This window comes from Magallana gigas, chromosome 1 (genome assembly GCF_963853765.1).
Source record: "Magallana gigas chromosome 1, xbMagGiga1.1, whole genome shotgun sequence".
NCBI lineage: Eukaryota > Metazoa > Mollusca > Bivalvia > Ostreida > Ostreidae > Magallana > Magallana gigas.
In genome coordinates, this window is record NC_088853.1 from 32,791,374 (window position 1) to 32,928,791 (window position 137,418).

At 31.4% G+C, this 137,418-nt stretch overlaps 4 protein-coding genes and 3 long non-coding RNA genes across 10 annotated transcripts; 5 read left to right on the plus strand and 2 right to left on the minus strand.

Moving 5' to 3' along the window:
* The first annotated feature begins 2,209 nt into the window (after positions 1 to 2,209).
* Positions 2,210 to 8,428, plus strand: LOC105318121 (receptor-type tyrosine-protein phosphatase C). Its single transcript, XM_066066279.1, has 12 exons — positions 2,210 to 2,709; positions 2,830 to 2,958; positions 3,474 to 3,625; positions 3,847 to 3,982; positions 4,398 to 4,544; positions 4,891 to 4,978; positions 5,294 to 5,367; positions 5,464 to 5,598; positions 5,708 to 5,827; positions 5,923 to 6,068; positions 6,984 to 7,119; positions 7,352 to 8,428. Exons 1-12 carry the CDS (start codon positions 2,647 to 2,649, stop codon positions 7,424 to 7,426), a joined length of 1,401 nt encoding a protein of 466 aa, XP_065922351.1. The 5' UTR covers positions 2,210 to 2,646; the 3' UTR covers positions 7,427 to 8,428.
* Positions 8,429 to 31,569: 23,141 nt separating this feature from the next.
* LOC117686791 (uncharacterized) lies at positions 31,570 to 51,874 on the plus strand. The gene is made up of 32 exons (XM_066085936.1): positions 31,570 to 31,634; positions 32,393 to 32,620; positions 34,090 to 34,341; positions 34,495 to 34,632; positions 35,301 to 35,441; positions 36,075 to 36,236; positions 36,413 to 36,553; positions 36,697 to 36,837; positions 36,986 to 37,126; positions 37,558 to 37,698; positions 38,078 to 38,218; positions 38,837 to 38,977; positions 41,797 to 41,937; positions 42,114 to 42,220; positions 42,641 to 42,747; positions 42,971 to 43,017; positions 43,145 to 43,455; positions 44,105 to 44,192; positions 44,638 to 44,702; positions 44,792 to 44,828; positions 44,958 to 45,055; positions 45,152 to 45,280; positions 45,568 to 45,719; positions 45,997 to 46,132; positions 46,543 to 46,683; positions 47,022 to 47,109; positions 47,549 to 47,622; positions 47,731 to 47,865; positions 47,992 to 48,111; positions 48,207 to 48,352; positions 50,935 to 51,070; positions 51,303 to 51,874. The coding sequence occupies exons 1-32, from the start codon at positions 31,574 to 31,576 to the stop codon at positions 51,381 to 51,383; spliced, it is 4,167 nt and encodes a 1,388-aa protein (XP_065942008.1). The 5' UTR covers positions 31,570 to 31,573; the 3' UTR covers positions 51,384 to 51,874.
* Positions 51,875 to 61,678: 9,804 nt separating this feature from the next.
* Positions 61,679 to 65,922, plus strand: LOC105345581 (uncharacterized). Of its 4 annotated transcripts, none has more exons than XR_004600004.2 (4): positions 61,679 to 61,785; positions 62,254 to 62,542; positions 62,626 to 63,514; positions 63,683 to 65,917. It is a non-coding gene; the product is annotated as an uncharacterized lncRNA (long non-coding RNA). The 4 variants fall into 4 exon arrangements; XR_004600005.2 differs by having other exon boundaries at positions 62,254 to 62,530; XR_010707676.1 differs by having other exon boundaries at positions 62,254 to 63,514; positions 63,683 to 65,918.
* An 8,490-nt stretch (positions 65,923 to 74,412) lies between these two features.
* LOC136270047 (uncharacterized) lies at positions 74,413 to 76,283 on the minus strand. The gene is made up of 3 exons (XR_010707682.1): positions 76,061 to 76,283; positions 75,396 to 75,659; positions 74,413 to 74,572 (listed from the first exon to the last, which is right to left on the minus strand). It is a non-coding gene; the product is annotated as an uncharacterized lncRNA (long non-coding RNA).
* Positions 76,284 to 98,944: 22,661 nt separating this feature from the next.
* On the plus strand, positions 98,945 to 106,062 carry LOC117687228 (uncharacterized). The gene is made up of 6 exons (XM_066085945.1): positions 98,945 to 99,170; positions 99,700 to 99,969; positions 102,101 to 102,268; positions 103,395 to 103,580; positions 104,327 to 104,429; positions 104,805 to 106,062. The coding sequence occupies exons 1-6, from the start codon at positions 98,945 to 98,947 to the stop codon at positions 104,995 to 104,997; spliced, it is 1,146 nt and encodes a 381-aa protein (XP_065942017.1). The 3' UTR covers positions 104,998 to 106,062.
* An 8,805-nt stretch (positions 106,063 to 114,867) lies between these two features.
* On the minus strand, positions 114,868 to 119,224 carry LOC136270049 (uncharacterized). Its single transcript, XR_010707683.1, has 2 exons — positions 118,804 to 119,224; positions 114,868 to 116,047 (listed from the first exon to the last, which is right to left on the minus strand). It is a non-coding gene; the product is annotated as an uncharacterized lncRNA (long non-coding RNA).
* LOC136270048 (uncharacterized) lies at positions 115,625 to 117,292 on the plus strand. Its single transcript, XM_066066295.1, has 2 exons — positions 115,625 to 116,935; positions 117,104 to 117,292. Exons 1-2 carry the CDS (start codon positions 115,625 to 115,627, stop codon positions 117,275 to 117,277), a joined length of 1,485 nt encoding a protein of 494 aa, XP_065922367.1. The 3' UTR covers positions 117,278 to 117,292.
* Positions 119,225 to 137,418: the final 18,194 nt, after the last annotated feature.

Consider the following 137,418-nt stretch of genomic DNA (forward strand, 5'->3'; position numbering starts at 1 on the left):
TTGAACAGAGCTTCCAAAGCATTCAGTTTTAATTACCGAATCTAATATTAAGTATGACTGTAAAAAAAAACACGTTCACTCTAATATTTTTTTACACTTTATACATTGAATTTAGTTTGATAACTTAGCATTAGGGTAAACGTTTTAACCAATGAAATTTAAGGAATGAATAAAGCTTAAATACTACTCAGGTTCCCTCTCACAGGTGTACTGAGAGTGACAGTGGTTGACCAAAAGATTTAGTTATTAATAAATTATTTATTGAAATATTTTATTTACTATTTGATTAATTATTATATTTTTTCAATGTATACACAATGTTGATAAAGTGTTACATACATTATTATTGGTCAATTTTAATTGACACATAGCTTTGTATATTATTAATTAATAAATTAATAGAAATAGATTTACATATTTATAAATGTAATGTACAGTCATGTAATTGTACATTTGAATTATTTAAAATATACCAACTATTATATTTTTAAGGCAACGATTGCGTCATTTCAATGTATCGACTTAATGAAGAAATTATACTCACAGTATTTGAACTGCCTTATTTGTGAGGTAAGATGTAGAACAAAAGATAAAAAGTATATCAAGTTCTGACGGCATCGCGGTATTACACCACAGGCAGTCTTCGGAAACGACATAAATATTGAATATTTGTCAAAACAAAGAAATAACAAGAATAGATTGAAAATATTTCCCGAGATCCATCACTTTGAGCTTTTTTAAAAATATTAGGTACATATGTATGTATACTCGTGCCACCTTGAATGCTGTGTCTGTACAATTACGTCTACCCCCATTCAAAATGTATCTATAAAAATATGATTTTATTACCAACACATTCATATTCGACAAAAGAAGTGAAAAATACGTTTTTACTTTTAAACATAAGCATGACTTAGCTAAGAAATTAGTTTTCTTTATGTTATCGTATAAGACATACTTAAGCAGAACTTATGTAGGTCCTAAGATTCCGCCTAAGTCCTTCTCATGACCCTACTTAGGTCAAAATCTTAGCATGCTTTATGTTACGAGCCCCAGAATTATACCATACTCTATATAGAGAGAATTCTACTTCCCTGTAAAACGCCTAAACTAATTATCTGACGAGCCATGGTAAGCAGTTTCATTCAATTTGTTTTAGTCAAATTGCATAACAAATTGAATTACGTAAAATTCAAGGTGAGATATTAAAAAAACATTCTCGAGAGTACGACCCGTCCTAAACACGTAACGTTTGTTTAGTTTAGCACAGAAAGCCTAGAACCATGTTAAGGGCAAACTTTAAAGATTGTCAATATTGATGTATCAGACATAACTTTAAGGACACTCTTTTTCAGATCCAAGCATTTAATCAAAGAGACTATACAAAACATATTTGTAACCAACAAATTTCAATGAGTTCAAGAACGCATATGAGTGCAGTGCTTTTAAAACGATTCAAGAATGGTTCAAGGTCAGACTATGCATACAATGAGTTTTAACATAACTTAAAATATATATTCATGCTCCAACATGCTCTAATATTTCTAAACGTGTTATTCTTTAACGTTCACCAACTGTATAACGGTAATAGAACTTAAAATTATATTTTTTGGCAAAGTTAGTGCATTCATTACAGGAACAGTGGTGTTTTTTTTAAATTAAAAAAAGAAAACGATAGAAAAAGAATAGTTGCATTTGGTATCTGTCTTAAAAGGAATTCCTTAAAACTAATCTTCTGAATTGTAACGAAGCATTTCCGATGAACGAAAGAATCAACAGATAACCAAATAATCGAAAACATGAAGAATCTAGTTACATGTATAAGGTACATGTTGCTTTTGAATATGAAATACAATTGGTTTTTTTAATAAGAAGTTAAGGTTTGTTTTACCAATAGCAGTACCATATAATAAAAAAAACAATCTTGTCTTTTCATACAAACCTGTATGAAACAAAAGAGGAACAGAGAGAGAGAGAGAGAGCATTTCATGGGTAGTTTTACGTGACCATACATTCACTTGATACAATCTAAGAAATATATATATATATATATATATATATATATATATATATATATATATATATATATATATATATATATAGATATATATATATATATATATATATATATATATATATATATATATGAAGGGCTTTGTAAAGTCTAAGTGCGTGAGAATAGGTGCTAATGTTAACCTATCTTTGAGCTGAAATGCGTTCTACTACTCGTCAGTCCACTAGAGTAGAACACATGCCCAAGTAAGTTTATATTAGGGTTGAGCGATTTAAGCGAAGTCATGGAACTGCTTTCTGCAGTAACTAGAAAAACCGATAAAAAAGTTCACACCTGTGTCTTGTTAACAGGCTTTGCCTAGAAAGTGGCTTAATGTTAAGCAAATGACTTTCTAGAAAGTCTGAGTATATTTTCAAAGAAGATGTTTTTACAACTTTGTCTAGATATTTTCATAACTACATAAAGATGATTTTCTCCTGCTGTTGATGCTCAGTTGAGGAATATGGCCTTTGAGCATGTTGTGTGTCATAAATTATCACAATACCCATGATAAAATGTCAAAATTGCATAGTAGTGTATGATCAAGCATTCTTACAGGACCAAAACAAAACACGGTGGATGACTTTTGGTGGATGATTTGGCAAGAACATGTGGAGCAGGTTGTAATGTTAACAAATATCATGGAAGGCGACAAGGTGAAAACTAGTCTGTTATGTGCATCTTGTTTGATTTGCCAAAAAAAAATGTAATATTTAAAGTCTTTATAAAATAGTTTAGTTAAATGTCATTTATATGTCATTTATGTGATTCCAAAGTGGAAATGCACCCAATATTGGCCTAACTTACAAACATCAATAGAGTGCGGTAGTTTCACGGTTCACTCTCTTGAAGAGAAACAGTATACGTTTTACGTTATCCGGAAACTTAAAGTCACCAATAAGAAGGTTAGAGTCATAAAATATTTTTTGTGGTGTTCTTTGTTTTCTGCTTATATTTTTTTGTTTTCGCAATTTTTTATATATGTCGACTACAGTGTACATTGAAATGCATAACATGAAAAATAAAATAAACCATCTGAATAATAAGCATATCTCTACAATGGCTTAAAACGCAGATATATCTCAGGACGACCTACTGAGAGTCATGTTTCTTGTAATTAGTTATTTGCATTAAAGATGAATTTAATAATAAGTAAGAATCATCAGCAGAAGATGGCTGTAACATTGTTTAAAGATAGTATTGTATTATCACTTAATGAAAACGCACTACTTATCATCTGATTACCTAAATCAAAGTTCATTCTTATGTCACAAAACCAGGATGGGTCGTTGTTTTATTCCTATGCGCTTTCTTCCATTGGACATTTTTATGATAATCATATTATAAAATAAACTAACATTAACAACTATGACCATCATCAAACAAGTTTTGCGTAAATTATTTCTTTATTCGTTTTTAGCGCAAAAGCGCCAGTAGAACAATTACTCAGTATCATTATACCGCCTGGCCGGATCATGGAATACCAGAAGCGCTATGTCTCTTACTATTTCATGATCAAGTGACGAGATCCAAAATTGACAGCCACAATGGACCTGTCCTTGTTCATTGCAGGTATATAGACATGACCTCGCCGTATGAATAACCTATAATACTGAATTTTATTTAAACCATTAATACTATATAGTAGAATAGACAGCATTCATCTGTATTTGACAGGTAAAAACACTTTTGATTATATTTAAAGGGGTCACTCAAGTGTTAACCAACGATATAATAAACATTTTTAACAATCATGATTAGACAGTTCTGAAATTGATGACTTATAACTTTAGTGCTGGAATAGGGAGAACAGGAACCTATATTGCAATAGATGTACTGATTGAATCAGGGAAAACGCATAGCAAAATCAACATTGCAGAGTATGTGAAAAAAATGAGAAGAAACCGGATGAATATGGTCCAGACCTATGTAAGTGTGAGATTTTTTTGATAGAAAAAAATCATTAACATGAAATGCTATGTTATAATCAAAATTAGTTCTTAAAATGAATCAAAATGTCATTTAAAAAACCAGTATTAAATTTATGCAAAAGGAAAAAAAATGGTTTTAAATGTACTCTGCTTTACATCATACCTCAAGAAGTAAATAAGTATAATGGACTAATAAGAAAATCAACTATATTAAATTATCTTCTAATTCTGTATAGATTTGGGGGATTTTATATCAATTTGCATTTATTCATATTGCAACAAACAACAGATAAAGTCTGGGTAAACCATATGTGTTAAAATATGATTTTCAGGCGTTCATATTAAGTTTGGGGGCTAATATATGATACCATGTTGAACTTTTAAACATTGACAAATTGTATATTCGCAACAAGGAACAATACAAGACAATATTCCTTACCCTCCATGAGATGTTTAAAGCACCACCAACTGTTTTGAGTACAACAGAATTTCTTCAGAAACTTCAGAATGAACTCTGTAATAAGCCAGCTAATGTTTCAGCATTCAAAAAGGAGTTTCAGGTTGGTTTGTTTAAAGCATAAATCAAAAACAAAGTGGAAAGTGGGTGATAAGAATAAGAAAAAAGTTTATTATTTATTTCTTTTGTATCTTAACCATGGAATTTTTTTAATTTTCGCTTAATGAATAATTTTAAAAAAACTAACAATTACAAAAAAAAATTTAAATTATTTTGCTTTTTTTAAAATTGTACTCGTATTTGCTGAGGTCCATGAACATGAAATTTGTGACATTAATAATGTTAACAGATTTTACATTTTGCAACATAGTATTTTTGTTCAATATCATGTCTCAAAAGACAGTTAATATAAACGTTTGTTTTTAATACAATATACACGTACCCCACAGAAACTACTGGCAGTTCGACCACAATACACAGCAAAGGACTACAAAGTGTCTTCACAGTTTCATGATTTTTCAGCGTCCATTCACCCTCGTAAGTAGCCTTATTTTACATATTGGAATTGTGTACTTCTTTTCTTAATTTCGCAATGTTTCTAGTTAGGTTTTAAGACCTTAAAAATACCAATACAATACATTTTTGTAAGAGAGGATTAACAGTTACAAAGCTCAAATCATTGTAACATATGGAGAGTAAAATATTTGGAAGCAATGGTAATTTTTTATGTTTTGAAAATGACATATATTTGCAACACAAATATGTTTTTATTTGTCGTCATCGTACATAGAGCGAGTAGTATAAGTTCTTTAAAATATCTAAATGACACTGATAAGTATCCGATTTTTTTAGTTGACAAGCACATCCTTTTCCTTACGTCAAATGTACCAAAACGAGGAAGGTACATAAATGCTATAACTGTTCCCGTAAGTTTCGAAAACCATCGTTTTCGTCAATTTTGGAATCGTCTTTTTTCAACATAAACAAATCATAATTCTACATGTAGTGGGATTTTTTTTTAGTCTTTCACCAATCAAAATGCGTTTATCATCACCAATTACCCGACAAAAGGTGACGCTGTTGACTTCCTTCGACTGATTATTGATTATGACTCTGAAGTTGTTGTCTGTATGGAACCTCTCTGCAGTATAGAATGTGTACGGTTTATTGATTTGTATAAGGCTGATTTTTTTAATCATTTTGGGGTTTTTTTCAATAAAGTTTGTGTTGATTTTGAAAATCTCAGTTTTAAATTTCCTTTTTTAGGCGAGCACATGGCTTCCAACTGCAACCAGATCAAAACAAGTTACTCCTTTCACAACAAAATTACGACACGAACAAACAAGAGACGTCAAGAGCAGCATAATCGAAATAACCAAAGAAGGAGTTAGTATACAATATTTGTAAGGCATCACAAAACTATACAGTCAAAATACCATTTTTCCTAATGATTATAACAAAATTGTCATATCTTTCTTAAGAAAAGCGATGAAACATGGTCTGTTGAGATAGCTGAGCCAATGAACGACATCAAAGAAACTCATTCAAAGACAGTAACTCACCTCCTTAGCTTGGTATCGTTTGCACGAAACATTGAAACAGAATCTCCAATTATTGTCTTAAGCAGGTACATTGTAATTCCTGTTGCAGGTAGATATATAATACAAGTACATGTACACCGTTGCTTTGTTTTCATTTTTTCATTTACTTGGATTGTTTTGTTTGGTTCATTTTGTTCTTTGTATTTGTTTAAGAATTTTTTTTTTCTATTTGGGTGTGGGGGTGAATTTTTTGATTTTTTCTTTTTTTTTTTGGGGGGGGGGGGGGTCTTTTTTTGTTCTTGTTTTTTGTTTTTATTTTTTTCTTAAGGCACAAACAATTTGTCTTTTTTACTGAAAAAAAAACACCCAATGAGCTGTTGATATTATCAGCTAAAAAGATACTAAAATGCTTTAATACAATTAGATTTATCCCTCTAATAACAATGACTACAAACATTTATTAAGTTGGTTTTTTTTTATTTTTATGAGAAATTACATCATTGGCCGTGTATTGAGTATTGACATAATGATATTTTTTAATTTAAAAAGAACAGTAAAGTAAATTTTTATTTTGCATAAAATAAAAACAATGATTGTTTCTTAAATGATACGAAATAAGATAATTTATTGATGTCCAAACCCCCTTTATACCTTGCTGTATTGTTTTTAAAGAATATAAGGATGTTTAATTAAACCAATGGATGTCCCGAAAATATTTTGAACTATATTTTCAAATTTTGTTTATTGTGAAAAAGTCTAAAACCGCTCTAGGTTAAGTTTCCTTGACATTGTCAATAAAAGAAATAAAAATATCCAAAACATTAGACATGACGAGTGTAGAGTCCGAAGATATATACTGACTTTCACAAAATAAAACTATTGTTTTCTAATGATTATTATTTCATTCCAAATGTATAACATCAATCATAAGATCAATGATTGTTAATGTATAACAGCAATCAAAGTTAAAGCAGAAATTACATCTAATTTTATACTTAAAGTGATGGTGCCGCTCTGTGTGGTGTGTTCTGTGCTGTATACAACCTGATACAACAACTGACAATGGACGAGGAGATAGACGTGTTCTCTGTGGTCAGACTCCTACAAACACGACGTCCTGAACTTTGCTCATCATTGGTAAAAAAATCGATGTTTATGGAGTTTTTCTTTAAATTTTTGCCTGTAAAAAATGATGAAATAAAAAGATATATCAGACACTTAGCATTTTTTTATTAAAGATATTTCATTCGCGTTATATTCTTTGCATTTATTTTTACATTTTATGTAAACACAGTTAAATGTAATACGTTAATTCAGTCTAAATATCACAAACTTTTAAACGTTGTATCTATCTTTTATTTCGCTACAGGAAGAGTACCAACTGATTCATGAAGCCTTACAGAGTTACACAAAATCGTGCGAAAATATCTACTATAACCAATAATTTTGCAGTTACATATGACAATATATATTTTGTATGTTAACTTTTTTCACTTTATGATTGTATATAAAGATACATTACTTTTATATTACATTTCATATTTTGTATCGTAACGGTTATGCATACATGTTAGCAATGCATTTCCGTTGTTTTGTATATAGCACAAATTATTTTTTTTTGTTATGAATAGCATTGCCTTACTTTTTTTATAGTGTTCAAATCAGAATTGTTTTTCCAGAATGTTTTGATATACACAAATACGAATACATAACTATTTTTACGGTATATGATATAAATAAAGATATTTGATTAATATTGGTTATATTATCACTTAATATGTATATCATTATTGAATGTCAAATGTAAAGACACATACGATTTAGCAGATGACATTTCATTGGATGTTAGAATCTCTTCATTTTCAACAACTGAAGTCTACATGGTTCTTTTTGACTAAAGTTCAGTTTAGTGAATATAAGATTTGACAATCCAAAAAATATTGAAAGATGAACTACGAGGATATTGCCTTTTAATTATAAAATTGGTAAGTTTATGTGTTGTATCAGTCTGACTATTTGAAAATTTTATTTCATCATTGTATTTGATATGCCGCATATATGTTTTTGTTATTCTTAAAGAATTATTGAGCAAAAAAGTTATGGTTTTTCATAAGTTATAAGTTGTTTTTTTTTAATTTGAGTACATGTCTGTGTCTATATGCTAAGAACATATATAACAAAAATAATTATGAATACGTATATTTTGGAAGGTATTCCGTTGAATTCGTCTTCAAATTCATTCAAATATTGACGATTTATCGCTATTTAGAGGATCAGCTTGTCCACAAATGTTCTCTTAACTGTAAAATATATTGAGCTAAACAAGATAAGGAATGACAAACTAAGGACTGTATTTCTGTATTAAGGAATTCATATCGGTCACAAAAACACAAATAGCCAAAGCTCTGACGTACTCGAAAATTTGAATAAAGATAGTTTCGTCATATCTTGCTTTTGTTTTTGTTTTTTTAATAATTATCTCCGTTCTAGATAATATTCTGTAAACAAAATGACTTTAACTTTACAATAATTTTTATTTAACATTAAGAAAAAAGGGTTGACAATTTAGATATTTATCAACAGGAGTCTAAATTTAAAAAAAAAAGTACTAAGAATCGTTATTCCCTTTCATTATATTCTTTTTTCAATTTTATATGTTTTGTCTCAATTATTTACAGCAGTATATTTTTAATTATTTTAAACCAAATATCGATTCGCAAATAAAAACTTCCTGAACAACCACTCCATGTTAAGGTCAAATCTCACTCAGATTGAAAAATCTTTTTTATTAATATCGGGTCATTGATCTGTAAATGGTTATTGTACTGCATAGTACAATTACATAGAAAAAAATATATGAATATAAAAAAGAATATTTTGAACAACTATTTACTAGACTGAGTACATTTTGATTGCGTACTCTCTTGCCCAGCGTTTCATTTCCATTCTGATGTCATCTTTTAGCTTGGTTGGCGCCATTGCGTTATAGTTTGAACTGCAGATAATCATGCACTCAGATAGAGACTATATATGGTTTGTTCCTAAAATGGCTCCCTTAAATGAAAATTGTCATTTTATTGTAGTTCTTTGTTTTATTTGTACAAATATACAATTGAAGTTTTTTGATAATTTTCATTTTCATTTTAGTGCCCACAATTTAAAAATATAACATCATGAAATTTACTTTTTCCCGCCATTTTTGCATTTTTAGCATAAAACAGCTTGTTTTGAAGCTGTTTTTGAGGGAAACATTGAGCGACTGCTTGAACAAACAAAATATTTTCACCAAAGATGTATCTCTCCAGTACTTATAAGTGACAACAATTTCGTTCTTGTTCAAAGAGTCGCTCTTTATTTCATATTAAAAGAATAAGAAAAATGTCAATTTTTGACTTATTTTGATTAACTGATAAAAATAGCGTCACTTCTGACATCATATACTGCCAGTGAGTGCATATAAATCAAAGAAATGTGTAAAAACATATTTTATGTCAACTTTTTTTTTTATTAAATAACACAACAAATTGTTATACCTTAATCACTTTAAAAATTGCGAACTATGGGGGCCAAATTTGACTAATATCACATAGAGTTCTTTGTCGAACATAGCTTGTTTTGGATATAGAATTGATTTTATATAGTATATTAAACATAAATTTCTTAATGCATCAGCTATATTTGGATTCGGGTCTGATAATCGATGTACAAACAATGAACAGTTTGTAAATATTTTCATGTACAGACCTGAAGCAACATATTTACTTATTATCGATAGTTTTGATGCTTTATATCTATTACATGTAAGACATAGATGAATCAATTTTGTTTTAAGGCTTAGTATATGTCTCAAACATTTACGAACAACACTTAATCGGATGTTGAATGTCATCATCGGCTGGAATAAAATCATTACGCAAAGAAAGATGGTTGAATCTTACTTTTACTAATATTTTTATCAGGAAGTATGCACAATTATATAAAGAATTGTAGATATGTAATGATTTAAAAAATTTTTTTTTTATATACATATATGTTTAACCTTTCGTCTCGCATTGTACGTGGGTCTCATTAACTCCCATGGAGTCTTGTACAAAAACGTAAATACTAAATCTATTAGGATGCTAGCATATTACATAAATTACATAATATTGTATTTAAATATCATATACAATTTAAAAGGAGGAAAAAATGTAAAGGTTATACTTTAAATGAAATATATATAAAACATTTCCGTCAGGCAATATAAATTGATATCCCTTAAAAGTTTAGTTTTCTTAATTGTCAAATATTATTATTTATGAAATTTATGGAATGTCCTAACCAATAGAAATATTTCTTTTGCTTCCTGGTTTTAAGTTTTTTGCATCGTCATTTGTTTTTAGACCTTGATTTCTTAATCTCCTTTTTTCTTGTTTGATATTAGTGCGGAAGATAAAATGTTTTTTCTGTCTATCTTAAATTCTGACAAGTAAACACCCTTGCTATAGATAATCTAGAACGAAATGTCTGTGTTCTTAGCCCTTAGCCTATAGTAAATAGTATTTAAAACATTTCACTGACAGCTTTCAATTTTCCTCGTGTTTAATCTTAAACTTTCCTGGTGTTATCCGAGTCTACGTTCAATTGAAAGCATGATGACTCAGACTTTCTGACCTTCAACTAACTCTTCATCGCTGACAAAAAAAAATATTAGGTATAATCAAATACATGCATTTTAATATTTATATTTTTGGACAATATCAAGTTTATTGACCCTATTGACGGAAACTTTTTCCTTAGCTGTTGTCTTCTGAACCATAAACATTGTATTGTCCCAATTACCAGTGAGTACATGTAAGTGCATGCTTTTTTACTAAGAGATACATATTTGTTTTTCTATCTATTGCATTGATATAAAATACGAAACAGTGATTCTATTTGATACTAAAAAAATAAGATGTAGATACATGCATTTTTTAAAGAAAACGATGCATTCGAATTGAAATGAAGAAATAGGTACATACTCTTTTTTTCGTATGAATTAATAAAATGGATGTACAATACGGAAGTTATTCGGATATGTTCATTTAACCCTTACTTATCAAAAAAATGGTTGGTTTTTTTCTCCTTTCGTTTCATAGTTAACATCATATACCTGTACTTATAACTTCCACTATCTACAGAGGTATTGTGTCTAAAATTGTGATTATCATTTTCACCAGTCAGGTGTACGCAGCTGTGTGTGCTTTAGGTAAGTATGATTAGCTCTTGAAAAAATAACCATAAAAATGCACCACTCTTCTAAAAAAATTAAAAACAAAATTAAGGACTATGTATTTTAACTTTTATTTCATTTGATAAATATAATGTATATAATCTGTGATTGCTTAGGTATATCTGTAATGCTTACCATGATGAAGAAGACTAATGTAGTCTAATGAAAAGCGTGACATAAGTAGTAGTATATATTTATTTGGTTAACACAAAAATGCATTAACATTGTTGAAATATAAAATACATGTTTTATTGTTTATTTTTTTTTATATCTCGAGGGAAGTGCACGTCTACATTCGAGTGCACGTCTACATTTAAATTATGCACATAGAACTAATTATACAAACAACTATACATAATATACATATGTGTGTATTGAATACATTTTATGATAACACTTTGATGTTTTACATCCGCAAAGAAAACCTCGCATTGAATAAGCCTACGTGGCAAAAGCATCCGTGGCAAGATTCAACCAGAGATTTTGGAAGTGAGAATGCAGTGGACGGTTTATATAGTAATCGTGGAATTTGAGGCCAGTGCACTTTCAATGATGACGGTTATTATACAGCTGAATGGAGAGTGGACCTTGGGAGGGTCGTCAGTATTAGTTACATCAATATTTACTACAGGACGGAAAACCGAAGTATGGTTTACACATATTTTGTGAATAAAATGAGCAAGCTATACGAACGTATTATATTTTTGCTTTTATGTGTTATTATCATAAAAGTGAAACAATTATTTCAATAGTTCTTGATTGATTTTTTTTTGCAATAAACTTCAAATATATGAAATTAAGAATAACACGTACCTTGCGGTGTAGAGAGAGAGAGAGAGAGAGAGAGAGAGAGAGAGAGAGAGAGAGAGAGAGAGAGAGAGAGAGAGAGAGAGAGAGAGCACTGAATAGAATGAACAACACTAGGCATCTTTAAAGTGTCGGATTAAATATATAGATACTAAGCCAGTAAGGTGAATATATAAAGCACTTTCTATTTTTATCAATAATAATAGCCTGATGGTTCCGTGTTTTATATGTTAATAACGGCGTCATTACATATATGCTATTACATTTCATAAAAAAGAGATATACTTCTATGAATATAAATATAAGGGTAGAAGAAATGTATTATACAATATGTTTAGACTAGAAGGCAAAGGACAAAAACAAAGAAACTAACCTCTTTAGAATGAACTTCATATCTTTCTCATAATAATTCATTTCAGATCCAGGTCCATTTGTCAATAGAATGGCTGGGTTTTCAATTTACGTTTCAAATACAACATCCAAAGATCAAGGACATCTTTGTTACAAAGACCAGTCAATTGGTGAACCATCAGTTGACCAGCAAATCAACTGTTCTATATGCGGACGTTATGTCATTTACTACAATGAACGTAGTCCTTATAACAACCTTAGTTATCTGTCTCGGTATGCATACAATGAACTGTGTGAAGTAGAAGTATACGTTGAGTATGTGCACACATTAGTGTTTTTTTTAATTTTTTTTTTATGTTGTAGTGTGTAGGGAAAATGTAATTTGTAATAAAAGTTTGCACTTCGAGTTTTTTATTTTCAATTTTTTTAAATATGGCACCAAATCAATGCACTTTGAAGAAAAATCAAAGTGCGTTAAATTTGGGAGCAAGTTAATGAACTTTTTACTTGAAAGTGCGTTACAAATGTATATTAACCTTTTTTTGTTATCAAGGAACATAACGCACTTTATAAAAATACCTATAAAAACATATTTTGGAATTGCATGTATAATTTGTAAATAGTATAATGATGTGTTAACACTTGCAAGTTGACCGTCTTTCAGAATGAGGGGGGGGGGGGGGGGTTAATTGATGCAGGTCATTTATCATTACATCATTTAATTGATTACAGGAAGAAGGTCTATATACCCTCATCATTCCATCGAAAATATGATTTTTAGAAAGTTTAAACCATTGACAACTTCATGCATGGGATTTTCATAAACTGAAAAATAAGCATTATGGCGCATTTCTCTCACATTGATGTTCTTAAATCATATTGTTTTTTCCGGACATATCCTGTTTTTTTTACAACATGTTTGTTTATAAACACAAGCAATTGAAGCCAATTAGAATGTGTTGATTTCGAAAATCAAGATATATAAACCATTTTCCTTTCTGTCATAGCCCAATCTACAAGATAACAAGTTAACTTGCTACATAGATAAATAAAAAAGGAATAGATTGTTGCAAAGAGATGCAGTTTATGATATATTTGTTCTTTATTTGTTAAGGGGGCTTGGTCAAGATTTTTTTTATGTTTACAATGCTTCAGTAATGCATTTTTAAAAGGCAACCAAAATTTGTTGAGTTTTAGGCGAGTTAGAGAGCTTGCAATTCTCTGCTATGTAAACAAAGTTTTTGTTTATATTTTGAATGCTGAAGTTAAAATTCCAATTTTTTTTTTTACCTAAAATGAATATGTTTAACGTTAGAAACTGTTTATTTATGCTAAAAATGAATAAAAAGACAATTCAGCTGCAAAAATATTTTTACTGCTATATTGAACCTATTTAAACAAAAGCAGGACACGAGCCTTGTTTACATGACAAAGAATTATGAGCTCTCTATATTGTTTATTACTGAATAACTAGCTCTCAAATAGCATTTGATCATTAGAAATGCATTTCTAAGGCATTGCAAATAATAAAAACAGAAAAACAGATTTTATCCACAATCGTGACCATGCCCGTTTAATTGTCAAACAACGTAAGCTTATAAAAAAATAAAATAAAATAATTTTTTAATCAAGGAAATGTCTATCAATTTGACAGAGAATACATTGGGTTCGTTTTTAAAAATATTTCATTGAGCTAAACAGGGTAAAACAATCAAGTATGATATATGTTATTTTTGTGTAGTACATGTACCAACCAAGAAGACCCCTGATGTTCCAAGATTTTGCAGCCGCTTAAAATGCAGTTCTGTAAAAATCCATTTACACCCAATAAAAAACAATAGTCTTGAAAGTATATTACCACTTAGTGTTATAGCGTATCTCACATGACAGATGAGATATCATCTTTTAAATATTAATACCCGATAGGAAAATAATAATCTCCTTAGGAGAAAAAAACTTCCTACAGGATATATAGGATAATCCAACGAAAGTTATATATTTAATTCAAAGAGGTAGTTTGACTAGAGCATTCTACAATTTCTTATTTGATTATAAAATCATTTAGAGGTTTTGTTCAAATCCTATCGGAATTTTATCTCTATTTTATTCCGGTAAGAAATCTTTTATATCTTAAAAGACAATTTCTTTTTCCTTATGGTATTTTTTTCCTGTAAGAATGTATACTTTTAAGGTAAATTTCACACCTGATAGGTGAGATACATAAGTAACAAAGATGTTTATAAGTTCTCTAAGTAAATGTCTATCATATTGCATTTTTGAATTATTTGATACGTGCAGATTAGACGGATACATGTACAATCAATGTACTGAAGTACTGACGGGAGTAGATTTTAATGGTTATTATTTGTTTTAAAATCAACGATATACTATTTTGCTTGGCAAGTAGTTAATAATATGTATTTGAATTACGCACATTTTTATAGTATGAATTCTCTGACTTTTCCGAGAAGAATTTCGAGAAAACCCTGTGTGAATCGTATTGTTTAACATTTAAAGATAGAATTGATTCCATCAAACTATGTATCAATCATCGAAATATTCCAAATATTTTATGGATCCGAGCAATAATAAAATTAGTCTCGTTCAACCAGATGCTTGGCTTTTTCCGTTAATCTCCGACATGCAAGATATACTCTCTGCCAATGTGTTCACCAGGTCGCGTGATAGCTTGATGACGCGACCTCTGAATATAGAATGACTCAATCAACTCCCAAAAATGTCACCTTGCTACTAGCATAATTTTCCGACACAGTGTTCAAGTTCATATTGTGGTGAAGTCTTTAACATTGCTGTTTATATCTTATATATACGTTTGAAAAAGGCAATCCGTTTAGAATCATTGAAATAACCATGTTTTTATGTTAACAATAATGTAATCATCAAATGATAAGCGCATGAGATTATCACTGTGACACCATGAAGAAATTCATATAGAATTGAGCATTTTCGCTAATCTATACGTTCATATAAAGAAACACATTTGCAAATGTAAATATCATTCACTGAGTCATTATCGCTACAGGAAGCCGAGTAAACAAACTTGTGTTATCGCAGTTTTGAAAACTGTAGTACTGAGTACGGTATGTGAGATTAAAGATGTGTCCAAAATACTAATAAATAGAAGAGTAAAACAATACAAATAACATATAATTTCTTTTTTAGATTTACGTCTGTAAATACGAAGTTTTAATTCTAGGAAACATTATACACTTAAAACATAGCGATTCTGTTTTTGTCCATTTGATATTTCATGCCATCTTTTTTTTTGGTTTCATTTACTTGATTTTAAAAAAAGTCACCCATTTGGAAATATATCGATTAAATGACTTGCATCCTTGTTAATCAGCTGGCAAGTAAAGCAGCCCTGTTAAGGCTTACTATGAAAATATCAGCGGATTGAAACGTTCATAAAACGATGCATCTTTTATTTCAAAATATTTATGTTAAGTAATTTTATTATGATATAAATGTGATATTAAATGAAATAGTATAGTAAATGCTACTTTGTATGACATTAGTGTGGTCCCCTGAATTGATAGTCACGTGACATTTGTTGATAATTCTCCCGAACGGAGGTCATAAACAAATTTCAATATTACAAGTGCATACCCTTATTTGAATTAAAAAAAAAAAAAAGATAATTAAATTCGAATTTTCTGGTAGATTCTGAAATGTACTGCTGCTTTTTAGCCTTATATAGAGTTCATTTTTTATTAAATAATAAATATCAAAGAAATGAACCCCGGTTGGAACTAACATGACCTTCGCTAAATATTTTACGCATTTATTAATTCATTATATTGATTTTATCGAAGAAGCAGCACTTTTAATAAATTAAACAATCCCTAAATTTATATCCAAAATATAGCAATGATCTGTTTAGCATATGCCCTTGTAAAAAGCAGATTAAGATAAGCTTCCCGGTGTCAAACAGCTAGAACCTGAACATTAAACACTCTAGAAAAGAAATAATATGCGCTCTACAAAATAATCAAATGTCGAATCAAAACAACCATTATAAATAGGATTTAATGGCATAATCTATACTACTATATTAAAATAATAGACTCGAATTTTTGGTCTTTAATACCGATAAATTGGAAGAGTACTGTCTTTTGTTTTATATATTTTTAACATCATTGGTTCTTCAAGATTACCAATTTGCTGTTTTTTCTCAATTAAGCAACGCTAATAAATAATAAACGAAAATTCCTCAAAAGATCCCGACATTCATCTGGATTTTTTGGATTTTACAATCTTGCGTGTGCGCAATACATGGACGCTATCGAGATCTTTAGTTAATGTTTCCATAATACCATATTTCCATGAATAAACTCTGAAACAATACACGTACTTGTACATTTTCATTGGCAATTTGCTTTATATTCTGTTCTTATATATTTATAATTTCTTATGAGAAAAATTATAAAATAACAATTATACATATCAACTTAGAACTAACTTTTGTCTTCGTGATGGCAAAACAATATTTGCTTACATGCAAAAAAAAATCCCATTGTATTTCTTAGGAGAGAGAAGATATAATAAATGTCCTACGGACCTGGTTTTACGATAGAATGCGTTCCGTGTATTGTGTCTGTAGCATAAAAATACGTGTACGTTAAAGTAAAGGTGTTGAATTCTTCGATTATATGGATTAAAATTTTACATGAAAGGTATTTACAGTCTCAAAAAGGTTTAGTATGATAAATTTGACTGTTATCTTAATGCAACTTCAATATTCTGTTAAATTACGAGTATATGGAAGGCATTTTTTTAACAAAGGAAAGTGTAGTGAAATTAATAGCATTATTGTGGGTTTATAGCTTTGTTATGTAGATGTCAACAATACGGTGTGTCAATGTTTCTATTTCGTAAATGTCCGCGATATGCAATGTCAACCAGTGCGCGCACAGGTCAAAGTCTAGCAATTGTTTTTAAGATAATGCCCTGTTTATTTATAAAATGCATTTTCCCACACTAACCTCTGATAATTTTGTTTTATCTAAGATAAAACTACGTGTTAGTACGAAAGTAAAGACTAGTAAGTGTTTCGCAATGGTGTTCTTATTTCGATAACTACATGTAAGTACATCGTACAGTAATCATGAAAGTTTATTACAGAACAATGTCCTTCGAAATTTGCCATATACTTGTAATTACTTCATTTAAAAAAATGATTTTTTTTTTCATTTTTTCAGGTAACAGGTCAAACAATATTGCCGCAGCTTTCATGATTATTTAAGCAATTGGTCAACTAAATCATTATCACAATCTTCTTGTGCGTTAATAATTGCAAAAATCAGAAAATTATGTAAAGTGTTTTACTCATAGTTGCAAACACTGTCATAATATATATTTTGTTGGTAATCTGATGACACTCTCAAATTTACGTCTACGTGAAAGTGTTTTCATATATGTTTTCTAATCAATATGAATATTCCCCTGAATGCACTATTTATATCATATAAAATTATTTCCAGGTAAGTATTGTATGCAATGATGCAATCATTAATTTGTTTAGTTATCACTTTATAAACTAACATACCAGATATAAAATCGAAAAACTCGTCTAAATATCGTGTATCAATTCAACAATTTCGTACTCATTTGTGAGAGTATCGTATAAAAATCGTCTTCCATTTTACCTGCTCGTAGGATGATCTAAAAATGTTCGTTACTTAATCTTCGAAATTAGACACAACTCATCCTTTCATCACACAAACACCGCACATTGTCGAGCAGACATCGTAGTCGAGTTGTGCCAGATTCCAAAAAGGGTACCTTCTGTAGAATAATCGCCAGACTGACCAGGCAAACTATGACGAATTTTATCTTTTAGTAATTTTTTTAAACAAGCTTAAAAGATGATTAAATTAAATTGTCCATTAAGCACAATGCATATAAAAACATAAATAGAAATCTGTTTGCTTTTTTTTTGTTCAATAGATAAAGGTTAAGGATAATATAAATGCCACAGGTTCCTGTAAAAATATAACATTGATTTTTCTGCAAGTTTTTAATAGTATGAAAATAAACTATCATTAAAGTAGTATTTTATGGTGCAACGAATAAATAGAATGTGTCTAACACAATATATTATTGTTTCAACGATTGCGCATGAATTAGATAGACCAAACTATTAAAATAAACTGTGTCTCACAGTTTGTGCATGCATCTAACATTTGTTTTTGGATTTGCTTAACCTATTTATAAAGTTTTTGAATTTTTCTTGTTCTTGGACAAGGATGAATAAAAGTTATCTAAAAATTGCTCTTACTATTAGTAATGGGCAACATTCTTATTGAAACATATACTATCATTACTGAATTTAACATCTATGAATTTTATTTACAAAATGTGTATTAATTCACCTTAGGTTGCCCATCTGGGTACTATGGAAAAAACTGCAGTTACCACCAATGCAGCAAAAACTGTAAAGTAGTCAAGGATTGTGACAGGTTTACAGGACAATGTGACGGAGGATGTAAACCAGGATGGACAGGAATTACGTGTGGTCACAGTACATTTGTTTTATTGTTTAAATAAGTTGTCTTTTACTTTCAAAAAATAGATATTATTACATTTCAATAAAAAGATCACCGATAATTTCAAAAACTATAAATTTGTAGCGTGTCAATCAGGTTACTTTGGTTACAACTGCAGTTACCAATGCAGTCAAAATTGTAACGTAACCAACAACTGTGACAGGTTTACAGGACAATGTGACGGAGGATGTAAACCAGGATGGACAGGAATCACGTGTGATCGGAGTAAGTATGTCTAAGTAGGTTATAATTAACATAGAATAAACAGCATTACCACCTTTTATCCTTTTGCAACAATGTTTATACCTCAATTTGTAAATGATCTGTTCTAGCTTGTGAGTTGGGCTTCTATGGTAAGAGCTGTAGTAACCAATGCAGTCTGAATTGTATCGTAACCAACTCTTGTGACAGATTTACAGGAGAATGTAACGGAGGATGTAAACCTGGATGGACAGGGATGACTTGTGAACAGAGTAAGTATGACAAAATTAAATATTTGGAACAAAATAAGAACTTTTCTAAGAGTATTTGAAAGAGGTTAAAGAAATGTGAACTTTTTTGTGAATACTTTATATGTAATTTAACTGAAGAGGTTCATCAAATGATTATCTGTTTCTTGCAATGAAACAGAATTATATGTTTTTGCATATGTATCAATAATGAAAAATAAAACCCAGTATTGAATATGTCCTACATAGGCTTCAAATCGAGTTGTAGTGTAGCATAGATGATATTATTATAGAAAATTTCAGACAAGAGTTATCGTAGACTACAATCCTCGAATAAACTAAACATATTACATGTAACAAAGATATGTCTTGAGAGGTATAGGATTAGAGAATAACAAATTTATATTTTATTGGTAACATAAGATGAATATATTTAACAATACACATACTATTTGCCTAGTTATTTGATTCAATGCAGTAGATACTTCGATAATCAAGTTTAAAATGAATACCGAATAGTTGTAAAATAAGTCAATAATATTACAAGAAAACCTTTAAATATATGCATTTTGTTTGTAGTTTAGAAATTGATAATTGCAGAATGCATGATAGGATTCTACGGTCAAAATTGTTGGGAACAGGTAGCACAACCTGTAACGTTAATTCTAGCTGTGACAGGATCTCAGGACATTGTGATGGCGGTTGCAAACAAGGATGGAAAGGCAACATTTGTGATAAGGAGATATGTATATACACTTCCTTTTATTTATTGCATCATAACTTTATGAACAGGAAACACCATTTTTCTATATAAGGTATGAAAAACTTTGCCAGTGGCTGTATACATTTTTGCATGAAGAATATTATCAAAATAAGCACAATACAAAAAATATCTTAACGTCATCAGTGCATTGCATGGTACTTAGTTCATTTGATAATTTTTGGTAGAAAATTTAAAACAAATGCAGTGTCCAAAAACTTGACATTAATAGATATTTATTTTTAAGTATAGAAAATAACATAACAAAGAAAGAAAAATTACGATATTCAAATAAGGTTTCAATTAAGATCATTCAATCATAATATATCACAAACAAATGTTATCCATTATTTAACTTTCCCATGTGGATACTTGCGACGTTTTTGAGAAAAACACGTGTTTCACTAGATATTCATATTTATTTTACTGATGATTTTTAAGTGTGCGATAATGGATACTTTGGAGACGAATGCAACAGAAAATGTGGGCACTGTTTAAAAACCAACCACTGCAATCATGTTAACGGAAGTTGCTTGAACGAATGTTTACACGAATACAGAGGGGACTATTGCAACGAAAGTTTGTACTATTTTTATAGAATAACTGATATCAATTTAAATAATTTTTTAATTAGAAAATTAGAAAACTGAAATTCGTACAATTAATTTGTTTCAATTTTAAACTCATATAAGCATTATATTAAATATATGAATCACGAAAGTAAAAGTCATTACCCGTATGTGATGATTTCCACAGCATGTCCACCTGGATTCTTTGGAATAGACTGCATCAACCGGTGTGACATCTACTGTTCTGAAAACGGATCTTGTGATCCAGTTATGGGTATATGCATTAAAGGCTGTAAACCAGGATGGACTGGCTTGATGTGTGGTTTAGGTATATTGACAAAAACCTCCTTTTAATAATCTTAATCGATTTATGCAATAATGAATGCAAACGTTAAGATCTTAAATATAGATATTCATTTAGTCATGTGTACCTGCGTATATTTAAAAACTTAATAATGATGATAATAATTATAATAAAGTTAATATGTACTTTTTGATTCAGACAAGTTAAATCCGCAGTGGTATGGTGACAAAAAGCTTATTGTCATTGGTCGTCGTTGTTTCTTGTGTGATTTTTCTTGCTGGAAGTATAATACATTTAATTTTGTGGAGAAGGAAAACAGGTACAGCACTTATAATTCTTTCAGTTAAAGTTTCATTTTTAAAAGACCAACTCCAATGAGTTCGTGTTTCAAAAGGTTAGATCTAAATTACTAATTTTACATTATATCCAACACGTAATTTCCCCATCCTTCTTAACACATAAATTTAGTTAAATGAGACAATATTTTAAACACTTCTTCTTGACGAACTGTCTACATATTTATACAAAATGTGCTTCGATATGCCGATACGTTTGCCATACCAGCTATATGTAAACTATATTTGTCATTTTAAGTCCTTTCAAATACATGTCTATAAAAAATATGTTGTTAAACTATATTAACAATCATTTTATCGAAGACATATCTTTGATTAGGATCAATATGATAAATTGTGAAATATTTTTTTTTTCTAACTATATAAATATTATTCATTTTTACGAGATAAAATTTCAATAAACTTATTCATCTTATAAACGCAAAAAAACACATAAAAAAACAACCGAAAATAAATATCCAATAAACAAAATAAAAAATAATAAATAAAAACTAATTAAAAACCACTGAATGTTTTTAAATCGCTCTAATTTTTTTTTTTTACTATTTAACTGCTTATTATAATCATTTAAACAGAAATTAAATTTAATTGTATGCAAATATCTTTTTTTCTGTCTACAACACATTCCATACACAACGATTACTGCAAATATACTGTAAACAAAAATAAGATTAGTAAGTCAGAATTCTGGAATTTATATTTTGCCTCATTATTGAGATTGCCAACATATAAATATTAACTAATAACGAATGATTTGTAAATATGAAATGATATTTGTTGAATTTTAACCAAAAAAAAAAGAAGAAAAAAACCCAAAACAAAACATGATAGATGGTGAATGAAGTTTAAAAAAAATGAAAAAAGAAATATCAAGAAACATTCTCCTGTTTACAGATGGACCAAGTGAAACATCGCAACAATACACAGAACTTGGTATCATTAACAAATCCAGCAACTACGATGAAATCCACAGCTGTTCAAATCATTCAAACCTATGAACATATGTATCATTTTTTTCTTACATATAAGGATGAAAGTACAGTAGATGGGACACAATGTTTTTGAATGATAATTACCGTTTATCAGTTTGTTCTAACAATATACCAGTAATGCATATAATGCAATCAATAGTTACATGTAGATGAAATACTGTAGAATCATAAGATTTCGTGGTGGCTCAATTTTCGTGGAATTCGTGGGTACCTCTCATCCACGAATTAAAATCACCCACGAATTAATACATTTGTGTAATAAAGACATATTTCCTTTGTAGATTTAAGAGAATACACGAAATTACTTCCCCACGAACCTGTAAAACTTAAGCAATCCACGAAAATTGGCACCCTCGAAAATTAATGATTCCACAGTAGATGTATTGTCACAAGTGCATTTTTGGCTTTGTGTTTTTTAAACAAAGTTATTTTCTTTTTTAAGGATTGTTTTTATTTGTTCGAAATGCATTTTTTGTCTTGCTAATATTATTAATACTGTTATTATTGATTCTATTAATGATCAAATCCATGCATATACTTTTATTGTGAACAATGAAAAGCTGAAAACTTCATTTGCATTGATAAGGGTGTTAACAACAGATATTATTGATGGCTCTGCAAGTGTCAGATTTATAAAAGGACTGTGTTTTTTTCTCTGCTTCGGTACTTTGTCTCAGGTCATCAATATTTAATGATTTTTAAGGCGTCGAGCTAATGCTCGGCAGCCTTCTAGCGATCGTCTGGATTGGCAATCGTCCAAAAATTCATGCACTGCACCGCCTTTTAAATGCGCACAAAGTAATAAGTTCCTTAAAGAATTAAACGTATTACAAGATTTTTATTCCATTTATTCAACTACATTGTGTACAAAAAATCCAACCTTGCCTCCCTGGTTATTGATAACTCTTTGCATAAGTATATATTTTCCTATTCAAGAATGGCGGATGAATACAAAAGGTGTAAACATTACTAAATATTATTTTAGTTTATCGATTACATTTTAACTGGAGACCGTGCCCGATAGAAATAAAATTTGATATGTAAATTTATTTGTTATCGGGCACGGCCTCCAAAATGAATGTAAGCGATAAACGTATCTAGTGATTTTGTTGCAATAAATAAACACGATAATGCAGTCGGTTTGGTCGAGCAAAAAATAGCACGTGTTGTGGATTTGTTTGTAAACAACCATACCATAGGTAATCTAGTTTCAAACGGGAATTGAAATAAATAAAAGTATGTTTTATTATTATAATTAGAGACACACTGTAATCAATGTATTCACCTTGAAAATTGTTGTTTAAAGCAGAAAGAAAATACATGTATAATTATTTTTAACTTTGAAATTTCTTTGATTTTTGTAACTATGATGAGTTATTGTATTATAAACGCATCACAACATATTATATGTGGAAATATAGTGATTTTTGTTTTTAAAGTACGCAAAACATAATTCATTTACTTTTTTTATTCTAATATTATTTGATATACGACTATGAGTACAAATATTCAAATTATTGATATCATATTTTATCAATCTATATAAAAGAAAATGTCAGCTCGATGCCTTTGTGGCCGTTCCGGCCTTTGATTTTTCTTCTGTTTTTAATTGTCTATCCTTCCTGCTAATACAGCCTCTCAGTATGGTCACCAGTATTTGTCTATTGTACACAAGGTTATCTGCAACTCGTAAAGAGGAAGCCCTATTTTTGTTCATTCTTAAATCGCTACTTGTATTGTAAAATTTATGTGTTGTGATTTATAGATGTAGAGTTTAGGTTATTGATGGAATATTATGACAGTTTGGGTTTGATTTTTTTCTGGCCCATGTCATTGCAAAAATAAATGAAATTGAAGAGTTTAACTTTCTCTTATAGGTACATATAACTGTTCACTTTACGTTGAATATTTTGATTGTTGGCCTTTGTCATACCTGTGTACTATATATAATATGGTTCACGAATTTAGTTTGAATAACTCACATTTGGTATCCCTAGTATAACTTTCAGATTTGCTTTTGCAGTGAGCCTATTCAGGTACTTGTATTTCGATCTTGTTCTGAAATATTCAAAAATGAATCTGTATTTTTATCACTTTGTGTTGTTTACAAATTCGAAAATTTGTTTTGACAAATTACTTGGTTAACTTAGGACTCACGAAAAGCAAAATATTGGCTAAATGTTTCAATTTTTGTACACATTAAGCGCATAGAGACTTGATATTTTTAAGGAAGAAAAGCACTTAGTGACAAAAGTATTTCGAGTTTAAAAATTTAAGATATGAAATCATTGCATTTAGACATATCTATATAGTATCACTAAAGAAATCCATTGATTAAAGTACATAAAACAAAGCTTTATAAAGAGCTGTGTGCAAAGTTTAAAAAATATATTAAGATAGTTTTGCTCAACATAAAATATGATATATCTAAACATATTAAAACGGGAAAAAGTTGGTTATTGTGCTGCATGAAGATGTCTTTCAGCGACAAGGCCACATGTTAGTAATGTGGATACGATCAAAATATTGTTTTCAATTGGACAATTTAATTGAATGCTAGTAAATCCTCACAGGGCGAAAAAATCATCTTGAAGCAAGTCATTTAAGGTTTGTTAAAGGATGTATGATCTTTAAGCCAGTTTTAAGTCACCTTCAAGCCAGGGTTAATAGGACCTCTATGTCAACACTTCTATAAGCCACCTTTAAGTCATTTTTAAAGCGACCTTTGAGCATCTTTAAGTGGCATTTACGCACCCTATAAGTTGTCTTTAAGTTCCATTTAAGTCAATATTGATCAAGTTGAACGGATTCATCTTAAATACAAAAAATTAAGGGTAGGATGGAGCAACAATGGGGGTTTGAATTTTTACATAGGAATATAAGCTTAAACTTGCGGGGAAAATGTTGATACAAATAAGTGTAATAAATGGCATTGTGTTAATCTCATTTCATTTAAATATAACAAATTACTTTGTATGAAGCAAAGACTGCTCTACCTGTAAAAAAGAATCCTGTGTGAACGGCAAAGACTAACCATCAGCAAACAGAAGAGTCTTTAACAAATCTTGCTTTTTCGCGTGTTTTGCAAATTCATTTAACAAAAATAAATGATTGTGGCAATTACAGTAAAAATAGGGATTCTATAAAATACTATTACCTCATAACAGGAAATAAGCTTTAAAAAATGATTTAACAAGGAAATCAGAGATGATGTATTACATCAACTAGGAAATTAGTTTTTTAAACCTTCCTAAATAAGAAAAGCCCAGTCATTGGATTATATTGACAGGGTAGTAAAATAAAGAAGAATGGTGATACATTGAAGAATTTGTAAGAACAAGCAGACTCTAACACGGTAAGAATATATGTTATCTAACCTAACTAAAATAAGATTTTCATTTAGAAAAGTAACTGTCAAAAAATACAAATCAACATATCAAAAACTCGAGTCCGAATTATCATTTATATATACATGTATGATCTGTTATTTGCTAGCAACTTTGGACAATTGAGGTTTTTTTGTTCTACATCGGATAAAAAATATAATTGGTAAAGGTATTATGGAAACGCTGGATTTTCCAATAGGGTTAAAAGGGCCTCGCACATTAGGAATATTGCATAACGTTATAGACACGTACTGTTTGCATTCCGCATATTAAGTTCATCGAAAGTAGAAAAAAAAAAACTTATGTCCCTTCTACCAATAAAAATGGAAGCATTGGCTATTTGTATATATATACAGTCAAAAATGCCGAAGCGGCACTCATATTAAGCAGTCACCTTTTGTATGCGGTCATTTCATTTCCTCCCGATGAAAAATCCTCTATAATTAATAACGAGCGGTCAGCAGTCATCGTATTATGATCCGATAATGTACAGTCGACATGCAAAAAGCGGCCATTTTGTACTGTCACACGATTTACAACCAGGGATTTTAAACACGGCTTCTGAATTACCGACTGTTCTGGTTAGACATGATTAAAACACCTTACTGCACGTATATTTGATATTTGTACGCTGTGTACTTGTCAAGTGCAATCACTTAAAAAAACATCTAATTTAAAGGAAGGATGTAATTAATAGAAATTGGTTAACTCACACTTGTAGTGTGAAAATATAAGTGCCAATTAAAAAATGATCAGCCAGGCACAATGTGTATAATAATTCAAAAAATCACCTTTATCCCAATTTTCCTCTATCGAAGCAGTATTGAGTCCATTACATGTACTTCTATATATAGTTGTTTTAATGGATATAAAGTATTTAACTTGTTTAATGATAAATTGAGTGTTGTTTGTCCAAATTGAAGTGTTATCATTTTGTCCTGCCATTATTGACAGAGGGACAACGTATGTGCATTATGGGATACTAACTACTTTTTTAACATTAGTAATCAATGGTTAGACACCTATCCGCTTTGCCCACTTGTTTTTAAAGCAGTGGATACTGATTTGACCAATAGTTGAATTTAACAGTGATTAGAGTTGTTAACTTGAGTTTTGAGCAACCCAGTTTTGGATGCTAACTTAAAGGTTTTGAAAGGGGGTGTAATGCAAGGCTCGGCCATATGTTCACCTTCTAGTAACCCTTCAGTCATACCAGAGTTGACTGATTAGAGAATATTTATCTTTTGGTTATGTGGCTGTAGATTCCGAGAGAGTTTCAGAGGTAAATCAATTTTCTGCAAAGCTCACACCAATTACATTACGATTTTTTGTTACTCTTTTAAGGTATCTCACTACTCAATGTTGTTGTATAAAGATTTTCTTGAGAAGTATATCATTGAAATCTGTAGACAAAACATACTTAAAAATTACAAAGATAATGGGGGGTCAGTATCCATCCCTCTGAGTTATGGCCTATTTAGTTTGACCTTTTTGCACCTAAAATGATATTTCATCCTGATTAGGATTTGCTGTCAGTATTTTTGATTAAGCGAACTTATTTCTTCAAATATTCATTTTAATTATGCACAATGGTCACACTGAATAGAGGGATTACGAAAAAAAATTGTACGAAGCTGCATAAATTTTTGTGTGACCTTTTTGCACTTAAAATAGACAATTTCTATAATAGTTACAATTTGATTTGAAATAAAAACTTTTTGAATATCAAGAATTTTATAAGATTAATCCAGTTTGCCTAGATATGTATTCAGTATCATTTTGACATAATGTAACATGGGGGTCAGTGATGTCAAATTTTAGATATAGGGCTTCAAAGGTAAACTTCTCGCAAAATTTGGCTTAAAAAATTCAGACATGTTCTATATATTTGCATGATTTTATGCTAAACGGCTATCACATTTTCAAGATTTGATTTTGTACATGTCACACAGAACCTATAAAATATGTTACAAACCTATCAAATGTTAAAAATGTGAATAATGAATAAAGTATAATAAAAAGAAAAGTATATTGAAAATTCATAAAATTGCTTGTTTCTGTCATTTTCGTCTAAAAAACCTTCCGCACGAAAAAATAGTTCCCCAAAAAACTTGTTTGTTTCTTCAATTCAAATGGATTTTCTTTATGAATGTTGTGTAATTATGAAATAATAATCTATCTGTGATGATTAAATAAATAAAATCATATTCATTTTAAATATAATGATCATCTGCGCAATGAAATCAAAACATGAGGAGTGAGTTACCTTAATAAAAAAGAATACATTTTTCAAAAAGAGCAACCCCCCCCCCCCCCAAAAGAAAGAAATAAAACAACATAACGAGTACATGTAATATCATTAAATTTAAATAGGATGTTCATTATATCAACATGTTTGCTTTTATTTAATAAGAGCAAACTAACTAATAGAAAGTTCAATATTTCATTCTAGTGAATTAAACATATTTCAAATCTTGTCCAGATATATTTACTTCCTTAACAAACAAACTATTTGAAAAAGAAAGCGTACAGTTTCAAAGCATGATTTTGACCTTAATTAATTCCATACATAAAATCATGAGAAAGGGGGCAATAATCGATGAATATACCCATAATATGTTATTCATAACTTAAAAGTTCATAATGATTATACTTATAAACAATATATCAATAAATTATGAAAAAAAACCATCAAAAGTGTCTAATTTGATTAGTTTGGACAAGATTCCTTAATCAAAACCAAAAGAAGGGAAAATAAATTCTAGAAAACAAAAGCTAGATAACAGTCTTGATAAACTTTTAATTAGTATGACGTTGAAAAATGTACAATCAATAGTGAAATTCAAAATGGCTATGTATAATAAAGTCTTCACAAAATCGAACTGAATGTAAAGGTTTGTCTCTGTTTATACACAAGATTGACAGAGAAGCTACAAATAATTTCGAGTTCCTGATCCCTCGATCTGTTTTTACCACACACAAAAAATGTGTAACTGTCAATTACACAATTGAGTTACACAATTGAGTTTCATATCTTTTCACTAGCTAGTCCCCATGAGTAGCTTGTATGAACACCCTGACTTCCGGAATCACTTTTAAAAGTTACCGACATTGCTAGTTTAGCAGAATTAGCTACACCTCATAACACATGGCTAGAATATCTTTACACTTCGCACCTGTCAAGTGAAATAACTTTTTAAAACAATCTTTTATTTAAAAGAAAAAAAGTCTTCCATAAACTTGAAAAGTGTTTTATAGATTTATGGTATATATATATATATTCTATTTGAAATAAAAGTATTTTAAACAAAGTGTCTCAGGAAGACCTTGTTAAGTAAGTGAAAATCAGATACATAGTAAGAAAACAATAAGGACCGTATTTCAACCGATCGAAAGTGCATTGATGAAAAATTGACTTGTCTATGTTTAATTTGCTAGGCACATTTATTTCACACTTGAACACAATCAATTTAGCTCCATTTTAATTATAGTATGGATATTTTTGGGGACTGAATAACAATATAAAGCATAATTCCTTGATCACAAACAGTTGTATTTCAAAGGAGAACTCTAATATATTGCTATTTTAATGAAAGGCAAAGAAAAGTGTATTAACATCCATTACAAACATATAACATATCATTTATGATAACACTAGACTTATTTCAGATATCTAGACGACTTACGTAGCCGGACGATTGGACTTGGGAACGAAAGAGTCTGGGTAGCAGAGGCTACAATGTACATGTAATGCACGTTTTTATGCATTCTTATTAATAAATGGAAAGTATTATACTTTTAAAAAAATCCATAAAAATCCACGATGATGCATCACATCAATAAGGAAGTTAGTTTTTTAAAGAATTTTTAAGTTAGGAAACCCATTCTATTGGATTACATGGACACGGAAATTATATTAAAAAGAACGTCCGCTGTCTCGTTAGGTTAATTATTCGTGCACTAAACTATTTATACATACATGCATACTTTGAGAAGGTAATGATATACATGTATGTTTTAAACATCTTTTATATAGTAATGGGCCTTTAAAGAAATCTATAAAAATAAAATAAAAATTGTTGACGTTTGGACGATTTGTATTTTATATTTTAAAACAGCCTGGCATATTAGAGTTTCATCATAAAAATTGTAAATGTACTTTTGAAGCATTCATTGTAAATTCATTTAAAACAGAATAAACCTATGTTGCCTGTATCATTAAACATGAACATGTCGGCGGTATTCGTATTCTTAAGGTGTAACGTATTTAGGTACGGCGGATATAAAGTACATTTGAATTCAACAAGTAATAGTTGAGGACTTATGCCTGTCAAAAATATCTCAATGCCAATGTAGTAAATTCAATTATATAAAGCCAATTGATAGTGACAACTCTTAGTATGCCTACAAATGTGCAATGCATACATGTAATAAGTGAACAACCAGGAAGCAACAAGTTTGAATTAAAAAAATACGGATTCGTAAAATGGAAGAAAATCATTCATAATGTCGTTTGTTTTTTTTAGATTTATTTATATATTTATTTGTTTGTTTGTTTGTTTGTTTGTTTGTTTGTTTGTTCCATCTATCTAAATATGAAGAAAAACAAATTACAGAATGGACATAACTTGATTGATATACCTTGGTACAACTTTCAAATCTCCAAAAGCGCATAATGTTAAGGAAATAAACAAAATATAGCAAAACAATCAAAACAAACACAGTTACCTTCTGATTCTCATTATATTTGACAAGATTCAAATAAAAAAAAGATAAAGGAAAACAAACAACTCAAGGAAACAAAAGCTATTGATAACAGGTTTTATTAATGTTTATTGAATTCGTGGGTATGACCTTGGAAGATATGCAGTTAATAGTGAAATACGAAGTATATATGTGTAGTCAATATTCTATTTCTATTTTTTTTTTATTATTTTATATTTTATTTCTATTTTAACCAGTGCTACGATTTCCCACTAGATTCAGGTATTTTATATTCTAGTTGCGTATTTAATCATTTCATCTCTTTGTTCAGTCTTACACAGTGACAGTTCAGTTCTGAAAGTCATAAACAACTGGAATGTTAGTTTTGTGTCTATATGGTTAACCTAATGACATTACTGCCACTTCATAAAGAAAAAAAAAATAATGTTTTTCTTTCGTAGCTGTAACTAAACTCTCTCCATCCAATGTTTATTTGATCAGTGTCATTAGTGATAAATTATACATTTTGAAGGATTACTTTGCATTTCAAATGAATCATTTTTTTAATATAACATTTTCCTTGAATTAGTTAAAAGTTACAGAGCGAATGCCCTTGTTTCAGACGATATACATTTATCATTACATATATAAAAAAAATCCTTGAAAACGTTATGGAACAATATATTTCTTGTAGACGTACTTGTCCAAATAATATATTTGTGTATGCTTATTACAAATGTATAAACCGTTAGAAACACCTTCTAAACAGACGTTTCATATTTGGAAAATTACTACATTTTATAAACCATTAATGTTTGTTTACCCTGTAAGGCATCATGTTTTTTTTCTTTGAGATATTATTTCCATAAATATATAAAGTCTTACAAATTTACCTCCATATCATTAGATGATAAAATAAGAAAAATGCATGTTGATTTCTTTTAATTGATAAAAGGTTTAAAATGTCACGAAAGATAACAAGACGTATATGTATTAAAGTAAGTGCATTGAAATTTACATGTAGTACAGTGTAGTTGAAAGGTAATTATAAAGTAAATACGCATTTTGTATTTGTTTCAGATATACTGATATGCTAGTCATGCTGTACTTGCTCATCTTACTCTTCCTGAAAAGTGATGTCTTTGCTTTTGGTAGGTTCACATTGCAAGCAAAATATGTTTTGTTTTATTTAGTAGAGCTTTATGTATAAGCATAAAAGTATAATATTGTTTAAATTCCCAAATATAATCCTACATGTATAACTAAACATATAGTTTAGCTATAAGTTTGTTTTGTTTTTTATAAAATTTATATAAGTATTTTTTTTATGTGAGAGAAGTTAGGTACTCATTTTTAAAAACCATATCAATATCCTTTTGGATACAATGATTTGTAAAAATAAATGATATGAGTTAAATTTGGCCCCCCAAATTCGCCATTTTTTCAAGTGTTTCGGGTACAATAAAATGCAATGTTATTTTTTTTATAAGAATTGATGCAAAATATAGTTTTCACCTATTTATTTGATATCTTTGCACTCACGAAACAAAACTGCTTGAAAAGAAGCTGTTTTATGCTAAAGATGGCGGTATAATGTTGTCTTTAAGATGTCATAGTTCTAGTTTGTGGGCAGTTGAATCAAGATGAACATTATGTAAAAACATCACATATGTATCTATACAAAGAAAACAAGGAAGAACAATAAAATGATGATCTTTATCCTAGGGGGCCATTTTTGGCCCATATCATATATAGTCCATTTAAGAAGAGAATGGAATACATGTATCACTAAGTATTTTTAAATTTAATTAAGCAAGGGTTTAGATTAAAAACAAAACCCGAAAAATTAATTTTTGTTGTTGCGGGTACCTGTTACTAATATTTCTTATCAGATATATTACTTTTAAAGAAAACATGGCACTTCATAAGAATGTTTATGAAACTAATCCTTGGGGAGGCACAGAGAACTGGAGAGGTAAGAATGCAGTAGACGGATGGTTCACCGACCGCAGTGCTGCTGGTGGCCAGTGTGTAATATCAGAAAACAACAAGGAAACAGCTGAGTGGAGAGTCGACCTGGGGAGTGTGGTCAGCATTAGTCATATCGATATCTACTACAGGACGGATAATCTACCAAGTATTAGACATTTTATGATATATCGTTTTAGTGATCATTTTTTGAATCACATGTTAAAAAAATAGTATTAATACATAATATAGTTGTGAAATATATGAAACATGTCGTACACATGTAATATAGTGAATGTATTTCATTAATCATATATAATAGAAAACAACACAACCTTTTTTAATCGTTTTGTACATGTATAAAAAATATACTTTTGAAAAAGAAAACCCAAGAACAAAAAACCTCGTCATTCTCATAAAAAACGTGTTTTATTTATTGTGATATCTATTTTGTCCACTGTTAAAGATTATGCTAGAATTAACGATTCTAAGATCAATTGAATGTAATGATCGTTATCCGCCTTGTCACTAATGTTCTTCATATTTCATATCCGCCTTGTCACTAATGTTCTTCATATTTCATAATCAATATACTTTGTTAAAAAATGCAAGAGGAAAAAAATCAATTGGTCATTTTAAGCTATTAAGAAGACTAATTGTTATTGATTGCGGCAGTTTCAGATTTGCAAACAAATCGTATAAGGAAAAATTATTTCCGTAAATTAATAGTAAAACTATTTTGTTACAGTAACTGAACAGTGCATGTACTTCTGAAAATATTTTTTTTCAGAAAATAATTTGTTTATTGAAAAAAGTATATATTGATAAAAATGTATTTACAATATATATCAAATTTGAAACTTGTTCCTACATTTAAAAAGCTAAAGATAGCGAAAATCTGTATATTTTGAGATATTTCTGAAACTTAATTATTCATATATGTCAATTAATTGATTGGAATGACTAAAAAACGTCCCCAACTTTCATATGGAAGCTGCATACTGAAAGGCCGTTGTGATGACGTTTGAAAAAAATATGAATTTCTGAATTATTCTTTTTAAATATACATATTTCCTTGATAACGACAGTTATATGTTTCTAAATAAAAGCAAAGGATGCCAACTCTTCCAAGGCACCTGTTCCTAAGTCTATTTTTTAGAGGTCCGTGTTGCTCTGCTTTGGATTTTTATTATGTTTAGTGATTTTTAAGATGGTTGACAGTGTGTTATTGTTTTGACAAACAAATCCGTCAGAAATCTGTCTGTTGAAAAAAACGCTTAAGAGTGTTCATTGGTGTCCTCGGTAACAATTTTAGGATTTGATTTGTCCATCAATGCGTTTCTTCAACATCGCTACTTTTTTAAAGTAATCTATGCAATTAAAAACAACTTTGAATACTATGCCTGTCGGAGCCCTTTATGCAATTTTGATTGTTACATAGAAATTGGTCCTAATATTTGAGCTACGTGTATTCGGAAATGGTTTATATTCAAAAATATTATACAAACTTGGTCAGTGAATGACAAAAATAAAATGATTGTTGTAGCGTGCGATTCAGTGACAAAAATATGATAAGCACGTTTTATGGGGAAGAATACAGATTTATTTTTACAGCATCGATTATGGATTCTTTTGCAGAACCAACGGAGTATACAGCCCGTATGGCAGGATTCTCTCTGTACGTGTCTAATACAACTATAAAAGAACAAGGATATATCTGTTTCCACGAATTACAGAACGCTGGCTGGACACCATTACTGGACCAACGGATCTATTGCCCCATTCACGGACGTTATGTCATATACTATAACGAACGTAAAATGGGTTTTGATTATCCTAGTTATTACTCCAAATCCGCTTACTACGAATTATGTGAGTTGGAAGTTTATGGTGAGTTTACAATGATCAAGATTAGTAACAAAAAGTTATTTTAACTACTGAAATAAATGTAGAACGAGTTCAGAGTTGGAAATAATGTTGTTATTTTCCCCAAAAATGATTTTTTTTTTTCAAATTATTGGTAAATTTTGTGATTACCTGTAGGTTGTAGCAGGGAAGGTGTCTATGGTGTACATTGTGACCAACAGTGTCCCATCAACTGTCAGGATAAGCGTTGTGACATCAACACAGGTCACTGTTTTGGGTGTCTCCCAGGATACAAGGGATCAATCTGTGATCAAGGTGAACTATTATAGTACAATTAACAAAGATTAAAAACTCTGTAGTCTGGTTTTAGATGGAAATGTTGTAGTCTTACTTATAAAAAAATATTTATATTTGTATTTATGTACAATTGCTTACATGTCTAGTATAGATTTTCTTATCAGGCATTTGTTGATCGTAATTGAGTTATCACATTTGTTTGTAATGATTAGTTTTCCAAAAAAAAAACCACCAAAACTATAGTATAATTAGAGTGGTGCCCCCCAAAAAATATAATAATGATATGAAATATCAATTTATTTGATATTTTGTCATAGTTTTTTTTATCAGCTTTTGGTTAACATAAGTAGATGTACTCGTTTTTTCTACTTTTTTACAATTCATTTTCTCTAAAAATTACAAAAATGACTCTGATTGACTTATTTTTGATACGCAGATATTGCTTTGTTTCATCAATTAAAAGTCGGTTTTATTCAATAATAACCATGTCACTGTACTTTAGTATTCCTTACACAAATGTTATCCATAATTTTTTCAATGTGTATCTGTATGATTTACATCGCCTTCCAATTATGGTTGTGTTTTCTTTTATAAATCTTAAACTGAACAATCATGAAACATCATGCAAAACCAGTTTTTTTTGTTTTTGTTTTAAATCACCCATTACAATTAATGGAATATTGTAGTATGCCAGCAAGGCTTCTATGGTATTGGTTGTGCAGACAGTTGCAATATTAACTGTTACTTGGCAAGCTGTAACAAAGAAACAGGTCATTGTGACAGAGGGTGTTACTCAGGATGGACAGGACACATGTGTAATCAACGTGGTAATTCTTTTAGATTTTATTTTTGTTAAATATATGAAGATAAAAATTATAAATAATTGTAAATGCTTTGTTCTCAACATGCGCCTTTTTTTTCAAATACGAGTGACGTACATGTGCAGGGACATCAATTATAAAATTCATACAATTCAACATTATCAAAACAATTCAGAGCTGAAAATGTGAGTTATAATGTTGGTCTTGGAGACTAATTTAAGACTTTACATGTAGGCGATAAGATGAGACCAATTTATTTTGCGGTCGGATGTTACCAACGATCATTTGGTACCAAAAAAGGTTGTTGGGATACTGTCAATAAAATTGTATTAAAATGAATTCAGATCAATTCAATACTGACAGGAAAGTTCATACATATAATAATAAATGCCATTTTGACATATATCTGTGCAGCAATGCCTCTTTTAGGACCTTGTGATCGTGGGCCACGCCGATTTTGCCGAGGGAAATGTACTAACAAAATCAAGACAAATTAAATGAAAATGTTTTAACAAAATCATGACAAATCCTAGTCTGATAATTATTTGTTGATAGTTACTTAATGTTTATTATCTTGATATTTCCTATCATTTGCTAAACATTGCAAAAAAATGCAAGTGAAAAATATACTTTAATTTGATTTTAATATTTCAGCATGTCAAGAGGGTTTTTACGGTAGATATTGTAGAGGGGTATGCAGCAAAAACTGTTTCTACAGCAGTAGATGTGACAGGTTCACAGGTCATTGTAACGAAGGATGTAAACAAGGATGGACAGGAAGCAAATGTGATCAACGTAAAAGTATGGTTTTTATATTTGTTTGCTCAAATATCTGTGAGACTCTTAAAGAATAATGCAATGAAACATGTATGATTTGAACTGATTCCTGTTATAAGAAGCTTTTCATGAAACGTGCATTAATCACTTTAGAAAAGAAAAAAAAAACAATACTCGAATATATTATGATGCTATTTTAGAATGTCCGCCGGGCTTTTATGGCATATATTGTAGAAGCCAATGTAGCGTAAACTGTTACGTTACCAGACAATGTGACCCGTCAACGGGACATTGCAACAACGGGTGTACACAGGGGTGGACAGGGAACAAATGTGAACAAAGTAATTTTTATATTTCTTTTATCAAAATTTGTACTATTATATAAAAAAAGTGAAGAAAAGTGAAAAGAACATTATTTCATAGCTTTCTTTTTTCAAATATTTAAGAATTAACTTTTTTTTACTATATTATGGTGTTGTTTAAGAATGCCAGCCAGGGTTTTATGGGATAGCTTGTTTTCACCAATGTAGCGTAAACTGTTATGTTACCAGACAATGTGACCCTTCAACGGGGCATTGTAACAACGGGTGTACATCGGGATGGACAGGGAACCAATGTGAACAAAGTAATTTTATATTTCTTTTTTCAAAATTTGTACTATCATATAAAAAAAAGGTGAAGAAAGGTGAAAGAAACATCATTTCTTAGCTTGCTTTTTTATAAATATTTAAGAATTTACTTATGTTTTTGACTATATTATGGTGTTGTTTAAGAATGCCAGCCAGGGTTTTATGGGATAGGTTGTAGTCACCAATGTAGTGTAAACTGTTACGTTACCAGACAATGTGACCCTTCAACAGGACATTGTAACAACGGGTGTACACAGGGATGGACAGGGAACACATGTGATCTACGTAACTTTTTTCACTTCTTATATTAATTATATTTAGTATTTCAGTTGATTGATGAAAAGGCCAAGAACAGCATTTTTATTGGTCTTCGTTATATCAAGTTCTTACTGTTTTAGTTTATATTTTGCACATGTTTCAAATGTTAAGATTTATTTTATAAAAAAAGTATTGTTATATATCAAAACGGTTTTGAAATCAAGTAAACTTTCAATTTGTGTTTTATCATTTATGGATGTATAACTTTCAGTTTAGAATTTGATTAAAAAAATAATGAAATAATGAAATTGCTTTCAAATTATTACTACAACGGTGAAAAAGAAATATTTTTATTTTTTCAATGAAAATTTCAAACAAAAATATTAAAAGTTTAAATAGTGTGACCCTCGATCTGTTGGATCAAAACAAAAACATTTTAAACAAAAAACAACTTGTAGAATGTCAGCAAGGTCATTACGGTAGAGACTGTAGTCAGACATGCAGCAACAACTGTCACATAGAGAATCAGTGTAACAGATTTAATGGACAGTGTGACGAAGGGTGTAAACCAGGCTGGACAGGAATCACATGTGATCAAAGTAAAACGTTTATTTCACATCAGAAGTTATTGTGTATATTGCGATGAAGTAATTTACAATAACTAATCTTAGTTAATGTTTTATCAAATCATAAGGCAAATTAAGGTGAACTTTCACGCCAAGAAATTTTTAATATTTTTTTATATATTGCAGTATTTCGATTTTGATAATAGAAGTTATTGGCGATTTGCTTGTCTAATAAGAAAATAAGATGATTATTGCATGCACACTGTCAATGAACATAAAAAACAACATTGACCCATTTTATGCTATTAATTTAGTTATGTTACATATTTTTTTAACGATCGTATTTTACCTCACTGTGGACCACGCCTATTTATATTATTAATGAATTATACATAAATGGATATTATTGCAGATTGCGATCCCGGTCGTTTTGGTAAAAACTGTATGCAAATATGTAGTGTAAACTGCAACGTCACCAGTATATGCGACAGGTTCACAGGGAGATGCGATGAAGGCTGTAAATTAGGATGGAAAGGAGACACGTGTGATCAAAGTAAACGTTACAGATATTTAAGCATTTAAATTCTGCTATAATTAGATGACTGAATATGCGTTATTACAATAAATATCAGCTGTGTATAAGACGTAAAAGAAAAAAAAAATATTTCAATCATTTTTTAATATTCATCTCAGGTCGTATCTTGAATTAAAAAATGTTGATTGAAATAAGATGAATATCATATATGAATTTAATTGATACATGTGTCATCAATTATTGTTACTAAGGAATGATAAGCATACATGTATATACATTGAAGGTAACATTTCATTGTTGTATTTTCTTTTTAATCTGTAATGCTACTCTGCCAATACAAAAAAACATGTAAACGTAGAACGTAGTTTTAATGTAGTTGCATCAAACCATAACTAATTTGCATGTGCATGTTGTTAAAATGTGGCAAGTCATTAATGATATTCATATACATACCAAGCAAAAATCAAAGGGTGGGTTTTTGATTTTAATTGCTTTCAAATTATAACTACAACGATGAAAAAGAAACATTTTTATTGTTTTCAATGAAAATTAGAAAACAATATTAAAAGTTTAAATAGTGTGACCCTCGATCTGTTGGATCAAAACAAAAACATTTTAAACAAAAACAACTTGTAGAATGTCAGCAAGGTCATTACGGTAGAGACTGTAGTCAGACATGCAGCAACAACTGTCACATAGAGAATCAGTGTAACAGATTTAATGGACAGTGTGACGAAGGGTGTAAACCAGGCTGGACAGGAATCACATGTGATCAAAGTAAAACGTTTATTTCACATCAGAAGTTATTGTGTATATTGCGATGAAGTAATTTACAATAACTAATCTTAGTTAATGTTTTATCAAATCATAAGGCAAATTAAGGTAAACTTTCACGCCAAGAAATTTTTAATTTTTTCTCATAAACTGCAGTATTTCGATTTTGCTATTAGAACAGTTATTGGCAATATGCTTGTCTAATAAGAAAAAAAGATGATTATTGCATGTACACTGTGAATGGACATAAAAAAAACAACGTTGACACATTTTATGCTATTAATTTATTTATGTTACATATTTTTGGAATGACCGTATTCTACCTCACTGAGGACCACGCCTATTTATATTATTAATGAATTATACATAAATGGATATTATTGCACATTGTGATCCTGGCCGCTTTGGTAAAAACTGTATGCAAAGTTGTAGTGTAAACTGTAACGTCACCAGTATATGTGACATGTTTACAGGGAGATGCGATGGAGGCTGTAAATTAGGATGGAAAGGAGACACGTGTGATCAAAGTAAACGTCACAGCTATGTATCATACAAATTCTGCTTTAACTAGATGACTGAATATGCGTAATAATTAAATGCGATATATTCAAATTAAATACCAGGTGTGTAAGACATAAAAGAAAAAAAAAATCGTTAAATCGTAACTAATTTGAATATTGTTAAAATGTGACCAGTCGTCAATGATATTCATACACATACCAAACAAAAATAGTAACCTATTAACTTGTGAGTTTTAAAAACGACCGAAAAAAATATGCATATAAAAATGTATATATCATTAAAACTATGCAAAACACTCAGTTGGGTTGTTGAGAAAACCGCTTTTCTAGGGAAACTGAAGTTTCTTTTCTTTTCAATTTTTAGAACCCTTGCAGGCTTGTTTTATAATTCCGTATCAAAATATTTTGAGAAATAAAAATAATTATTGTGCTTGTACACCATACAAATACACAGACAATGCATACTTGCATTTTTAAAGAAAACTTTGCGATTATCAGAAAGCTCGTTTACTTCAAACATTATTAAAACACCGGCTTAGGTTAATTTTGTGAATTTTGTATCACTGATACATATCTTTATAAGTTTTGATGTTGTGTCTTTACGTATATACATGTAGCATATCAAAGAAAAAACAGCTTAAAAAACATTAACATAATGGAAACAAAAATGTTCTCCGAAAGTCAATGGACTTCATCATAATAATTAAAGCATATCGTCAATAAAACATACAACTTGTTTAATGAAATATTTGCTGACCTCAATTTCGAAATATATTTATGCACTGAATGTTTAATAATGACACTGCACTCTTAAAAGCCGTTCTAAATATTGTTTATGTTAAAATGTGTTGAAAGCCTGACACGGCAAAATGACGTCACTTTCTCTTGCAATTTTATATATCATAAAGGCGTTTTCAGTAAGCCCGATTTTTGTCAGTGAGCAGTCCAATAATTATATATATATATTTCAAAATACTATATCACCCCTGTGAATTCTAAGTATGTAATAATCCAGAAGTGCTTGAATGAAAGTTCAAATCCCTTGAAATTTCTAGCGAAAGTATAAGTGTTCGGATAACAATTTCAAAATACGTAAGTTCTGGTCGTTTTTTTTTTATACCATACCCTACTTTGATATATTTTAAAACACGAAAATCTGTTAAGATATATTTCTTATTTTATCATCTAGTGGTTATTAAAATTAAACGATGATTTTCAGAACAGAGTTATCGTTCGTCAATCTACACATGGTTGAAAATATCAACATTGGGTTGCTTTATTAAATTATAGCCATGTTTATTGCGTTCGGTGTGCAGTACCATGCTTTTTCAAAAAAAAAAAAAATTAAACGATGATTTTCAGAACAGAGTTATCGTTCGTCAATCTACACATGGTTGAAAATATAAACATTGGGTTGCTTTATTAAATTATAGCCATGTTTATTGCGTTTGATGTGCAATACCATGCTTTTTGAAAAAAAAAATTAAACGATGATTTTCAGAACAGAGTTATCGTTCGTCAATCTACGCATGGTTGAAAATATAAACATTGGGTTGCTTAATTAAATTATAGTCATGTTTATTGCGTTCGGTGTGCAATACCATGCTTTTTGAAAAAACAAAAATTAAACGATGATTTTCAGAACAGAGTTATCGTTCGTCAATCTACACATGGTTGAAAATATAAACATTGGGTTGCTTTATTAAATTATAGCCATGTTTATTGCGTTTGGTGTGCAATACCATGCTTTTTGAAAAAAATGAATGGGTGTCTGTTTTGTATGCAAACTTAGTATATCGAGCCATTTTCAAGAAAAATTCTGCATAAAATAGTAAAGTCAGTTTCAATATTGATGCTATTACTAGGTCAGGCGCGGATCGAAGATTAATCCTTAGGGGGTCACTACTAAATCTATTAACACTTTCAACAGCAGAAAAAAATCTATATTTTCTTTAATCACACTCATTTCTAGAACTCATTTTAAACACAAATTAGTGAGGTGAGTTTCAAAACCAATAAACGTTTAGATTTTATATTTGACTACAAATACATAGATTTTAGGAATAATACTAAAACACGATGCACAATTTTTACTGCAAAACTGAGAGGGTGGAGTAAAACCACGTGTTCTAAATTTAAATGACAATGACATTCGCAGGATTGATATGAATAAAACATTAAGATCAAAATTACCTTTAATCCATGCATTAACCTTAGTAAAGGTTTATTATTACATGTAATGTGTAATAAAAGACAAAAAAGACAACAATGAAAAAACAATCAAGCCAAAAATCATTGTAGAATGCACTGCCGGGTACTTTGGATCTAACTGTGTGAACCAATGCAGTGAAAACTGTAACCTGACTCGTGCATGTGACAGGTTAACAGGGCAGTGTGATGGAGGATGTATACCAGGATGGAATGGAGCCACGTGTAATGAGAGTAAGCATAACTGTCGTTAAACTGACTATATTAACCCATATAAAATAAAACGTCGAAATAACTACTCTGCTTTGTTGGAATAATTTTGTCTGAGTGTTTAGACATACATTTAATATATCACTCAAGTTGGCGATCGCAAACAAATTACATACATCAATTTGATTGTTCTTTTCAAGTTTGCGATGACACGTTCTATGGCATAAACTGCACACAGAGTTGTGGAGCAAATTGTGTCAACTATTCATGTAACCACCTGACGGGGATTTGTAACGTTTATTCTCAGGTTTGTTGATAAGACTTGATATTTATTATTACATCAACATGGTTTTTTTTATTCAATTTAATTGTGAATCTCTTAATGTTGCATATATTTCACAGTGTGTCAAAAATGGAATTATAATCTTAAGTACTGTGAAAGTGATCAGAGGCAATCTACATGTAAACAGTTCTGAATTTATATTATTAATGGATTTGAGTCTTTTATTTTTTATTAACCTACCTTTATATACTATCATTGTGTTAGCCAACTTCTGTAATAAGTAAACGTGCATTTTTTTTTTAGGTTTATTTAACTTTTTTAATTTAAAATTAATCTTTTAAATGATTTTGTTTTATTCTGAAATTACTAGAAAGTGTTTATTTCCAAATACTTTTGATGTTTTTTATTTCAAAGAAACTTTACGTTCTATTTCAAATGTTTAAGCCTCTCAGGGATACTGATACAAACAATTTACAAGGAGTCATTGGCGGTACTACTGCAGCCATCATCATAATTATCCTTTTTGTTGTATTTTTAGTTCTTTATAAACGGTAAGAAATGTTGACGTATTATTTGTAACATGTGTTTAATCTGTTTATTGATGAATGAGAAAAGATTGACATGTTAGTCAAACTCATCTAATGCTAAATGTTTATAATAATTAAAACAAAAGGAGTTAATTACTTTAATAATCGATGATTTAATATAGGTTCTTCATGATTTACTCAGTATTCCATGTTCATAAATGTTACATGTAACGTACATTTGTTGTAGGGCACGTAGTTCTTCAGTTCAAAAACGGACTGAACAGCACACAAACGGTTAGTTTATAACAGTTGTTTTTCTTGTTCTATAGAGGGCGTTTAAAGTTGATTATCAAAACATTTTTCTAAAAGAAATTCAAGAGACGTTTCCTATTTAATTAAAATATGACTTTCAATTCAACAGCTGCCCCAAACACGATGGCCTTTTCAAACTTGTATCAGACAAATGATATCCACGTAGAAGAAATCGAAGATGTAATAAATACTGAGATGGAACAAAAGTTAGGAGAAACAAAGAAATCGATAAAAATAAGAAAAAATAGAGACTCAAAGGATGAAGATCTTGATATTGATGAAATAATACATGAGGAAAATCCATACGGAGACTTTTATGTGAACGAAGAGCCCCTCCTTGATGTTGCCATATCATACTTAGGAAAAACTATTGAAGAAAAATCAAAGAATGATGATGACGGTTTCAAGAAGGAATATGCAGTGGGTAGTTTTGTTTTATTTATTTAATTATTTTTTAATATATTTTCGTTTTCAGTATAATATTTTCAAAATATCATCAAATGTTATGTACTTCATTTTACATTTCTCTAGTTAATTTCGTAACCTTGGAGAAGTAAACTTTGGAGAAGTAGCCTTTATTTCATTTTGGGGCAGTTTACTGTGACATGTTATCCGAAAACAGATTGATTATCTCCCGTTCAGAGATTGAGTTATATATCATGCATGCACCTCTGCCATTCAGGAACCTTTCAAGCCTTTTCCATTAACATTCAGTTGAGAGAATGGCACATATTTATATTCTGCGTCCTATCGTTTCTTGATTCAAATATATTATAGTCTAACAGAGTCTAGTAAACCGCATTGTTCAATATCTTTTAATAGCAGAATTTATCTAAAGTTACTCGTACTTTACTAACAGTTTCATAAGAAATTAGGCCTTGCCGATTTATGTTGGAAAAAATATATTAAAAAACAGTGAATTTTATTGACGAGAGCCAGTAAGTCCACTGCTTCATTATTCTAGGAATCACTTCTTGAGCAAGTTTCTCTTTGGAAGAACAACATTGTTTATTCTTCATAGCCTGAACTTGGTACTTCATTTAATATGTTGATAAACTTAACATTTCAGACATTGTTATACGGAGAGAAATATCCATGTGATGTGGCAAAACTTCCTGTAAACATCCCAAAGAACAGATTCAAAACAACATTTCCATGTGTGTATACAACTTTATTTCAAATATCACAAACAATGCATTCAAAGATATGATAATTTGTCCCTTATATAATACATTAAAACCTTTTTGACTATAACTTTTCCTGTCTTAATTTATTGCAAACAAATGTTTTCAGCAAATAAGTACTGCAGATTTAATCAAAGCAATATCAAAAGAAGTCCGCTGTATTCATACAGTAATTGACATGATAAAATCACGATCAATTAAATAAACTCGTGTATCAAATCACGCCTAAATCGTGGTAGACCAAGATATATGATCCGCAGCTGTTGTAAAACAATTTCCTGTGTTATCCTTGCTACATTCACAATCGCAGACACATTCATACCCAGAGGAAATACCTAAGGTAGATTTTTTTTCTCAACTTAAAATCTTATTTGTATGTTGTACTATAACTAATTAGCAATTCTGAAATCATTTACAGATGATCATTCAAGAGTTGTACTGGCCGACAAGCGTGCAGACTACATCAACGCCAATTATATCGATGTAAGTAGATGAAATCATGGTATGAAAATGTTCAGCCTAGTTCAGCAATGAGTTCATACATTTATACATTTATCTATTTGATTTTTCAGGGTATTACCGAAGAAAAGATGTACATTGCAGCACAAGGTACATAACTGTTTTTAGTTTGAATTTCACATTAATGCCGTTTTAAAAGGGAAATGTCACATTGGTATTAATTCTTAAATGCTATTTTCATTTCATTATGCATATTTATATTTTTGAAAACTTTTACAGGACCAAAACAAAACACAGTGGCGGACTTTTGGTCAATGATATGGCAAAAGAAAGTGGAGCAGGTTGTAATGTTAACAAATCTCATGGAAGGTAACAAGGTGAGTATACATTTCTTTTTTATTAAAAAATCCGTTTTGATATGATTTGAATTATTTTATAAAACAATTGTTAAATTATATATGTATATTTTACAGTGGAAATGCGTCCAATATTGGCCAAATTTACAAACAAGTATGGATTGTGGTAGTTTTTCTATTCACTCATTGGAAGAAAAGCGATATGCATTTTACATTGTCCGGAAGTTTACAGTCACCAATAAAAAGGTTTTATTTTGAGAAAAAAAAAAACACTGTTTTTTTTTCAATTTTAAACATGATTTCATCAAGTTTTGCTCTTTTCCTTAAGTTTTTATAAAATAAATCAGTGAATCTGTCGTCGATTAACTGTAAAGGACGTTGAGATATGTTAAACAATCGAGTTGAACACATTTTATTGTATTGATATATTCAAATGATTTAGAACAACTTATGATTTCCTTGTCATTAAAATCAATCATTGTGAACGCACCTAAATACATAATGTTTAAAATTCGTATTAAAAATCATTTTAGTGCAAAGATGACAGAAGAACAATCACTCAGTATCATTACACTGCCTGGCCGGACCATGGAATACCGGAACCGCTTTGTCTCTTACTTTTTCATGACCACGTGACAAGGACACAGAACGGCGGCCATACGGGTCCTGTTTTGGTTCACTGCAGGTAATTGTATAAAGTGTATATGGGCATGATGCTGTGTAAAGTCTTCTATCCCCAAACATACATGTAAATGAGCAAAATGATTTAAGTGCATGATTAATGTAAAATACTGGTATATACTGAAAGGTACATAAATATAGTTACATGTATGTCGTAAAAATAGTGTAACCATGCGTATTTAAAAGGTACATATAACTTTAATCTTTGCAAAATATTTTTCATTCACATGAATGTAACGTAACGCTACAATAGCTATTGGAGCATTGATTTCTGTTTTCAGTGCTGGAATAGGGAGAACAGGGACCTATATTGCAATAGATGCTTTGTCTGAAGCGAGAAAAACACAGAACAAAATCAACATTGCGGAGTATATTAAGAAAATGAGAAGAAACCGGATGAATATGGTTCAAACATATGTAAATATGAAATATATTCGAGAAATGTAAAACATAAGTATCGTTCAATTTCCTTTGATATTAAATCAGCATAACCATTATTAAAATCAGTAACCGTTATCAAGTTCAGTATTGGAGTGTTTAGTTTTGCGAATGGTTAAGAGGTTTTTGTATTATATCTCAAGTCGAAAAGAAGAAGTTATTAATTAATAAGCGCAAAATAAAAGGAAAGAGAGGAACATTTATTAATTACGTATTTCAGTTTATATATTAATAATTTTCAGTCCAATTTGTATTCAACAAACGTAAAATTATTTAAATCCATATAAGTGTAAAAAAAAAAAAGAATTGTTATTTAAAACGTTTAGTAAAAACATGTTTGGAAAGATGTTGAACTGTTTATCAATGACCAAGCATATATTTGGTAATAGGAACAATACAAGACCATATTCCTTACCCTCCTTGAGTTGTTTAGAGCACCACCAGGTGTTCTAAGTGCGACAGAATTTCTACAGAAAAATCAAACTGAAATCAAACCAGCAAATTCTTCAGCATTTAAAAAGGAACTTCAGGTTTGATATGTATTGTATATAAAACCAAAACAAAGTTAAGGTGGGTGATAAGAAGAGAGATAAGTTTATCAAGTATGAAATAATATTCAAACTAATCTCACAGTTGGTCGTTAAATAACATGCACTGAGCTTTTTTGAAAGACATTTAAAAACTGTTGCTTTAATTTTGAGAGTACATTGCACATTTTAAGTCTATGTTGGTGCAAGATGTGACCAATTATTAGTTGACAGCTTCTTGCCTTTTAAACAATATGTTTGTATTCGATATAAAGCCTCAACAGACATACCACATAAACGTTTGTTTATAATACATGTATCACATTCAACGTATCATTTAGAGACTACTAGCAGTTCGACCACAATACACAGAGAAAGACTACAAAGTGACTTCACAGTTTCATGACCCCTCAGCGTCCATTCATCCTCGTAGGTGCCTTTTATCTCATTTAACTGTTGTTTTGTTTTTTTCATTTTGACTTTTTCATAGTGTAAATAAAACAACTGTATTACACAATACCCCAGTTAAAAAAAATATTTTCAGTTTGTGATATCCTGCTTTTCTTAAACTTGAAAATAGATCTTTCAAAATATAATATATATTCTTCCTAAATATAAGCAAAACAACGTTAATACATTTGACTCTGTATACAACATGTTTATATATGTGTGTGTTTGTGGTGGGGGGTGGTGGTTGCTGGCTACATTTGCAACAATTTTAACATTTAACATTTTTAAACGTTTGTTTTTTTCCCCAAAATGTCTTAGCTGTGCAAAACATTATCGTTCTTATCTCTCCATTATACACATATCTTAGTTTTATATATACATCATTGGAATCAAGCTAATGAGTATTTAATTCGTTTAGTTGACAAGTACGTCCTTTTTCTGACGTCAAATGTTCCAAATCGAGGGAGTTACATCAATGCCATTAGTGTTCCCGTAAGTTTTGAGAACTTTCGTCTTTGTTTATTTATGAATTATCTATTTTTATAATCGAAGAGAATAATGGTTGTACATATAATATCATCGTATATGTGATATTTTTAGTCTTTCACCAATCAAAATGCGTTTATCATTACCAACTACCCGACACAAGGTGACGCTGTAGACTTCTTACGATTGATTACGGATTATGACTCGGAAGTTGTAATTTGTATGGAACCTCTCTGCAATGTAGAATATGTACGGATTACAAGTCAAAAAACTATGTTTAATTTGTAATATAGATCATTTTAAACTCATATTTTGTTCTGAAGTATATAGTGTGCAATGACTTTGAAAATACCAGTTTAAATATTCTTTTTACAGGCGAGTAAATGGCTTCCAACAACAGCCACAACAAAACAAGTCACCCCTTTCACAGTAAAATTACAACACGAACAAACCATGGAAATCAAGAGCAGCAAAATTGAAATTACTAAAAAGGGTGTAAGTATATACTATCTGAAAAGTCGATTTTTTAATCATATGAATGAAACCGAACTTCCCAGGAGGTTTAAAGAACATTTTATTTTTTTTTAAAGTTTAACGACAAAGCTTGGTCTGTTGAAATAAGTGAGCCATTGAACAGCCTCCAAGAAAACAATTCAGAGACAGTGACTCACATTCTTGGTTTGGTATCGTTTGCACGGAGCACTGAAACAGAAGGACCAATTGTCGTCATGAGCCGGTACATTTAAATAACACTGTCTCTTATCTGTACTCTTGTTTTATTTCTTATTTATTTAATTGAATATTTTCTGCAAGGGGGGGGGGTATGATTTTTTCTTTCTTTCAAGGCATGTATGTGTATTACGTTGCCTTTTGTTCAGCTTATACTCTCTTTTAGGCTAGAAACAGGAAGGTTTTATACATTTATAAAAATATCAGTCACTTTATTTTCGAAGTAAAGACTACAGCTGTCAGAATATACGGGAATACTTAAAGGCAATTAGAAATATAACAAAAACTACAATCATTTATGACGTTTTACTTTAATAATGAATAAATTTACGACTGAATTTTATCTAAATAAAAAAAAAAACTGTTGAGAATAAAATTTAAATAAATAAGAATAATTTAAATTGTTTCTATCTTAAATTATTTGTAATTCATTTTGACCTTAAATATATTTGTGTTGTTATTGTTTTCTTGTTCAAAGGTTCTCAAACAACACGAACATTTTGACCAATATACGTGATGTTTATTTCATTAAAAAAATGAAAACATCAAAACTAAGCAGTATACATCCTCGAAATTTCTTTCTACAAAAAGATATGTATAAGGCGAATTACCCTACCTTTAGTGAAACAAGGGCGGAGGGTGTGTCAATGAACACGTTATATATAAGTTACACATAATTCAGCGAAATAACACATCGTAGTTTTATGTGCCTATGAAATATGTTAGAAATCCGACCAAGGCCAAATTAAATATTAGGTTGTATTACAAAATTTAGACATTGATAGAGTCAAGACTGAATGAATTGATCGTAAAGCATGGTCAACAGAATCACAATTTAGGAAATCAAAGAAATCTAATAAAGTATTAATGTGTGATTTATAAGAATTGAACAAGAGAATGTTACAACTTACCAAATATTCGATAAAAGGTATTATACTTGTTTTATTCCTCGGTCAGGCTTTTATATGCCGTCGTTTACAGTTAGTTCGAACATATCTTTTACAACATACACTAAAACATAGCATATCATTAAAATCTCATAGCATAGCATTGGAATCTCATATCATAGCATTGGAATCTCATACAATAGTATACAATCTCATTCGACATATCATACTATAGCATACCATATCATAGCATACAACATGATTTTTAATCAGTTTTAAATGTTTTATTTAAAGGAATATATGTTTACATTGCAGATTATTGGTAAACTTTGACTTATTATCATTTTTCTTCAAAATGTGAGGAACTCTTCTGTGTGTGGAGGCATTTTTTGTTTAAATCTCATATCATACCATAACATAGTATATCATTAAGCCATTCATTTCATTTTCTCATAGCATTGCATACACATCCCACAACATTGCATTGAAATCTCAGGACATCATTGATATCGCATACTATAGCATAGGATAAAATTGTAAAAGATATACGTGAAATGACTGTAATCCGACTAGAACAGCGCTACCAAGTATAATCTAAATTTTGTTTTTAACACCTATCAATAGTTTAATGTTTGCTTTACTTGAAACGTGCTTCTAAAAACTTGTGTCACGTTCATCTTTGATGTAACATAACGTTGTATATGCAAAATGCATAAAAGTTGAGAGAGATTATTAAGAACTAGACAAAGTAACACATATAATGAAGTAGTTATTGATAAAACCGATATGTTTTGCCTTAATATGTTTGTTTTGGAAACCCAGGGGTATTGTTGTTTTAATTCATGTTTTTATTAAGCAATATTCGTTCATGCATTGTTATTACGTACTAATGCTGCTGTAATATACTACTTTTATATATTGCACTGATATATATTGAAACTGAAAAAGAGGAAATATTGAATATTTTGTCTGAACAATAATATAATTAAAGGGTTTTTAATGTTAAAGTCTCAGTAAGACGATACACTCCGTTGATGTTTCTTTTACAAAAACGCGACCTGAGCAGCTTCTTAGTTTCCTTAAATATCTGGTCCGATATAAAGTGAGAAAAAACTTATCTTTAACGACAAACACTATAGCATTGAATCATGACTTTTTGAAGTATACACTCTCATAACTGCAGCGGTGTGTGCATACAAATTGAGTAACGCGCGTTAGCGCGTTATGGAAATTTGTATGCACACACCGCTGCAGTTATGAGAGTGTATACTTCAAAAAATCATGATTTAATGCTTATATTTACATTTTGTAACTTCTTGCCTTGTCTGCAAATGTAAAAAATACCTTAAAATTCCTATCTTATCCTATGGGTAAGTTAATATTAATGGAAGAGCCACAGTAACAGCCACAAGCGTGAACTTTGATTTTCGCTTGTGACGTTGCAGTTTACAGTGTTCAACGTTTGTGACGTCATAATAAAACTCGTTAATTTGACCTTTGACTACTTGTTGCATTTAGAGGCATTTGAAGACCACAGAATTTAATGGAAAAACACAGTAGAATGTAAATATATGCCATTATCTCATGTATTGCGTTTTCGTATCTTTGTAGGGTGTTTTTTGTCCGAAAAATGTATAACAGCAATCCAATTTAAAACAAAAATCACTACTTAGCATGATATTAAATTCACTTTCATTTAAAGTGACGGAGCTGCTCTGTGTGGCGTGTTCTGTGCTGTATACAACCTGATACAACAACTGACAATGGACGAGGAGATAGACGTGTTCTCTGCGGTCAGACTCCTACAGACACGACGTCCTGAACTGTGCTCAACCGAGGTAAACCTGATATGTCTGTTAACACAAACATATGTTTAAGAGATTAATTTGTTTCTTTGAGATCTTTCTTATAAAATGTGATAGCGCGATAAGTTTTATCAGGTAGTTTCCGTAGCATTTCAATTTGCCTGAGTTTTAATTAGCTATGGTAAACACATTGGACAAAATTATTACGTTAGTTCAGTGCAATGCAACGAAGAAATTGTAAATCTATCATTTTGTTTCGTTACAGAGAGAGTATCAACTACTTAATGAAACCTTGCAGAGTTTTATAAAGTCACACATGGGAGAAAATATATACTATAACCAATAAGATTAAAACAGTGACATTAATTAACCGATGTTTATTTTGTAGGTTTAATGTTTTTTTCACTTAGTATTATGGTTTTATATTGAGACAAATTATTTTTGAATTTCATATTTTGTATCTTTGTGCATGCATGGAACAATGCTTTTTTCGTTATTTTTTTTAATTTATTAATGATATTGGTATACCTTTTCTAAACAACAACAGCAATTGCGTTTTACATAGAATGTTAGGGTATAAAAATACAAACGTCAAATATTTTTTACTGTATGATATACACATATATATTTGATATATTGGTTATTTATTATTTATTATCTTAAGTATTGGTTATTTATTCACTTAAGTATTTTAAATATTGATTAATGAGTATTAAACAAAATATAATATTTTATAAGATGTTAGTATCGGATGAATCTCAACAACATACAGCTGCATGTTTGTATTAAAAAAAATTCAGTATAGACAATATAACAATATTGAAAAAAAAAAGAAAATGAATTTCAAAAGATATTATTGTCTTAGAATTAGCTAATGGTAAGTTCATGTCATTTTTAAAACTTGTATAACTATTTGTATATGTAATATACACTGTATAAAACAATATACTACAGATAAGTGGGTTTTTTTAATCTTTAATTTGAAAGTGAATAATCAAGCTGAAAAGTATTTGTTGTTCCTAGAAATACAACAACACACTAACTTTTTTATCATGTTTAGCTCACCTGAACTGAGAGCTCAAGTGAGTTTTTCTGATCATATTTTGTTTGTCGTCCGCCTGTCTGTCCGTCTGTCGGTCTGTAAACTTTTAACATTTTCAACATCTTCTCAAGAACCACTAGGCTAAACAGACTTGGCACAAAGCATCCTTAGGCTAAGGGGATGAAAGGTTATGAAAAACAAGGACCACGCTGTTTTGCAAAGGAAGGTAATTAGGAATTATTAAATATTTTCGAGATTTTTTTGTTTAAATCTTCTTCTTAATAACCAAAAGGCCAGTTTGTGGAAGCATTCTCAGATAGAATACATTCAAAGTTGTGAAAATCATGACCCTCGGGGGTAAGGTTGGGTCACATTGGGGGTAGACTTTTTACATAGGAATTTATAGAGTTAATCTTAAAAAATCTTCTTCTCAGAAAGCAATTAGCCAGAAAAGCAGAAACTTGTATGAAAACATCCTCGGGTAGTGCTTATTCAAAGTTGTGAAAATGATGATCCTCAGGGGTAGGGTGGGGCCACAATGGGTGGTCAAATTTTTACATTATATATAAAGTAAATCTTTAAACATGTTCTTCTCAGAAACCATTTGGTAAGAAAACTGAAAATTATATGGAAGTGTCCTCAATTAGTGTAGATTCAAGGTTGTGAATATCATGACCCCCGGAGTAGGGTGGAGCCACAATGGGAAGTCGAAATTTTACAAAGGAATATATAGAGTAAATCTGTTAAAATCCTCTTTTCAGAACCATTAGGCCAGGAAAGCTGACACTTCTGTAGAAGCATTCTTAGAAAGTGTTGATTTAAAGTTGTGAAAATCATGACACTTGGGAGTAGGGTTGGGTCACAATGGGAAGGGGAACACATTTTCACACAGGAATATATAGAAAAATATCTTGAAATCGTTTTCCAAAAACATTTGCCTAGAAAAGCTGTAACTTAAGTGAAAGCAACTTTAGATAGTGTAAATTGAAATCTGTTTAAATCAAAATATTAAGGAATAGTGTGAAGCCACATTGGGGATTCAGTTGTACAAAGGAAAACATTTTAATTATTCACAAAAACTAAAATGTTATAATATATTCTTTTCCTGATATACAAGCATTTTTATATTTATTTCTGATTCTTTAAACTTGTTTAAACTTTGACCCCTGGACAATTATTGGGCCTCACAAAGGTTCAGAGTTTGATATATGTTCATATCCTGTTTATAGATAATTGTTAAGGGTCTTTTTGAGAACTGCACTGTTGAATTTGAAATCACTATAAAAAAAAATTGATTATAAATTTAAGAATATGGGTAGGGGACAATTTTTTGTTTAGGATCTACATGTACTATACCACATTTTCCAGATATTATGTATTATGACTCCATGGAAGTGATTGCATCATGCTAAGTGTTGCTCAGGTGAGCGATGTGGCCCATGAATCTCTTGTTATAATGCACTAAAGTCTAGAATGGTTTTAATTAGTCGCTATAAGTTCTGTGTACTATATGACTTAGCTTTATTTCTCAATTTGAATATTTTATCACAATACTACGTACGAGCATTATTCAAACAATAAATTGGTCATCACCATGATATGCAGGTCCACTTATCAGTTTATTAGTCTATTTTTCACTGAATTTCCTGTCATGGCTCTTCTTAAAACATTGCTTATAGAAACGTCTTGACACATTTAATTTTGCTCTTATGATTTTAACTAAAACCTCCGCTTTGTCTTAAACCGTACACAGGACAGTTAAGGCAACATTTTGCTTTTAAACAGCAGTAAAAGGAGGTCGGTTTGCGTTTGTTTATTCTTTTTTGCATAATGAATAGTTCTACACTATTTTGGATGGTTTTGTAAAGATATGGGTCACCTTAACTTGATCATGTCTAAATTTTTCGGTCACGTGACTTTTTAGAGTCACGTGGGCGTCTTTTAGACAAAAAACGTCAATGCTAAGTTGAGACAAAAAGTTCAAGGGCAAGGAAAAGAAAGTTTAGAGTAAGTAATATGGCAACATATTCAAAATTGTCCATATATCATAGAAATCAATGCTCATTCAGTTGTAAAGTTTACTATTTATGTAAATTTCTTAAGAAACTGGCTACTTGTTCCAAAAATAGTGCATTTTTGTATATTTTGATTAAAATAACAAAGTAAACCTTCATCTCTCAATAAATTTTTCATCAGTTTTCATACAGAACTCATAAAGGGAAAGGAAATCATACCAAATTTAAAAATATCTATAGCCGTCTTGCACTTGAACTTTTGCATTTAATTTCTCAATCTGGAAGGTCTCTCGAATCAATACACATTTCAAACGCACAAGTGATCCCAAAAGGGAAGGTAACTCTTTGAGCGATAACTCTTCTGATATAGGCGCGATGTCATGTAATCACCTAATTCAAATTAATTTTAAGATATGTTTCAACAGTACATTATGCAAATGGTTATTTAAACATAGTGTTTATGTTTTTTTTATTCTTAAAGAGACAAGAGGGTTACGACGAATCGCCCGCACTTCCTCTGTTGCATCATGGATATAAACAAAAAAAAAACCGCTGTGTATTAGTTTTCTTGGTTAGCCGCTTTCGCTGAGTTAGTGAGTCCTTCATATTTTTAGGAATTTAAGAAAAATATATCAGAGCTAATTGTACACAATTATTTGATGGGTTGGATGTCAATTAAGCCCCTGCAAATAATTATTATATATTAAAATATAAGATATGGAGTATTTTTTCACTATGATTTAATGCCAGATGAATCCATGTGCTGCCTTTGCCCAATTACTGCATAATGCATATTCTATAGCACTGCTTGGGTCTGTAGATTTAATATTATTCTGGGAAGGGGGGGGGGGTTAAAAAGAGATAACTTAATTCTGTTTGCCAGGGGCCAGGTACCATGGTGTTTTACTATGTAAATTGTGAATTAAATTAGAAATTTCCACAGGGACTATACATGTAGATCTGCCCATGTGTGAGGCATTTTACCATCCCTCATAAGCAATCGATCAAACCTTTGTATTACACATACTGTTACACTTTTAATATATAATTAACATGATCCTGCGATCAAGTCTCTAAGTTTTTTTCTAAAGTATTTTTTTAATATCTACACACAAATCTAAACCAAAATTCAAAACAAAATTTTGGGGTCTATATGCTCCTTTCGCTGCTACAGTGTATTTAATAGGACCTTTCTGCACTGAAAGTGCAAATTGCACATAAATCGCTTTTCCCTCTATAATTTTTTTTATCGAAATGAACCGTGGTATCAAATACAAATTTACATTGTTTAGAATTAAGAAAATGAAAATTATCATAATGAAAAAGTTTGCAATTTCTTCACCTTATTGATATTTTGACCTTTTTGCACTGAAAAAATACTATTTTATTCATAAAGGATTCAACATGCAATTAAATAATTTAAAAGTCTCAAACTTTTTCTAAAATTATGACAGACTTGTCAAAAGAAACTTAAATATTCAGAAAATAAAACCAAAAGTATGGGTCTATAATGTAAATTTTGAGATAAGGCATAAAATAAGCTAATTTTAGGTGAAAATTGGAGTTGATTTTGTCTTTACTTTTATGAAATATCACTTATTGTTGAAACATAGTGCATAAACTATCTGAAAATTTGGTCTGCACAGAAAATAAGAAAGCTAAAATAACGGTACTCTAAAACAACTGAGTTATGAAAAATGTTCATTTTCTTCTTAAAAACCTTCCGCCACTAAATTTAGTCCCTTACTACACTCTCTAAATATGGATTTTTTTTCTTCACTATTTTATTCAATAGAGTTTATTTGGCATTGTAAAAAAGAAATTTACAAGTACAATTCATATATGACACATAATTTCCAGACTAGAGATGACACAAAATGGCTACCAAAAATCAGAGGATCGAACCTCTTTAAAAAGTACTTTTATTTTAATTCAACACATGCATAATGATTAAGATTAAGGAGAGGGGGAGGGTTAGCATATCTATTCACTCACAAAATAAATTCTAATTGCTCATTTCTCATTACCGAGAAAGAACAGAGGGTGTGTAATTCCTGCGACAAGGCCCTCAAAAGTCATTTTTGGTTCATATCAATATATAGAATTTAGTTAAGTCTGAATTCTCCTATGTGAGAGACTCTCTCCCACCCATTTACATCCTTCATACATGTACATGCAGCATATAGCAATTTAATATATTAACTTAAGTAATGCATGTCCTTCCCCTTCCATTTCTCAAACAAAATTATGAATTTAAAAACAATTATACTTGGTTCATTTGTTTTATTAATTCAAGAAGATAAAAAGCCTTTCTGAAGAAAAAAAAAATTCTTTGACATCATTTAAATCTGACATATGCATGCACACTCATAATTGTAATTTCTTTATATGATGTCAATGTGTTTATTGTATGACTTCTTAGTTCTGCTCCTTTTCTCTCTTCAAAAACACCGTCTTCCTGTTCTTAAAGTTCAGGTTCTTCTTTTCATCATTCTATCTTTTATATGACTCCAGGATAAGGTTCGGGGGTAAATTGTCACCAATAAGAACATCATTTATGTAAATCCGAAAAACAAAGCAGGTACCAGCTAAAATGAAAATTATATATATTTCAGTAAGTTTAACTTGTAATCAAAATGGCTAAAAGACTAAAATGGAGTATTTTCTACAATTTGATAGACAATGGAATTTATTTATCTTAATAACCATTTTTATTATGTTTAGGTGTGCATTTATATTATGCACAAATTCAAATACAGCTTTGAAAAAGCTTTTCAGTTTGATTGATTTGATATTATGAGCATCCTTACCCCTGATGTTTATTTGGCATTGTAAAAAAGAAATTTACAAGTACAATTCATATATGACACATAATTTCCAGACTAGAGATGACACAAAATGGCTACCAAAAATCAGAGGATCGAACCTCTTTAAAAAGTACTTTTATTTTAATTCAACACATGCATAATGATTAAGATTAAGGAGAGGGGGAGGGTTAGCATATCTATTCACTCACAAAATAAATTCTAATTGCTCATTTCTCATTACCGAAAAAGAACAGAGGGTGTGTAATTCCTGCGACAAGGCCCTCAAAAGTCATTTTTGGTTCATATCAATATATAGAATTTAAATAAGTCTGAATTCTCCTATGTGAGAGACTCTCTCCCACCCATTTACATCCTTCATACATGTACATGCAGCATATAGCAATTTAATATATTAACTTAAGTAATGCATGTCCTTCCCCTTCCATTTCTCAAACAAAATTATGAATTTAAAAACAATTATACTTGGTTCATTTGTTTTATTAATTCAAGAAGATAAAAAGCCTTTCTGAAGAAAAAAAAATTCTTTGACATTATTTAAATCTGACATATGCATGCAAACTCATAATTGTAATTTCTTTATATGATGTCAATGTGTTTATTGTATGAATTCTTAGTTCTGCTCCTTTTCTCTCTTCAAAAACACCGTCTTCCTGTTCTTAAAGTTCAGGTTCTTCTTTTCATCATTTCATCTTTTATATGACTCCAGGATAAGGTTCGGGGGTAAATTGTCACCAATAAAAACATCATTTATGTAAATCCGAAAAACAAAGCAGGTACCAGCTAAAATGAAAATTATATATATTTCAGTAAGTTTAACTTGTAATCAAAATGGCTAAAAGACTAAAATGGAGTATTTTCTACAATTTGATAGACAATGGAATTTATTTATCTTAATAACCACTTTTATTATGTTAAGGTGTGCATTTATATTTTGCACAAATTCAAATACAGCTTTGAAAAAGCTTTTCAGTTTGATCGATTTGATATTATGAGCATCCTTACCCCTGATATGTGCATGAGAGTTTATTTATTTTACCCAGCCTGACCTTAAAAGTGCACCTCTACCCTCTCTCTCTCTCTCTCTCTCTCTCTCTCTCTCTCTCTCTCTCTCTCTCTCTCTCTCTGATAACTGATTTTATACAAGATTTGTATTATTATAAATTTATAATGCTGTTGCAGTCAGTGTGAAAACATTCCAATGTATTGTTGATATGTTGATGAGCAATTTGTAAACATGAACTATTCAAAATTGTACATTTATAAATAACATAGGTTTCCATCAATCATTTTAAAACATGAAACCATTTGAACATTAAATGCTTCTTCTAATTGAATTTTCTCATAAAATTGTCAGATTTGTCATTATTTCTATGATAAATTATTGCATGTATACATGTATGTCATTTACTTACAACTTCTTCAAGCCTTTTATTCATATACCGATAATTGTGACTCTTTTCAAGTAACTCTGAAAATAAGAAAAAATAATTATGGGAAGTCATACAATTTAATTTACATGCATAGGACATGTCAACAGTAATTTGAACATTTTTTGAAAGGTCAACTGTAACATATATTTTGCATGGATAGGTAAAATGACAAACACTTTAAATATTATTTGGAAGTTACACATACACATTTTACACAAACACTATCACATATGGCCATACATGTAGATTCCTCATTTAGAGAAAATCAAATGGAGACATGCATGCAGTCATTTATTTATTATTATTTGTTTGGTTTTTTTATTACCAATAGTACAGAATCATAAGTATGAACCCAGGTGAGAAGATTTCAAACAGTGTTATGATAGTAATATATACTAGGTTATAAAAAAAACTAGTAATAAGAATAAATGTGCATGAACATCTTATATCAACTGGATGAATGTGTAAAAAATATAAATAAACCGTCATGGAAGAATTTTGAGCAGAAAGGTCCTGATCAACTGTTCATCAATTTCCAGAAAATGAAATCAGCTGTTTATAATAATCTTTTAGCCTGTACTGTACTGGTTTTCAGAAAATCAAATCAGCTGTTTTCACACTGCCTTGTATTGTTTACTTACAAATTGAAATTAAAAAAACAACAGCAGTTGTGTAAAGCTAAGTATTGTCAGTACAAGTACTATGAACTGACTCATGTCGATTGGTTCAGATGAAAATGATCAACAATTTAACAGACTACATGTACTGTACATTGTATAGGCCTAAATGTAAACAATGCAGTCTCTCCTCATGTTTTGAACGAAACAACACAGTAAGTCGGAGAAAAATTTAATTCATCAACTCTGTTAAATTACAATAAAATAGTTATTTGGTACATTACAAATACTCGGTATATCTATTCTACATACCTGATAAATCATCAAAAAATCGATATCATCGGGAATACCAGCTACACGTGTTTACATCGTCTGACGAGCGCTTTTAGGACGCAAATTCACACCCATACGACAGATGCGTTATGGAGATTTTTCGTATATTCTGATTGTTGTAAACTTTTGAAAATACACATGAGTGATTCGTAGTTATATTTTTCGTATGAAATATTAAATCAGCCGTATTTTTTGCTTAAACTGCTGTTTTCGGTATATTTTCCATAATGGAAATAGAGAGGCGGTGCGTATATTTTGACGTCATATCTCATTATCCCTTCATTAGCATATCAAAACGATGTGTAGCCTTATCTATCCTGCGTATCCAAATTTGATTTGGAGTTAAAGTTTGTAACTGTAAAACTATAGATTTTTTTTTTTAAATGCAGAAGGGAAGAAAATTTAGTTTTTTTTTTTAACTTTGTGTGAAATATTTAAAAGATAAACAGTCATCGCATATTACCATTAGTATTTTATAAAATGCATTAGCGGTAAAAATAACTGCATGAGCTCTATCGAAAAACATCATGCCTTATTGATTCATGTTAAACAGACATGCATTTAATAATATGTAAGACAATACAACCACAACAATGCACTGCAAATGTTCACCCATCGTGTTTAGCTACAGTCTAGTTATTTCTCTCTAACATGGGAGAGGATCATATTCACATATAATGTGGTATCATATAACACAACAATTTAATTCTGGTTGTAACGCGCTTTCTGATTGGCTAAAAAAATATTTTCTATCGTATAAAGAATGTTGCCTACGTCATAGTAAGACTAACGTCAAAAACGTATCAATACGCCCGACGTTACGTATGAATTTTGTAATATGTTACGTCATTTTAAAGGTCAAATGACCGTTTTTATCTACAATAAAGAGTAAAAAAAAATTATAAGCAATGAATTCAATATTTATTAGTTTAATACGATAACAAATGGTTTGAAACAGTTTACGCTTTTTTATAAACCGCTTTGCAGCTTATAAAGCGTAAACCATGCCCCAAACCATTTTATATCGTATAAAACAAATACATATTTAATTCATTCCTTAAATATTTTATATCCTCCCCCCCCCCCCCCCCCCCACACACTTATTTCCCTGTTATATCCGTACCATAACTCGTTCCTCTTTTTCTCTTTATTCTTTTCCATTAAACCCTCATAACCAACCGACCTTCACTTTTTTCTCTATTATACGCCACTTGGTCACATAGATATGTATATACATGTAAGTAAGAATTAATCATTTTTTTCTCCAACATTCAATATAAATTAAGTTTTTAAATTTAAATATCTGAATATGTCTATTTGCAAAGAACATATATAAAAACAATAATTATTATATAACGTGTATATAGTGAAATGTATCTGTATTCTGTTGATGTCGTTATGTCTGTTTTCGAGATATTGAAATTTTATTGATTTTCTAAGGGTCCACTTGTCCATATACTTGTACAATTTTCCCATATATTTAGTATTATTCTGTTCTGTTAGTTGGGGCATAATAATACAAAATAAGGGTCACCGTCACATCATTGCTGCAATGGAATTAGTTGTTATTTTTTTATTTTTTCACAAGGCAAATAGTTGGAGGAGAAAATGATATTTCTGTGTAATTTAAACCAAACGCACTGATGTTGGTCATTGAAAATTTGTTTAAGAAGTTGACAATAACGAAATACGTCATTTTTTCCCAATAGGTTTAAAGGTGTTAAACCTATCCACAGTTTAACTGCGTTCAGATTAAAAACAAAGTCCTCTTAGTGTTTCTGTGTCTGTTTTATTTAGCTGATGATTGATTTTTGATTCACAAATTGAGATCTTTCTCTGCCTCATTTAAAAAATATTCATTTGTGACTGGGTTAGAAAAGTTTTAAATGAAAATGTCTTCTTTTAGAAAAGTACATATTTTCATAAGGGTTTTTCAAGCTATATTCATCATTTTGCTTTATACATACAAAAACTTTTTTTTTTTCAAGTTCCTTTGTATTCTTTACATTGATTCAATTAATTATGACAAATACAGAACAAGAATATAAAAATGTCATTTATCGGCATAAAAACAGGACACAGACATATACGTACTTTATATTGAAACAATGTTTTGTTTGGATTAAATTTCGTAAAATTATCTAGAAAATGTTTTGTTTCTAGAAGATTTGTTCTTCTTTCTCCCTCTACATGGATTTAATGTAAGCAGTTTCAGAAGTTTGCCACATTTCATTTTTTATCTGGTATTTTATATTCAGCATTTAGATTAAAAAAAACATGTCAATAGTATAATGCCGAACTTTTTTTTTTAAACCTGATAAATAAAGCTGCTAAGGTCGGTAAATCCTTGCTCTATTTTTAGCTTTTGAATAGGTTCGGCAATAAACTGCCGAGTTCGGCAACAAGAGTAAGGATTTAAATATTGCAGGAGAGCTAGCGTAATGCATAGGATTACATGTAGCCATACGAACTCAGGAGATAAAGTAAGTTATTTAGACATTGACTGTTTAGGTCATGTTCAAAGTAACAGGAACACCTTGTTTTGTTGAATGTTTGCAATTGTACTTTTACCTACCTTGGGATAAATTCTGACATTCTTTTTAATATTATCCCTACTACCTAATAAGCTACATTTCTTTGTGAGTGAGTGAATATGATAAACATAGAACGCCCTTATCTAATCAATGTTGTTACACTTCAGATTTGATTAAGCTATTTGTTTTAGTATTATTGAAGGGAAATGTCCAAATGTTAACAAAACAGACGTTAACAAAAACAATAGAAAATGAAAATAAGAAATGAAACGCATCTTTTCGTAAAATAATGCAATGTCATTAATGTATTATATGTACTGGTTTCATGGTAACTGCTTTGCATTTATAGCTTATATAATCAATATTTTTTGTTTAAATCTATTTTCTTCCAGTGTTTAAACATGTAATGATTTTTAGAAATATGGAAACTGGTGAGGAATGGTCATTGCATGTCACATCAGCTGACTTCAAAAGATTGTTTGAGTCATTAGGAATAATTGTTCCCGAGGACAAGAGACAACCCTCATTCGCTAAATGTCTGCTTACTGGTATACAATGTAGTGCAATCGTAGATGAAATTAATCCACTTTCAAAGAGAGAAGTTGTTTTACCTACAAATTTATCCAGTCAAGGAGGTCAGAAAAAGTCGGAACCAATTCATGTACAAGTAATTTGTAGACAAGGCACGCTCAAGGTAAATGGAAATGTATGTAGAACAAAGGTGGCAATAACACACATGTTACATTACATGTTAAATTTGCACATATTACGACTTTTGTTTTGTTATAGGATGCTGCAAACAAGGAGTCATTCTTTCATTCAACTTCTGGAAACTTGGTTAAAGTCATATGTATTTGCAGCAAATCAGTTCATGTAGTTGACTCAAAATTGTCCGTTTTCATGAATTATGAATATTACTTAAAAGAACAAACAAGTTATATACATCATGCACTCGAAAATGCTGAATATGTTATAAACGTTTTGGAATATCAGCAAGTCAATTCGTTAGGTGGAGGTATCGAGCCAATCCCAGAAAAATTTTCGATCATAAGTATTGAAACGATTATACAAGATGCCACCGACAAAATTCTATCAAGGGAATCTATAAGACAGATGTGCTATGATATTTTTCTATGGGATAAAAATATCGCTATAGGAACAACTGAAGATGCCAGCTACAGTTGTCGCTCAATATTTACCGTGAGACGACTAAAGGAACATTTAGAGGAGCGAACATTACATGAAATTGCCGAAACTTTAAGATCAGAGATTTGTAGGGGAATTTTGAAACATTTTGAATGCAGTTTTCCAACAAATTTAGAGCAAAATTTTTCGGATCTAAAGATTAAAATTTCTGATGAACTATTTGAAAAAATATCTTCTGTTGTCGTATTTATTGTTGTTGTTGCTTTTAATAATCCACTTCTTGGTATAATTGTCGCCGTTACTACCTTAGTTGGTACTTTTATAAGGTCCATTAATGTCAACTCTACAAATTGGCGAGCACAAATTGCTGATGGAATTTATGACATTATAGTAAAAAACAAAACCAATATTTTAAGCAACATTGAAGGTCAAGTTAAAAATATGTGTTGGCCAGCCCTGCAGGAGTTAAATGAAATATCAGATTCAGTTACTGGTTTCAAGCGTCGCTTAGGACAGACTGGTCAAAAACCATGTAAGTACAACTGTTTTACGATATATTAATTAGATGTATTGTTTAATTACAAATCATATAAAACAAATACAAAGAAATAAAAGAATTGAAACAGATAAATAATATTAATGATATAATTAAGTAATACTTAATTTAAAAACTATACTAAATAGTAATCTTTTTTAATAGTAGTTCATGAATGGCAACAGAGAGAAGTATTCAACAATAAATTTCAAAAGTATCCGTCCTTACTGCCATATCTCGATGACACAAGAAAATACGTCCATGTGGTTTAAGTCCGTTTAACCAGCAATGACAAAAAATGGGCTATCAAGAGACATGCAGAATTTCTCTATGCGATAAACCCTGGCGTCATTGGAATTCAGATAAGCATTGTGAGGTCGGAAAACAACAAAATGCTAAATGAATTGTGTATTGTTTTCCTTTGTTTAGACCAGTTTATTTTGCCATACATGTATGAGGAGTCTCCTCAACCTAAAACTTAGAAGGTTACTGATGTGACATTCAAAAAGAGTTTGTAATGTTTGGACATTTTGCTGGTTGTCAAACTTTGAACATTGGTAGTATCTGAAGAACTAGCTGCTGGTTTATTTGGTTTTTTTGTTAAATTAAATGACTATAGTTAGGTTTTTCTAAAAGTGGTTTCCTCCCAGTTGCACACATAGGAATTGAATATTATGATGAGCTGTATGAACAGTTATCCACTTTCTGGGTATCCTCTTGCAAACATGTTTCATCAAATAGTCTATCCACCATTTCCAAATCTTAATGCGATTTGGTGAAACAAATTATCCACAATTATGACGTGTAACAATGTTTGTACTACATGATTTATGTGTATACAAGAAAAAAGTACGGTTTGAAGTTTATCTTTAAAATAAAAGGTGTTATATTTCTTCAATAATATTGCACAATACGCATATTTTTTAAATTCTATTTTTAAGGGAATTCATCGATCAGATATCAAAAGTCTTGTTTTTAATGATAGGATGTTGGTTAGGAAAAGAGGGAGGACAACTGGAAACACTACTGGAAACATTAGTCGATGATTGCTAGTTTGTCGTATATTATACACAGGTACATGAAAAATATTTTGAATTTAAAAACTGGTTTGCTGTCAAACAAAACGACATGAAACAGAATTTTTGATTAAAAAAAAATTCCATATTTGATTGATTTTTTTAAAAAACCGGCTATCGTTATTTGTAAGCAACTAATGCACTGTTGATACATATTGAATTTATATTTTTTCTAAAATAAAAACAATACCATCATTTCACGAACTCTTATTTGTGTTTGTCCGAATAGGACAATGAATTGCATGTATCGATTTTATCATCGTTTTGTAACCTAAACAACTACAACTGCCGATACATGTATGCTGGAATGTATATTCTTATATAAAATGAAAGTAACAATACTGCACTTGAGTCATTTTTTTCAATATTTCATGTGTCTTATTCCTTTATTATTCACTGGATATTTTGTTCGAAAGTAATAGTGCTAAGATGTGTATGTACATATTTCAACACATATTTCTATTTTCACAACGTTTTCAAACTGGGAATTCTAAAACAGTACAATGCCTAATGCTTTTTTCGAATATGTTAATGCCTTTTCTGCAGCTTGTTCTTGTTGCATGAATTCCAGAAAAAAAACATTGATGACCCAAAGAGTGTTTGTAAAATTTATTGACCAAATAAATGACAAAATTATATCTAAAGCACATTAAATATAGAATTACAATTATCATATTAGCTAATGTTATGACTGGGATAAGGTCGCTTTGCACCTCCTGGTAAAAACTAGTAAGAGCGGCAAGGGTTATAGCTTCTGAAAATTCGATCCCGATAGAATTAAGAAGGTACGATAAATCAGAACTCAAACGATATACAAATTTAAATAGCTAATACAACGAAGAAAGTTTTTTATATAAAACAATTTATGGAACATAAAATTTATTTGGTGGATGGGGTATGGGTGGCCAAACACTTATTTGTATTTCAGTTTTTCGATCAAATCTTTCCAAAACATATAGTTGTATTCGATGTATTTTACTGGTATGAAATTATCTAGCATAGTAAAATCACAGTATGTTGTCCCTGCAGTTATTTTTGCTTTCATCGCCAGTATGAAAAAACCCACATCATTCGGTTTAATATATATGCAGTTGCAATCATTAAATCAGAAAGTCATCAAAAAGGTTAACTAACGTTAATCAGAAATAAAAGCTGACTCTCTCTGCACGTGAAAGTTATCAGTGTAGATAAGGTGACTTTGTTACATTTAGGCCTAGTCCGTTTGTGCAAGATCTTGGAATTTGTGCTCCTCGGAAGCTTTTAATTAAGATCATGATATTATCCATTCAAAGTCGACACAAAGAGAACAAATAAAGACACGGTCAAACATTGTAAAAAGAATATTTATTTTAACTACTTCAAGAAATTTAATATCATGCATTTGAGAGAAGTTTTAAAAACATAGAGCAATGATTGGATTCGTATTGGTAAAATATTTTGTTAATTTCTACTAGTTTACCTTTTTACAATCAAATTGGAAATGATATAAAGGGGGAAAAACCTGTATATCTTAAAAATAGGAAACACTGATATTGACTATTGGAATGCCGTCTAATGTTTAAATGACGTCGATGGTACTTTAACGGCAAAATGTAAGTGATCTGATGAGTGTTTATAATATAGCAGTACATTTTGAATCACCTTTTGAGATATGTCATGCACATGTCACATCATTTATAAAAGCGCATTCTGTGATAAAGTATTTTCACGAAACGTAGCGATTGCTGTATAATATATTCCCCTACACACAGGTATATTTTACTTCCAAGTATTTCGGGGTACCCTCACTAGGATCCTTAAATACAATGTTTGAAGCATTGATACTGCAGTTTGTTTTCTCATCACATTTGCTTTTTACTATTTCCTCAGATTTCTTCTCTCGACAATCAGTTTTACTAATTGTTGTTTTGGAACATACGTTGCCGTCTGTTCTTCCGCAGTTGGCATACTCAATATTAATTTTTCCAGTTGGACATGTCAAATTCATCGTTGAGCCTTCACAAACTGTACGAAAAAAAAATTAAATAAAAAATATAACTGATATTACATATTAATGATAAAAAAAATAACATCACCCCATCCCTCCCCAAAAACCTCCAAAAAGAGAACACTATGTCGTGTTTAATTAGAGTTTTGTCGGTAAATTCGTTATTTAAAAATTAGGTTCTATCTGAAGACAATGCATACTATCATAAACAATACATCACACAGTTAGAATGTGTTTATGTGAAGATCTGTTGAATGGTAACTGCCTCTTCGAGATAATATTTACATATTGATGTCATTATTTTATATATATCGTAAATTATTATACTTACTTGTTTTTCTGAGACTATGGATAAAAACAGGTTGTTTTTACTTGACGTACTTTAAAAAAAATAATAATCAAGAACTTTTGTCTACTCGGCACCTGTTAAACTCGGCAACTAGTACCGTAACAGTAGATTTGGCGTTTGGATAATTCAGCACTTGTTGACAATTTGATTGATGAAACATAGATTACCGATATTGTTGTTTTTTATCAATATGTTTCACTTATTTTTGTTCAGCAGTTTTGTAATTGTAAGTTACATTTGAGCGCAGTGGGCCACATTTTTTTCCCCTTAACATTTAGGAAGATAGATAGATTTTCACACAGTTTATAGACCTGCCGAAAGAACAAATTGTATTTAAATGTACTCGTGTATTTTAAAGGCTTGCAAATAGTAGCGAAGCTTCAAGTCTACGGGGATTCAATGTAAACGTTTTGAAAATGGTGCTCGGGTGTACATATGTTTTATGAACAACGATCATATGAAATTTAAAAAGTTATATTTAAAGAGCATATCCTTTGCATTTCATTAACATAAACCCTTTCAATATCCACCCCCCCATAACACTGATGTTCGCGTATTTGCTGCTGATTGTATTTTTATTGGCTAAACATTACATGTAGCTGTTTTTCTTGTTCTTTTTTTTTTATCATTTTGGTGGGAATTGGGAGAACAACCTCAGTAAAATTCAATAGTCTTGCCACATTTGGATGATTTAACACGATCGGTATCTTGGGAAAAGTCGTGATCGAATACCCGATTGTGTAACATGCTTTATTCAGCTGGTCCAGAACAGTGTACTGAAAAGCTACGATATGGATTTTTTTAAGACCGGCGGTTTGAAAATATTCGTGAAAGCACACCAAGTAGTTTGTTTCCTTATCATTAGTTGAGAGTTTGTTATTGTCATTTTGTCATTATGACGGACGCCAAAACGTTAATTTGTTCAAACGTAAAATACATATTAAAGTGAATTTAATTGAAAGTGAAGAAGAAGAAAGAAGTAAGCTTATGAATAATTGGCTTTTTCATTACTAAACTCAGACTTATAATTTGTCCCACAATATATTTTAGCAAATATTTGATATTTATATTTACCTCTCGGTTCAAACAATGTTCACTCAAAAGTATGACAAAAATCACAAGATTTCTCTTTTTTTAAACGCCCCCTAAACACAGGTATAAACTTAAAAACAAATAGCAGACGGTAAATTATAATGCAATACATGAAAGCGTTTAAAAATGTGAGATATATTCGAGTCATTTCCGAATTGCTAAAGATGCAGGATTTTACCAAAAAAATATTCTGTTGCGTTCCTGATTACCTATTCGAATGTATAATTATCATATTTATAAAAAAAACAAACCTTAGATGGTGATTTCTTCTTTCGTAGATTTTTATTGTACTTCTTTCATGAGTATGTAGTTTTGGGGTTTTTTAATCGTCCAAATGTGACAAAAAACTAACTTGTGACAAAAAATGATGACGGCACATTTTATTTAATGTATACATTTGCTTGATATCAACGACGTTGGGAGTAACGTATTTAAGGCAAGCCCTAAAAAGCAGCGACATATCACTCAAGTATATTCTGTTTAAAAAAATCGAACCATCGGTCTTTGAGTGTTTTGTACTTTTGTGCATATTTTGAAGAAGGGCCAACTAACAGTACACGCTGCAAATATTATTGCAGTTAATCACCGGCCATTGGCCTAAAAATATTTTTAGCGCGACCAAAATTATTTAAATTTCAAAAATGTAAATAATGAGCATTGTTATCAATATCTAAGGTCTCTCCGGATGCAACTGACAAATAAGGTCATAATGCCGTTTTAATGCTTACTATTGATGCTGTGTGTATATGTGACAAATTCAAAAGACATTTAAACTATTCAAATTACAATGTAAATATTGCCGCTTACCATACATAAAACATGAGAAGTTAAACTACCTTGTTATTGTTATTTTATTGGGTCTACTTCTATTGACATTTAGCTAACTTTTCAATACATGATAAATACGTCTATAAAGTTTTGAAAATCTAAAACTTTCCGTTTTTTTATTTATTTATTTTTTGGTATAATCGTTATATGAAGAATTAGCAATGATATTTATTATGCATCAACATAACTTATATTGCTACCCAATTTCATTGCATGTAAATTTAAATTTCAAAAAAAAAATTCACTTATAGCCCTTGGTAATATCAATCACTTTAATTATGTGGTATGTGTAGGAGTAAATTACTCGTCCATGCAGTGAAAGATATGTAGGATAGATAGTTTAGCTGAAAGTAATATATCGATATAGTTCACTAGAGTTCATTAAAAATTTCAATTTGAAATTAGATTGTTGATGCATTTATTCGATTTCTGTGTATATATTTGCGTATTGTTTTTGTATTTATAATCTTTAGAAAAGTATTACAAAAAAAAAAAAAAAAAAAAAATCCAAAAAAACTGAAAAAAATCTAAAGCACAAAGAAATCAACAACAGAGAAATAAAAAAAAACCCCTAAACAACAGTAATATAAGCACACAGAGTAAACCATTTTATTTAACTTTTTTTGCGCAAAGAATTTATTATTTTATCAATACATGTATGTCAGATTTGTTTATGTACTAGTTCCGAAGTCAGGTCAAAGCAGTTAAACATTTAATAGATGTTTGCTGAATTTAAAGAATCAATCTGATAATATATGCATATAAAATAAAATTATCTTACCATAATTTTTATGACAGCTCAAATCCGTCCTCCACGTTCCGTTAGATCGACAGACAAATAGCTCAGAGCCTAACTGATTATATTTAGCGGCGCAAGTGATATGCATTCCTCTTGTTATTCCAATAGCGTCCCATTCACGTACATGTTCCATTGAAAATCCTTTACCCCTAGGTTCACCGCAATCTATATTGAAATATATTTTTGGTTTGATTAAAAAAACCATTGTGCTGTTTTAAACTTATTTTCAATCGAAAAGCGAAAAGTAATGTCATTAAAACTTATTTCATAAGACTTTGTTGGCTGTAAATTTGAAAATAATAATACCATCAATTCTCTTCATCGTATGCTGGTGTTTTCTACATAATATAGATATATCAAAATGCATAATTGAAAGGAAAAAAACTAATAATAAAAACTCTGAGATTTATGTCAATATTCTCCATAAAACTAGTTGTTTTATAATTGCTTTTTAGAAATTTCGTTTTATTGTTCTTATATTTCTCATTTCTTCCTATGTGTAAATGGCATCTACTTAACTACCTCTTGCATTAATAAATGCTACAATTTTTATCCTATAATTAATGGACTCAAACTTTAAAGTGAATGAACGAATTTTGACGACCAAACCTATTATTTCGCTGAACATGACTGAAATCATATTGCACCAAATGTTGACAATACATCTAAGTTTTTTTTTATTATTTTTTTCGGGGCATAGATTCAGCAAAACATGACCATGGCATGATATTTTTCACAAAAAAATCAAGTGAATATGTGCTAAAGTACGAGTTTCGAGTTATCCAAAACTATTTAGAACGTTGTTCGATCAGTTCATTTTATGATGAAATGTTATACTCTTTAGTTTAGAACAAGTAATAATTTGTGACAACTACTGAAACTTAAATACATAAAAGTGAATTGCTATCTATATGTGTGTTTACGATCGACGGTCACCAGAAATTAAATCTTCTGAAGGATTTATTTGTGATAATACTCTGTTGATTTTTTAATATTAAACTTTGATTATATATAAACTATTTTCTTCGGTTTAATTTTCTTATTAACATGATGTATAAAAAAGTTTATTCTAAGTCCAATTTTTTTTTTTTTACGAAAATCTTTAGTTTTTATCTCTTGATTCTAACATAAATTTTAATTTTTAGGTAAAAAAAAAGTTTAATATGTATATACACCAAACCTGAAATGACGCAGGTAAACTGGTCAAAAGGTTGTGGAATGCACTTTTCATTAATGCAACAACTTGACCGCGAACAGGCTCCTGCAATTTCCTGGATTTATGAAGAAAAAATATAAAATTAAACAACTTAAAAAGTAAATGATCCTACCTACTCAATATATCTTTTTTCTGATATGTTCGGTAAGCTTTTAGATAGTAATAACTATTTCTAATATTAAATAACATTTATTAAATAAAATATACCTCTTGTGTAACCATCAATTAAAACCCTCCCATCAATTGTCCATATACTTTGATTTGTTTTGCCTTTGAGTGTCTAGTGCAACAAATATGTTTTACTGCAGGTAGTATTTTACTGCCATTTTCATTTCTTTCTTGCAACAGTTTAGGGCACAATTTATAATCAATATAAACATGTAAGCAATATTCTTGCTTTAATACATTCGGTCATTCTTAATTTGAAAGAAAACATATTTGTGAAGAAAAAATATGTACCGACTGTAGTTGATGACGCTAATGGATTTACACAATCAAAGTATATTGCCTACAAAAATATTACTAAAACAAGAGGCCCATGGGCCACATCGCTCACCTGAGGAACAATAGGTATGATAAAGTCAGCTACATGGAGTCATAAAACAAACAATCTGGACAATGTACAATAATACATGTAGATCCTGTATAAATAAAATCCATTTTTCCCCCTTGGAACTCAGATAGCCCTGATTGCTGCCAATATTTACAAGAGCAGACTTTAATCACCGCTCCTGCACATATATAGGGACTCAAAGTTACGCAGGCAGGGATGACCGCACACCTACTCAACTCAACAGGTACCAACGTTTACGCAAGCAGGGATGACCGCACACTTGCACCAACAGCTCAACCTAACACCAGCATGGATGACCATACATTAGTGCTCCGCCGCTACCACCAACAATACAAGCAGATATGACTGCACACTAGTATTAATGCGATACAGGGCAGGAATGACCGCACACTTTGTATCGAAGGTTAGAAAACACGTAGATTAGATAGAGCAAGAATGTTCACACACTCAATCTATCCATACCTGTTCAAGTTTAACCCCAAACAGTCGCTCATCTAAATGTCCCTATATATGTGCCAACCTAAAATAATTCATAGTATCTAAAAATTGGAAATCAAAAATAAACAAAATAATCCGGCCTTACCCAAAACTTCTTATGCAGAACAACTTATATAAATTGAATATCTATTATTGTATAAAAATAATCATCACAATAATTGGTTAACAGTGGATGCATTAATAAAAATAATCAAGAATCAATAAATCAAGGGCAATAACTCAATGCAGTAATACAACAAGATTCTAATGAAAAAATAGCTGCCTGTTTCAATTTTATAGTCATATCACATGTTGAGTATTGCAGTTCTCAAAAAGATCCTTTACAATTGTTTATATATGGGATATTTAGCTACATCAAACTCTAAACCTTCTTGTGAGGCCGAAGAATTGTCCTGGAGCCAAAGTTTTAACAATGATATAGAATCATCTTGCTGATTAGTTTCTGAGAAGAAGATTTTTAAAGATTTACTTTATATATTCCTATGTAAAACTTTAACACCCCCCCCCCCATGTGGCCTCACACTACCCCCAGGGATCATGATTTTCACAACTTTGAATCTACACTACCTGAGGATACTTCCACACAAGTTTCAACTTTCCTGGCTGATTAGTTTCTGAGAAGAAGATTTTTAAAGATTTACTCTATATATTCCTATGTAAAACTTCGACCCCCCATTGTGCCCCACCCTACCCCCAGGGATCATGATTTTCACAACTTTGAATCTACACTACCTGAGGATACTTCCACACAAGTTTCAACTTTCCTGGCTTATTAGTTTCTGAGAAGAAGATTTTTAAAGATTTACTCTATATATTCCTATGTAAAACTTCGACCCCCCATTGTGCCCCACCCTACCCCCAGGGATCATGATTTTCACAACTTTGAATCTACACTACCTGAGGATGCTTCCACACAAGTTTCAGCTTTCCTGGCTGTTTAGTTTCTGAGCAGATGATTTTTAAAGATTTACTCTATATATTCCTATGTAAAACTTCGACCCCCCCATTGTGGCCCCACCCTACCCCGGGGGTCATGAATTTCACAACTTTGAATCTACACTACCTGAGGATGCTTCCATACAATTTTCAGCTTTCCTGGCTGTTTAGTTTCTGAGAAGAAGATTTTTGAAGATTTACTCTATATATTCCTATGTAAAACTTCGACCCCAATTGTGGCCTCATCCTACCCCCGGGGGTCATGAATTTCACAACTTTGAATCTACACTACCTGAGGATGCTTCCACACAAGTTTCAGCTTTCCTGGCTGTTTAGTTTCTGAGAAGAAGATTTTTAAAGATTTACTCTATATATTCCTATGTAAAACTTCGACCCCCCCCCCCATTGTGGCCCCACCCTACCCCGGGGGTCATGAATTTCACAACTTTGAATCTACACTACCTGAGGATGCTTCCACACAAGTTTCAGCTTTCCTTGCTGTTTAGTTTCTGAGAAGAAGATTTTTAAAGATTTACTCTATATATTTCTGGGACATTTAATACATCCAATGTTAACATAATCCCTTATAAAGATAAGTTTCGATACATCAATGGGTCACATCGATATCTGCGCGTAAAAGGCATCATTTATCCTTTTGTGATACGTTTGCAGGTTAGATGTCTGAAACTCTAGATTTTACCTATGATAAGTTTTCTCTCCAGAATATGCCAGATAACAGTTAAGAAAAAATAACCATGACACGGCAAACTATCTTATTAAAAAACGAAGTAATTATACTTTAATTTTAAATAATATACAAATTATCGACCTATTATATTTTTTTTAAGAAGTGTCTTGAAACAAATTAGTCAATGAAGCGTCATACAAAAAAAATAATTTGTACATGTAAAAACTTACCGGTCGTTGTTTAAAAATATGTTTATTGATCCCTGATTTGTTTTGCTAGTCTTCTTTTAAACAGCATCATTTTCAACAGCAACAATGCGTCCGCATTCCTGATCATGTTTTTCGGCCGTTTCAGAGTTTTACATCCTAATCCCTAAAAAATACAATACAGTGTTAGAGCACTTACAATGATAACACAAGAGGCGTTTATACAATTGCTGATTATTCATTATTATTTTTATCAGAATGCATTTTTTTCTCTAACTCAAAAACTGTTTAATTAATACTCAACTACAACGATTTTTTAAAATCATTTTTGTGAAACTACAAGTTATTACTAAAAGAAAACGTTTCGATTTATATTTTAACGTGAAAGCATTAGCATTTCTTCACCTGAAAAAAAAGAAAAGAAAGTTAACATATTTGTTCCTATATCAAATTCATTTAGCCAAACTCCACAAAAGTTTAATTGATTTACAGAAAGACATATACATTTAATATATACACATAAAGCGTCTACATTCATACACATCCATACAAAACATATTTTCCTCATGTAAATGCTTAAAGAATCAGATGTTCGAATGACTAATTCATTGATATCTGTAAATAAAACTGTTGCAGATTTCCAAAAATTCATTTTTAAAAATGTAAAATAAATTGATGCCTTTTTAATAATTATTTACCCTTTTGATTCAATGACTTACATGCATCACACACACCGCTGGATATATCACAATATTGACACCCAATGCATGGCATGCAGTCGACCCCATATGTATCAACTTCGCATCCTAAAAATGTTAAATGTTAATTCAATAAATAAGCTAACTAACTTTTATACTAATAATACAAACAATTTCATTTTGTTTTTAAATTTCTATATATAAAGGCCATTTTTTATATCTCGGTGCATAATAGCATTTTAACTTAAACATTCTAAAGATGATAATCTGAATAATGAATTATTTTATTTACAAATGCTTATTTTTTGGAAGAAACATCATATAGAACATCATCTATTTTTTTGTATCAGTAAACGCACGTATATATATTTTGCGAGAATGCAGAAAAGAATTACACACGCATGCTTGTTTTCTATTGAAAATTTGTAAGATGTATTGTAAATTTTATACATTCAACCAAATGCCTTTGTTTTTGTTTAGCCGACAAACTAAGCCATGTTCTAATACCAAACACAATTATTAAGAATATGACACAGCATCTTTTGTTTTGCGCCATTAAAAGGTAAAGTACATTCATTTACACGATGAAACATCATTAACATGTCAGCTGTCAGCTTTTTAAGTAGCATTTATGTCAACTGGATTTGACTTTTCCACATTTTTACACTCAAAAGCATCAATAAAATTCAAATATACTCTTCTGAGAGGTAGCATTTTGTTATGTCTTTTGTATGATATATTCATACCAAAAAGAAAAACCTTCCACTTCACAGATTTCAATGATTGATCCTTCAGGAAGACCATTTATAGATGCAAAGTGATCTCTATAATGACGTATCTAAATCTGCGTTTACGTGCTCAGGGGGAGATATCAATTGATATCGCATGAAGAAGATACCGATACCTTAGTACTAATTTTTTATTTGATTACCATAAACTTCTATTTCACAGATTTCTAGGATCGCTCCACCAGTAATTTCATCTTCAGGTGCGTCATACGTGGTTTCCACAATGACGTATCTAGCTGTCTGTTTACAAGGTATGTCTGTTATGTTTGGTGGTAAGTCTGGGGCAGTCGTGTTATCGGTGTAACAACGGGTTCTCTGTGACGTTGTCGTCTGTGTTGCTGATGATTTTGAGGCATCTAAGTAGAACTGTCTGAATCGATATTGCTTCCATGCTGAAGGTCCATCCCCTAAAAAAATATTATGAATGTTGGCTTAACTGTGATTAATAATTCGATTACCGAAGAAACCTATTTCATATATTTCAAGAATAGCCCCTGTAGTTAAATTGTCATCATGAGTGTCATACGTAGTCCCCATAATGACGTATTTACTCGTGTGTTTACATGGTATATTTATTACCTAAATTAGTGAAGCAATGTGCAAATGAAAAATTACATAAAATATGATTAACCTTCATCTATAAAAAAAAAATGAATGCCAGACTCAAATTCCCATTGAAGACGATTTGGCTGTGTCTTTAGGTAACATACTGATGTACATTAATAAAAAATAAGTGAATTTTACTTACTTATACAATGACCAAATATATATAAAATAAACAACCAAACGGGAGTGATGCAATGCATACCTTCTCTCCTGGGATATATTTTGACATTGTTTATTCTGTAGGGTTGTCCGAAGTCGACCTGTAGCCATGCCTTTGGAGGATTTAGCGCAGTGATGGCACACTTGGGTTCGGTAGTCTGAACATCGCCATCATTAGCAAATGATGCTATGTTGAAGCGGTAGGTCGAACTTTGGGTGAGTACTGTTGTGGGTCTTCTACTTAGATTTTCTTGTTAAAAAATATCATGTAGACCAAAGTCATAAAATATCATGTAGACTATAAGTCATATAAAACAATATGTTTATTTATGTTTTAATTGAATTTTACAATTTGTTTCAATAGACCATTGATTCAAAATTTAATCATATCGTCGTTATAGAATTATTTCAATAGTAATTATATAATTGTAACAATTTAAAGCATCTAAAATTCTCAATTTAATTTGTAATCCAATTTACAAGGATACACTCATCATTTTTTTTAATTTGTTAGAATTTGCATTGAAACATTGCATATTGTAAATAGACTAACGTATACCATTTGAAAAAAAAACGAGCCTTGCTTTTAACCTCAGTAATATAATTCAAGAATCTAATTATCAACATGCAATGGATAAATTACAAATATTAATAGTAAAAAATAGTGTATGTGCAGGATAGCAGATGAAATATAAAGGTTACATAAGAAAACCGTTTGCAAATTCAAGAGTGATGGAGCTAGGTTAAATTGATTTTGATTAAAAACATCGGAGTACGCAATTGCGATGGAGAACAGAAGAAAGGGCGAAGAGTATTCCGAGGAAGTCGTACATCGGTTGAATTCGACAGTGAGACAAGATCGCGAACACAAACTATCCACACCATTAAATGCATTACAGTTTTAAGTTGTTTAGAGGAACGGCTCTAGTGCATTAGTTGAATCAGGTGCACAGTACAAAATATATGCTACACATTTAAAGAATTTCATTGAGATCGTGTTTCTCAAATGCATAAAAAAAAATATGATAAAAGACAATGATATTGTCAATGAAATTTGCGATGCAAATCAAAATGTAGGTTGTAACTCACAAAGTGAGTGTCGTGTTGAGGCAATCAGTATTTATTATTGTAACATGTCTGCCTAAACACGCTAATATTTATTACGGGTCCCCTCAGATACCTTGCTGAGGTGTTTCATTTTGTCATAGAGACTTCGGACCACTTGGGATGGAAGCGTATCCTTGGCCGATTAAAATGACGTAAAGGTCAAAGGTCATTTGAAAATATGTGTATTTATGAGTTTTCGTATCTCTTTTGTTTAGGGTGATACAGAGAAATTTGATCAAGGATGTAATAGGACGTCTTAAGACATTTCAAAATGTAGCCCTTCAGCTCCAACCTTGTAATAGTTAGTGAGTTATTGACCATTTTGTCCGAAATGCTTGTTATCACTACTCCTCTGAAACCATAACAGGTAGACACTTGAAACTTTTACCAATGTCTTCAGTACACTTAGAAGTTTCTTCAAGCTATGATCCAAAGAGAGTCCAACGTCCCCTTCTGGCAGTAATTCCCCTTTGAATTTCATTGATTTCACAAACACTTACGAAAAAACACCCCCCCCCCTTTTTTTTAAGGTTTGACCTTTGACCTTGACATTTGGTGTGTTATAAGTATCTGCATCATATATATTTATCAAATTCATTTATATGTACAATTAGCTCTGTCAAACACAAACACCCCTCTTCTATTTTAAGGTTTGACCTTGACCTTTGACTTGACCTTGAAGAACTGTTGTGTTACAGGTATATTTAACATATACATATCAGATTCATTTATATGTACAATTAGCTTTTTCAAACACACACAACCCCCCCCCCCCCCCCCCTCCTTTTTCAGGTTTGACCTTTAACGTTTGACTTTGACCTTGACCTCTTAGAACTAATGAAAAACTAGTGTATCCAAGATATATATCAGATTTAATTATATGCACAATTAAGCCCCCCCCCTCTTCTTTTATACAAGGATTGAATTCTTATATGAACTTGACCCTCGATATTTGAACTTGAAATTTAATATTCCTTTTTAAAATAAAACCAAAAAAAGTGTTACAACCGTTTGTCAGAATTTTTGAAAAGGTGAAACACTGCCTGCCATTTGACTCCAGAGCGCGCTTTGGACTACGCCTCCGAATAAAAATTCCAGCTCCAGTAAAACTCTCTAGAACTTGGCGAAAATTCGTGGGACTGTTCCTCACACGTAAATCTAATTGCCTGCCAAATTTCAAACGAAATGAACCATATTGAAGAAAGTTATCCACTTCAGCGGCATCGAACCATCATCCCGACAAACGTAATTTCAACGCTTCGATATTTGTATCTAAAAAATTCATGCTCAAATTTCAATGAAAATCTGTGTTTACATTTCTATCGGCAGCCTTTAACGACTTGTGTTGAAGCTCTACTTTTAATCCACGAATGCATGGCACTTAATAGATTTCTAAGCACGTGCATTTTAAATCACGGAGAATTCGCATCAGCTGAGCCGACCTGACGTTCCCACACCTTCAAATACCCGCTGGCGACCAGAGTTTGACCTGGACTATTGATTTTTTAGTCAACGCTATCCGGCCACATTGTTTACAAGCAGCACTGATTTTTATAAATAAACTGATGAACAAATACTGCCCTCTCAACCAATCGCTAAGCCCCCATATATTCTAAAGGTTTCTCATTGTTGGGTATCAACTGCAGATGGACAGAAGAACGTTCATTCTCTTCTTTCTATCATCATCCAAATGACTACACAACTCAACTCAACAAAATTTACCTTCTTTAAAATAACAAGCAAAATAGCAAAGTGGCAACGCTCTTACATACAAAGCCTGGGGTTCTCGGATCGATACCGGTGGGCGGAACTGATTTTTTTTTTCGTAAATTGTTTTTTCACTAATTACTCAATAATTATCAACATTTTCGGGATTTATTTTTTAAACATTATGAAAGGTGGAGAGGTCTCTAATTGTTCCGTGAACAATTAGTCTACTAGTTTATTTGACGCTGTTTTCCATTTTACAAAAAGGCTTCAATGACGAGCGTGTTATTTATGGCTGCACCAAATTTGGTTAAGTACTTATGTTTAGCATTTAAGGATTACGTTTACTCAGGGTTTGAGATTTCAAAAAAATATTTTTACAAAGTTCAATATCTGAAGTCCAAAGTTGTTTTAAAAACACAAAATTACAACGTTATTAACAAATATCGATATTGATACCCATGATTTGTTTATTTGAGGAAGATATGCTCCGACAAAGGTAGATTAATATTAAAACATACGAAATTAGGACTATTTTTTTCATTTTTCTGTTATTCTCTTAAAAACTTTCTGTTGCAATGTAATTACAAAAGTAAAGTTTCTATATGTTTTTTCATATCATTTTACATATTTCATGGATGTATTTACTCCTCTATAAATTTAAATCACTGGCTGGCACGCAATTGGAAAAATCTTTAAAATACATAAAATTGATTCAAGATAAAATATCTTGAAATTATGATCATTGACCTTAAATAATGTTAATGTCAACATAATACAGAAAACAAAAACAGTTTAAGGCAATCAATGGTTTGAAGCTCCTATTAGCCAGTTTTTTTGTAAAAGTCGGTCAAAAATGGGTACAATTTTAGAAATTGATAGAGGAAATTCGGACTAAATTAAACTTAAAATATGAGCTTAAAACGATTCAGTCAAATATAAAATTAGTAAAGCTACTCGTATTTTATCATTTCCCAACCTACAAATTGTTTTGTTATTTCTTATAATTACAAAATAAAAAAAACCTTGAAAATGGTGGACAATTTTGACAAATTTTTCAAAAAATCATTCAGAGGTCACTAGCAGAAAAAGTAGGTCATTGGCCTAGTTATTTGAAAGTGAAAAATAGCATCACAATAGTGGGGCTACAATGAAGAATAAGTAGTTTTTCGTTCCTATTTGTGGATCTTTTTTTGGCCCCTGAGTAAACGTAATCCTTAAGGACGATATGACATCCTGTTTAACTATCAGTTCCTTTCAAATACAAACGATGATTGTTTTGCAAAGGACTACATGCGATATTGTGCATATATCGCCCCCAAAATTTAAGTGGCGTCTCAATGATGTCATAACGTATAAATGATGTCATGACGATTTTTTCTTTTGGATAAAATAATGTTTTGAAACAAATATAAATGTTTTTCCACGGTTTTGTGACCGAGAAACATTGAACACATGCTGGCTTTAGCACCATTTTTATCTATGATGTGTATTATTCTGTGAACAAAAACATATGTAAAAATCCTACTTGAGCATAGCTACTCTACATACTTCCAAAGGCAAAATATGAATAAAACTGTCAATATGTTCGTTTAGTATGAAAAGTTGTGGGAATTAGACCATTATAGTGACGTTTCAAATGAACTGTTATCGAGCAATGATAAGTGGTATTAAGATTAATGCAATAAATATCCTCTGGTTTACGCAAATTTGATTGCATACGGTGCAATTTATAAATTGGTTAAAATGGGGAAAGATATATTTGACAATATCAAATGTAAACCTTTGTTGAACGTTAGAGTTTATTACGTTTTTATGCTTTTAAATGTTTACAGGGCCTACTAAAAGCATTAGTAAAGGTTGTTAACAGGTCTTGTCTTTTATAATGTAATTTATCAGCTTTCTCATAACTGTACAACACATATCATTTTAGAAACAAATCTATAAAGTTATTGAAACTGAAGGATTAATGAATCGTGCATCAGATAAAATTGTATACACGCAGGGTAAACAAATTTTAAAAATAACTTTATTTTTTTAAACGTAATAGATGTACCTAAATATGCTTGAATGTCTCTGTGGGTGAAAACAATTTTTTAAGGGTGTGGGGATGGTTGGATGATGTTTTATAGATGAAGGCAGAATTAAGAAGTACATGTACCTGCAATGTTCAGACAGTATTGTATCAATCATTTCGTAGATTACCTAGAATTTTGTTACTAATTGTTTCTGCTATCATTCACATTTTTCAGTTGACTTTGTCGATGTTTAATTATTTTAAAATCAATTATATGTTATTGTGCATGACAAATTCATGTAATTTCTCATTTGTATTTGAATAACGCACATTTTTATAATATTAATTTTTCGACTTTTTCGACAGGAATGTCGAGATACCCACATATGAATCATGTTAAATAATATATAGAGATATAATTAATTCAATCAAACTATGTATCAGTAATAGCAATATTTCTCGAAAATTGTATGGATCCAAGCAATATTGAACAAAAGTCTCGTTCAAACAAACGCTCGGCTGACACCGTAAATCTCCGACAAGCAAGAGCGACTTTCTGCTTGTCGGAGATTTACGGAGACAGCCAATCGTCGAGACTATATTGAACTCTGGCGTACGAATACATACGACTACAAAAAATATCTAAATTGTTTGTACCATTTAAAATCTGATTATTCGCAAGGTATTCATAAATAAGTTTCCTTTAAAACGATGCTTCAGCATACATTACATCGAATTTTTCAATTATTTTCAAGACCTTAGTCTTTTCAGCAGCGATGATTTTTGCTGAGGTCCAAACAGTTTCCCTTCCACTTTGTCTGAGTAACTACATAGGAGAGTTGATTAAAATCAACTACCAATTATGGCATAATGTATGCAAACAGGAAATGTTTCGCAACACTATGCCATAAAAAAAATTTTGCCTTATTTTTTTTAAAGTCTTAACATTTTGTTTGCCGCCTTTAAATTTTGAAAAAAATCGGGGGCTTTTTTGCCCACGTTATAAATTGTGGTATAATGTCCGCCATCATAAATGTATGTTTAAATCGTAAGTCGTTATGTCCGACATTAAAATGTGTAATCATATGTTTAAAGTTACACGGCAAATGCATGTTTAAATTGTTAGTCGTAACCTTATGTCCGACATTATAAAGTGTTCACCTATTTTATAAATGTTGTTACATTATGTCCGCCGACTTAAATTTTGGAGAAAACCTATCATGTCCACGCTAAAATCTGTGAAACAATTATGGCATAATGTCTGCGAACAGGAAATGTGTCGCACCATTATGTCCGCCATTAAAAAAATGCTCCCTTTTTGTTTTAAAGTCGTAACATTTTGGTTGCTGCCTTTAAATTTTGAGAAAAAAAAAATCGTTTGATGCCCACGTTATAAATTATGGTATAATGTCCGCCATCATGAATGTATGTTTAGCCTGATAAGGCATACGTTACCGCCGAAACACTCTACAACTACCATTATAACTACATGTATCTTTTCAATATGATTATGATGCAACAACATAAGGTGCAGTTCAGGGAATCGGATCCTATCATTTCAATATGACGTCTGGTTGATTGATGTTATTTATTTTGAACACTGTAAATAAAAAGAGGTATATGCAAAAATATATTTAAACATAGATCAGATAGAGATTCGGCAGCAGCTTAATAATTACACCCTTTTGGTTGATCATATTTTATCTTAGAATGGTATGTATTGTATGGTATAAACGGTTATAAATATAATTGTAGATTTTGCTCAATATTATATTAAGAAAAAACTTCGTAGTCCAAACAAAATTTTAGAAACCACGAGTTTTTGGAGTGTCTTTGGGGCCAGTTATAAGCTGTGGTCTTTTAAAGACACCTTTGTTTCCCCATCTGTTTTAAAAATGTGTAAAATTGCTTGAAATTTGCCGTGTAGCTTCTGATCAACTGACTATTGAGTATAAAATGAATGATTAAAACATTTTGATGTGAATGATTTTAAAAGAGCAAAATGTTTTGTGTTCTTTTGTATTGATTTGTGAAGGAAAATTGTGATGCGATAGTAATGGTCAAAGGAAAAATTATTATTGAAATCGATGTTTAGACGAATAGCATAAAAAATAAAAAATATTAATGAAAATTTCCTTCCCCTCGTTTATTAATTTGAGTATTTTTAAAATATTCAACAATATCGTAAAAATAAATGCCAAATGTATCTAAATGTCCAGAATCCGTGCAATCGAATGGATATGCATGTTACATGTAATAAATGTGTCATAAATATGTAGTTCTTACATTTAAAAGCTTAAGGGCTAATTCTTTGATGATTTTTGTGGCAATCTCTGATCTTTAAAATAATTTCTGCACCAATTTTGTTTTATCATACTTTCATGTTAAATACTGATACATTGTATCTCATTGGTTAAGACACAGTCGATAATCCGTTCTTTTTTCTTCAGCGTTAACAACACACTCGGCAACGGGTAACAATATATAAATAGTGCCTGTTTGGGAGGGTAAAAGTTGAAATTGACACCCCGAGAAAACCATTGTTAACCGACGCGAAGCGTCCATATAGGAATAACGCTAATTCTACAGCGATACGTACGCGCATAATTTTCGCACATGTAACCATTTGTAATGTTACCCGTTGCTAAGTGCGTTGCTAACGCTGAGGGTAATAGAACGGATTATGAACTGCGTCTTAACCAATCAGATTTTAGTATTTAACATGAAAGTATAACAAAACGAATAGTGAATTATGTGCCAACGGTTCGCTGTAAAGTTCACGTTATTTGTATATAAAAGCAGTAAACCTTTCTCTAAAATGAAGACATTCGGTATAATAAAATAAATCGTGCCTATTTGGGAAGGTACATGTAACAGTTGACATTGACAACCGGAGAAAAACTATTGGCTGCCGACGCGAATCCCCCAGACAGGCATCATTTATATAGTGTTATATATTTGTACGAAATAGAAATTCATTTTGCATGGTTGTTCATGCTTGTCACCATGACCGAGCCTCTGTCCAGTAACAACAACAATACTATATGCAATACAATATTTATATACACAAATTACAAATAAACAAAAAGGTATCGGCAATACACGAGGCGAGACGGTCCTTAGGCTTTAATCCCCCTGTCTCAGCCCATCACCATGCTACCCTGAATCATCGTCCATTGTGTCCACCGTGTCCACCAGTTCAGCACTTCACCTGCTCCAGGTAATCAACTTCCGGTCGTCCACCATAGGCCGTCAGTCACCATCACCTCTCAGGCCAATACACAGAGTCTCGTCTATGCACAGAATGTGACTAACCCCCAGGACCCCTCCTGGAGATTTAGTTACCAGGCAATTACACAACTAAATACACGTTGTCAGATCCGTGTGTGGAAATCGTGCGCTCTGTTTAGAGCTGCAGAATTCAAACCTTATAAAGCCCTAACAATGCGGGTAGAATGACCCAGGTTGAGTCTGTTATGCTGACCATTGCCAAACTGAAAAACATGAGGCTCCATACGGGATAAAAAAGTTTATCAAAACACTGGGGTTCAGTACGGTGATTGTGACAATGCTTATATTTATTTTAAAAATATTGGTCCTAAAAGATGGTTACAATATCAACCATGTCTAGGCTCAATTTGAAATCTTAAACACACACTTAAACATAAGGGGATTGCAAAACACAAAGAGTAAGATAAGGAAGATTGAGAAATTGAACTAGTGTTAAAGTACCATTTGCAAAATGATTATTTTTAATTCTTTTTTCTTCAGACGACACGGTAAAAGACTATCAAATTGTTCCATGAGATTTCTAAAAAAAATATGTAAGTAGGCTAATACATGCATCATAAAACAAGGGATCACTGCTGGCGTATTATTTGATTTATGATTTATGATCTGCAATTGATTTATGCAGCCAAATGTCGACCAACGAGTTTCATTTTATTCACAAGGCAGATTTAAATACTCGTACACAAATATTATCGCCGACATAACTTTCTGACTTCTTGTCTGAACTTGTTATCAAAGAAGTAATAAACGAACGGATTAAACATTCCATTTAAGGAGGCAATATCAAGAAAATAGTTATTGAAGATATCTTGATCCTTTGAGATTTCGTTTTCAGGACGCAAATACCTTGATATTGCTGATATGATGACGTTTATTAACATGGCTTGGACGCTTATTACTAGCAATGCTGTAATGATGCAGAAAGCCACGGTTATTTTAATGGCCTTTATTTCATCGTTAGTCTTTTTTGTCTTCGAGAGATTCGGTTTAGCCATCGGTGTCATTTCTTTTGATACAACAGCTATTTTGATTGCTGATAATTTTTCTTCGTATTCAATGGGGGTAGCACCATCTTCGCCCGAAAGTGGGGTTTCTGCGATCTTAAGCTGGTTTTTCCTGGATGCCGGCAAATTCATTCTCTTCTTTATTGATAACTGCTCTGATTTTCAACTGTATGACTGTAATGCAAAAGACAACAGCAAGAGTCGCTGTGTTCAAGGATCCAAAATACAGAATCGAGAATTCGGTTTCATCGAACTTCTTTAACACATCACATCTGGTTGCGTTTATACCCTCTATAATGAAATCTCTTTTTCCGAAAATGAAAATTGCTGGTAAGTTCATGATTGCACTTACAATCATTGCTATAGTGCAGAATCTGCCACACTGTGCAATGGTGAACTGAGTTTGAAATGGAGTGCATATTTTCTTGTAACGTTCAACAGCTATAAATAGTACCATTAATACCGTTCCCATGCCGACAGAACTTCCGAAGTAGCGTAAAATTGGACAAGCGACTGGCCTCCCGCCATTGTACACATTTTGTATACGGAGTTGCTCTTTCATCACAAAACAAATTGCAAACCCCATGTCCAATGAGGACAAGAGTAACACAAAGAAGCGGTAGTTTGATTTCTTGTGTTTGGTGCGGAAAATGTGAAGCACAATTGTATTTCCTATAATGCACACAATGCTAAAGAAAAAGGAAAATGCATACAGTGGCGCCCTTTCTATTCGTCCTGTGGTTTTTTGATTCATGTTGAAGTCAATGAAGCATGGCGTATTTATGTAAATCTGCAAATATATGAAATCCATTTTTTTATTTTAAATAAATACAATAATTATAATTCTTGATTCCCTTTATAACAAAAATCTTAACCTATATAGATAGCATATACATCGTTTGTTTACGCCCGATAAAATGCTTAAACAAACGATTAGCTAAAACATTTTTAGAAAAAAATTAAGTTCGGAAGAAAACTAACATTTATTTTTGGACTTCCAGAAGATTAAATCATGCCATTCATTTAACTGAAATATGACCAATATATTATTTGAAGCTGACATAAATACGCATTATTTTCTTTTTATCTCCGACTACCGCCATATTGATTGCCGATTTCTATTGTTCTGCCCATCGCTACACACCCCCCTTTAGGCCGAAAGTACTATTCATGCTTCACCGCATTCTAGAATGTCATACACCCGAACACGTTAACTTGGACGAAAAGACGCGTAGAAAAGCGTTTTGAAGAAAAATAATATGGCAACCACTGCACTGGTAAGGAGTATCTAATAAACGACGAAACAAGACAGAATTTAATCCACGCACATGTATTTCAGAAATCCTCAATAATTGTAGAACGTTTTCCTCTGTTGTCATAACATCGCACATGCGCAAATCAAATACTGTGGCAGATCGAGCAATGTCAATGACTGCATGAATTTTGGATCCGATGTTACGTTGTAATTTTTTGGATTTACTATCATTTATCTATTCTGTTGGATGTAGTGCCGCTCGGGTTTTCAAAAAGATGCAGACGTTATGCACTCCATATGAACGATACACGTGTATAAGAATGAATATATTTTGTATTTTATTGGTTTTATTTATTTATTATTGGCTTTATTCTTTATTACGACCATTTTACTACAATGTGTAGTTCATGCATTTTGAAGTCCGTGTATTCTGAATGCCTCGATCGGAAAGCAACCAACCGTAACTTTCTCAATCGGTATATATACCCCAGTGGCAGCAGACGAGCGATCGAAACTTATATGACGACCAAGTGCTTTTATGAATTCATGTCGGCTTAAAGTTGGGTTTCGCTATCCTTAAGGCTTCCAGTTAGATATTAGTTCACTAATTATAAGAGGTTCATCTTAAGTATTTGTATCGTTTTGTGACTTCCTATTCTATAAAAAACCAAAAAAAAAGTAGGGAGAAACAGCACATGCAATAGCACTGCTACTACCTCAACTTCACCCCATTTGCTGTCTAATGATTAAGATGAACGTCGCAGAAGTATTGGAACTATATAAACAATATCATCTAGTCCGCATGAGATCAAATGAATAATAGAAATATTAACAGGATCTTTTGCCATGTACAAAATATACATCAAAATGATATTGAAGTATAATTGCCATTGGCACAAGAGGATAATTCAAGTCTTAAAGCTAACAAGACTAGTATTTAATTTGATTTTTTTTTAATAATAACTAGATTTTTTCTACTCTAATATTTGCATTTACTTGAGTTTACAGATCAAAAGACATTTGCGTTTTTTGGTAATGCCATTTATGACTCCTCATTCCCCTACCGACACATCAAACAAACTCACAAATGTGTTGAAAAGTTAAGTGATCAGAATTTAATTATATCCTGATCAAAACATATGAACATCGGTGTACATAGTATCTAGTACATACCAATACTGTAAAAAGCGTATGTTAAAACCAACTGCAACATATAATATGTAGAGCAGAATATTATATAAAGTAAACTATGCATTCAAACACATATATTTACATTCTACTGTGTTTTTCCATTAAATTCCGTGATGGTTAAATCCCTCTAAATGCAACACCTATTCACTGCGTATGAATTTACGAGTAATTTACATAAGTAGTTCTCAAACAGTGATTTCTATTTTATCGGCTAAAAAATGTATTTCATGAATGTTGTCAAAACACCATGTTTTATAATTATTCGACAAAAAAGTTGACTTTATTGTAAAAAGCAACATTTCAAGAGTTATTTATCATGGATTATATTTTCATGCTCGTCGATCTCATCTCAACAGTCTATGTGAAAACCAGTTTAAACCAGTTTTACAAAACAGCTGTTCTTGCTGTTACTTATTCACTCCCTCCGTGATTTGCACTTAATGTCGATTTATTAAAGTAAACAATTGATTTCTTTAGTAAAGGAATGTAAATATAAGCATATTAATATATAACGCGCGTTATTCAATTTGTCTGCTCACCTGACGGCAGTTATTGACACGACGACGTCAAAAATAAATCATTTAATGCTATATTATAAGTATATTATTTATAATACAAACTGATATCAGAAGGCCGAGGAGATAGTCCTACGGCAGGTCATATGATACACGGAAATTATAGAAATTGACTAGCTCCTAACATTGACTAGACCATATTATACAACAATCCAAAAGAAACATATTGTAACAAAGGGGTTATTATGCAAACATCTGAAATCAACATATTGTGAAAAAGCGAGGTGGGAGGGAACTTTGACAAGACACAGACTGTGCATTTTGTAGACTGATAAAAGAAAGTGACGCTATCTTTCAGCCAATCAGATTGCTTCAAATTCAGCATTACAACAGCTAGAGGGCCCTCTATGGGAAAAGCTGCGCATGTTGAAATAATGTTTTATACATCTACAGATTAAGAGTACATTCGTCTGCATATAACCATTTCTAATTTTAACGTAGCTCGCGGGTTTGCTGACGTCACAATAAGAATCGACGTAAAGAGTTGACCGTCCTAATTAGCTTAAAAGGAAATATTTCAAAAAGCTTAAATGCAGATTATTACAATAACTGTTCATACAAACATTTAAAATTATCAAGTGCTGAAAATTTAAGGAGGTCATACATTGTCACATTTTGTTTTATAAAGTATGAATGTGCGATGGAACTCTTCCATTTAAAATCATGTTTTAAAATAGACAAGTAAATAAAATGAACAGTATGCATTAACTTCGATTTTTTTTTACAATTGTAACTACCTACCGATCAAATATTTTAAATTCTTTTGGCCTGAGCTGATTATTTTTTACGATTACAAACTTATTATGCCAGTAGTTGCCTGGCATTTTTTTTTTGCATTGATTGACCCAGGGTTGCATAAGAACAAAAATAGCAGGTTTTTTTTAAATATTTTCAGCCTTACATTAATTGCTTTTGTGCATTTGAAAACATTCACAATATTGTCTTATAAGTATTTACATGTTCTAAAATGTGTTAATCAGCTAGTCTTGTCAATAAATGCATTCCAATTGTTGGGTTCTCAGACGTAAGGAAATGATGACGTCGGGTTAACGTCGTAATGAAAATATAAGGTTTTTAGAAATCTTTTTAAAAATCTTTAAAGTTGTTTTGCCATAAATTGGCCGAGAACACATACTGATTTTTTTTTTAAAAATTGATTCATAATTATCTCCTCTGTTATTGTGTTGAGTATAATCAATGTCTGAATCGTTTAAAAGTTTGGAGCATAGTTTTGTAATGCGTTTCTCCAAGTCGTCTAAGATGTGCATTTTACTATATATTTCATTGAAATGGCGTTGCTTGATTTTATCAATGACACTGTATTTGAAACACGATAACATTTTTACCGCGCAAACGAATCTCAAAATAATTTTAGAAATAAAACACTGAAACCTATGGATCACGTGGATAAATTTTCAAGGTAGGTTTTCTCACAAGCAGGTAAACCCGCGAGCTACCTTAAAACGCATGTATTGACGTTTGACGGATTTATGACGCCTGTATCTGTGTACATTATCTTAGGCATGCTTAACTATTATTTGTCTTTAGACGTTCGCTATTTTTGGTGGGTTTTTGTTGTTGTTGTTTTTTTTTTTTTTTTTTTTTTTTTTTGGGGGGGGGGTTAACGTGCCAAGATTAATGCTTACCTACGTTTTAAAACTCAGTCGATTATGTCTATATACCGGGTTCCCATATACCACGTTATCTTTTTCTCATGTAATTAATTGCTGTTCAGAAAGCATGTATTAGACTGGCTTTTCTGAGAAACATCAATTTCACAACTTACTTTGTTTATTATCTTAAAATTACAAGTCTTATTGACCTTCAAAATTAGAGTTCCATTGTATCGCGGCATTGAAAATGTGGAAGCCTGGTTCAGATATAACAGACATATTTTTTTTTAATTGAAATTTAATAATTATTGAAAGCGATGTCACTAAAATGAAGCATACTTTAATTTATATTTTTGTATTATATACGCTATGGAAAAAAAGGAAAACGTTTACTACTGAGAATTTTTTTTATTTGCCGATATATTTGACAACCTTCTATTGGTTGTGATGGTCAAATGAGAAATTATTATTGCAATCATTATTGCAATCGATGTTTAAGCAAACTATTGTAAAAGTTATTATTAACAATGTACTTACAATGTACTCCTCGTTTCTTAATCTGCGTATTATAAACTATACCATTTTTCTTAAAACATATGCTAAACCATTCTGCTATCCATTTAGATCGAACAAAATATATTGATACATGGTAATGGTTTATGTAAGCTATTTGAAAATGAAGAATACTTGTGAATTTGTTATATACAATACTGCTTATAAATGTAGAACATTGCTTGAATACAGTCCAGCATAAAAGTGTGTACTCCATAGGGGAAACACGTCCTGGCCTTCATTTAAGGGGCTACAAGGTACATTATTGACAATATTTCTTTCAGAAAGTTTGTCTCGCCTATTTAATCACGGATATGTACTTTATACATGTAATTGGATTTTCCACACAAAAAACCGGTAAAAACCCCGCCACAACTCATTGTGGTCGAACCAATATCAGTTTTGATTTAGCGAAAGAGTACAAAATTGTCAATTTATAATGTGTAAAAAAATTAGCAAGTTCAATTTGTAAGGAAAAATTCAGAGATATAATATATTTCGGCTCTTAATATACACATTACTTGGCTTATCTCAGATAGTAATGAACGAGTGCATACAGAGGCAACGTTAAATATAGTAATACAATAAAATAAAGACAACCAATAGCATATCACAAGTATTCAGTCACTGTTTATCAAACTAGCGTTCATTTCAAGCTGAGCCCTACCTTTTGGGTTAATTCCTAATCAATGACAAAATATCGAGATACAACTACATAGAATTATCTCAAAACACGGTGGAATAAACTGCAGATATATATTTCCTGTTAATATGCAAACCAAGACAAGGACGTTTAGGTAAATAATTTAATGCGTGTCTTAGCACATTCATTACAGACGGATATCTTAAGAAGAAAAGAAATCCACTGAAAGACTATTGACCAATCTTACTTATTCCAAAACATTAAATATATAAGAAGTTTAATAGAAATTTACTCTGCAAACATTACATATCTAGGAAGGTAAACCACAACTAATATTCATTTTAAATTTCCCTTCGAATTGATTACTATGTGTTGTATTCTATAAATTTGTAGTAGCAAAAACAATAATAAAAAAGTACTTACCAGAATTGTTGAAAGCAAATAACATTTTTTTTTTTAAATATTTGAGGCATAAGTTGATAAAAAGAATTTGGATGTTTTTAGTCATACTTCTTGAAAAACACATTGCCTTTTAAGCAATCTAATTAGACATTATCAAACAGAATGATCATGATCAAATAGAATTGACAGAGTACAGCAGAACTGATGCCTTTGAAAGGAACTCAACAAATCTGCATTCGAAGGAATTCAAAGACTTGCGTGCAATACAATCATAGCGAGCGCAGCTCGACAGCGGGTAGCGCCGGCGCGAAGCGAGCTCTACCGGCAAGGCGTGTGTGAATAGAAAATTCGGACTATTTGCACATTCATTCAACGGATTTTTTTGGCGTCAGTAAATCGGACCAGTAATGCCTTGTTTTAATCGTCCCAGTAGTTCCCTGTAATTATAGTTTCCCATTTCACACTCTCACGAGAACAAGATAAAAGACTATGTACACGCATTGTAAATAACACAACGCCAATTTCCATTACTTTTAAGACTAACAGAGTCATCGTCCTTTCGAGTGACGTCACAATGGATTTCTTGCACATTGATCCGACAGAATTTTTCGGAGTCAGTAAATTTCGACCCACAATGCAATTCCTCAATGTCGGCCGATCTCACTAGACTGGATACCATCTCGCGAGAATCAAAGTAAAACTTTTGAGAAACAGATAAATTGTGTAATTTCCAGAACATCATGCTTTTTAAGTAAACAATCAATATTTTTCGCGTAGTTTTTTCTAGTGTGTTTTTTCAAAGAGACAGACTACACTTGACCGACGTGAACTTTGACGTCACAATAAGGGGAAACAACTCTAAGTAGTTATTGTGAATCTGCTGAAAAATAAATACCAAAACCTTCTCAAAATCTTGCAGAGCTAACGAATCGAGACATTTCTTCAGAGATAGGAAACAGCTGTAACTTGCTCTCATTTGGATGAATGCTCACATTTATTTTATTCACTGTATTTACGGTAATTTCCAGGAACGTTTTTTTAAATGGGGCGTGGCAACATCATTCAAAAAATCTTCACAAGCAAAAAGAAAAATAAACTTCTCAAAATCAGGAAAATTCTAATCGGGGTGAGGAATGGGGAGTGCGTGGTATGCCTTTAGCTCTTTAGCTGCTCAAAAGTGTCTTTATTTTCACTACTATTTACGGTATTACATGCTACCGGGGGATCCATTTTCCTTATGTGATCAACACATTTTTTAATGCGTAAATTTGATTTCTTTTTAAACGGGGGAGGGGGGATTCTGTGATAAGTCAATTTTTATTTGTTTAAGAAAAGTGTCTGCTGCAAGAAAAGAGGAAATATTATGCTAAAACATTATGTTAAAATCTTTATTATTCAACATTTTATCTGAGATAAATTCTATACTGGCGTGCGACCAGTATATATAAACAATCTGATCAAAATCAGATTTTTGATCCGCTCCGACAAATTCTGATGTCGCTACACTTTGTTCAGCGACTATCAGAATTTCGGAGCGTTATTAAAATCTGATTCTAATCAGATTGGTATATAAATAAATAAAAAATCTTATGAATTATGAATAATATAAATTTACTGGAAAATTGGTATATTTATTTTATTTTGCATTCTTCATTTACGTGTACTTTACGTCGCTTCTTTTATTTTTATTGATTTATCATAATTCATTTTTGATCACCTGCTGCGCTCGCCCCAACGGTCGCACCGTAAAACATATTATTAACCACATAGTATAGGATATCCACAGCCGAATTGATTTTCGATTGAAGATAACGGGATTTCATGCGCAGACTGATGTTTTTCACGTTGAAGCGGTTTATGAAGGAAGTAAAACCGTAACCTGAACCCTAAAGTGATTGGTACTGTAGATTCCTAATTAAACGCGATGAATTATTATCAGGGTAAATCACGAGAAGTATTCTAATGGTAGATTTTAAAATCTGCCATTTTTTTTCCTGAGAGGTGAAAACTACATATGTATAAAATTAGAAGAACAGTTTTACGTTCGCGATTTTATATTCTCGCGATTTGAAACAAACCAGCAGGATCGCGAAATTCAGTAATCGCGTATTATAAAGTATACACAGTATTGATTACTAGAAAACATGCTAGGTCCTGTTTATAAATTGTTTTTTTTTTAAATATTAAGTTAGTCGTGAAAGGCCATCTTGTAGTTCTTTCTTCTGATTCTCTTGCTTTCTCTAAACTCTCGGTTACGCACAATATCAAATTGTCGTCCAATACCATGAATGTTGTATCAAGAATTTATTGCAAATCTTACGCTTTTGAATGTACTCTTACATTTATGATTTTCTGACGCCTGTTGTTTGGCCATGCGGTTAGATCGCTTTAAAATAATAATCATTTGCAGAATTCAAGAAAACGTGTGTTGGTTGACCAAAAGCATCAAATGAAAGTATTTATTTTGAATACATTAAGTCACTTATTTATGTAAAACATGGCCAGATAGCTTAATGCCTGAGAAATCATGCAGTTTGTTTGGGTAGTTTAGTCCCTATCTGGATATAAGCGATTGTGGGTTGACATTTCTTCCAAAACAACACTTTAATATTTGATGAAAACATCCACCTTGAAACACATTTACTCCACACTCGGTATTATTTTTTAACCGGGTTGAGTTTACTGGTTAAGATTGTGCCAAAAGGGTGCCTCATTGTACGGATCACTCCTCCTACAGTTTTGAAGATGTGCATATAGCTAGAATTTTTATTTCTAATTTTTTTTTTTTAAAATACACTTTTTGAACTTAGTCATTTGTTGACAAAATATTGCGAATAGGGTATCCTCATTGTACTGATAACTACTCCTACAGTTTTCAAGTTTTCATATCAATTAAACATATATATTAGAGGTGTGCAGATTGCTAGGATTTTGATTTCTGACAATTTATGAAAAAAAAATACCAGCTTTTGAATTTAGTCATTTTTGGCAAAATATTGCATAAGGGTACCCTCATTGTACGGATTTATACTCCTATAGATTTCAAGATAGGAAGTTTTTCTTTTGCAGATCAACTGTACATAACTTAGAGGTGTGCATATTGCTACGATTTTTATTTCGGATAATTAAGTCTTTTTTGGGGGCAAAATTTTGCATATATGGTACTCTGTTTCACTGGATACGGTAGGCAATTTTTATCAATTCAAGGTTAACATGGATTGAGGATACGGTTCACATAAAAGAAAGCCTGGTTTGCTGTCACATTGACAGCTTTTCACTTTTTTTTTATTTAAATGCTCTCCCTTTTTAAAAATCCTGAATAACAGCAACAATAAGTAACCATAACAAAATCATTTGCTGGAGGATCTTGCAACATTTTTCTCCCTTGCAGGTGTCTTAAATTACTGTCAAATCAAGTTTCTCATCTTCTTTATTTCTGAATGTGGTACATTTAACATTTCCAACATGTAGAGGTTAAAGGACACCTTCATTATCATTATAAATACTTTTTTATCATTTTTTTCTCTGGTTTTAGTAATCTTTCAAAACATGCAAACTAAACTAAAACGTACCTTAGAGACTGTAGAGACTTCGCTATATCAGGTTGTAGATTATGGATGCAAGAAAAACGAGAATATTACAAAAAGAAAAAACATTGAATCTTATTTTTTTTTCTCCATTAGATAAACAGACCTCAAATATCAATTTTATCCAAGTTGCACCGATTTTTTTTTTAATTTACATAGTTAATGGAAAAGGTGACATGTGATACTGGTTAAGGTAGAGGACAATTGTTTATGTTCCAGAATTCAACACCAAAACTTTCTTCCTATAGAACAGATATCACTTTAATGAGTTATCTTAAAACCGCTCTAATATACAACTCAGGTCAAGGTCCTTAAAAAAACTTCAAAGAATCGGACAAGATCTTTATTTCCCAATAAAGGCCTCATTACAGTGGTCATTAAAAACTCGTGCAACTTCACGTCTATTACATTAACAATTTACAACATATTAACCACCACACAATATTTTGCATGATTTATTTTTCTTTCTGGAATAAATGAGTTTTGTTTAAAAGCATGCGTTTTCCATTGCATTTTTTAAAACTTACCTGATAAACTAACAAGATATTAGATAGCAACAATAGAGCCAATTTGTCACGGCATGTTGGGGAGATGTGATTTCTCTTAGCTTTTTGATTTAAACTGAATATAGAACTAATTTAAATTCCGAAAAAGAATCATGTACATGTAGTTTATAATAGTAAAAAAATAAATATATAGAATCTCAAAGCAGTGTGTGAATAATCGACCCGCCTTGAAAAATATTCTCTAATTAAAACGCAACCTGTACGGGTTGGTTGCCAATGAGCAAGTAATGGGTACAGTTTAGACATTTTAAAAAAACCCACTTAAATATGAAAAGTATAATATCCGTATAATGAAACTGATACTGCTATTTAGTCCTGTGAACATAGATATATTGGTATATGCCACTCGACCCATCTCGGCTTTACAACAGAACTGCAACGTGAAATAAAAGAACCTACCGTTTAGTTAGTGTGAAATAGAATATCGGGAAAAAATACGATGTTCTGGAGATCTTCGCTGGCCAAGGTTTTCTGATCTGCACCGCGTCTCACAAACCCTTCCCATATCGTTCTATCAAAAGTCGGAATTTTTTCGCTGGATTTTGATTGGTGTTTACTGAAACCGTTCGACCAATCAAAAAATGAAAAGCATACTGTTTATTCACGAGTGTCTATAACACAATTACCTCAAAACCCTTATTTTTCTCGCTTTCCGTTTAAGCCTTCATAATGCATGTATTATTATGGTGCGATAACAAGTACACCAGTTGTTTATCAACAAAGGAATGCGCTCTTAGATTGAGGATTTATCAACTGTTTACCGCTGCCAGTCTTTCACCTTTCGAATGAATAAGATCTACATGATTTTTATGTAAAATTTCACATTATTCCTATTCTTTCAACTTGTCAGTATCATTGTCTACAGAGGCTGCCATTTCTGCAATTGATACGTATATCGTACGGCATCTTTCATCATTTGGCTGATTTAAAAATCGGAAAAGAGATAGGAGATCACGTGACGAAAAAAAAATACCGACTTTTGATAGCACGATATGCCAAGGGTTTGTGAGAAGCGGTGCGTATTAGAAAACCTTGGCTAGCGAAGATGTGGAGATGGTGATAACAATTATCTTTTATTTTGGTAATTTCATATTGTGCTCATTCTTATTCTTCATTTTTTTATACTTTTTCTGGAATACAAAAGTAACACATTTACTGGCATTTAGAATATTTTGTTCAATATTATAATTATGGAAAATATGCCCGAAAGAATTATGCAACTTCTAGTTAATACAATTTTTGATTGAAGGGAGTTATGGATTCTCTAAGCACATGCCATCACAGATTCAAATGTTTGCCTTCTATTTAACGAATTAATAAAAAAAAACTCGTACAATACATAATTTTCCAACAAGAGGTTTCTGAAACAATAGGCTTCATCTCTCATTTTGTATCATATAATTTTTGGTGTGTTTGATGGGGTCAACTCATTCCTCTTTTAAATGTTTTGTATGTTTTTAATGAACTTAAACTATGAACTTAAACCCATAATATAACAGACAATGGCTATTTAATAACTGAATAATTACATTCAGAGTATATTTCCCCATATGTTACTTATCATTTGCTATTTGGGACGTTTAGTTTTCATTTAACACACGGTGTATGAGCAGTTGTGAATGTCATCCGACACAGTTTCTGGCACTATATTTTTAGCCGCGGATGCGCATTAAATAAGATGATTTATGGCTGTTCTATTTACTATTTATATGCCTGACAAAGAGCGTTTATAATGGCTTTAAAGCGACGATACATTAATATTTCATACAAATACACATAACAAATGTACGAAATGAGTGGTTTTTGGGTGCATGGTCTAAAGTTTTATAGGACCGACGATATCCAATATATTCAACGCGTAATTAAATCAGATGTACATTTATTGAGTCAAGATCTACGCATGGTGGCAAGAGACTAGTTGGTCAAAAGCTTGTTTGGATAATAAGTGACAAGCTATAATTTGATGAAGGTGGAGTCTGCTCATTACTAACTCTCCAGTCATTGGCTACATTCAAGAATATATAGAACTCAAAAACACTTGCCCGACTGTATCCATGGCTTTTTTTATTTGAAACAGCGTCAATTTCACATAGAGCAGTTCTCTGGTACAATTTAATATACTAGAAATGACAATCATACTTGTACCAGTAAATATATGCTCCAACGTTATATTTCTTTACATAATTTCAATACTTACCGGTATCCGTTACCATATAACTTTCACTAATTGTTCATAATTATGTAATCGCCAGGAAAAATGTTTTTAAAATCGGAAAATATGTATCTGTACATTTATATTCTTATGTCATGCTTTTAAAATTATACAAGTGCGACATCTTTAAACAATGAAAACAATTTCCTGTCATTGATCGTTAACATAGAAGTGGTGATGAAAATTCGCCTACAAGAATGAATGCTTTTAGAATGATTGCTTTATCCTGGACTTTATTTGTTAGCTTCCATGGTTATGTTTTCTGCTATCATGGTAAAGTGATTTTTGCTCACAATGTCATCATATGTATGATGAAGTGTTGCTTTTGTTTTGGTTTTAGATGTACATTTTACTTTACTTTGACTCAGTTTATCTAGGGTTTGTATCCACTTGTAGTAGACTGTCTAGCTTTACTGTGATAATTAGTAAGCTTTAATGATATCAAACGCCTGTTGGATTTGAGAAGAACCATCATGTTAAGATGCTATTAAAAAGACCCAATTACTCATATTATGTCTATTTGTATTGTTAATAATATTTTCCATGAATTATCTTACATTAAAAAGTAAATAATATCCTTTGTCATGCGCGAATCAAGAAGGAGAAGGGGGTTAGGGGGTCCGGACTCCCCCCCCCCCCCCCCCCCCCATGTAAAATTCAATTTTTTTAAAAATTACAGTATAAAATTACCATAAATATGCCTCGGACCCCCCCCCCCCCCCTCCTCCCCCGGCAAACTCAAATAACCGTCTGACCCCCTTGATAAATTTTCTGGATCCGCGCATGTTTGTACATACGTGCTAAGGATATAAACAATATATATTATGCAATCAAAGATTTACATTGCAATAATTTGATACCATGTCGGAAGATGAAGCTTTGATTCGGTGATTAATACCATAGCTTATTAACGATATACAATGATTGGATTTGAATCAATGAATTTGTGCGAATTTTCTAATTCATATAAAACTGCGATTGCATTGCGTACTGCTGAATTGAGGATTTGAAATACTACAGGAAGAGTAATGTTGCGATGTTATTATAAGTACATTAGTATGTTCCTGGGAAATGATGGCAATAGAGGGAGTAATAGTACATTGTTCATAGGAATTGGAAAAAAAAATGAATTTCAAACAATATTGTTGATATTATTGTAATATTACAATATACTATTATATCGTTGTATATGATTCATATCCTACATGGTATTTTTTAAACAAGAAAATCTCAGTAGAAGACCCACAACAGTACTCACCCAAAGTTCGACCTACAATGCACAGACAGCATCAATTGCTAACGATGGCGATGTTCAGACTGATGAACTTCATTGTTCTCATACTGCGCATAATCACACAAAGGCATGGCTACAGGTGGACTTTGGACAGCCTTATATGATAAACAATGTTATAATTCATTATAGAAGAGAAGGTACCTACATGTATAGCATGATTTTAAACATACACTCTTAACATTTTTAAAAAATCCCTATTGTGTAGTAATTTTGGTTTTAAAGTAATTTTCAAACCACGTGCTTGCAGTTGTTAGTGTATGCCTATTTAAGGATCTTATTTGTAAACAAAATTTGGGTAATTTCAATATATGAAACTGTTAGACAAAATATAAACAGCCACGCTACGTTTTCGTGTAGTTTTACATAAAAAGCAAATGTATTAAAATTAACTTATTTTATATAAGGTGTTTTCTTGTTTTATTTAAAACAAATTTTTCATTTATCTATTGTCTTCATGACATTTCACCAAAGCATATCGATTTGCCATGCTACTAAACAGTACCACATATATCGTGAAGGGGAATCAGGTTTCTTCCTATATATAAAAAAAAACAAAAACATTTTACTTAACAGCTGCAATTTGGGGGTTTTTTTTGCCTTATTACGGATAATGAATATATTGATTTTAGTTGTATCACTCAGGTGGTCTTTATTTCTTTTGAATAGGCGATGAATCATCGTCTTGGAAGCAGTATCGGTTCAGGCAATTCTATCTAGATGCATCAAACAATTCAGCTATACAGACAACGACGTCACAAAGAACCCGTTGTTACACCGATAACACGACTGCCCCAGACTTACCCCCAAACATAATCGACATACCTTGTAAACAGACAGCTAGATACGTCATTGTGGAGACCACTTATGACGCACCTGAAGATGATTACCTTGATGAACACGGAGCGATCCTTGAAATATGTGAAATAAAAGTATACGGTAAAGTTAAAATTCAAGTCAAAATTTAAGGAACTAATAACGACCACTTGTAATATGAATGAATATATTACACTGTACCATTTTTGACGAGTTCAAAGATATACTATTGCTGTCATTATTTTTCATTATGCTACGAAAGTCATCATGGAAATTATCAGATCAGAGTGTTATAAATAATAGTTCAAATTCAAAATGTTCATAAGTATTAAAAGGTAATAGTAATAAAAACTGTGGCCATCACATTTTGTTATTGAAGTTTAATATAATTCTATATTATATTTCACAATATTTTGATCGACTCTTGCAAATCTGTTCAAAATGCGTGGATATCGATCTTTCATCACTTCTCTGTTTAACGTATTCAATGTAAGATGAGGATTTATTGAATCATTTTAAATTACTTTAATTTGTATTGTTATATAAGAGTTAAAGGGAATGAACTACAGTAACATGACTGACAAAATATAAAAAAAACCTGCAATTTTTACCTTAAACTTTTTTGAAAAGTTATACTCCCTTCAATTTGATTTTTATTTTGTCAAAATATCTGCAATAAATGATTAATTTTGTTTCATGTTTTAAGAAGAGGGTAAGTTTATGCATATATTCGTCAGGAGATTGGTATGGATTTCACGTTTCTCTTCACAATACTTAATAGTATATGCGATGCCTATAGACTTCTAAGTGATATTCAAGGTGCAATCATTTGGACGATAAAATAAATTTTAACGGAAGACAACTACGTTAGTTGGAAGAAAAAAAATTTGTTATTTTTATGCAGATTGCAAATGTATAAAGTCATAAACATAATACAACCTTATCACTTCATAATGTTTATAGCATACCATATTTTAGTGAAAATATTTAGCAGCATTCTAGCTTTATTTTGTCCAAGTGACAACACTAAAAAAAACCTTTTGGTTTACATTCTGATATCACAACAATATATATTTACATCATTATTTGTACGTAATCATAAATTTGCGTTTTCCTGTTTGTATATCAGTGTATAATTGATAGCATGGAAGTTATGTTATGTAACTTTGACTCGAAGTCTAATATAATACGGACACATCCCTTCTACCATGCATATTACAATAAGTACTTAAATAATAACTTATTAGCACTCTACTGTAACGATCGGGGGAATATAGTTTTTATTGCAGTTTTTTTTTCAGCATTTGTGCTCAAACGTCGTTTTCCATACTTTTTTTTTGTTATTGTTTTGTTAATTAATTTCATATTTTTGTCCTGCTTTATAACGAAGCCCTAAAAATATTCATGATTTTTTTTTCCTTTTTAATAAACATGAATATGTACGTGTATTTATGTAGTAGATTTTTAAATGTAACTCTTCTTCACAATTTGCGTTTCAAAAAATCACGATGCGAGAAGAGAAGACAGGACTTTTTCGTGCAAATCCTGCTGCATCATTCCTTTTTTTTTTAAATCGTATATATATATTATCTTATAAGTACCATGTCGTTGCATCTATTTACTTGATTAGACCCAAAGTTGGAGAAGAAAATAGTTTTAACAAATGGATTTTCATTGCTCATTGGAGATATCCTTTAATAAATATATTTAACTGAATTTACTCCACACCTATTTAAAATCAGAAATTGGAGGGTTCCGGTAGGGGACATTTATATTTTGCAACACTCTCAGAATGTTTTGTCTCACTGGAATGTATCGTTAAATAAGGTAACAGTTAATATCATTGAACTTACATAGTGTAAACATATTATATTTGACGTGTATAATATTTGGCGGAAATTAGTTTTTGAACAAGTTGGCGTGGATTTGAATCAGCGTATTCCTCTATGTGACTATTCTTATACATGTATGCATTGCATTTGGCGATGCACTTGATTTAGCAGAAACCGCATTCCGCCAAACAGACTTAACAGAATACACACCCAAATATAGAACGTTTACAGTACAACACACAGTGTGCTTGAAAAAAAATTTATATGTAAGGGTGTCATGCAACTTGCAAACATAAGGTTAACTATGCGATGACTCTGAATGTGGCAATTTTTGGCGTCGAAAAGGAGCGTTGAATAAAATATCGCAATATATATGTCTATAAAATATGTACATTATGCTTGCATTATTGTATCAATTTGAGGATGTGGGAAAACCAATGGGATTTGTATAAAGGGATGCACACCGGGACAGCATGGGGACACGTGTGATGAAACATGTAGTCACGGGTGTGCAGGAGGAACGTGTGACCAACAGAAAGGAACCTGCAGTGCTGGTTGTAAACAAAACTGGACAGGGCGTCTATGTGATGGTAAGTACTCTGATGAAAATCGAAAATACATTATATGATATCCAGTTCAAGATTAAATTAATCGAAACTGAGAAAAATCAGCACAGGGCAATATTTTGTTCTATAAATTCATGTATAATTTAACAGTATCACATCCTGTACTTAAATTCTTTAAAACTCTGTTATGACACGTTATATTAAAGCAAACATATGAAATAGAATGTACTTATCTAAGTATGACACATACTCATTTTGTTATATTCATATGTTTATGAAACTGTTATTTTCTGAAGGATAGAGGAAAACACTAAAAAACAGGAAAGTCTTAACGAATTTTTTTAATGTTTTATCAAAATGCAATTAAGCTATAACATCAATCTAAAATGATTGTTTTTAAGTCCTAGCACATTATATTGGTTAGAAGCAGTATAGCTATGTTTCCAAAATATAAATTATATTTATTTAACAAAATGTAAAATTTGTAAAATATTTGATGAGTTTTATTTAGTTTTAAATCGAAAAAAAAGTCGTTTTATTCATTACTCTGTGTGGTGCTACATGGTGTAATTTGTAATTGATTGTTCAAAGTAATTTCACACATTGAAGATCAGAAGTGTTTTTAATTTATTTGATCAGTTGAGTTGTGAATTACCTAGGTCACTAATTAAACGTTGTCACTGCTGCATGAAAGTTTTATCCCAGCAGACTACATTATATGAACACTATCTAAAAGATCATTTAAAAAAAGATCATTAATATTTAGTTTGACCCACTGAAAGTGATATCAATGAAACTTTTATTATCAATAGTTCCCCTTACGATATTCCTCCCAAAAAAAAAGAGGATAAAATATCATTTAAAGTACAAGTTTAACAACAAAAAATGTTTACCCTTCCGCATCGTGCATGCAGGCGTCCATGATAAACACTGAATTGTGAGAACATTCTGTGTATTTTGATTTTATGATCTGTACAATCACATTCTAAAAACAAACGATAGACATAACTGGCATAAACTCTTCTAACACATATCACCATAAAAATACACTTTTGAGAAACATTTAAGAGATTACATATGATATACATGTATACTAGTTGTTTTTGTTGTTAATAAATACGATTTTTGTGTTCTTAAATTTGTTCAACAGTTTGCGACGCGAAACATTACGGACCTGCCTGCTCTATGGAATGCAATATAAATTGTTTAAACAATACCTGCAATGATGTAACTGGTTCTTGTAAAGATGGCTGCGCGTTTGGAAAATTTGGAGATTTCTGTAACAAAACTTGTGATGAACATTGTGTCTCTTATTGGCACGAGGATACCGAGAAATGTAAGCATAAAATCGTTAAAATGAAAGAAAAAAATGGATTTTTCTTAAATCTGATTGGTTTTTTCATTATGGATAGATATGTATATCTTATATTTAATTGTACATGTTTCTTATTGGCACGAGGATACCGAGAAATGTAAGCATAAAATCGTTAAAATGAAAGAAAAAAAAATGGATTTTTCTTAAATCTGATTGGTTTTTTCATTATGGATAGATATGTATATCTTATATTTAATCGTACAACCTCTGAAAATAATATAAATACAAGTAATAATGATTCATTTATTATTTGAATAATATCGGATGACCAATTATGGTCAGGCGTAATCAAATCTATTATTAAGCACTTCGGGCTTCATAGGAGTTGATCACCCCTGTCCGTATTTAATTACCCCATATTATTCAAAGAATGGGTCTTTTTCTATAAATAAAACAGGAAAAAACTTATCAAATTTACTTGTACAGAGTAAAATGCTTTTAAATATGGCGTATCATCTTTTCCGGCAAACCATACCATGTTTATGCATACACGAATCAAGATTACGCCCAGGGTGTGGATGAGGAGGAAGGGTCCCAAGGATAATTGTGTTTTCTTTAATATATATAATACAAGTGTTCGTTAAAAAAATCCGTAATAAAGATGTGATATATTCCATAGTTACAAAAAATATAAGATCAGTACAATCTGTATTTGTTAAACTTGAAACATGTAAAAGTACTACATGTATTTTGTCCTGTCTTTACAGATAAGAAATTGAAGGAATCGCATTTGGAAACCCTGTTCATTTTGTATGGGATGATTGCAGCTCTTTGTGTTAGTCTCATTGTCAACGGCTGCATGATAAAATGGTATGTTAACCAGACACTTACATTCCATATACAATTTCCAATATATATTTGGGAGTGCCATAGGCGAGATTTGGGTTGAAATCAAAATGTTTTGGTAATAGTACACACCTACTCCTATATGTGGTTTATTTACCTTGTACACTACACAACCAACTCTGCTTCACTAAAAATCAATCTTAAGAAAAAAATGTTTATCAATCAATCTGTCCGTAGGTCCTGAAAATATACTTTAATTTTCCTGAATTAATTAATTAATGAATGAAACATACTTAAAAAAATCGATACAAATACACTTGAGACACGATGCATAACAACAAACGTTATTAAGATATACTTTTTATATCATAGTAAATATATTTGAATTGATTGTTGCAGGAATTTAAGACGTGACCAATACAAAGGGCAAGACGTGAATCAAAAGACGATGAATAAAAATTTTCCTCTTCAGGATTCCATCTCACCCCAAGATATATATGATACAGTGGGAGACGACAAAAAATACGAAGATTTGGGTCATCTCAGTGGGTCGTCTCACTATGATCAACTTGAATTGATAAAACCTAGTTAATTGATATTCATTTGTAATCAGAGAAATAATGAGTATGTTTGTTATAAAATTAAAGCAAACTAATTTATATCATGAAAATCAAGAATCAATTTCAATGAGAAGATTTGCATGTGTAATAATTATTGATTTTGATTGGAGTGTTCATATACACGGACTTTATGGGTTTCTTTTTTGCTGCACAATAGAGAACGCTTAGTGTTAGTATTTTTAAAAATATGTATTTATTTGAGGGTTTTTACTTTTGCAAATAGCATATTTATTGATTGTTAATTACATTGAAGATGATTTTGTACCATTTTATGGCCGTAATTAGGCTATAAACTAGTGCAATAAATACTTTGAACAGTTGGTGAAAATGAAAACATTTAATATACATGCATATGCTTTCAAAAGATAATATTCAATATTATTGTTAATCCCTGTTTTGGGTATTTTTAATGTTGGTTTATTATAATAGATGATAATAGTGAATAGTCACATATTAAGATGCATACATTGTACATTTAATTTTCAAACATGTATTATAAATTTTGCTGTTTCTGTATATAATTGCCAACTGTATATACGTTTCCAGGATCATAATGTAAATTAGCCTAGTTATGAGCTAGTAATGAGCTAAAAGATTACTTTTTATTTTATAAAAATGCTTGCTTTGTATAAAGGCCTTTATTAATAGCTCAAAATAATTTATGTCCATCTTGGTACATGTACTCGTTTGTATATTTTTCTTTCAAGTTTTGTGTATACCCGTATCGTTTAGCACCATGCATGCAGATGTATAGACGCACAGTCTTTTTCTATTTACGGTACATTAATTATTGTATTCATACGGAAAGGTTTTGCGAAATTCAAGTTCATTTTCAATTTAAAAAAAACAACAACAGAAAAACATGTGGCCCCAAAACAAATGCTTCGTTATACATAAATGTGACTCTAAGAAACATCCTTTAAAGGAAATGATAAATTGACGAGAATGATGCAAATGTTCTTTTACTTCCTTATCCTAATTAAATTGAGCATTTTATATACTTATCGTTATTAATAAAGTGTGGAAAAGAAGTGATACGATGGGTCAAATCAGTGTTAACGGTTATCTTTAATAAGCAAAAGGTCTAAAATTTAATAATAATTTTTTAAATGATATTTGACGGGGTTTTTTTAAACTGAAACTGACATTCGCTTCAATCTTGATAAAGTCATGGCATCTTTACACCCATCCATGTGTGGTGTTTCTCTTATTAAATAACATGCAGTGACGCTGGTATTTTTGACAATCGAAGGAGAAAATCTCATCCGAGTTTCATATCCGGCACTGGCAACATAGCGAAATTACGTGTTTATTTGTTTAAGTCTGACGATAACCTCGTCAAATTTTGATCTTCGCCCGTACAAGATCAAAGACATTTTTTGCTTATGTGTTGCTTAGAAATAAGGCAACTTTTATTTGCGATATTGTAAAGCATGTGGTTATTTTATTAACTGTTTGGTTAATACATATATTGTCACAATTTTAAGTTCTAGTTCCTTGAACATATAAACAAACGATATATTCAAATCAAATTTCTTTAATGGACATGCACATATACAGTCAATACACAACAATAAGATTTAGCTAACGATTTCAAAACAAATAAATATTTGCAAGGACAGTTTATGCTTGTATTATCAAAGACGAGAAAGCAATTGTGTAAACGACAATTTATCAAATATATATCAAAATGTATGACAAACTCTCAAAGTTCTTTGCTTTCATGAAATCAACTTCAAATGATTAACAAAGCCTTTCTCTTGCAGTCTGCGCAGTAATTATTCATGAACAATAACGTCACATGGCACTTTGTCATTTCGCCCCGGTTAAAACAAGTTCGATGGCATGGACATTTTTAAATTAATATTAATTCAAAATCATCATATAAATATCATATTTCAATTGTATGGATAAAATTATTTGTTTCTCGTACAAGAAGACCTTTCCCCATTATGTTCAATTGACGAGAAAAGTTATACACACTGATTCTGTAATGATTCCTACTAAAATCTATTTCGATTTTGGTGTAATTTTTATTATTGATTTTTATTTATTTTTAGTATCTGTAACTCATATTAAATTTTCATAGCAATCACTATTGTGGTTAAAAATGTAAATGATTTCTTTAGCAAAATGTACACGATATTTGTTTTAGTGAAGTAGATAATACAATCCAACCAAAACGGAACCGAACGTGTGGTTGAACGAGATGACATTAAGCAGATAGCGTGGATAGGATAACTCGGGTAAGAATATACGAATAAATAGGGTCTTAATTAACTTCCGTGTTTAGATTACATGGATTTTCTCATGTAGACAACTAAAAGACTGGTAGAAAACGGGTTGCTTTATCAATGAATGAGCCTGTTGCTGTTAAATCAATTTTGGAGAAAAAAAAATGGAAAAAAAAATAGAGAGAAATCGAAAAAAAAAAAATAAAATATACAAATACCATTTTAAAATTTGTAGCGTAAAAAAGTGTATGAATACAGCACATGTTTACAAGGTGATATTTAATTTCTCTGTGAAGTTTGATACTAAAGATATACTACACTACTGTTCATTTAAAAAATAAACAGCAAATTAAAACGGTCTTCGGGATATGATCGTTTGATGCGTGATCTTATTCTCTGAAAGGTTTCACAGGACTTAATTACGTGACAAACCAAGTTCAAAGCCCGGTCAACTTTTAACATTGCTTATTTATTGTTTATTTTGAGTAGGGCAACCTTGAACCTTTATGCCAAGTGGTAATTAGTTTGACCTCATTAAACGTCTTACACATATTAAAACGTTTTTGCTTCTCTAGAGGTTTATAGAAGAAAACATATTTGGAAATATAAATACATGTATTACATCTATAATGTACATTAACGTTATCGCTATTTAAAAAATACATGAAACAACTGAAACCAAATCATGCCTTTTTTGTTGCCTGCTTTGAAAATTTAAATGTTAACTTAAAGATCTTTTTCACAAATAATGTTGCTAATTAGATTACAATCAACATCATTCCACACACCTCTGTCACATATTCTGACACAGTCCTCGGCACTGGTCTGGCTGCTGGGTTCTCCTGACGGCGAATTTACGTACGTCACATTTTCTTTGTTCGTCCATTGGAACTCGCCCTCTATATCCTGGTCATTGGCACCAATCCATGTCTTGCAGCAGCGCCAAAAGTCGGTGTCACAGATGTCTAAATGTTAAGAAATGAGAGCAATCACTTTTTAAATATCGAACGCAAGGTTATCACATCAATATTTTATGTTTAAGCATTACCGGAACCAAACAATTATCGAATACAGCGTTATTGGCCATATTGATTAATATAAAAAAACAACAATCAAACAGTAATACACTAGAGCAACTATTTCAATTTTGAAGTAATCCGTTGATAATTAACGTTAGGGTTACTGTAAAAAAAATATTCTATTTGCGTGCGATAAATCGCGAACGGGGGCCGTCGTGATTATAAATTACCGCTACGAAACAGTCCTCAAATGCCTCTGGTGTATCATCCGCAGACAATCTTAATCTTGATTGCTCGTGAAATATTTTCCTCAATTATCAACCTTGGGTTTACGAGGATATGGAAAATTCTGGGACGAGGAGGGTTATTGCTTACCTTGGTGCATTGTCGGTAACTGTCAACGCTTACCTTGATCGATTGTCGGTAACAGTGTCATCGCTTACCTTGGTCCATTGTCGGTAACAGTGTCATCGCTTACCTTGGTCCATTGTAGGTAACAGTGTCATCGATTACCTTGATCCATTGTAGGTTACGGTGTCATCGCTTACCTTGGTCCATTGTCGGTAACAGTGTCATCGCTTACCTTGGTCCATTGTCGGTAACAGTGTCATCGATTACCTTGGTCCATTGTCGGTAACAGTGTCATCGCTTACCTTGGTTCATTGTAGGTAACAGTGTCATCGCTTACCTTGGTCCATTGTCGGTAACAGTGTCATCGATTACCTTGGTCCATTGTCGGTAACAGTGTCATCGCTTACCTTGGTACATTGTCGGTAACAGTGTCATCGCTTACCTTGGTCCATTGTCGGTAACAGTGTCATCGATTACCTTGGTCCATTGTCGGTAACAGTGTCATAGCTTACCTTGGTTCATTGTAGGTAACAGTGTCATCGCTTACCTTGGTACATTGTCGGTAACAGTGTCATCGATTACCTTGGTCCATTGTCGGTAACAGTGTCATCGCTTACCTTGGTACATTGTCGGTAACAGTGTCATCGCTTACCTTGGTTCATTGTAGGTAACAGTGTCATCGCTTACCTTGGTACATTGTCGGTAACAGTGTCATCGATTACCTTGGTCCATTGTCGGTAACAGTGTCATCGCTTACCTTGGTTCATTGTAGGTAACAGTGTCATCGCTTACCTTGGTACATTGTCGGTAACAGTGTCATCGATTACCTTGGTCCATTGTCGGTAACAGTGTCATCGCTTACCTTGGTTCATTGTAGATAACATTGTCATCGCTTACCTTGGTACATTGTCGGTAACAGTGTCATCGCTTACCTTGGTACATTGTCGGTAACAGTGTCATCGATTACCTTGGTCCATTGTCGGTAACAGTGTCATCGCTTACCTTGGTTCATTGTAGGTAACAGTGTCATCGCTTACCTTGGTAAATTGTCGGTAACAGTGTCATCGCTTACCTTGGTAAATTGTCGGTAACAGTGTCATCGCTTACCTTGGTACATTGTCGGTAACAGTGTCATCGATTACCTTGATCCATTGTCGGTTACGGTGTCATCGCTTACCTTGGTCCATTGTCGGTAACAGTGTGTTTGACACCCAGTCGCTCTCCTCTTTACTTTCTATTCTACTTAGATAAGCCCCGACACTGTCACAATGATCCTATGAGAATTGAACATATGAACCCTTTTAATTTGAAGCTGCAATTTCGAAACAATTTAACCACATTGAACTTGTTAAAAAAAATTGTGTTGTATTGCACAACTCAGGTCATATTGGTTTGTGTGACAGAAAACGTGATCCAATTGTCTATTGAATTAAAAAAAAAAATCACATAAATACGCCTCAATAGCATTTCAAAGATGCTACAAAATCAACAACATAATCGCACACATTAAAACGAAATGTAAGCACATTTAATCTTCAAGCAGATGAGTATTATAAAGATTATTTGTCTAATTCAGATAATATATATATAGTGTACAAAAGAATTTTGATGTCAAACAAATCTTTTTTTTTTTTAAATACATAATGTTAGTGTTTTTAAGTCTGTATTTTAATTGCATATAAACATTACTACCTTGCCCTGCACCCATGTGGCATTCACCTCAATGTATATATAACAGTGGGCATTGTAGAGATGCCGTCCCAATTCGCACACTGTAAATGTTTTAAAAAAAATGTTTAAATTTTAATTTTCGTTATAAAGTTTGCACATGTAAATCAAGCACAAAAATGCACATGTTTGTATTTTTTTGGTTTAGATTTGCAAATGGTTGATCGTATCATTGCAGTTTTAAAATAAAAAAAAAAACCAACAAAAACAAATATTGCATTTTTATAAATAGATACCATTATTATTTATGAAAAGTCCCCATCCGATATCTGTACGATTCCTGTCAAAAGAAGTTTCATAGAGACGCGATTTTAGAAGATGACATGTTCCTGTGTTCTGGTTGTACAACAATCCTGCACAAAACACGCACACTGCAGCACACTGTATTATGCTATCGCATTGTTTTGTTTCCATGTAGTTTACAGAGCCAGTTGTAGGAAGCAAGTTGTCGAAAGCAACATCTTTTGTTAAGATAACATCCATTGTTAATGTCATGGTATCCGACACGAGATATGTACCAATACATTGAATCCAAGATACGAACATAATCTGTTTTTGGCAGGTAAAAATAATCATCTTTATAACAATTAAAATTTTTAATTAAATCTTCTCTCATATCCAGAAACAGTTAATATCGCATGCCGCAGATGTTTTTCTTAATCTTACCATGAACCAAGAGCAAGACAGACGTGAATATTGCCTGAGTCAGAACTATTCTAGCATCATGCATGACATATCATGTTCGTATAGGATGTGCTTTTAACAGGTATTAATACAAATATTCATGTTTCATATACTTTGATATATCACCCATATCTACTGCGCCCTTTTAATTATCAGTTGCCAGTGAAATGTGAGATTTACATAACCTTTAATGATAATCATTTATTCAACCAAATTAAAGTTGTATCTACGACTTTATAAACCGATGATTTGTGTCGCAATGTCAGAAACACTGTTGACAAGTCTGTTTGATCTTCCATACGATACAGCACCCTGCCGACCAGATATATCCATACCTTTATTATTTCCCTATAATCTAATTTCACGTTTTAACAAAGACAATCCTACCGTAAGTTATGTACATTTTTTTAAAACAATCCTTTCAACTTTAACAATTAAAGTAAAAACAATCTATTTTACGACCGCATTTGCATGATAAAATTTCCTATCATAACCCTTACTCTTGAATCAAAGACAAATGTTATGAATTGCTTCGCGAATCGCAAACTCTAAACCGACAGATGTGATGCATTTCTATCATTTATTGATAAGTCTATCTTTCTTAAGTTTTAATTTTATTTCCAGGTACATGTACTGCTAAGATATAATGGTTACAGATTATAAATTTAAAGGTACATGGCCACGATTTTGGACAAAGTCTATTTTTTCTAGAACTACAATTTACAATGCTTTAAGAACGGATTTCTAATGATGAAATGAAATTTGAGAGTCAGTTGTAGAGTTATAAGCAAGATACAGGGCTCACGACTCTTTTTCATGTAAACAAGGCTCGTGCCTTGTTTTTTGTTTTTTTTACATAGGTTAATAAATACCAGTAAAACATCTTTCCCGTATTCATTTTAAACATAAATAAACATTTCCTAACGTTTAACACAATCTCTTCTAATCACAACTAGAATTTTAACTTCATTATTCAAAATGTGAACGAAAGTTTTGTTTACATAGCAAATAATTGGAAAGCCCTGTAACTCGCTTATTCCTCAACTAATGACACTCAAATTTCGGTTTGCATATTAAAAATGCCTTATTTGGGCATTGTAAACAATTAAAATTAGAAAAATATTTTTGAACAAAACCGTGGCTATGCCCCTTTAAAAAACCCAGCAAAATACCTCTTAATTTGAGAAGATAATTTGCTTTTATTTTTCCTAAATATTCACAAGACGAAAAATATTATATTCTTCATTATAATGAGTCAATAAAAGTTAGTAATTTATGTTATAAGCAGTCCTAAGCTTACCGCATAACTAGAGTGAATTTCCCCCACGCGTAAAAAAACTTTTACTGTATAAACAGAACACTGGAAATATAATCGGATGTTTGCTTTCACCCTTCTTTGAGCAATGAGTAAATCTTTCTGTTTCTAAAACGACATTTCACTTAATATGCCTGTGTTCATAAATTGCGTTTTAAACACTATAGGACCAGTATACGTACAGATATCAACAATTTATCTGATCTTTTATTTGAAAATGAAATAGGAAATTAAAATTATTAAATAATACTTTTAGCCCCTTTCTATTAATTCATTGATACGTTTTAAACCAAAGTCAATTGATAATTTTATTAACCATTTTGATTAGTAATTAAATGTTAATTGCCATTTTTTATTTTTAAAGACGTTTGTTTCTCTGATTTCTGGTAGCCATATTAGCTCACCCCTAGTCTGAAACTTTTAAATTCTATATTTATTTATTTTATTGTTGTTCTATATTTAAATGTACAATGTCAAATAAACTATATTGAATAAAACAGTGAAGAGAAAATAATTCATTTTCAAAGATTACTAAGGAGCACATTTTTGTTGTGGAATTATAATACATGTAAGAAGAAAATGAACATTTTTTTCATAACGCAATAGTTTTAGAATACTGCAACTTTAACTTCTTTCTTTTCAGTGTTGACCAAATTTGCAGATATATTGTTCATTGAATTTTTTGTTTTCATTTCAGAAAAAAAGTATTTTAACATTTCTTTTTTTAAATTCCATTGAAATATATACTGACATATATAGCTAATATCTCATAAAATTCAAGCAAATCAAGATTCCAATGTTTGACTAATGTCGTCCAACTGATAATGTTTTAAGGATTTATATGATTGTGTAAGGTGTACCATACATTGTAACACCTTCTAAGGAAAAACGCGGATATAAGCTGAGGGCAAGCGTGCGATAACTCTATTAGTCAATCACATCACAACATGGTCATTTCAAGCAATTTTTTTTCGGCGGCATGGATTACCCTTTTCATTTTTTTTGGCAATGAACTATTGAAAATTTCTGGGCGAGTAATCAATTCACTTCATATATGAATAATGGATAATTTTACATTCATATGCAGATCATTTAAGATAAATTAAGAATAAAAATTATATATATATATATATATATATATATATATATATATATATATATATATATATATATATATATATATATATATATATATATATATATATATTTGTTATATTCAGAAGTATATTCTCACTACACGAGGGTTGATCCAAAAGTAATGTCACTTTCTGGTAGAATTTCGTAATTTAGTACTCTATATAAAGAACTCGGTCCACAACATCCCTCATTTGGCCTAGTAAATTTAAAAAAATTACACAAAGATTTCGAACATTTCTAAGGGTATATTTTCCATCTATATCAGAGTCCAAATCAAAATATGCACTAGTTTCCTTTCACCGGATGTTAGCAAATGAACACTAATTGCCCAAACCCTACCCGGTTCACCATTTTCCGGGAAAACCTTGAAGTTTTACTAAATTCAGTCGTAAAATTCACCAAGAGCGCATTCATTACGGCTCAATTTTATTACAGAAAATAAAGATATAGCATATATTGAATAAATTACATTCAAAATATTAAGCCGTAAACAATGCGCTCATATCGGGAAAAAATAAATACAACATTCGCGGCAACATCAAAGATGTCGTCTGGAAGCTGCTAGCTGTCAAGATCAAAAGAATAGCGTTATGTAACGAATACACGAAAGAAAGCATACATTTTTACTGGATTCATAAAAGTTGAAGGTGAGGTTTTTTTTCATTATTCTATTTAATATATTCTGTAACCTTTAATAAATATAATTAAACAAACTTGAGATGAGAAAAGTCACGTCACCCTGTTCACATTTTGAGCACTCAGGGAGTCATGTCGGTTTTCTTCTTGGCTTATTTACTTTGTTGTTAATATCAGTCATAGAGTGTATACATGTATATAGTAGGCATGTATAATTATATAACAGACAGTTTATTTTCTGTGCTTCGTACAAGTTCATAACGTCCTTCTACTCTCATACCCATGTACATATACACCCACACGCTCTGATGTAGCAGAGTAGCATTACCTATATAACCTATACTCTTTATTTCCTTATCCATTTTCAATTCGTCGGTTTAAATTACTAAATAAGTCAAACATTCTATAAACATGGACAAATGCCATTTAAAGTAAAAAAAAAATGTATATGAACTTTTCATAATGAAAAGAAAAAAAGTTTCTTTCACTTTTTGTTCTTGTAAATGACAATAAAACTCATACAAACGGACGAGAGAAAAACTTCGTATGACTACTTCAGATAAAGAACACATAGAGATAAATGTTGTTTATTAATTTTAATCATACCTTGTTTTCTATGTGATATATACGTTTGTTGTTTATTTATTTTTTTATTTCAATAAAGGGCAATAACTCGAATTGGCCAACAGGTGCGGATCCAAAATTTTAACTATATTAAAAAAAAACAATGAAAATGAATTTCTTTATACTACACTGTACAATTACCTTTATTCAATATTGTGGAAATGAACTTGACAACGGGAAATGTTTATCAATTAAAAAAAGAAAATGAACAGCATATCAAAATATCAGCATATTGTAACACCCCCCCCCCAATTTTTTTATGTGTTATTGTTAAGCTACAAAAAATTTGCAAATTTATATATGATTTGCAGCATATTCTTGTATACATTTTATAGTCTGTCTCATGTTACAGTTTCCAGCCATTTTTTTATGAATTTTAAAGATAATACCGGTACAAATACCTGACAAATTGAAACAAGGGGAAAATTATAATTTTGTCATTCACAATTTGATTCTTCACAATTTTTACCTGGAAAAATTAACATGAAAGAAAACAAATTAATAATGAAAAATGTTTAAATCTTTCTCCATTCCAAAGTATTTGGGACACCTTGCACACTTTTTCAACTTACTGATCTGGGTACTCATTTTGTTTGCAATTATGCAAAATCCCCGTAGACTTTCTTATTTTGGTTGTTTATTAAAACTCTAAACAGAAGAAGGGCATATAAGAACAGAAAATCTGGACCCTTTTCATTTCAGTAAATGGACCGATTGGTAATTCGATAAAAAAGTATTACAATTGATTGATAATCAAAATATTAAGAAAAAAAATGGTGGACGCAGAAACTTTAGACAGAGTATAATACATAACTGTGTGTTTTTATATTTTCCCTTAACATTGTATTTTATTAAAATAAATATTTCAGAAATGCCAGGTTCTGGTCAGAAACACTATGGCTGTTTCAACTGTCCTAATAGAGTAAGACAGAAGGATAGGCACATTATATCGTCTAGAAATAGAGCTTTTATTGCCAAATTAACAGGAAGGACTCCATCAAACAGTGACTTTCTCTGTAATAAATGCAGATGTATGTGCCAGCATCACATCAAAAGGAAAACCAGTATGCCCAGCAGGGTACAGCAGGTTCCAGCACAATCCACTGAAGCTCCTCCATTCAGTCCTCCATCCATTCCTCTCCCATTTCCCAGCACATCTAGAGGACATGCTTCATGCTGCATGTGCAAGCGCCAAGGTCCAAAGCTGGTTGTAGTTCCAGTAGGTGCAAGACATCACATCTTCATCACTAAAGAGGTCATCATCCCTGCTGGAGCTCGCTGCTGTCCAAACCACCTACAACAGAACATAGACGATCTCAATCCTTTATCTGATTCTACTTTATTTAATAAGACAGGAATCACAGAACTAGTTAAGTTTTTGCGGAATGAGGTTTTAAAGAAGGAGAGGACGAGATTAGACTTTGATAGCGGCGGGAATCTTGCTTCAACAGATTACCAAAGTCTGCTTGGAATTCCAAAAACAGCCTTTGAGGACTTACTGAAGTATGTTGAGGGGAAAGTGAAGGTCACTCCAGTAAGAACAGTGCGGACAACCTTGGCCATATTTTTAATGAAATTAAGAGGAGGGGAGTCAAATCGAATTCTGTCCACTCTATTCAACATATCCAAATCCAGTGTACATAGAGGTGTGAAATCAATACGGACAGTACTGATGAATGGTGGATTTGTAGCCGAAAATCTGGGATTTGGACATGTTACCAGGGAACAGATAATTCAGGAGCACACAAGACCTTTGGCCCAGATGATTCTTGGTGATACAGTTTCCCAGCCAGCAATACTTGTCCTTGATGGTACTTATATATATATACACAAAAGTGGCAATTTCAAGTTTCAACGACAGTCATTCAGTCTTCACAAAGGACGGCCACTGGTGAAGCCAATGATTATTGTATCCACAACAGGTTACTTTGTGTCAGTACTGGGTCCTTATATTGCTAGAAACAATGATGCTACAATCCTTAACCACATAATGCACAGCAACCTTGAGGACATTCGGAGTTGGGTACAGGAGGAGGACATATTTGTGGTTGATCGTGGATTTAGGGATTCCTTGGATTGTCTGGAGCAGATGGGGATTAATGCCAAAATGCCATCATTCCTTAACAAAGGAGATAAGCAGATGTCGACAGAAAATGCAAACACCAGTCGATTAGTGACAAAGGTATGGAATATAATTAGTATCAGTATATCTTTCAATATAAGATATATTTGTAAAATAAATTAACGCTTGTAAATAACCTTCTAACCTAAATAGTACCATTTATGTTTGAGAAATGAAAGAAAAACCTATTAATAATTATGACTATATGTTCCATATTATGTTTCACAGATACGTTGGGTTGTTGAGTCTGCCAACGCTAGGATCAAGCAATGGCGTTACCTAAGACACATCCTACCTTCCAGTCAAATTCCGTACATTGGTGACTTTGTCAGGATTGTGTGTGCCATTTGCAATAGGCAAGTTATTACCAAATATTATAAATATATAAAGATGAATATATAAAAATCTACTGGGTCTTTTATTTATGACATCAAAACTCAAACTTGCTAGATTTGAAATTTTTAATAAATATTTTAAAAAATTGAGTATCAATTGTACATGTATTTCTATTATTTTGCTATGAATATGTCATACAGTTATATCAAATAGATGTGGGAGTTTTCTTCTTATAACTTTTAAGCCTTGTATTTTTTTAAATACAGTTTAGTTAAAAAATACAAACATGATAAACTCATTACTCACTTCAATTTTACTTTAATTCAGATACCTAAAACCCCTTGCTAGTGGAGACACTGAAGAAGACCAGGCCCTTGGTGCAAAAATGGTTTTTCTCTCCAAGCAGGTGAATACCCTTCAGCACCATATAGAAGAAAACCATCTAGACAGACGATCAGTATGCTGGAAGGAGGCTGATGACTTAATGGACTTTCCAAACATGGATGAGGAACAACTTAGAGCCATCACATGCGGTGTATACCAACTGCGTCTATCACCATCCTACGCCCAAGAACATATAGAGGGAGACTGCAGCATCCAAGTCCACAGAGAGGAGCCAGGCCTTCTTCGTGTAAAACTGCAGAGTCGTCACGTGTCATCGAGATCCTACCTATTGTGGATACAGTATGGTGAGGGTGAAGTCAAGGCTTGGTACTGCAAGTGCAGGGCTGATGCTCGTGTTGTGGGTATGTGTTCCCATGTTGCTGCCATCCTTTGGTATCTGGGACATGCTCGCCATCAAAGAGATGAGAATCTGGGAGTGCGAGACTGGGGGGAGTTTGTTGATGATGCCACACTGGTGGATGACTCTGACAGCTCCAGTGAAAGTGATGAAAGTGGACCAGAGGAGTAGATGTGTGACAAGTATGTCCAGTTTAAGTTGTACATTTACCTGTACTGTTCTGTTTTTTCATTGTATGTTGACTTTGATTAACTAATGTTTTGTTTAATTGCTCAATCTGTATGGATGAGAGAGAGAGAGAGAGAGAGAGAGAGAGAGAGAGAGAGAGCAAGCATCTATCTTATTGAGAGAGAGAGAGAGAATGAATGAGCATATACATGTATTTTATTGATGAGAGAGAGAGAGTTATCACTTATATCATGCATAAACAATTGATATGTAAATGATTCAATGTATTATTCTGCAGCAATTTAATGTTTTAATACTCAAATACTTTGTATATATAATTGTAATAACTGTAATGTCAGAAAAAATGCATGTTAATACATATCCTGTTACTCCTGTAATTAATTTTCATAAGCTAATCAACCATGATCTACTGGCATTTAATTTATTCATCTTTCCTGGCAAATATTATTTATATCAATTTAATACACATCATTGGTTTTTTTTTATTTCTGGGTTATGGATAATATAATGATTATGAACTCAGCATATGTTTTGTTTTATTTATCGACACCGATTGACTTGATCATGTATTAAGCTAATAAAAAATAACCTTCTATAAGCTATAAGCTTCATAAAAAATAGACAAATTAAATTAAGAAAATATTGATGTTAAAATACTTACACTTTTCATGTGGATAGTAGCTAGAATACTGATGTTCGCTGCAAATGTTGTTGTCAAAAACTCCCGAGTAAATTCGAGTCGACAATGTTTTTACAGGAAGCGGTGTCGATTTAGTTCGTTGCTGTGCACATATGGTCCATGTGTATCAATAAAGAGCATCCAGAAGGATAGTTTGAATAATTTAATTGAGTTTAAAAACTGATTATACAATTAATCTTTTCTTATCATACATTCTGAATAAAAAAAAAATTTATTGTTATAATTGAGATCATAAATGCTTTTTAGTGCATCAGCCATGGTTATATGTACCCTGTAAATTAAGACCCTTGATAAAACATGTTACATGTAACCATATTGTTATTTTTAATTTTACCGCAGCATATTGCAATTAACAAAATTATTAACACAGTTATCTATTTTGATTTCCCTGCATACATATTTTTCAATTATTAATGCATATGCATGAACACAGCACTGTTCATCGTGATCATTTTCATGCAAATAAGCCGACTTGACAATTTATAACACCATATTTAACGACGTTCTACAAGAAAACTATGAGAGATATTAAAAAAAGAAAAACATTTCCAAGAAGCACATATTCTAGAGAGTATATAATGGTAAAATTTTCAATATTTGAAACTAGGCCATTTTTCATGGTTTGTGGATCGAGTTCTTTGCCACGATGCTCTATTTTACATAAGTAAAGTAAGTAATTAGTCTTTTTGTAATTGATGAAGTAGTATATTGGATTATTTAATGTGCGATCAGTTTGTCGAGGTCTCTTCAAGAAGTCATAAACGTAGCTTTATGATATAGCAATTGACGTAAGAACGTTAACCCAGCTTTAATTTTCCTTCAGAGCGTATGTCTTCTATCTATCTTATTCAATTATCAACAAGACATATGCCTTATTAGATATTGGAACCACGTTTAAGGTACCCAGTTCACTCACTCTCAATTTTAGGTTGATATATCAATTTCAGTACATTTTCTAGTGATTTCTGTCCATCAAAGCAAAATATGCATAGTATTACTATTTGCATGTCTAGCCTTTTTATCCCTTTTATCTAGAGACGAAAGGCATTGGGTAGATATCCGAAATGGACAGTAACGGTCCCTAATTTTTCTAGACAGTTAGAAAAATTTAATATTATATCTGTTTTAAGATATTGTGTTGTTTGGGCATTTTCAAATTTTGAAGCATCTAATTATTCATACATATAAAACCTTAAAAAAGATGTAAATTCATGACGCGGCAATGTCACGTATATATCATGCTATAAACATCAATATCTTGTAAAGTATTCAACAAAATTTAATACAAATTTTAATTCGAATGGAATTTTTGATAAGGAAAATTTTGATGTATCATTTTATACAATAGTGTGTCACTGAGAAGCGCGGTGCATAGTGTGACGTTACTTTTGGATCAACCTTTGTATAACTCTATATAGACTAATACTGAATAATTGTAATATTAGCTCGTCCGAAAAATATTGACCGGTCAATATTTTTTTTGATATTGACCGGCTGGGAATAATATCTAGAGAACATTCCCTCAATTTCAAAATAATCGCCTCTGGTTTGTTGATTTGTAAACGGTGACGTAAATAAATCTTTGCGACTCCAAAACAAGGTGACGTCATAATAAGCAATCAGTCAAGGAAAACAAACAACGGACGCGCAATTCGACGGTTCGCTATCATAACGGGGATATGGAATTGCGAATTATTGCGAAGTAAAATCAGGTAACACATCTTTAGCTTACTTCCGACGGACGGTGGAATATCACAAGTGACATTTTGATGCCGGCGATATTTTGGAAATGAACTTTGCAAAAATTAAATTTGTGAATTCCATGTTGAGCCAAGGAAATTATGGCGATCTGTTTTCAAATCCTTTCTTGTTTTTTTTGTTTGTTCCTTCATATAACAAAACAAATGTTGACTAATTTTTTCGAGCAACATTGATTTTATTAGCCACCTTGGGACGAATACATTGCCCTCCCCTTCGCGTCGGGCAATATTTCGTCCCTCGGGGGCTAAAATAATCAATGTTGCCCTTAACTTCATTCAATATTTGTATTATATATATTAAGTCTAAATTTTCGATGCATGAAATACTACTGGTTGTGGTGTTTCAGAATGCCAGAAATAATAGATTAATACACTTCATTATCATGAAACTTCGCGGGGGTTAATTGTCGTGGATTTTGGATCCGTTATAAATTCAATCTTTCTCAACTTATAAACGTTGCATAAAATATTGATGTTTCATAAGAACACAGTATAAAAAAAAATCATAACTTTGCACTTACATCTTGCTTGAAAATGTTTAAAAAGTTGGACAGAGTCATGCACGCAATCGAACTGTACTCAGACTCCTCAACTTTTCTTTTTGGTAAAACAATAGCTGTTGTAGTACATGCTCAATTTTAGGCATCCAAGATAAATTTACAAAATTGTAAGTGTATTGTTTCTCAATTCAGTCCTTTTTGTGCCACACTTCAAGGAGCAATGTTTAACAATGGAACCTAAATAACCATCAAACAAACAAACAAAAAGAATGTTTAATGCTTTAGATATATGGTGTCAGATTTTTTCAATGTTATATGCATATAAAATTATATATAATATTTTGTTCTGGCTTTAAATCACTAGCTATATTGATTTTGGTACTTTTGTGTATGTTTGAAAATGCAAAACATCAAAAGGGATTAAAAACGCTAACGATTTTAGACAAGTTAGATTTGGGGTATTGAGAAATACCTTGTTATCCAAACTGCTATTGGTTATCAATACTCATATCTATCTTATTAAAAAACAAAATATTTGACTCTGAGAGTTATCGATCGTTTCTTGGGACAGACAATGTCTTACAAAATATTCTTTTTTTATTTATTGACCATTATATCAAACTGAAAAAGGTAATGCTGGCAAAACGATTTAAAAAAAAACTTTAAATCTACTTCATGATCAGCATGGTATGATGAGAATATAGCTGATAAATAATGAACACAGACTAGTTTATAATATTGCTTTCATCCTCAAAAAGTTGGTCGAAGTTGCATGCGTGTCGTATATTTTCAAAACTCTTTGTCACCTCAGCCGTCGTAACTGTTCAGTCAAACACAACACAGCAAGATTCGATTTCTATTTACAACTTTTATATACAATAAAAACCCAACAAATATACATAATTTAAACACATCATGAACAGTAAAATTTGTAAGTTCTCTGTTGTCCCGCGTCTCCATCACGGACAAGTAGAACAGTAGAAGAAGCAATCCTGTGAGGAAATAGACGAAATGAGTAGGACTGGCATGGCGTGAGGAAGTGGTGGACATGTGTTGCCATGGCGATGGACTGCCAAAAACTGGATAAGGACCTTATTTATTTAAACAATGAACATACTTTGAGTTACATGATTAATATACTTTATATAAACCTAGACTATGTCACACGGACTTAAATATAACATTATGGCAACAACAGCACGACACCACAGCGAATACGAATACTGCAAAACCTTAAGAGTAGCACACTACTTCACAATGAAAAACCACGTCAAAACGATAGACAAAATACTCCGTACTACACGGAAAATATAAAAGTACACCGTACTACATGGCAAAAATACAAGTATATATGTATCATGCATTTATATACTAATATAAACCACACACTCGACACGTGACCACACAGGACACGCGCGAGCAAGCACCTATGTTTAACAGTTCTACCTCGTAAAACCATATATCAAAAAGAAACAAAATGGACTTAATATAACCTCCGCAGTAATGTAAAAAGACTCAGCTGCCTGTAGTTAAATTACAAAAGTATAAAATAGTTTAACTTACCCCTAGTAGAAGAAAGGGCTACTCAAAACCTTAGCTGTTCATACCTTTCAAAAAGAAATCGTGGCCACTGTCTGCCAGATCTGCAATGCGGCAGTTTAAATAAGGTAATCAAACAATAGAAAAGAACTGACCAATACGTGTTGTAGCTGACACCGTTTCCAGAGAGGTACACTACGAGTATAAAAACTATTTACACATGAACGTTTAAGATGGTCCGTACAGGATACTAATACGTAAAAAAAATAGATACTGATTTGTGACACTCTTATTGCTAGTAATGATATTCCATGTTTTGAAAATGTTGGAGAAAATGATTTATACCAGAGAGAAATGATTTTTACTATTACATGTCGTTTGGAGTTTATCAATAATTAATAGATTCTAACAATAATTTTTTTTTAAAATTGAATAAAAAAAGGTATTACCAGATAAAACAAATTTGAAAACCAATTAAATATATTCGCCTTAGAGTTTATAATTTTATAATAGATTTTTTTTTTACGAAAATGTTTCTGCATGACATTATCTCATTGAATATTTATACCAAACAACCAATCAATTAAATTGAATTAATCCAAGTGGCTATACATGAAGTAATTTACCTAAATTATGCGAGTCGTTGATATTTTGCTTTATTATATTGATTTATTTCTTTAGCACAATGTATCCTTTATTTAGCTCAAATGACTTCACGGTGTTCATAAATGGTCATTTCGAAACTTGAGCAATGACTTAACTCGTGATATATTTTTCTTCTCATTGCTTGCAAATACTTGCTTGGATCCGTTGATATATTTCATGTTTTTTCCCCTGTTTGAAATGCTTGTCACGATTAAGAAACAATGGTAACATCAGCATAAATGTATAAACAATTAAAAAGTACATTAATATGTACTGGGAATAATATCAAATGACTTTTTTTATAAGACAGCTTAAAATTGATTGATCATATTATTCTTTGTTATTTCATCAAATATTTAAATCTAATATGTAACGTTTAATATAATACAACTACGATGGTTCATGTGTACAGGTGTATATCTACTGTTTTCATCAATATTCGTTGAACACAAATTGTCATTGATTTTGATTTTGAATTGATCAACGCTTTTAAATAGTCATCGTAGGTTAGGGCTTTTTTGGACATTTTTAGCAGACTTATTTCTATATTCCATTGAAGCAGAATTTATCCAAAGACTTGTACATGAAAAAAAAATTCATTCGCCGTGGCCTTCAACCGACATTAAAGTATAGTTACGCCGTAAACGTATTAACAATGGTTACTGTCATTCCTACGTCAACTTGTTATATCACAGTGAATTTGTAATAAAAGCCACCATAGAGTCTAAATCATCCGTTTCATATTTAGATACTTTACTAGAAAATGACACTTATGGTTACAAGTAACGAACAACAAATATTTACAATAAACGCGATAAATTCAATTTTCCTATCGTCATTTTTTCTTAATGTAGCAATATGCCTTCATCACCTGCATATGGAGTTTTTGTCTCTTAGTTGATTCTATATGCAAAGGACATAATCTATGTATGTAAAAATTCTAAAACGAAGCAAGCTATTAACAAACAAAAATATAAAACAAGAGTATGAACAATCTCGATTGAAGTCATCATCTCGTAGGTTCTATGGTCGATACAACGAACTTGTCAGCACGAATGTAGGTTGAGGCAAGTCAGAGTTTGATGATCGTCTTTTAAATGTTCATTTTTGAAATGTTTTTCTCTAATAAAAACAACGCCTAATATTAATAGAAAGGTAATATCTTCATTAAGGAATTATATTTCAACTTCGGAATCGAGTCGCCTTTTGAAGCTGCCGTGCCATGGTATCACGTGACAGTTGGAAATTATTATTATTTGACCTTAGACAAGAATTGAAAGGTGTAACACTACCCTGATGAAGATTATTTATATGCACAATATAATAATTCTATCCACAATTAGTTCATGTTTTCAATTATTACTGCTAGAATCCTATTGTTAATCGCATAAAGTAAAAATTGTCATTATTTATCCAAAACCCTCTCAACTTCTTCAAGTATTTTAGATCATATCCTTTTGATATTGTCAAAGATATTTCTCATAATACCGGTATTCGGCAGTAGTGTTGCAGTTTTGCCTTTTTGTACACACTGACAAAGGAGAGCCCGGTAAAGCCATACTTAAATGTCTATCTGCTTACCTTATAACACTTGCTGATAAAACAAATAAGCCATGCCTGTATTATCCTGATTATTTCCAAAGTGACACTTATGTACATGTATTAAACGATGACGGACGAAGACCAATTGCAATAGATCACACGAGTAACTCAGGTGACCTAAAAATACAAATTGATTTTGTCGAACCTTTGCATTTTTACCCTAAACTTAAAAAAACAACAATTGTACACTTTTGTTGGTATATGACTAAAAAGGAAAGAAAAATAGAAGAAACGCCATCAAATTATACACTATAAAATGATTAATATAGGCAGTACTTTTATTCATGTTGCCTTTAGTAAATGAAATGTTTGTTTTAAGCAGGGTTTTTTTTCAGGAATAAATTTACTTTTACAAATAACAAAACGATTAGCATGTGCATGAGAAGAAAAATGCCAAAAAGGATCAATGAAATTGTGTACCACACATACGCTTTAACTTTAATACTGATATCATATATATTAATTACAGCTTTTCCAGTTTTTCTGACGAAAAAAAACCCAAATAATATTAAATATATTGAAAGCTTACATTGGTCTATTATATGTGCAATCTTAAAAAAATGCTATAGTCATTACAAATAAAAATGATTTGAAATCGTTCAATATAGTAGATATACAAAAATATTCCAAAAGTATTGAGGTTTTCTACCAATACAAAAAGTCACTAAAAGAATAGTTCTACTTATGATGTACATGTATCCATTGGTGTTTCTTCTACATCATATAAGGACACGTGAAATGCCCTTGTGATCTGCTCAATTCTGCATGCATACGCGGTTCCATCCAGACGATGAGCAAATGCAATTCCAATTGGTGTCTTTTTTCCTTTTCTGTCTATGAGATAAACACCAGAACCAGAATCTCCTGGTTCAAAGAATTTTTCATTTGCATTCTTGCTTTTTATCTCATAACAATAATCAAACTGATATTTAAAGGGGGATTTGAAATCATTAACAAACACTGTTGACATGCCACTTACTAAAATACCTTCTGTTTCACCACTCGCTCTACCTTTTTTTTCGAACAGTTGTGCTTTTTACATCCATGAAGTCGCTTCCATTTGCAATCCTCAGAAGAATTTGACCTACCTAGAATATATCATATATAGAAAAACAATTATAAAGATGTACCGTTATGAACTAAAATGGAAAAGAAAGCTATATTATACATTTCTATTAATTTGGGTGTTTTTTGTCTTGCCTTTAAGACTTAGTGGTAACTTATTTCATACCAGTCTGTTATTCTAAAACAAACTTTTCACTTCCTTTTAATCTTTAAGTAAATATGTTTGTTTGGTTTTATTTATCATTTTTTTAAATTGCATTTTTTTTCTTTTTTGTATTTTCCATTCGCATCTATATATACTATCTATTCAATACTGTTAACGAATTCTTGGTTCACTAGATATATTGAATGTTGAAGACAGGGTTTGACAGCTTAGACTAAACCATGTTTATAACATCTGCCATGGTAGTGCACTATCTTATTTACATAACAGTTTTACACTGAGATCTGCTGTATCTGCACAAAACACCATAGCATCTTCAAATGGAGATTTGTTTATAACCTCGTGTTAAGCAAACATCTCTTACTGTAATAAAATTAAAGACATATATTTTTTTTATATTAAATATTCAAATAATAAGTGTATTTATTACAAAACAAAAACTTTTTTTTTAAATACACTCTACTCATTTGAATATTTTTTATTATTTTTATTTTATTTTACAAATTTAAAAACAGTAGGAAAACCCCTGCAAATGACATTAAGGACTATTATATTTTTTTTACAACTCATGATTTACTAAATGCATATTATGACTTATTAGGTTTGTTGCTGACAGACTGGAAAAATATATTTGGTTGATCAATATGTCTATGTGATTAATCAACCAAATATATTTCTATAGTAAGTCAGTAACAAACCTAGTAAGTGTTTTGTTTTTACGAGGACTATCAAGTGACACATTAATTCACAAATTGCGATGATCTACGCACACCCATGTACAAGTTGCCTAACACCTCGTTCAATTTTAAAACTCATTTAAACTCTTAAAAATTTTCTATTTCAAATTTCTTATAATCTTTAAAAATACTCGCTTCATCCATGTTTACGTACAATGTTTTGTTGCTATTCAGTTAAAATATGTTTTCCTTTTCCTCTGCAGACATTTGAGCAAATGTCGAAAGTGCCATTTTGTTCTGCTCCAGATACGACAATATGACTTCAATAATCAAAGGGCGACTACTTTAATGCATTTCAAAGGACAACTACTATAAGTATTTTAAAAACATACGGCATGCAGTTTGTGTATTAAATAGTATAACATGTCAAAATGAGTAGGCGAAGCGTCGACCAATGAAGACCATATAGCCTAATATTAATTTTCAGCGAACTAACATAGAGATATATGAGGCAATCACGTGCTATTTTTAAACAAATGAAAGAGTGACATTTCAGATCAAGGGAAAACAATTTTAATTATTATACCTCTTGTCACTTTGTTTTCAACACTCAAAATTCAATACCCATCTATTTTCACGTAATGTACAACGGGTTTATTATTTTTTTAAAGAATGTACAAGAAAAAATTCAATGAGATTTCGTCAGCTAATCAACTCGCGTTTTCCCGGTAAGGTCAATCGTGACTAATTTCTTGAAAAGCACAAAAACTTCGTTACTTTTTTACCGCTCAGCAACATACATTAGTTTAATGTCAAACTTTCAAAGCAAGTTTTTAACTAACTGCAATTGTTTACTTTTTGGAAGTTAGGATCAATTCAAGAGATCGAACTACGGTACTTTAGTTTCATATTCACCATATATATATATATATATATATATATATATATATATATATATATATATATATATATATATATATATATATATATATGCTGATATAGTTTAAGTGAAAATATTATATCTGCTTACCTTTATTTATTATCCGTCATATATGCATGATCGTTTGTTGACATGACAAAGGTATATTGTAAATAACAGGGAAACAGTATATTATGTCGATTTCACGTTTTCCGTTCAAAACAACTGATAAACAATATTAGTTGAAAGCTTTAACCACCAAAAAATGACATATTTTCTAAGCTTTTCGTTGAATTCATTCTTCTCTCATCTCCCTCGTTAGAAGAGTTTAATGAAGCGATGTAGAGCTTTTTCGTACCACGACATAATGTTATCAATCAGGAACAATATACATCTTTATAACGAAGTAGATCAGTCTAACATTTTACATCATGAAGTTTTTAATTGTCTCTAAGAATCCTTGGGATTTTAGGTGGTTGGAATAATATATATTTACATTGGTTATTTGTTAATAATGTTACGGATCAGATGGAGTAAACGTAGGCTTATTGATTATAGAGTTTGCTACAATATAAAAATCAATCGACGGTCAATTAAGGATAGCAATAGATATTCTACGTTGATATGGTGACCTATTTTTAATAATTTGTAATTATAGTAAAGATGCACCTACTGGTGCAGGTTTGTAGTTCCTAACAAAGGCAGCATCCATTCCAACTGCTTGATAGTTTCCACAGTACGACTCTACGACTTCTCCGATGGATTGGCTATTGGCGCTATGGCCCCATGATGGATGGACAATGATATGGTTTTTTTTCCCAGCTGAACTATCCGAAAGAAGTGATTCGGCTTGATAGAGTTTATGTAATTCTTGAATAACAACATTTGTTTTCGCCATACGGAATAATTGATTTGTCTAAACAATAAATAACGATACATGGTTGGTATTTCTGCTATTTCAACTGCTGGTTTAATCTTTTCAAAATTTGAAATGGTCTTCATTTATTATGATAATTGTTCAATTCGTTCGGCAATGGTTACAATCTCAATGTTTGCTTTTTCTTTGAATACACCAATTGCGTTTGGGTCATAGTATTTAAGGAACACCTTGACAATGTCTATACCAATTTTTCGACCTGCAATATAACTGATTATGGATTTGTTGTTTTCCAGTGCTTCGTGGTCTTTTATAACCTCACCATTATTCTATTCAGTATTCACTAAAAAAGAATGAAAATTGTCTAAAGTTGGCTGATTTCGGCTTGCTTTTTTGCAATAATAAATATACGCATCATAAGACATCGTTATGATATTTGCTACGTAAACATTTTTAAAACGTGTAATGTGTATTCGTGCGTGCGTGCATGCATGCGAAAAACGAGTACCAACTTTACATTTCTTAGTTTTACTATCATTTCGCTTGTCGAGACCACTATATTGTGTGACGTTGGCATAAATTAGCATACAAAATTAGCCCTATGTTTACTTTTATTAACAAACCAATAAGGTGCATAAGTTGCAAGGCATTGTGGGCGACTATTAGTTTAGTGTATACAAAGCGTATTGAAAATATATACTATTTTGAATTGTTCTTTGGAAACTCATTTTCAGGTTGTTGTTTTTTATTCAGAATTAGTGAAATTAGTATGGAAAATCATGTCTAATCTTTCATTTCTATGCTCACATTTAAAAAAAATATTGCCTATGAGGCCTTATATCAACCTTCTTAAATACTAATATGTTTTACGGTGCGACCGTTGGGGCGAGCGCAGCATTTGATCAAATAATGAATTATGTTAAATCAATAAAAATAAAAGTATCAACGTAACGTAAATGAATTTGAATGCAAAATAAAATATAAACATGCCTATTTTTTCTTGTAAATTTTCATAATTCATAATTTATAAGATTGTTTATTTATTTAAATAGAATTTATCTCAGTTTTTACAATGTTGTTGAATAATAACGATTTTAACATAATGTTTATTGCAGTTTATTTCCTCTTTTCTTGCAGCAGACATTTTTCTTAAACTTACATATAAAAAATTGACTTATCATAGAGCCCCCCCCCCCCCCCCGTTTTAAAAAAAAATATAATTTACGTATTAAAAAAAATAATTGCTGATCATATAAGAAAATCGGTTTTGGACCCCCCCCCCCCCCCGGGAGGATGTAATAAATGTGAAAATAAAGATACCATTGAGCAGTTAAAGAGCTAAATGCATACTACGCACTCACCATTCCTCACCCGGATTAGAATTTCATTTTACTTGTAAATATTTTTTGAATGATGCTGCCGCGCCCCCTTTTAAAAAACGTTCCTGGAAATTAATTACTGTAAATATATAGTGAATAAAATAAATGTGAGCATTCATCCAAATGAGAGCAAGTTACAACTGTTTCCTATTAAAAAAAAAAAAAGATGTCCCCATTCTTTAGCTTTGCAAGATTTTGAGAAGATTTTGGTATTTATATTCCAGCAGATTTACAATAACTACTTAGAGTAATTTCCCCTTATTGTGACGTCAAAGTTGACGTCAAGTGTCATCTGTCTCTTTGAAAAACCCTGGAAAAAATACTAAGTGAAATATACTGTTTTGTTTACTTAAAAAGCATGATATTGATGAAATTACACAATTTATCTGTTTCTCAAAAGTTTTACTTTGATTCTCGCGAGAAGGAATCAAGTCTAGTGAGATCGTCCGACATTGATAAATTGCATTGTGGGTCGAAATTTACTGACTCCGAAAAATTCTGTGGGATCAATGTGCAAGAAATCCATTGTGACGTCACTCGAAGGAACGACAACTCTGTTAGTCTTATGTAATGGAATTATTTTATTTACAATGCATGATGTACATAGTCTTTTATCTTGTTCTCGTGAGAGTGTGAAATGGGAAACCATATTTACAGGGAATTACTGGGACGATTAAAACAAGGCATTACTGGTCCGATTTACTGACGCCAAAAAAATCCGTTGAATGAATGTGCAACTAGTCCGAATTTTCTATTCACACACGCCTTGCCGGTAGAGCTCGCTTCGCGCCGGCGCTGCGCGCCGGCGAGCTGCGCTCGCTATTATTAGCATTTCAATATAGAAGGATACATACTCTCTACAATTAAAGGTAGGGATGATAGGGTGCCAATTTGTTCACATTGCCGATTCCATGACCATTTTTGTTCTGGCTCTTTGTTTAAATATATAACTTGAAATAACTTTTTATTTAAAAAAAAAAGAGTATAAGAGTATGATTACATCATTTCTGAATCATTCTCAGGAACCAACACCCAGATAGTGACTTCCTGCATATTTAAATTTACTCGTGTTCATTACATTGAATCTGACCACTAAAGATGTTGACTGTTTAACACCTTTAAAACACATACAACAGTATAAAAAAATAATATCGACATCATAAGGAAATAATTAGAACATAGAAGTGGAACAAAACTTCTAATTAAAACGTTCTTTTGACAAAAACACAGCCGATAGGAACATGAAATGGTGTTTTTATGAAGTACAACATTGGGTTAACGTCTTTAACCCAAAGAATCACATCAACCAAGTATGATTCCCTCTAGTTCTAAAGAAAATTAATTGGAATTTATAGCTCTGTTGAAACTAACAGGACTGAAATATACACGTTGCGTTTATCAATTGGTCGAAACATTAATCGACTTAGCTAGGAAAAATCTGAACTGTACAAAAGAATCACTATGATGTCAGACTCAACCTCCCATTTAAGATGGTTTACCCTCTCCGTTTATTTAACGTATTGATGTACATTAATAATGTTTTAGTTAATGTTGCCTACTCTTTACGATTAATTTATTAATCTGTTAAAAGGGGGATGTAAATAGAAATAACAAAATACTTTCATTGATTATCCATGCGAGTTATGACGGTAGCGAACATCGCAGTAAAAGTACGTTATCTGCTTGGGCGTGTTATATTATTTATATTCAATTTTTTTTTTGCAATGTTGTCACCTTCATATCGTGCATAAATCACCAGAGAAAGCATTTAATTGTTTGTTTTGGGCTTACTATACACACCCAGATTTGTCCCTCCAATAAAAAAAAACCCAGGCCCGAGGTTATAAAACTTTCTTGAGTACGATCTCGTACTCCAAATCGTACTCCGTGCTCCAAATCGTACTCGTACTCAAGGTATCGAGGTTATAAAACTTGTTCATACTCATACTCGTCCTCCAGCTGAGTACAAAACGGCGATTTTCTGAGTAAGCTTTAAAGCTTTCTCAAAAGTCGTACTCAAGACATTTAATCTAAATAAATGCAGTGCAAATATACAATATTGTTCATATTGTAACGTTGCTGTATTACATGCTATAATTTAATCATATTTACATGTATATGAATTAAAATGGAAAGTTTTTTTACCATTATATCAATGACATATCTAGATATATTGGAGGTGAAATAAAGAGTAAGGGCGAACTGCAACCAAGATTATCAAAATAACTTTTAGATAGTTTGCTTCATTAGTTAATGTACATATACTTATTAATCTACGAGCAAAACACTATCGTTGAAAAGCTCGACTGTTTAAGAATTATTTTTTAGTCAAATACGACCCATACACCCCATCGTTTAAAACAAAGAAATCAACGTACATGTATCGTTATTAATCAATTTCAATCAGATGTACATGTACTCGCTGGGTCCCTTTTTTAATTATAGTGAAAATGTAGGTTAGATCTAAACATTACAAAGGATGGGGGATGCATAAAAGTCTAACACTTTCTATTAATTACTTATTAATCAATTATCGTTTATGTTGCATGCCACATAACTTGGAAAGGGAAACATTTTATAGAATAAGTGGTAAATAGGTCGCACCCCCCCCCCCCCACAGTCCTTAAAAAAATTGTCCAAATAAAGTTAAATCATACTCCTTCTGGCAAAGAAAATGTACAACTTGCAAGTCTTAATTATCTTTTTTTTTAACTTGGGGTATTTCTCTACACGCGTGTGTTCAATGGTGTAACTAAACCCTCCCAGAAAAAAATGTATGTAATCGATTGAAAATACATGTACTACTTGTGATAAAATAACTTCTTCGCATTTTCATGTGAGATATTTTTCTCTATATAGCTTAGCTGTGGGAATATTCATCTCTTAAATTATTTAATTTCATTAGCAAGTAACTATCTAGATAATTCATATAGTTATTTCTTTTTTATCTAAAGTAACCAAATATTTATGTCAAATGCATTAAAATTAACACATGTATTTCGAATTTTAAAGATGAATAGGAAAAGGCTTGCTCAAAAATATCAAATGACGTTACTTAAGATTAAAAATGACACGGTACGTGTATATGTAAATTCTAAACACACATTTTCAAGCCTTGACTAAGTGAGAAAAACTTGAACCATCAATAAAACCCCACAAAAAGGGTTACAGCAACTTTAGTACACAGTTTCTTTGAACAAGTTGTCTCGGTTTAACGTGGTCCTCATAGTGGAAATTTCTAAAATATTTCAATTAGTGAATTTTCTTAAACTCTCGTGCACATTCCCAAAAATATTGAAATGAGAAACTTTACGTGTCCTTGGCTTTTGGCACATGTTCAATGATGCAATTCCAACCCCAACCCCCACCCCACTCCTTCAAGATATTAGATGTTTTTTTTCCCACAAGAATTAAGGCAAGTTTAGTATGTTGCAATTAAATTGGAATACCCCTATAATTTCTTTAGTGTATACTTTCTGAGTGTGAAAATAAACGGATCTTCTCAGTATTTTTGTGATTTTCCCAAGTATATGTTTCTATTTTTGAATTAAACTCTTCCTGTTTTTCCTAATACAGGAACTGTTCACTATATATCTTAAAAGATATCCACTTGGGGGCAGTGACTTTCCAGTTTTGTATTGACGTCGTTTCTGACCTTTTCCTGACATTTAAAATATCAAAATCGTTAAAAAGCCAGGAAAACTAAAGATATATCGAACTAAATTCTATGTTGAAATACTCTCATCATATCCGTGTAAATTCTTCTTTCTTTTATATTCATATCGTTCCTTACAATATAATTATACTTGATCATCACATGCATGAATCACCATCTGAGTCTCATGAGAGAGAGAGAGAGAGAGAGAGAGAGAGAGAGAGAGAGAGAGAGATTTGACATAAACACAATTTGTTGATAATTTTACCAATTACACTGGATTTATCGTCTTTGTTGCTCAAATATTCATAACTTATAGATGCAAACACATCTCCATGCTTGCAGATGAAGAAGGTAATATGTACATGTAAATAATGTGTTACATTTTGTTGATAAATAATTAATCTGAATACATGTACAGTTTGCCTACATGCCAGGACTATTTAGATAAATTACTGTTCTCTGTCTTTCTCCAGAGACGTAAATTTTCATCGATCGGCTTTTGGGGCATACTCCAAATAGTGCTCAGCGGAGAACGTACTCCAAAACTTTTATAACCTCGGTTTTTAGTGCCGTACTCAGTGGAGCACATACTCGGAGTACGGAGTACGAGTTGGAGTATGAGTATGGAAACAGTTTTATAACCATGCCCAGAACACAAGTGTATATCCCTCTCTCTCTATCTCTCTCTCTCTCTCTCTCTTACACACACACACACACACCCAAAAAACACACACCCACGTGGATATGATTGTGAGAAATGTGTAGTGTCGTACACCTTAGTCGTTTTGTTGATATCTTCAGTGTGTTTATTTTCTGTTTTTACTTCCTCATTCTCTATTGCTAACACGTAATGAAGTTTGAGATAACACGTAAGGAGGACATACACATTTTCTTCCCCGTAATGTTTGCTTTACATTGGATTTTCATCGTTGGTTTTCACTGTTATGTTTTCTGCTATGGTAAGCATTTGTAAAAATTTATTAAATTATCAATGAACTGTATCATTGCTTTATGTGTGTGATTATCTGAACCTGAGGCGTGTTCAACAGAGCGATCGTTCGCCAAAATTTGTGTTGCGGGTATAGGGAATTTTAGCGAGCGCTAGCAAGCACTTGCTCTGTTGAACTCGCCTCGGCTAATCGTCCTGGGGCCTGTTTCACTAAAAGGCGTAAGATACGACGAAACTTATGTAAGGCCTTAGGGCGTACGCCAAAATTTAGTCTGGCGTAAACTGCGTTTCACTAAGGGGCCTACGCCTGGCTGTAAACACTAGTATCCGACTAAGTTAAGGCCAGACTTACGTTCTTGACAACGAGCTTATGCACATACACATACAGATGATAAACAGTTGAAAGGAAGATATATATATATATATATATATATATATATATATATATATATATATATATATATATATATATATATATATATATATATATATAACATTTTTAAAAAATTAGGACATTTTGACGACTCTAAAACATAGTTGGAGCTTTCATCATATTTTGGTATTTACATTTTAACAATACTGAAAATACTTTTGTGATTAACCTTAGTATAACTACCTAAGCTAACATCCTTTACTCATCAAAAATGAAATAAAAAAAAGAGTAAAATATAAAAGTCAATAATTCACTTAGTGAGTTTTTTTTTATCAAAATATTCCGCTCACACATATTTTGCGTGGAAGTGGGAGGGGGGAATTGAAATGCTTGAAATGCTAGACATTCTTTTACAAATATACCTTTGTACTAGATGTGCATCATGTACCAAAAAATGATTAATTACATTGTAAATAGTTGAATGGAATTCATTATTTTGCACGAAGATGTAAGCACACACAGCTCTTTTAAAATTTATTTCCAATCTAATATGTATGATGTGATATAGTTTGTGGAGTTAATTTAAACATACAACAAGACATCGTTTCAAATGATTTATAGTCTGTATGGTATTTTTTAAACAAGAAAATCTGAGTAGAAGACCCACAACAATACTCACCCAGAGTTCAACTTTCAATATCAACAATGCATCAATTGCTAATGATGGCAATGTTCAGACTGACGAACGCCATTGTGCTCATACTGCGGTAAATCACGACAAGGCATGGCTACAGGTGGACTTTGGAGAAGCATACAGGATACACAATGTTAAAATTTATCACAGAAAAGAAGGTATGCATTGCATTACATTCATTTCATTTAATTCTAAAACATACACAATTTAATAAACATTTCATGTTTTAAAATTGTAATTATACTGGTTTAGAATTAGATGTCATTTTGATTTAAGGTCACTCAGGGCGAGTTTGATTGAACGACACGAGTGACTCGGGTTGCCAGAGTTGGTAATAAAACATGTATTTCACGACGCTTGTGTTGTTCCCGTGTTACAAAAGTTTACTCCTACTTTTAGTGAGAGCACAAGAGTTTCAAGATGGCGGAAAACGATAAGCAATTGCGAGTTTGACATATGAAAAATTGAATTTTTGGGTGTATGAATATTATATATCACCCAAAGAGTAGAAATTAGTAAACTTTTATATAACTGTTATTTTTCCAGATTTCAAGTAGAGTTAGAGATAAACGGTGAAAAAAATAAAGCATTTATTTAGCTGGAACTGGATTAATAGAATTGTTAAACTCTACAGGTTTTACATAACAATGATTTTTCTTAGTTTTCTTATTAATTAATTCTTACTTATAAATCTAAAATTCCATTATTGAGATGTTTATTTCAATTGAAAATAATTTTCTGATCGGGGTTAAGGGAGGAAATCGTATTAGTTCTGAATAACAGGGAAATTTTAAAACAGATTTGTGCAAGATGAATGTTTTAAGCAAAAAAGATTAAACTTGTAATGGTAATTACTTTAAAATTATGTAAATTTGTATAAATCTAAGACAGTTAGTCTTGGGTCAGCTGAGAGGAGAACACGTATTTGCTATTTTTAACACTAGAGCAACACTCGTCGTTTTATTCATGTTCATAGAGTATAGCCTTTGCGCATACAACAACATTACCTTAGAGTTACTGCAGTCAGTTCAATCAAACGCGCCCTCACGTAACCGATTGTAAATGGTTGGGTTTCCTCTAGAGTCGTGCATTAAAAACTAAGTTGCCAGATCATTTTAAATGTGTCATGATGCCACATTGGAAAAAAAAACGAGAATTACTTTACAGAGGCCGTAGAGCTGGGGCCAAAACTGCAAAAGTTTATCATTTTTAATTTGGTTTTACATTTGCGTATTTTAAATAATACTGTTTACAGGGAAATACTCGCCCCTGTTTTATTTTTGTCCCATTCGCCTTCGAAATAAGAAGGCGAATTCAAGACTGAGCGACTTTAAATTTGTTCAAATGTCTCTCTTCATGTACAACTGTGTGTGGGCGAATTTAAGACTGTCACAAATTGGCCTTTCTGCTTGTCAGAAAGAATAACTAGTTGGACATTTTACTACTTTTTAATACATTAACTTGTGTTTCAGTATAACAGAGAAAATAAAAGTTTTTGGGTCACTTATTGGCTGGTCCGTAATGGCGGCCTCTCAAACCATCCGTCCAGGTTAGACAGGCCAAAGTTGGTGAATCTGAACTGTTGAATGATGACTAGCTGACTATTTAGGGTGGTTTCATTTTCCTTGGGAGTGCGTTCCGGAATACTGAAGTATTGTAGCTATGGTATACTGTAATATTTGATATTGCAAACTGTGGTACTGCAATACTGTCATCTATAAATAGTATACATATCATAACTGTATATACCATGCATTGAGGTTACATTTTTACTTA

Bases quoted from the DNA above. Each gene is read 5' to 3' on its own strand.
- LOC105318121 (XM_066066279.1), top strand. From the start codon at position 2,647: ATGATTTGGCAAGAACATGTGGAGCAGGTTGTAATGTTAACAAATATC. The intron at 5,599-5,707 runs GTACGGTTTATT...TTCCTTTTTTAG, and splicing joins CTCTCTGCAGTATAGAATGT to GCGAGCACATGGCTTCCAAC. The intron at 7,120-7,351 runs GTAAAAAAATCG...ATTTCGCTACAG, and splicing joins CTGAACTTTGCTCATCATTG to GAAGAGTACCAACTGATTCA.
- LOC117686791 (XM_066085936.1), top strand. From the start codon at position 31,574: ATGCTAGTCATGCTGTACTTGCTCATCTTACTCTTCCTGAAAAGTGAT. The intron at 34,342-34,494 runs GTGAGTTTACAA...GATTACCTGTAG, and splicing joins ATGTGAGTTGGAAGTTTATG to GTTGTAGCAGGGAAGGTGTC. The intron at 37,127-37,557 runs GTAACTTTTTTC...AACAACTTGTAG, and splicing joins AGGGAACACATGTGATCTAC to AATGTCAGCAAGGTCATTAC.
- LOC117687228 (XM_066085945.1), top strand. From the start codon at position 98,945: ATGGTATTTTTTAAACAAGAAAATCTCAGTAGAAGACCCACAACAGTA. The intron at 99,171-99,699 runs GTACCTACATGT...TCTTTTGAATAG, and splicing joins AATTCATTATAGAAGAGAAG to GCGATGAATCATCGTCTTGG. The intron at 103,581-104,326 runs GTAAGCATAAAA...CTGTCTTTACAG, and splicing joins GCACGAGGATACCGAGAAAT to ATAAGAAATTGAAGGAATCG.
- LOC136270048 (XM_066066295.1), top strand. From the start codon at position 115,625: ATGCCAGGTTCTGGTCAGAAACACTATGGCTGTTTCAACTGTCCTAAT. The intron at 116,936-117,103 runs GTATGGAATATA...TATGTTTCACAG, and splicing joins CCAGTCGATTAGTGACAAAG to ATACGTTGGGTTGTTGAGTC.